The sequence below is a fragment of the Phocoena sinus genome, chromosome 9, assembly GCF_008692025.1.
Source record: "Phocoena sinus isolate mPhoSin1 chromosome 9, mPhoSin1.pri, whole genome shotgun sequence".
NCBI classification, from domain to species: Eukaryota; Metazoa; Chordata; class Mammalia; order Artiodactyla; family Phocoenidae; genus Phocoena; species Phocoena sinus.
The window spans coordinates 14,689,542-14,833,720 of NC_045771.1; the positions used below are offsets into that span (position 1 = coordinate 14,689,542).

At 44.0% G+C, this 144,179-nt stretch overlaps 2 protein-coding genes and 1 non-coding gene across 5 annotated transcripts; all 3 read left to right on the plus strand.

Moving 5' to 3' along the window:
• The first annotated feature begins 1,097 nt into the window (after positions 1-1,097).
• On the plus strand, positions 1,098-67,230 carry ZC3HAV1 (zinc finger CCCH-type containing, antiviral 1). 3 transcript variants are annotated; one of them, XM_032642874.1, is made up of 13 exons: positions 1,102-2,615; positions 23,982-24,117; positions 29,202-29,454; positions 36,150-36,914; positions 37,720-37,818; positions 40,130-40,253; positions 42,074-42,248; positions 47,690-47,810; positions 51,322-51,424; positions 54,099-54,189; positions 55,003-55,133; positions 55,507-55,637; positions 63,118-67,230. In XM_032642874.1, exons 1-13 carry the CDS (start codon positions 2,308-2,310, stop codon positions 63,378-63,380), a joined length of 2,700 nt encoding a protein of 899 aa, XP_032498765.1. In that variant the 5' UTR covers positions 1,102-2,307; the 3' UTR covers positions 63,381-67,230. The 3 variants fall into 3 exon arrangements, with proteins under 3 accessions (XP_032498766.1, XP_032498765.1, XP_032498767.1); XM_032642876.1 differs by lacking the exon at positions 1,102-2,615 and adding an exon at positions 2,631-2,934; XM_032642875.1 differs by lacking the exons at positions 54,099-54,189; positions 55,003-55,133; positions 55,507-55,637; positions 63,118-67,230 and adding an exon at positions 52,575-53,360 and having other exon boundaries at positions 1,098-2,615.
• LOC116759955 lies at positions 59,997-60,103 on the plus strand. Its single transcript, XR_004351614.1, has one exon. It is a non-coding gene; the product is annotated as a U6 spliceosomal RNA (small nuclear RNA).
• Positions 67,231-70,288: 3,058 nt separating the features above from the next.
• Positions 70,289-83,305, plus strand: ZC3HAV1L (zinc finger CCCH-type containing, antiviral 1 like). The gene is made up of 5 exons (XM_032644001.1): positions 70,289-70,695; positions 71,683-71,818; positions 77,064-77,322; positions 78,515-78,640; positions 82,730-83,305. The coding sequence occupies exons 1-5, from the start codon at positions 70,322-70,324 to the stop codon at positions 82,768-82,770; spliced, it is 936 nt and encodes a 311-aa protein (XP_032499892.1). The 5' UTR covers positions 70,289-70,321; the 3' UTR covers positions 82,771-83,305.
• The last annotated feature ends 60,874 nt before the right edge of the window (positions 83,306-144,179 follow it).

Sequence of the window (144,179 nt, forward strand, 5' to 3'; positions counted from 1 at the left end):
TTTAGCTGAGCGCCTCCAGCTGTAGCTCCTTCAGGATTCACCTCAGTGACTAAGCTGAAGTCAGGCACTGCTCCAGCGGCCCCTGCCAATGACCATCCAAAGCAGTGGTACAAGGGCCTAGGCTTTTCTGCCCGAGGCTAGTCTCCTGCTCCCGTTGGGCCGGCGGAGACCTTGTGAGGTCTGCATCGTGGTTTGACAGCCCTCACAGACCAATCCTGCTGCTTCTCCTGACTTTCTCTGGCGTTATACTCCAGGAGATCTGTACTCTCAACTCCATACCAGTGTCTGCTTCCTGGAGAACCCAACCTATGACAACACGAATTTCCTAAATCTCTGCTTTTTTCCTCTCCACAACCCCTTAAATTGTTTCTCAGGGCCTCAAATTGAGGGGAATTTTATATCTCTAATCCCAACCACTCTAGCCAAACTGTACTCTTCTCCAACCTCCTTTATACCCCGTTGCAGCACTTAACCACGGATTCCCTTATGTTTTTTTTTTTTTTCTCCCTTATGTTTTAATGTTTTCTCATGTCTTCCCAAACATAAGCTCCTTAAGTGTAGGGACTATTTCTTAAACTTCTGTATGTTCAGAGTGACTAGCTAAAGTAAGGGCCACACAGAAGATATTGAATTTAATTGATTTGATATTGAAAGCCCAGTCCCTGGGAACCTGTCAGACCACAAATCAGGCCAAGTGGATTAAAGGAAACTATAAAGTAATAGCTAGAGGGAACATAGCATTTGCTGGTTTTCATAGCAAAGTACTGTATTCCTAAGAGACTCTGATCATCAACCATGAATCACCAATCTGAGAATGCCCATTAATCATTTTGAAGAATTTCTAGTTTGACAACTGAATTCTATCATTTAAAAAAAGGTTTATTACTTATCCCATCAATGACCTATATCACCTGGGAGTGTTGGGAGGAAAAACCTTTTGCCTCTTCCAATTCGAGTCCAGTGATTGGGTCCTGCAAATTAACTGACAATAGACAGATTAAAAAGAGAAAAGACAAGATTTATTTAGCATTGGGGGGGGCAGTTTTCAATAATGGAAACCTCCTGGAAGAACCTGAAGTAACTTTATATATCTCAATTTAACAAAAGGGGGGTTTTCAGGACTTCAGTGGGAGAGTATGGAAGGTTCTACTGGGCTTTTTGATGCTAATTGCAATGGACAGTCTGTCTCCAGGGCAACTGAATTAGCAGGAAACTCCCTTGGAAAGGGTTGAAAGGTAGCTGTATTTTCAGGACGCTTTGCTTTAGTCAGATTAAGAGAAACTCAGATAAAATTTCTTTCTGTATCTTCTGTAGTTCAAATGTTCTCACTTTATACCAACTCTGGGGGTCCAAGTGAGTCCCCACTGAGGGAAAAGGTCTTGTCCGAATATCCAAAGAGAGGAACTTATCTGAAGCCTTGGGATATGTCTAAGCACGCCTGCCCGACTGTGACTGATTACTATCAGGGATTAAGCGGTGTCTGGGGCACCTCTGTTAGTGACTATAGACAGGCAAGAATGTGTCAAGAAGTGGTTCTTCAAAGAGCTCATAAGAAGGCAAAAAAGAGGGAGAGCAATAATACTTGTCCTTTGAGAAGGAAGGGTGGTGTGAGAGAAAGTTCACAGTGGTCCTGGCCAGGCGGACCACGATCTGGGGCCCAGATTTGGGGAACCGCAGGTTCCCAGGCTCCAGCTTGTAGGCTGTGTTTACTCAAATTACTTTCTCAAGTAGAATGAGGATGACAATATCTAACTCGTGGAGTTGTAAGATTCACTAATACCGGAGGCAGGGCGCCGGGCTCGGAGCAAGCGCTCACTTGGGTCTGTTCTTTCCGGGAATGGGTGGGCCAGAGAACCTAGCACTCCTCAAGAAAGCTCCCAAGACTCGCGTCATTCGTCACTTTGGCTGGTTTATAAAAACTCCACCAGAGCCCCGAGATCAATTTTTAGTTTCTCTTCTTTCCGGAGAAGCCTCTCGGTGCCCAGCTGGGGAACCTGACCCTCGAGGAGCCGTCCGGTGGTCGCCGTGTCGCCGGCAGATTAGCCCGCGCTTGTTCATCCTCTTTCCACTAGGTTACCGTCGCGATTGACTTTAAATCTGACACAGGACGGTGAGATTTGGCCTCTCGACCCAAGTTTACTGGGAAACCGAAACCGCTGGGCTCGGAGAGCGGCGGCGGAGAGCGCACGCTCCCTCGCCCCGGGCGCGCCCAGCCCGCGCGCCGCCCGCGCCCGCCCCCGGGACTCTTAAGTTTCGATTCTCCCTGGAGCAGAGTCCCGCGTCGCGGCCAGGCCAGTACAGCGCGCCATGGCTGACCCGGGGATATGCTGCTTCATCACCAAAATCCTGTGCGCCCAGGGGGGCCGCATGGCCTTGGAAGCGCTGCTCGACGAGGTGCAGCTCTCCGAGGCGCAGCTCTGCGAGGTGCTGGAAGAGGCCGGGCCCGACCGCTTCGTGGTGTTGGAGACTGGCGGCAAGGAAGGGGTCATCCGGTCCGTGGTGGCCACCACTCGAGCCCGGGTCTGCCGTCGCAAGTTCTGCAACAAACCCTGCGGAAACCTGCACCTCTGCAAGCTCAACCTGCTGGGCCGGTGCCACTATTCGCAGTCGGAGCGGTGAGTGCCCTGGGAGGGAGGGGCGTCTCCCCGGTCCCGGTCTGGGAGGACTGTCGCGGCTGCTGCTCCGTGATGAGGGGCGCGCCCTCGCGGGGACCTCGCACCCGATGACTCTTCCTCCAGCTGCTCACTCCTCTGCTTCCCTTCTTGCTGGGCCCGCGCTTCTGCTCTCGAAGGTTCCCTTCCCTCCAGCGCCTTCAGACCTTCCTTCGAATATGGCTAGCGCGCTACTGCCCCGGTGAAGACTACGATTAACTCCCCACCTCCATAAGGATAAAGTACTTTTGGGCAAGCCAGGGCCTAGACAATTTGGATGCAGGTTTGGGAACGAAAGAAAATGCCTCCATTCTCTGGAATCTTGAGTCTTCCCCTCTCTGCTACCTTACCCCCTAGGTATTGTGTGGTCTTCCCAGCCCCCCAGCCGACTCGATCCCGGGATATGTCTCCATCGCTGCGAGCTGCGGGTCTCTGCTTGGCCTTCCTTTCCAAGCGCCTCCTTTCCCCTCATTATCACTTTTCTCATATCTGACTCTAGCCCGCACCACCAAGACCAGAATGGTTCTATTCAAGGTTACCAATGATGGGCCCTCTTCCAGAACTCCTTTCCCGTGGGCCCCGCGGTGGCCTGCACCGCTGACCGCCTACCTTTAGGACCACTTTGAAACAGTGTGCCATATCTCCCAGGCAGCTGCTTCTGTGTTCCCACTTGTTCTTTTTTTGCTTCCTGCATATAGGTGTGCCCCAAGGTTTCAGTTAAGCCTTTTGATGTACCTGTATTCCAGGTCTCTCCCCGAGAGCCCTCACTTCCTTGGGTTTAGTCGTCACATCTACAAAGATGGCTTCCTTGTGTACATCCGCTGCCCCGGCCTTCCTACTGACTCTAGGTTCTTCATCTCCAGGGGTCTGAGGAGCATCTGCACCTGAATATCCTGCCAGGCTTTGTCGAACTCATCTTCTTTCCCCCAGCGCAGGGTCTTTGACACTCCCCCCCCAACCCCCAAACTCTTATTCCTCCTTCATAATACCTTAAACACCAAGTTCTTTTATTGACCAATCCCGTCCCTTCCCTGTCTGGTTCCTACTTCGCATCTCACTTCTAAATGAATGCCTTGTTGAATTAATGAATGATTTTCTCTGACCATAGTCTTTCTCCCCATCTTTCCTATCCATATGTACTTTTGCTAAATTATTTTTCTTGATGTAGTACTTGTCACACTTCCTCCATCCTTAAAAACTTTAAGTGGTGTCTTAGTGTCCAAAATGGTGGTCATCAAACTTTCCAGCATGCGCTTATAAGCGAAAAACTTTACTCACTCGCAATACTTGTCTGATAAAACATACAAAAGACAGATGTTTTAAGTGGATGTGGTAGGTGAGATAATTTTTAAAAAAAATTTGTTTAGAGCAAAACTAAAATTTTAAAAATATGCCCCATTGTTCTTAAAAATAAATATTTATCATGTCGTGAGGCAACAATTTGAAAGTCTATTTCTGAGTTGCAGGAAGTTATGTGTATGGAAGGAGTCATCTAAGTCGGCAAATAAAATCGGGAAGGAGGAAAAGAGGGTAGAGAATAGAAAAAAGGAAGGAACATTCTAACACTCTTCCGAATAACAATGGAGATGGAAGACTTTGTTATCATTTCTGTTGTGAAAAATTCTTCACCAGTTAGTGTTGGCTGTTAGTTTTAAATACATAGGCTTCTTATCTTTTAATTTTTTACTATGAATATTTTCAACATACACTAAAGTAAAGAAAAGAGAATGATGAACCCCTATGTGCCCATCAGTTCAACAGTTTTCAAAGTACAGTAAGGCCAGTCTTGGTTCATTTATTCTCCCCTCCCCATCCCTGTCCCCAACTCAAACGTGTTATTTTAAACCAAATGCCAGAGATTATTTGCTTTGTAAATCCTTTAGTATCTCCAAAGATTAAAGACTCTATTTTATTAGTATAACCACAGTACAACGATCACTTTTTTTACGATTATATTTTCTTTTTATAAATTTATTTATTCATTTATTTATTTTTGGCTGTGTTGGGTCTTTGTTGCTGTGCATGGGCTTTCTCTAGTTGTGGCAAGCGGGAGCTACTCTTTGTTGCGGTGCGTGGGCTTCTCATTGCAGTGGCGTCTCCGTTGCGGAGCACCGGCTCTAGGTGCGTGGGCTTCAGTAGTTGTGGCGTGAGGGCTCAGTAGTTGTGGCTCACAGGCTCTAGAGCACAGGCTCAGTAGTTGTGGCATACAGGCTTAGTTGCTCTGCGGCATGTGGGATCTTCCCAGACCCATGTTGCCTGCATTGGCAGGCAGATTCTTAACCACTGTGCCACCAGGGAAGTCCCTACGATTATAATTTTAATATCATATAATATCCAGTTAGTGTTCAAATTTCTCTGATTGCCCTATACTTGGACTTTCATTTTCAGGGAAAAAAACCTACACAGTCATAATTCATAATGGTTTCAATATGTTATATATTTAATATATTTAGAAACTTTTAATTTGTTACATGCAGTAGGTTTAGAAACTTTAGTTTTTTGTTTTATTTTTGTTGTTATTATTTTGTTGTTGTTGTTTGCAACTCAAAACCATTTTAAGCTCGTAAGTTGGGTAGTTAACCTGCACTTGTTTATATTTTCAAAGAGGAATAATATATTCTATATGAATAATATGGTCTATGCAAGTTTGGGTGGATTCTCTGGAGAATTCATTAAAATTATTATTACCTTTTTTTTTTTTAGTTGAGTGTTAAATTCTTATTTCTTAAATGTATGGGTCCAGTCTTATTTTTAAAATCTTTTTATATAACTTTTGAGTTTGGGAATTACAAATTTTTAATCCATTAATGTACACTGTGTCCTCATAATAAGGACCCTTGGGAGAATTCTTTTTCTTTTGCCTAAAAGCCTAGAAAATATAATTTTTTCCCAGGTATATTTTAAAATATTTTCCCTTTCTTAGCAACTTATAAATCCTCATCTTCTAATACTTGACACGTGGGAGTCTAAGGGCTTTCTTTGTGGATTATAGGTTGGTGGGCGCTGTTGACCAGTTGATACCCATGTTGAGGTGACCATTCAGTTTGGTAACTGTTCTCTGTTTGCATGAGGATAGTTTGCCTTTTGCTGGACTTCTACATTTTCCTCTGTAGTACTAATATTTATAGATGGGCTTTCTCCTATCAGTTCTGCTGTTCCAGTCTTTTATGTTGCTTTTATTTTTAAAATTTTTTAAATTTTTGGCTGTTTTGGGTCTTTGTTGATGCGCGTGGGCCTTCTCTAGTTGCGGGAGCAGGGGCTACTCTTCATTGCGGTGTGTGGGCTTCTCATTGCGGTGGCTTCTCTTGTTGTGGAGCTCGGGCTCTAGGGGCACGGTCTTCAGTAGTTGTGGCACACGGGCTCAGTAGTTGTGGCTCGCGGGCTCTAGAGCACAGGCTCAGTAGTTGTGGTGCACGGGCTTTGTTGCTCCCCGACATGTGGGATCTTCCCGGACCAGGGCTTGAACCCGTGTCCACTGCATTGGCAGGCGGATTCTTAACCACTGTACCACCAGGCAAGTCTCTCTGATGTTGCTTTTAACTATACATTTTAGTTGACAGCAGGGCTTGCTTCACTATTGGATAATTAGTTTTGGGCCATCATTTTGGGTATTTCTATTTGCTTTGCTGAAATATACGCCCACACCTGGAGTTCTAATCCCAGTTCTGGCACAAATAATAACTACCATTTGTTGAACAAATAACTGTCTACCAAGTACTATGATAAGCACTTTAGAGATGGTATCCAAGTTCACCTCTACTATGATTCCTGAAGTAGGTATTGTAAGTCCCATCTTTTTTTTTTTTTAATATTTATTTATTTAATTTATTTTTTTGGCTGCATCGGGTCTCAATTGCGGCATGTGGGCTCTTCGTTGCAGCTCGTGGGCTTCTCTCTAGTTGTGGCATGTGGGCTCTAAAGCATGCGTGGGCTCAGTAGTTGCTGCTCGCGGGCTTAGTTGCCCTGTGGCATGTGGGATCTTAGTTCCCTGACCAGAGATCTAACCCATGTCCCCGTCTCCTGCATTGGAAGACGGATTCTTTTTTTTTTTTTTTTTTTTTTTTTTTTTGGCGAACCCGGGCCTCTTACTTGCTGTGGCCTCTTCCGTTGCGGAGCACAGGCTCCGGACGCGCAGGCTCACGGGCCCAGCCACTCCGTGGCATGTGGAATCCTCCCGGACCGGGGTATGAACCCGTGTCCCCTGCATCGGCAGGTGGACTCTCAACCACTGCGCTACCAGGGAAGCCTGGAAGGCGGATTCTTAACCACTGGACCACCAGGGAAGTCCCTAAGCCCCATCTTAATGTAAGGTAACTCAGGCCTAGAGCTGTTTAGAATTTTACCGAAGGTCCCATAGCTGATAGCTGGCAAAGATAGTGTTGAACCAAGATCTGCATGACTTCTTTTTTTTTTATTTATTTTTTATTTTTTTATTTTATTTTTTTTTATGACTTCTTAACTTAGCTACTGGTGTCGTCAAGTAGCTCTATGAAGTGTGATCTTTCATTAATTCAAGGTCAAGATATTGTTTTGCAAGCATGATTTCTGTTTAACTGTTTAAAGCAGGCTGTCTGTCTTCAACTAGCTTTGTGGTTTCTGCTAATGTGGGTGTTTCCTCTGGGTTTTTTCCTGTTTGTGTGCCTTTTTCATTTGCATAACTGAAACTTTGGGTGGGGGTGGGTAGATAGGAAGAAAACGAATTGACAATTTCATAAATTGAAAAAAAAAAAAAAAAAAAAAAAACAAACCAACCAAAAATATGCAAATAGTAGGGCTTCCCTGGTGGTGCAGTGGTTGAGAGTCCGCCTGCCGATGCAGGGGACACGGGTTCGTGCCCCGGTCCGGGAGGATCCCACATGCCGCGGAGCGGCTAAGCCGGTGAGCCATGGCTGCTGAGCCTGTGCATCCAGAGCCTGTGCTCTGCAACGGGAGAGGCCACAACAGTGAGAGGCCCGCGTACCGCAAAAAAACAAATAAAAAAAAATGCAAAGAGTAGTACAAAAAGCATCAGAGTATATATATTCTGAGTATATAACGAAAGCTATACTACTTAAAAGAATATATAGTATAATAAGCTTATAATTCACCTCCCAGAATAAATATTTACATTTCTATTTTTGCTTTTTTTATTTTAAAATAAAATAAATACCATAACAGGCCTAAGGTTATTGTTTTTTTCTCTTCCCTAGTCTCACTTCCCTCTTTCCCCAGAAGCAACTTCAATCATGATTTTGGGGTGTGTCCTGCCCTTCTATGATTTAAAAATTTCCTGTCATATATATTTGTATTCATATACAAGATGTAGTATTGTTTTATGTGTTTTAGAATTTTTACCCAAAGTTATATTTTGAAGATCTATTCATGTTGTTATAAGGATCTAGTTAATTTATCTTAACAACCATATAGTATTTCACCATATGATTTACACCACAGTTCGGCACCTATTCCTGCAATAATGGGCATTTAGAATATTTCTAATTTTTTGCTACAAAAAAGCATGCTGCCAAGACTATACATTCTCTTGGTGCTCATGGCAAGCGCTTCTCCAAGGTAGATCATTAGGAAATGGAATTGCTGGGTTCAGTTCTTGCACCACTTCAACTTTTCGGGATTCTGACAAATCAGTGTCGTAAAAGTGGTTGTACCCATTTACATTTTCATGTTTGATGTCTCAGTTTCCCCATTTTATAGCCAACTAGCACTTAGTGTTATCAGATTTTTTTGATTTATGCCGATCTGAAGGGTATACAATGGTATCTTATTTTTTTATTTTAAAAGAATTTTCTCATTAAAGTTTTTATTATGTGATATTTAAGTCTTACGAGAATGTATAAAACATACAGTGAATATCTGTGTACCCACAAATCAGCTTCAGAAATAAAATATTACACAGTTAAAACCCCCTGAAATCTCACCTTTGATCATCTCCCCCATTTTAGAGGTGATAACTAGAGATTAACATACCAGCTTTAGATACAGTTGACTAATAAACATTGTTTATATTTAAGGTGTACAGTGTGATAGTTTGTTATATGTATACATTGTGAAGTGATTCCCTCAATCAACTGATTAACCTATTTATCACCTCCTCTATTTACTCCCATTTTTTGGACGGTGAGAACACTTTTTTTTAAATAAATAAGTACATTTATTTATTTATTTTTGGATGTGTTGGGTCTTTGTTGCGTGCAGGCTTTCTCTAGTTGCAGCAAGCGGGGGCTATTCTTCATTGTGGTGCGCGGGCTTCTCACTGCGGTGACTTCTCTTGTTGCGGAACACGGGCTCTAGGTGCGCGGGCTTCAGTAGTTGTGGCACATGGGCTCAGTAGTTGGGGCTTGTAGGCTCTAGAGTGCAGGCTTAGTAGTTGCGGAGCATGGGCTTAGTTGCTCTGCGGCATGTGGGATCTTCCCGGGCCAGGGATCGAACTCACATCCCCTGCATTGGCAGGTGGATTCTTAACTACTGCACCACCAGGGAAGTTCCTGATGATTAGAACACTTAATATCAACGCTCTTAGCAAACTTCAGGTATACAATATTTATTATCAACTATGGTCACCATGCTGTACCTTAGATCTCCAGAACTTATTCATCTTATAACTGAAAGTTTGTATCCTTTGACCAACATTCCCCCCTCCCCCACCCAGATCCCTGGCAACTACCATTCTATTCTCCTTTTCTACGTGTTTGACTTTCTTAGATTCCATGTATAAGTGAGATCATGCAGGTTTTTGTTTTGTTTTGTTTTATCTTTCTGTGTCTGTCTTATTTCACTTAGCATCATGTCTTTTAGGTTCAAGCATTTCACAAATGGCAGAATTTCCTTCTTTTCATGGTTGAATAATATTTCATCTTATACATATAAACCACATTTTCTTTATCCATTCATCTGTGGATGGACACTTAGGTTGTTTCCATATCTTGGCTATTGTGAATAATGCTACATTGAACTTGGGAGTACAAATATTTCTTTGAGATACTGATTTCATTTCCTTTGGATATATACCCAGAAGTGGGATTGCTGGATCATATGGTGTTCTATTTTTAATGTTTTGAGGAACTCCATATTTTCCATAATAGGCATACCAATTTACAATCCCACAACACTTCTGCATTCGATATTTATTTTTCCCACACATTTATTATGTTTCTACATGTGTTTATTTCTTTTATAATTTTAATTTTATTTTTAAAAACATTTATTTATTTGGCTGTGCTGGGTCTTAGTTGTGGCACATGGGATCTTTGTTGCTGCGTGAGGGATTTTCGTTGTGGCATGTGGGGTCTTTTTTTTGGTCGCAGCATGCAGGATCTTTTAGTTGTGGCATGTGGGCTCTTTAGTTGCAGCATGCAGGCTCTTTTAGTTGTGACATGCAGGATCTAGTTCCCTGACCAGGGATTCAACCCACACCCCCTGCATTGGGAACACGGAGTCTTAACCACTGGACCACCAGGGAAGTCCCTACACATGTGTTTATTTCCTTTATTTTTATTTTATAAATTTTATTTATTTATTTTTGTCTGCATTGGGTCTTTGTTGCTGCGTGCTGGCTTTCTCTAGCTGTGGCGAGTGGGGGCTACTCTTCGTTGCGGTGCATGGGCTTCTCATTGCGGTGGCTTCTCTTGTTGTGGAGCATGGGCTCTAGGCTTAAGTAGTTGTGGCATGCAGGCTCAGTAGTTGCCGTGTGTGGGCTGTAGAGCACAGGCTCAGTAGTTGTGGGGCACGGGCTTAGTTGCTCTGTGGCACGTGGGATCTTCCCGGACCAGGGATCGAACCCACGTCCCCTGCATTGGCAGGTGGATTCTTAACCACTGTGCCACCAGGGAAGTCCCCATGTGTTTATTTCTAAGCAACACTTGGGATTATTTTGCCTGTTTTCAAGCCTATAAATTACATCAATACTAGGTATGCAAATACTTGCTTTATTTTGCTCTTGTTTGCATAGCATAATGTTTCTGAGACTCACCTCTAATATACAAAGCCCTGTTTCTGTACCACCTTGAGGCCTGGGCAAGATGGACTTCTGCCCTGCGTCCTCTGCTTTACAGGTCCTATTCCAGCCCAACTGTATACCTACTCACTTATTGAGGAGTCTGGGGTTAAGGAATCGTGCTCATTTAGAACCAGTGGCCTCTGTCTGTGGCCCCTACCCCTGTTCTAGACTATGCTCTGGGTTCCCAGGACCCTAGAATTCCCAAGCCTACTTCGAGGGCCTGAGTGGGCTTCTTCCCTGGGTCTTCCTACACGTGGAAGGAATTTGGATGCACAGGCTGGCATGTTCACTGCCTCTGTATGATGGTGCTGGCAATGTGGGACAGAGCCTGAGGGGGAGAAGAGAAGAGGTGGGCTGGAGTTGGGAGCGGGGGCTGTCTTTCTTTCCTCACCTTTTTTTTTTTTTTTAACTTTTTGGCTGCACCACACAGCATGCGGGATCTTAGTTCCGGACCAGGTATCGAACCCGCGCCCCCTGCAGTGGAAGCACGGAGTCACAACTGCTGGAACACCAGGGATGTCCTGGGGGCTGTCTTCATTTTACTACATCCTATTCATAGAGCTCAAAGGAGTCTGAGCATTCTAATTCAAACTTGGCCTTCCGGGTCATTATGAAAGTATGTTTGTCAAGATAGGAAGAGAGAATACATATATACGTACATACATACATACATATATATATATATATATTAGAACATATTTTATTGAACCATTTCTTAGCTTGACTAATTACTTTGAAGTGTTTAGATATTTGGTGCATGGGCCTCCATTTTATCATGCCTCAAACCCCACAAATTTAGGAGAGGGACTGCTCTAGTTCTTTCTTTTATAAACAATAGCTTTCTTTTGTACAAACGTACGCAATTTATATATCAATTTTCTTGTTATTAAAATATAGATTGTTTTCAGCTTTTTTGCTATTACAAACTGTAGTATTTTGGTACATCTTTCCTTGTGTAAACATGCAAAAGTTACCTAGGTATCTAGTACCAGAATTCCCAGATTTAAGCTTTAGGAGATTTAAGCTTTAGGAGACAATACCAAATTGTTTTCCAGTTTTGTATACCAAGTTTTACTCCCACCAGAAAATTATGAGCATTCCCGTGTTTCGTATCCTTGCCAATTGATGTCATCAGCCTTTTACAAATTGTGCCAATATAAGGAATGTGAAATTGTGCCTCATTGTGTTTTATTTATTTATTTTGGCCATGCTGTGAGGCACGTGGGATCTTAATTCCCAGACCAGGGATCAAACCCGCGCTCCCTGCAGTGGAAGCGCAGGGTCTTAACCACTGGACCACCAGGGAAGTCCCTCACTGTGGTTTCAATTCTTTATATATTCTCCGTCTCTGGCCCTTTTAAGTCATGACGCTTGTTTAAAGTTTAAAAAACAGTTTTTATATGCAATTTTTAAAGTTATTTTCCATTTATAGTTACTACAAAATATTGGCTGTGTTCCCTGTGTTGTACAATACATCCGTGAGCCTGTCTTACACCCAATAGTTTGTACCTCCCACTCCCCCACCGCTGTATTCTCCCCCCGACCAATGGCAACCATTGGTTTGTTCTCTGTATCTGTGAGTTTGCTTCTTTTTTGTTATATTCACTAGTTTGTTGTATTTTTTAGACTCCACATATAAGTGATATAATATTTGTCTTTTCCGTCTGACCTATTTCACTTAGCATAATGCCCTCCAAGCCCATCTAGGTTGCTGCAAATGGCAAAATTTCATTCGTTTTTATTGCTGAGTGGTATTCTATTGTGTATCTATTCTACATCTTCTTTACCCATTTATCTGTTGATGGACACTTCGGTTGCTTCCATATCTTGGCGATTGTAAATAATGCTGCTGTGAACGTTGGGGTGCATGTATCTTTTCAAATTGGTGTTTTTGTTTTTGTTAGATATATACCCAGTAGTGGAATTGTTGGATCATGTGGTAGTTTTATTTTTAGTTTTTTGAGAGACCTCCATACTGTTTTCCACAGTGGCTGTACCAATGTACATTCTCACTAACACTGTATGAGGGTTCCATTTTCTCCACTTCGACACCAACATTTGTTATTTGTGTTCTTTTTGAAAACCATTCTGACAGGTGTGAGGTGATATCTCATTGTGGGTTTTTTTTTTTGGCGGTACGCGGGCCTCTCACTGTTGTGGCCTCTCCCGTTGCGGAGCACAGGCTCCAGACGCGCAGGCTCAGTGGCCATGGCTCACGGGCCTAGCCGCTCCATGGCATGTGGGATCTTCACGGACCGGGGCATGAACCCGTGTCCCCTGCATCGGCAGGCGGACTCTCAACCACTGCACCACCAGGGAAGCCCTCATTGTGGTTTTGATTTGCATTTCTCTGATGATTAGCGATGTTCAACATCTTTTCATGTGCCTATTGGCCATCTGCATTTCCTCTTTGGAAACATGTCTATTCAGTTCTGCCCATTTTTTTATTGAGTTGTTTGGTTGGTTTTTTTTTTTTTTTGATGTTGAGTTGTATGAGCTGTTTATATATGTTGGATATTAATTCCTTATTGGTCATATCATTTGCAGATATTTTCTCCCATGCAGTAGGTGTCTTTTCGTTTTGTTGATGGTTTCCTTTGCTGTTCAAAAGCTTTTAAGTTTAATTAGGTCCCATTTGTTTATTTCTGCTTTCATTTCCTTTACTTTAGGAGACAGATCCAAAAAACATTGCTGCAGGCATAATGCTTGTTTTATTTATTTATTTATTTTTGGCTGTGCTGGGCAGCTTGTGGAATCTTATTTCCCCAACCAGGGATGGAACCCAGGCCCTTGGCAGTGAAAGTGCAGAGTCCTAACCACTGGACCGCCAGGGAATTCCCAGTGCTTGTTTTTCAAGTTTGTCTCATGTGGTGTCTAATTCTGACTTGTTGCTTCTGTTTGCATTTTTCTTTTTCTGTCCTCTTAGCACTCTATTTTTGTCTATAATTGCCTTGACTATATTTAATTTTTTATCATAAAGTGTACAGTTCGATGGCAATAAGTACATTCATGATGCTGTGCAACCATCACCACGGTCTTGTTCCAGAACATTTTCATCATCCCCGAAAGAGGCCCCACACCCATCCACAGGCACTCCGCATTATTCCTTCTACCCAGCCCCCGGCAACCTCTAGTCTTCTTTCTGTCTGCATGGATTTGCCTATTCTCGATGTTCCCTCTAAATGGAATCATCCAGTATTTGTCCCGTTGTGTTTGGCTTCTTTCACTTAGCAGATGTGTTCAAGGTTTGCCTTTTACTCTTGCATGTTGCTTGTCATTTGAGGGGGTGTATTTACCCAGGAGGAGTCTTCTTGGACGTCTCCTTTGTTCCTGATCGTGCTGTGTCCATGGAGTCTCCTTGTCAGGCTGATGCCCTTAGAGATAGGCTGCTTTCTGTGATGTCACAGCACGAAGGGGTGTGTGCCCCGTAAGAATCATTTGGGAAGTTTTGCTCTCCTTTCAGATTTGCTTCATATTTATTTGAATTTGATCAAATTTGACTTTCAATTTCTGCAGCCTTCTGCAAAAATTAAACTAAGAAACTTAATAAGTGATACTGTGAATCATGATAAACAATCTTAAATAAGTGACAAATAGGCATCTGATAACAAAATATTTTCTACTTTTTACATAATGTGGAGATGGCAGAATTAAAGATTTAAAATAAGTATAGATTCGTTTTCCATCCATAAAAAGTTTCTGATTTGATTACTGCTCCTGATCACATTTATTTCCAAACTGGTGTCTGTGATCTTTACCTACAGGCTACTTTGGAATTGACAAAGGCCCCAAGATGGTGGTGGAAAAGGAGTAAAAGAATCTAGAAGAACCTAGGATTTCAAGTCCATTGAGAAATCAGTTTAACCAAATTGGGGCACGAGAGTTAGACTCAGTTTGAGAGAAGAAAGTGGAGACCTAATTCATGAGCTTTTAATGCTTCCCCACTAAGAAGAGATTTTAAGATATTACAGACCAGCGACTTCCCTGGCGGTCCAGTGGTTAAGACTCCACACTTCCACTGCAGGGAGCATGGGTTCCATCCCGCATGCCTGGTGGCCAGAAAAAAAAAAAAAAAGAATGTTTTAGACCAATTCAGAGCTTCAAGTTAAGAGAGGTCATCTGGGGAAGTAGTTTCCAAACATTTTGATGCCTCACCCCTGTCATTAGAGAACATTTTCAGCATGTACTCCTATTATGTATCTATTTATTTAAAAACCATATGATGTATAACTCTTATTTTGAGTATTAAATATTTATTAATTTGTTACCTTTTAAAAGAACTTTAAAATCAACTTTTGAGGTATGATTTACATACAATAAAATATACCCATTTAAAGCGTACAGTTTGAAGAGTCTTTGAAGACTCGTAACAAATGGATATACCCATGTAACCATCATCATGATCAAGATACAGAAAATTTTCATCAGTCTAAAGGTTCTCTTATGCCCCTTCTAAATTAACCAATGAATCCTCCCTAATCCTTCACCTCTTTCAGCCCAGGCAATAATTTTTTACTCTTAGATACAAAATAAATATAAAGAGTTGTAACATTTTTTTTCCCACATCTTGAGGGTCGATTTTGGGTTGCCCCTGTGGTATAGTAGGTACCCAGCTTTGGAGCAGTACTTCTCAGGCTTTGATGTATATCTGAATCGCTTGGGGAGAGCTTATTAAAATGTGGATTCCTAATCACACAACAGAAATTCTGGTTCAGAAGGGATGAATGGAGGCCTTGGAATTTGTGTTTAACCATCACCCTAAGGATTCTCTTGCAGGGGTTCGGGAGCCACACTTTGAGAAACAGTATCTGCAGATGTGCTTCCTGGAAGATTGCAAATGCAAGTTTTATGTGGCTTTAGAGTTTGAGGGAGTCAGAGAAATGCGTTCTTTGGTGCTGAGTGAGCAAATGATGAAAAAAGTGTTGCATTCCTCCAAGGTTAGGGTGACATGTCTCTTACTCTTATATGACAGAACAACAAGACATCCAGGAAACCTCAGACATTCTACCCCACTACGTCAACAAATATTTATTGTGTCACCAAAGAAGGCTATTCTAAAAGCTTCTGTCCCTTTCTCACTGAAAGAATCCTCAAACACCATTAACCAGTTAATTCATCTTTCTCCCTAGTTAATATTCTTAACTTCCAAAGGGATTTATGTTGGGAGTGTGGCAGAGGGAGAAGAGGCGTTTTCAAGGAGAGGAGCCTTGTGTGACCTACTGTCTCTAATCAAGATTTTGGTGGGAATTCCTGGCGGTCCAGTGGTTAGGACTCCATGCTTCCAATACAGGAGGCAGGGGTTCGATCCCTAGTTGGGGAACTAAGATCCCGCATATCCTGCGGCATCTCCTGCCCTTCCCTCTCTTCACTTCCTGTGCTTTTTCTCAGTCCTGATGTGGACTTAGGGCCATGATCCCCAAACTTTTGCTGCACACTGGAATCACTTGAGGAATCTTTTAAAAATACTGATGCCCAACTCCTACCCCTGGACATTCTGATTTAATTGGTATAGGGTATGACTTGGGCATCAGGGTTTTTAAAAAGTCCCAGGTAGTTCTAATGGGCAGCAGAGTTTGAGAACCACTGATTAAAAGGACCAGAGAAATAAGTCAAACTGGGGAGATTGTCTACAATATTGTGGCACCGGCACTGTTTGCCTTACTCTTGGTACAGTTATAGGTTACAATCAGTTCCTCGGCCCCCCACCTCTCCCATCCTCAGCGGGCCTGGTCCCCTCTTGTTGCTCCCTGCAGCCCAGAGTCTTGGAGCCTACCAGCTGCATTCCCCTCGCCCGGCCGGGGCCCTCGGCCATCTGCACCTGGGGCTAATCACGATCAGCAGTCGGCGTCGTCTTCGCGCGTAATGTGTTCTGGGTAATACATTTGTGGTTGAAGCAGGTCGATTTCTTCGGGCTTCACCCTTTCTCTTCCTAGACATTGTTCCTTACCCTGTTGCTGTGCTCTCTGCTGGTCTCCTCTGGTTCTCCCCCATCTGACTAGGGTTCCAGGTTCAGTGAACCATCCCTGCCTCTAGTAACTGGCAACTTAATCTCCAACGTCAGAAGTACAAACATAGACGATAGGAGTCTCATGAGTAATACTTTTCAGGGTTGGTTTTGATTGGTGACGTTTTATTCTTTAGATGAGTGCTCTCTAGATTTTATCTTTCACACATCCTGGTTTCTTTTTTGCCTGGCTTGAATCACGATGAGCTATTTCCTGTCTTCTGTACAAATTGACTAGCTCTTCGATTTTGTCCACCCTCCCACATGAGGTGTTGGGGAACCGAGCAGGTGAGTAGGAGAAGAGAAGGGGTATTTTGATACAAATGACTGTGAAAAAACAAGACTTTCCTTAAGGTTATCTTTTTCCCTCTGGTCTGATTGTGGAGCCCAGGGTGGGCCCTATGTTTGCTGACTCGTGAAGTGCTAGAGGTCACACGTGTGAGTATCTAGTTCAGGAACCTAGCTTAGAATTTCATCTGACAGGCCCGGCCAGCAATCCCAGCCTGGACTGCACATGGGAATCATCTGGGGTCTCACATCCTGTCAAATTAAATCAGTCTCTGAGGCTGTGGCCCAGGCTTAGGTATTTCTAAGCACTCCCCGGTTGATTATCATGTGTAACCAGGGATGAGAACCACTCTGCAGGCTAGACTTCATCTGTGATTGGGGGAGCGTTTATTGCCAGGGTTAAAGTAACATTTTGTTCTGTGACTGGAAGAGAAGAATGAAAAAGTCATTTGTTTTTAGGCTTTTGGCTTGAGATTCCTGAGAGACATTCCTGCCTCTTCCAAGGCCATCTTCGCTCTTTTTTAAAAAGTTATCACCTCTTATCCCAGCTCATGCTGTTTTAAGTTTATCTGCTCCAAGTGCAAGCAGCATTCTGCAAACACTTGTTTTCCCCTGGGCAGTTCATAATGGTTTGTGGGCAAGCTCTTTTCCGTGCCAGGAGGTGGGGAGTCCCTGTGGCTGTGAATCAACCTTCTGCCGAGCCCATTATTCTCTGTTGGAGAAGGTAGCCTTGAGCATCCTTGCTCCAAGTGTGCTCATTGGGCTAGCAGCATCAGCAGCACGTGGGAGCTTGTTAGAAATGCACATTCTCAGCCCTCACCCCAAGACCTGCTGATCAGAAACTCTGAGGGTGGGCCCCAGCAATCTGTGTTCTAACAAACCCTCTAGATGATTCTGATGTGAGCTAGAAGGTTGAGACTCACCCAGCAGGTCTGGGATGGGGCCTGAGAATTTGTATTTCTGACAGCCTCCTAGGTGATGCTGATCAGGGGACCTCACTTTGAGAACCACTGGCTTTGAGAACTCCCAAGAGGCCTTGGGAGACTTTCACACTATTTCCTGGCTAAATCCTCCTAGCGAATATTAGGGACCTGGAGCTGGGACAGAGTGATCAGAAGAAAGTGAGAAGGAAGCTTCTGCATCTTAAACCTGAACATGATCTCCATCCAGCCCTGACCATGATGAGCGCTGCTGCCTCCGCAAGGCCAATCATAAGAAACCGTTTCTTTTCTTTTTTTGGCCTCGCCGTGCGGCATGCAGGATCTTAGTTCCCCAATCAGGGATCAAACCCGCGCCCTTGCAGTGGAAACATGGAGTCTTTTTCTTTTTTAACATCTTTATTGGGGTATAATTGCTTTACAATGGTGTGTTAGTTTCTGCTTTATAACAAAGTGAATCAGTTATACGTATACATATGTCCCCATATCTCTTCCCTCTTGCGTCTCCCTCCCTCCCACCCTCCCTATCCCACCCCTCCAGGTGGTCACAAAGCACCGAGCTGATCTCCCTGTGCTCTGCGGCTGCTTCCCACTAGCGATCTACCTTACGTTTGGTAGTGTATATATGTCCATGCCAGTCTCTCGCTTTGTCACAGCTCACCCTTCCCCCTCCCCATATCCTCAGGTCCGTTCTCCAGTAGGTCTGTGTCTTTATTCCCGTCTTACCCCTACGTTCTTCATGAAATTTTCTTTTTCTTAAATTCCATATATATGTGTTAGCATACGGTATTTGTCTTTCTCTTTCTGACTTACTTCACTCTGTATGACAGACTCTAGGTCTATCCAGCTCATTACAAATAGCTCAATTTCGTTTCTTTTTATGGCTGAGTAATATTCCATTGTATATATGTGCCACATCTTCTTTATCCATTCTTGCGATGATGGGCACTTAGGTTGTTTCCATCTCCGGGCTATTGTAAATAGAGCTGCAATGAACATTTTGGTACATGACTCTTTTTGAATTTTGGTTTTCTCAGGGTATATGCCCAGTAGTGGGGGAAGCATGGAGTCTTAACCCTTGAACCACCAGGGAAGTCCCTAAGCAACAGTTTCTATAATTTATTGTGTCCCTTCTACACGGCATATGTGATTTATATGCACTGTCTATCCTCATACCTTACTCTCAATTTTCTACTTAGTGCTAGGGAACAGTAGTTTGAATAATCCAGAATGGCATTTTTTTTTTTTTTCTTTCTGGTTTGGAAAAATTTCAGACATGTCTGTTTTTGTTCATTTTTTCCAGATGATGTTTTTATTTGCTTTTTGAGATCTGGGTTCAATTATCAGCTCTTCCTCTTATTTGAGTCACCTTTGATTTCTCATTTTACCCGGCTTCAGTTTCCCAAAGTAAAAAGCAAGCTGTTTCCTTGTAGGTTATAAATAACAGATGCACGTTCCTGTCACTTAGTAACTATGTAATAAATGTTAGTGTCTGTGCTTCTGGTCTCACTCCCCAAATAGGTGAGCACAGACTGCCCCGCCCTGAACACTTTGTTGAAATCAGGGTGGAGATAAAGCCTCTCACAAGTTTGGAAAAGTCTAGGGAATGTGGGAAAACTGAGCAGGGCCTCCGAGGGACAGGGCTGCAGGTCAGAACTCAAGGCTAGATATGACATGCCGAGTTCAAGGTGAGTATCATGGAATCTAGAGGAACGAGCAGTTTGCCTGAGGATGGAGATGAGAAATGAAAAGCGATCTGGGCCCTCAGACGGGCAACGTCAGGGACCCAGCCAGTGCAGCGTGTGCTGGGTGGGCTCTTCCTACAGGCATGAGTGTCTTAGGTGAGGTTGGCAAAGCCTGGACACTCAGGGCTCCAGGCAGAGGGATTCTTATTAGACTTGTCTGGCTGCCTTCAGTTATTTAGAGGAAATGTTGACTTCCAGGACCTTGGAAGTGCCCCACTGCTCCTTGGCTAGGACAGAGCAGGCACAGGACAGATATGACCGACGCTGTATCTTGCTGGGACCTGGAGAGGGACTGGGTCCTCATCTGTGACCCTAATCTGGCCACAGGAGAGGTACCATAGTCTTGGCTCTGTGATCACAATGTCTTGGACTGGAGCTCCAAGGGAAGAAAGGTTCTTAACTCCTCCCAGTTGTCAGATATCTCTGAGCCAGAGGGTAGGACCTGCCTAGCAGGGTGTTTCAACAAGGTCACTTTCTGTTCCGTGTCAAGAGGATCCTTAATGTCAGTACCCGGTGGAGTGAGATGCCTTGTGAGGTAAGGAAGCTCGCAGGTATCTGGTAAAGCTCTAATGGAGGGATTTCCTGCTTTGGGTAGGAGGCTGGTCCCCTTCCTGCTGTAGAGTCTCTTCACAGATCGCCCCTCCCGCGGTGGTTGGAGGAGTGATAAGGTGGAGTCCCAGCCCAGCTGCTGAGGGCTCTGGGTCGTGGTGGCTGCTGGGGAGCAGTTATCTGAAAGCACAGACCCCCAGAGCAAGTGGAGAGCTGAGGTCAGCTTTATCAAGGAGTGCCAGACACACACTAGAAGCCAGAACTCCTGGTAGAGAAAGCCAGGAGAGAGCACACCTGAGAAAACGGCTGAGATACAGGCTGTTGCCAGAGCCTGACCGACTGCCCTTGAATTGTGCATGAACCAGGGTGCGTGGGGAGGGCTGGCTGGGTTTTAAGGGCTTGGGCAGTGGCTGCCATGGTTGTTGATTCTGATTTTTCTCATGAGGTTCCACGGCTAGATAAGAAGGCAATTCTAGAATGCTTCAGAAATGCCTTACACGCAGACAGCGTGAATAGTGTGGGACTACTAAAAGTCACTATTTGAATAGTGGCTTTTAAAGATTAATTCTCAGAGGCTAACTTTTATGTAGATGTTTACATTTAAAAAAATCATTGTCAATTTCAATAAGATAATTTTGCAGTCATTCGCATTTCTGTTTACTAGTCACAAACAACTAAAACATAATAGTGGCAACTGATTCATGTTTAGTATTTGGGAAATGAGAGAACTATTAAAAGAAAGATTTTAATTCTCAGTAAGAAAAATAGAATAAGACTTGAATAAATGGAGAGATATTTTCTGTTCCAGAATCAGAAGATTTAATGTAGTTAAGATGACGTAATATCCAATCTAATGTATGGCGTTAACACAAATTAGATTCTCAGTATTATCTTTTGTGGAAAGTGACAAAGCCAGAATAAAATTTCTATAGAGGAAATAATAGTTAAGCACACTATAGAGATTTTTGAAAAGGAATAAGCCAATAATAGGATAAATTATTCTGTTAATATTTAAAATACAGTGCAAAGGACATTTTAGTTGTATGGTATTGGATTCAGAGTAGAACCGTAGATTGATAAAAACATAATAAGGATCCCAATAGTTCTAAATTTGCTAAAAAGTTAACAAACAATAGTCCTCTGTAACAAAATAGTAAGAAAGTCCAATTTAATAGACGTTATTGAGAAAAGTTGATATAAAGCACTTCTGTCCTTCTGTGATGCTGGTTGTCAAAATAAGCTCCAGATATTTTAAAGAATTAAAGTTGAAAATATCTCTTTTAAAGGTGAAACAAAATGGTATAGTTATCTAGCTGTGGTGGAGGAATTAATTTCTCAAGTATTAAAACAGTGGGCTAAATTACGAATGGCGAATTGGAAGGATATGATTGTATAGAACAGCAGTCAGATTGTTGAACAACAACCTTAATAAGTTCTTGATCAAAAGGGAAAAATCCAAAACTATTTGAAATACACAAGGCTGGTAAAGATTAGTATTAAAAAATATAAAGAACAGTTATAAATCTGTAGGTTAGTACTCATTCTCCACTAGATAAACAGTTAAAAGATATGAACAAATACTATAAGTAAGAGGAAATGCAAACATCAAGCCTACATTTGGGAATATTTCAGTCTTGCTAATAATTAAAGTGCAAATTAAAAGCATAAGTCTATTTCTTTAATTTTCTTTTTTTTTTTGGCTGCACCGTGTGGCATGCGGGATCTAGTTCCCTGACCAGGGATCGAACCTGGGGCCCCTGCATTGGGAGCAGGGAGTCTTAACTGCTTGACCACCAGGGAAGTCCCCCATAAGTCTATTTCCTACTTACTGAAGGAGCAAAAGTGATAAAACTCTATGTTAATGTGCTGGCGGGGAAATAGACACGCTCTCAGATTGCTGGTATGTTTTCTGGAGAGTAGGAGATCAAAATGAAACAGAAGCTGCAGGGAAACTGATTGTGTCCTTTGAGGCAATACTCTCAAAGGAATAAATCTCAAGAAATAATGTAAAAGAAGAAAGGTTGTCTGTACAAAGGTTGTAATGTAGTGAAAATCTGGCCATTACCTAACCTCCTGACAATTTGATAATGGTTGAGCAAACCAGAAACTATTAAGATCCCATCATATTAGCAACTGTTAAAACCATAAATCTGAGGACGTTGGAGATATCATAGGGAGCGTATGTAAGTTAAGAAGTCGAACGAGTTTGTTAGCTGAACATTGATGACTGTCACATTATGTTTGTCTAATGAAAACATCAGTACTGTCTGGGTTTCTCAATGGTCCAAGTCAGTGCTTGTGGGACTTCAGTGTGATTAAATCATTTGGGGATCTTGTTGAAAGATGGCTTTTGATTCAGTAGAACTTGGGTGGGGCCTGACATTCTAAATTTGTGACAAGCTCCCAGATAATGGTGAAGCTGCTGATTCTCCCGCCACATTTTGAATAGCAAAGATTGAAATCTCTGCCATGCAGTATGGTAGCCACTAGTCATGTGTGGCTATTCAAATTTAAATTAATTAGAGTAAAGTAAAATAGAAAATTTAGTTTCTTAAGTCTTATTACCTATATTTCAAGTGTTCATTAGTCATGTATGGCTTATATTTTAGGAAGCTCAGATTATAGAACAATTCCATCATCATAGAAAGTACTATCAGACCTAAAGCATCAGTCTTAAAGTGAAGAGGATTTTTATCTCTTTCTCTGTAGAGTTGTTTGAAATGTACAATTATGAGCTTGTTCCATTCCTTTGTAGTCACAAATCATATAGGTATACATTGGTATGTAAGGCATAGAAGAGAGAAAGCAAGGAACAATTTCATCTAATTTAGTTTGTTCAATGGAATTCTCTTTTCACATTGATTTTTATTGTCAATCCATAGATGTATTATCCTAATTATTCTTTGTCTCTCAATGGGCAGTCATTTCCACTAAATTTGTATCAGTTTCTTTGCCATTTTTTCCTCGTCCTACATTATTAATGTATGCTAGAGGAGACATTATTTGAAGAAGTATTGCAATAATTTAAAGTATACATGTGTGGGGCTTCCCTGGTGGCACAGTGGTTGGGAATACACCTGCCAATGCAGGGGACACAGGTTCAAGCCCCGGCTGGGGAAGATCCCACACGCCGCGGAGCAACTAAGCCCATGTGCCACATTACTGAGCCTGTGCTCTAGAGCCCACGCGCCACAACCACTGAAGCCCACGCACCACAACTATTGAAACCTGTGCACCTAGAGCCTGTGCTCCGTGACAAGAGAAGCCACTGCAATGAGAAGCCTGTGCGCCGCAACAAAGAGTAGCCCCTGCTTGCCGCAACTAGAGAGAGCCTGCGGGTAGCAACGAAGACCCAATGCAGCCAAAAATAAATACATAAATAAATAAAGTATACAAGTGCATAATTTGTAAAAATAATCCTCATATTCCCTTTTCCCATCTAGGTGTTTCATCAATTTATTTATTTATTTATTTATTTGCGGTACGCGGGCCTCTCACTGTTGTGGCCTCTCCAGTTGCGGAGTACGGCTCCGGCCACACAGGCTCACGGGCCCAGCCGCTCTGCGGCATGTGGGATCTTCCCGGACCGGGGCATGAACCCACGTCCCCTGCATCGACAGGCGGATTCTCAACCACTGTGCCACCAGGGAAGCCCATCAATTTATATTTTTAAAGTGTACTCTTGAAGCAGGACCAACCTGTATTAGTTACCAAAGGATATGGGCATTGATTTTCATTGAAAGTTCCCTGGATGATTGCTTTTTCTTTACTTTCTGTGAAGTGGAAACACTGACCATTGTCATTTATTTCCAGGAATTTATGCAAATATTCTCACGAGGTTCTCTCAGAAGATAACTTCAAGGTCCTGAAAAATCATGCACTCTCTGGACTGAACAAAGAGGAATTAGCCGTGCTCCTTCTCCAAAATGACCCTTTTTTTATGCCAGAGGTAAGTTCTAATTCCTTAGTTTGAAAAGCAGGGAGAGTGCTGTTGGCAGCGTGGCATCGTGGGTGTGTTGGAATGGGAGCAGAGAAAACTGAGCACCAGGGCCTGCAGGTGGCCGTCAACAGGTGATTGTTGCTGAGTTATCTGAGAGATTCCAACAATTTCCTTCCTATTAGAAGTTTTACAAGAATTGGAGTCTGGAATGCTTCCCCCGCCAGGCTGCTAGGGAACCCTGTGACCTCCTGGAAGAGGTGGGCTTTGAGGCAGGGTTTTGGAAGATGACAGGGTGTATTGGTTGAGGCTAAGTTATTGGAACAAAGAGACCTCAAAGTGCAGTGATTCAAATAAAATATTACTTTGTTTCTCTATCACTTGACAGTCTGGATTGGGGGTCATTAAACCATGGTCCATGGTACAAATCCCACCTGCCACCTGTTTTTGTAGTTTAATTGGAACACAGCCACCCCCATTCATTTATATATTGTCTATTGCCACTTTCTCATGCAAGAGTGAGTTGAGTATTTGCAACAGAGACTGAATGGCCTGCAAAGCCTAAAATATTTACCATTTGATCGTTTACAGAAATAGTTTACTGACTTTTGGTCTTGCCCAGATGTAGGCAGGTAGGTATCCGATGGTCAGGCAGCTGGATTCCACAGTGTCACGCAGGGACTCAGGCCAGTAGGTCAGCCTTATTATCTTATATATAATATATCCATTCTATTTTTGGACCAGTAGATAATCTCTGTTCTCTTTTAACATGTGGCTTCCTCCTCCAGGTACAAGGAGATTCTTCTCACTGTCATCATTTTCTAACCAACAGGAATGTAGAGAGGGAGTAAGTGAAAGACAAGCAGCTTTCTTTTTTAAAAGATGCAACTTGGACATTGTAAAAAGCGCATCTGCTCCATGTCATTCGCCAGAACTTATCACATGATCACACTTAGGTAGAAGGGAGGCTGGGAAATGTAGTTTCTGGCTGGGTAACTAGGTGTCCAGCTAAAACTTGGAAGCTTCTATTATTAGAAGAAAGGTGAGGACAATGGCAGATAATTAACAGTCTCATCCACACAGGACTATTGACTTGAAAATCAGAGGATGCTGTTTAAAGAATGGTATCTGACCTGAGAAAAACTCTTGTGTAGAGAAGTTAGCTTCACACTGAAAGAGAGGCACAGAAACATAATTGAAGGCTCAAGTGGAATGAGTGGAAGGGACTGAGATTAAGATAAGCAAAGGTGAGGACTTCCCTGGTAGTCCAGTGGTTAAGAATCCACCTTCCAATGCAGGGGACTCAGGTTTGATCCCTGGTTGGGGAACTAAGATCCCACATGCTGTGGGGCAACAGAGCCCGCACACGCCACAACTAGAGAGAAGCCTGCATGCCGCAACTAAGACCTGACACAGCCAAAAATAGATAAGTAAGTAAGGAAATAAATAAATAAATAAATAAATAAATAAATAAATAAATAAATATTAAAGATAAGCAAGGTTGAAATTCAGATGTGCTTTTATTTATGACAAGATAGCTATTAGGGATATCTGGGGGGTTAAACATCTTTTGACTCTAAGCTCAGTGTGTTTCCCTGAGGACTTAGAAACGTTAGGACATGAGGGGTGATTTTGAGTTGATCACTGAGCTCAAGAGAGATGGGAGTGCAAGGCCGTCTATAAAAATGTCTTCAGAGACGGAGAGAGTGGAGGAGGACTATATATGCCATTCTGCAGGCATTCTTTCATTTAGGTACTTGGATTTCTCTCTCTCTCTCTCTCTCTCTCTCTCTGTCTCTCTCTCTCCCCGTTTCCAGGAGCCTAGGTTTAGAGGTCTTGTCTTGGGATCCCTATGGCCCTTGGCCTGTGTGCCAGCTCAGTCCCTCCTGGCTACCAGCATGGGGAGACGCCTTACACACCAACTCGTTAAAGGTCCCGTTGACTAACAGACCCACCCCGTCCTTTTCCTTTCATGTGAAGGGATGACGACAGGTGAAGTCTTGTTATGACCCTTGAGAGGAGTGTCCATGGGGTCCAACCTTAGTCTAGTGTTAAACTTGGAAGTTTGGAAAGGTCACTCATCAGGTTTGCTGTCTGCTTCTGTTCTCCAAAATCACCAAGGACTTTCTATATCACGTCCCTGGAGAATAAGGGGAGTGACAACTCTTCCTTTCTCTAGGGAAGAACCTACTAGAAGGTGGTTTTGCTGATGGATCCCGGAAAAGCCCATTGACAGAAGAGCTGGGAGGGTCCTCGTAGGAAAATGCCGTTGTCATCCTTTATCACACAGAGAGTCTGAAGTGTCATCTGAGGTTCCCTTTCCCTTTTAAGAATTCAGTACCCATGCTTAGTGGGTGGGGTGGGAAGGCTTGTGCTTGAAGTTTATTTTTAGCCAATAACTTAATTGCCATTTACCACTTGTCAGGGGTAGGATCACAGACTAGCAGACTGCACTGTTTCCTGAACCAGAGGTCTGAGGCGCTGGTTCCTGTAGTGGAAAATCGACCAGAGCATCGATAACATAAGTCTCTATTTGACAATTTGGGGCAAGAGTAGTCTCTCAAGGAGTGTTTTAACTTGGGTGAGTAGGGCAGAATATTTTCAAGGTTTTAGCAGGAGGGGCTCAGCCAGAGTTCAGCTAGTTCCAAGAATAGTCGGTCAACGATGGTCCTTCCATGTCTCTCAAAGTCCTGACTCTGCCACTAACCACCTCTGTGGTCCTGGACAAGGCATTTCATCCTTCTGCGTCTCACTTTACTTATTGTTTGGTTTGCATTCATTCAATTAACACTCAGGAGTTCCTACAAGGGCAGGCTTCTGAAGGCAGCAGTGGACAAGACACACTGCCTGCCCTCAAAAACTTAAAATGTTCACACTCTTCCACTTTGCCTTGACCTGCGAGAACATAAAAGCATCAGGCAAATCTGACGTCCTTATATAGAAACTTGTGTAACTGAGATGTGTTTATTAAAAGGAAGAAATGATTTCATTTGTTTTGGCAGGAGCATTCTTACTTAAACATCAGCATAGAACTAGGAATGTTAACCAAAGTATCATTTGTGAAGTCACTAATTATTCTTGTTTCACTCAAGCCTCTAGAACACTGGTTCTCAAGCTTTAAATGTGTGTCAGAATCACCTGGAGGGTTTGTCAAGCCCAGATTGCTGGGCCCTACCTCTGGCCGTTCTGACTCTGTAGATACGGGGAAGGGCCCAAGGACTTGTATTTCTAATAAGTTTCCAGTTGGAGCCGATGTTGCTTGTGCAGGGACTACACTTTGAGAACTGTTGGTCTAGAGTCTTGAATCTGGTTCATAGGCTCTATCGCAATGATATCTATTTGCATCAGGTTTAGAAGTTGTTTATATGGCTTAAGTCATTGTTGTTAGAGTCTGAATCCATGTCTTTGCCACTTGGATACATCACAGTGGCCCGTGTTGACCTGGTTTGCTCAGAGTCTATTGAAACAACTTATAAACGTTTTAATCTTTAAGCTTCTTCATGTAATGATTCAAACATTTGCATCACATTTCATATTTTGCACAACACATTTACATATTTTATTATTTAATCTGCTCAACAACTTGGTTAGGTGAGGAGAGCAAATATTTTCCTTCTTTACAGCAAAGGAAAGAGAGGCTGGGAGCAAGTAAGTAATTCAAGATGTGAGGTCACATGTAGCTGCTTCCAGGGCTGCAGACTTCAACCAGCATCTTCTAGTCCTGCATCACCTGGTCTGGCCTCAGTGACAGTGTTTCTTCTGCTCTCCTTTCAGTAAGAACTACATCTCTGTAGAGCTAGATAGGTAGGTATACCTATTTACATAGGAATATACAAATTATCTGCTTCAGTTGATCTTTTGAGAAACTGACATTCTGCCTAGCTGAGACTAGATTCTAGACTCCCAGGAGTTGTAGGTAAGACCCACATGTCCTCTTTTGAAAAATTAATTAACTAATTAATTAGTTTGGTTGCACTGGGTCTTAGTTGCAGCAGGCGGGCTCCTTAGTCGCAGCATGTGGGCTTCTCAGTTGCGGCTCGCAGCCTTCTTAGTTGCGGCACACTGGCTCCCTAGTTGTGGCATGCTAACTCTGACTTGTGGCATGGTGCGGGATCTAGTTCCCTGACCAGGGATTGAACCTGGGGCCCCTGCATTGGGAGCATGGAGTCTTAACCACTGTGCCACCAGGGAAGTCCCCACATGTCCTTTTTGTTGGCTGCACTGCACGGCATGCGGGATCTTAGTTCCCCAACCAGGGACCGAACCGCGTGGAGTCTTAAACACTGGACCGCCGTGGAAGTCCCTCCACATGTCCTTTTAATAGAACAATGAATTGATATCCAAAGACAGGCCTTCCTCTTTGGGGTTCCTTTATAATGTAGGGCTCCCTTTGGGTCCTGTTTGGTTCTATCTGTAGCTAGCTGTCTTATGTTGATTCTTCCAAAGGAGGTTAATCAAATTCAAGTTTCCTTCAGTTAGTTTGTAGGCCTCTTCTGCTGCAAATAAGTCATCGATTGAAAAGAACTCATCAAAGATTGTGGAATACACATGCATTTTTTTCCTCTGATATATCTCTGTTTGCTTCTGATTTTTTTTTCTTATCAGGAAGTAAGAAAAGCTGCGTTTTTATTATTTATTTATTTATTTTTTATCGGAGTTTAGTTGATTTACACTGTTGTGTTAGTTTCTGCTGTACGGCAAAATGAATCAGTTATACATATACATATATCCACTCTTTTTTATTTTATTTTATTTTATTTTAATTTATCTTTTTGCGGTATGCAGGCCTCTCACTGCTGCGGCCTCTCCCGTCGCAGAGCACAGGCTCCGGACGCACAGGCCCAGCGACCATGGCCCACGGGCCCAGCCGTTCCACGGCATGTGGGATCCTCCCAGACCGGGGCACGAACCCACGTCCCCTGCATCGGCAGGTGGACTCTCAACCACTGTGCCACCAAGGAAGCCCCTATCCGCTCTTTTTTAGTTTCTATTCCCATGTAGGTCATTACAGCCGTAATTTTTATATACACTTTCCTTAACGTGTGGCACATAGAGAAACATGTTTTATCTCTAACTATTTTTTCTTCGTTCTGTAGATATGCAAAAATTATAAGGGAGAGGGTGGAAGACAGATTTGTAACCAGCAGCCACCGTGTGAAAGGCTCCACGTTTGTGAACACTTTACCCGAGGGAACTGTGGTTATGCCAACTGCTTCCGGTCCCATAACCTGATGGACAGAAAGGTGCTGGCCATCATGAGGGAGCACGGGCTCAGCTCACGTGTGGTCCAGAACATCCAGGACATCTGCAACAGCAGGCACCGCCAGAAGAAACCCTCTGGGTGGAAAGGTAAATGCGGTCTACTTTTTTTTTTTTTTTTTGCGGAACGCGGACCTCTCACTGTTGTGGCCTCTCCTGTTGCGGAGCACAGGCTCCGGACATGCAGGCTCAGCAGCCATGGCTCACGGGCCTAGCCGCTCTGCGGCATGTGGGACCTTCCTGGACCGGGGCACGAACCTGTGTTCCCTGCATCGGCAGGTGGACTCTCAACCACTGCGCCACCAGGGAAGCCCTATTTGTAGTTTTTTAAGGAACCTCCATACTGTTCTCCATAGTGGCTGTACCATTCACATTCCCACCAGCAGTGCAAGAGTGTTCCCTTTTCTCCACACCCTCTCCAGCATTTATTGTTTCTAGATTTTTTGATGATGGCCATTCTGACCGGTGTGAGATGATATCTCATTGTAGTTTTGATTTGCATTTCTCTAATGATTAATGATGTTGAGCATGCTTTCATGTGTTTGTTGGCAGTCTGCATATCTTCTTTGGAGAAATGTCTATTTAGGTCTTCTGCCCATTTTTGGATTGGGTTGTTTGTTTTTTTGTTATTGAGCTGCATGAGCTGCTTGTAAATTTTGTAGATTAATCCTTTGTCAGTTGCTTCATTTGCAAATATTTTCTCCCATTCTGAGGGTTGTCTTTTCTTCTTGTTTATGGTTTCCTTTGCTGTGCAAAAGCTTTGAAGTTTCATTAGGTCCCATTTGTTTATTTATTTTTTTATTTCCATTTCTCTAGGAGGTGGGTCAAAAAGGATCTTGCTGTGATTTATGTCATAGAGTGTTCTGCCTATGTTTTCCTCTAAGAGTTTGATAGCGTCTGGCCTTACATTTAGGTCTTTAATCCATTTTGAGCTTATTTTTGTGTATGGTGTTAGAGTGTGTTCTAATCTCATACTTTTACATGTACCTGTCCAGTTTTCCCAGCACCACTTATTGAAGAGGCTATCCTTTCTCCACTGTACATTCCTGCCTCCTTATCAAAGATAAGGTGACCATGTGTGTGTGGGTTTATCTCTGGGCTTTCTATCCTGTTCCATTGATCTATATTTCTGTTTTTGTACCAGTACCATACTGTCTTGATTACTGTAGCTTTGGAGTATAGTCTGAAGTCAGGGAGCCTGATTCCTCCAGCTCCGTTTTTCGTTCTCAAGATTGCTTTGGCTATTCGGGGTCTTTTGTGTTTCCATACAAATTGTGAAATTTTTTGTTCTAGTTCTGTGAAAAATGCCAGTGGTAGTTTGATAGGGATTGCATTGAATCTGTAGACTGCTGTGGGTAGTAGAGTCATTTTCACAATGTTGATTCTTCCTATCCAAGAACATGATATATCTCTCCATCTATTTGTATCATCTTTAATTTCTTTCATCACCGTCTTACAATTTTCTGCATACAGGTCTTTTGTCTCCTTAGGTAGGCTTATTCCTAGGTATTTTATTCTTTTTATTGCAGTGGTAAATGGGAGTGTTTTCTTGATTTCACTTTCAGCTTTTTCATCATTAGTGTATTGGAATGCCAGAGATTTCTGTGCATTAATTTTGTATCCTGCTACTTTACCAAATTCATTGATTAGCTCTAGTAGTTTTCTGGTAGCATCTTTAGCATTCTCTATGTATAGTATATCATGTCATCTGCAAACAGTGACAGTTTTACTTCTTCTTTTCCAATTTGGATTCCTTTTATTTCCTTTTCTTCTCTGATTGCTGTGGCTAAGACTTCCAAAACTACGTTGAATAAGAGTTGTGAGAGTGGGCAACCTTGTCTTGTTCCTGATCTTAGTGGAAATGCTTTCAGTTTTTCACCATTGAGGACAATGTTGGCTTTGGGTTTGTCATATATGGCCTTTATTATGTTGAGGAAAGTTCCCTCTATGCCTACTTTCTGGAGGGTTTTTATCATAAATGGGTGTTGAACTTTGTCGAAAGCTTTCTCTATCTATTGAGATGACCATATAGTTTTTCTCCTTCGATTTGTTAATATGGTGTATCACATTGATTGATTTGTGTATATTGAAGAATCCTTGCATTCCTGGAATAATCCCCACCTGATCATGGTGTATGATCCTCTTAATGTGCTGTTGGATTCTGTTTGCTAGTATTTTGTTGAGGATTTTTGCATCTATGTTCATCAGTGATATTGGCCTGTAGTTTTTCTTTCTTTGTGACATCCTTGTCTGGTTTTGGTATCAGGGTGATGGTGGCCTCGTAGAATGAGTTTGGGAGTGTTCCTCCCTCTGCTATATTTTGGAAAAGTTTGAGAAGGATAGGTGTTAGCTCTTCTCTAAATGTTTGATAGAATTCGCCTGTGAAGCCATCTGGTCCTGGGCTTTTGTTTGTTGGAAGATTTTTAATCACAGTTTCAATTTCAGTGCTTGTGATTGGTCTGTTCATATTTTCTATTTCTTCCTGATTCAGTCTTGGCAGGTTGTGCATTTCTAAGGATTTGTCCATTTCTTCCAGGTTGTCCATTTTATTGGCGCAGAGTTGCTTGTAGTAATCTCTCATGATCTTTTGTATTTCTGCAGTGTCAGTTGTTACTTCTCCTTTTTCATTTTTAATTCTATTGACTTCAGTCTTCTCCCTTCTTTTCTTGATGAGTCTGGCTAATGGTTTATAAATTTTGTTTATCTTCCAAAGAACCAGCTTTTAGTTTTATTGATCTTTGCTATCGTTTCCTTCATTTCTTTTTCATTTATTTCTAATCTGATTTTTATGATTTCTTTCTTTCTGCTAACTTTGGGTTTTTTTTGTTCTTCTTTCTCTGATTGCTTTAGGTGCAAGCTTAGGTTGTTTATTAGAGCTGTTTTCTGTTTCTTAAGATAGGATTGTATTGCTATAAACTTCCCTCTTAGAACTGCTTTTGCTGCATCCCATAGGTTTTGGGTCATCGTGTCTCCATTGTCATTTGTGTCTAGGTATTTTTTAATCTCTTCTTTGATTTCTTCAGTGATCACTTTGTTATTAAGTAATGTATTGTTTAGCCTCCATGTGTTTGTATTTTTTACAGATCTTTTCCTGTAATTGATATCTAGTCTCATTGCATTGTGGTCGGAAAAGATAGTTGATACAATTTCAATTTTCTTAAATTTACCAAGGCTTGATTTGTGACCCAAGATATGATCTATCCTGGAGAATGTTCCATGAGCACTTGAGAAAAATGTGTATTCTGTTGTTTTTGGATGGAATGTCCTATAAATATCGATTAAGTCCATCTTGTTTAATGTATCATTTAAAGCTTGTGTTTTCTTATTTTTCATTTTGGATGATCTGTCCGTTGGTGAAAGTGGGGTGTTAAAGTCCCCTACTATGAATGTATTACTGTCGATTTCCCCTTTTATGGCTGTTAGTATTTGCCTTATGTATTGAGGTGCTCCTATGTTGAGTGCATAAATATTTACTATTGTTATATCTTCTTGTTGGATCGAACCCTTGATCATTATGTAGTGTCCTTCTTTGTCTCTTGTAATAGTCTTTATTTTAAAGTCTATTTTGTCTGATATGAGAATTGCTACTCCAGCTTTCTTTTGGTTTCCATTTGCATGGAATACCTTTTTCCATCCCCTCACTTTCAGTCTGTATGTGTCCCTAGGTCTGAAGTGGGTCTCTTGTAGACAGCATATATATGGGTCTTGTTTTTGTATCCATTCAGCCAGTCTGTGTCTTTTGGTGGGAGCATTTAATCCATTTACATTTAAGGTAATTATCGATATGTATGTTCCTATTCCCATTTTCTTAATTGTTTTGGGTTTGTTTTTGTACGTCTTTTCCTTCTCTTGTGTTTCTTGCCTAGAGAAGTTCCTTTAGCATTTGTTGTAAATCTGGTTTGGTGGTGTTGAACTCTCTCAGCTTTTGCTTGTGTGTAAAGTTTTAATTTCTTCATCAAATCTGAATGAGATCCTTGCTGGGTAGAGTAATCTTGGTTGTAGGTTTTTCTCCTTCATCACTTTAAATACATCCTGCCAGTCCCTTCTGGCTTGCAGAGTTTCTGCTCAAAGATCAGCTGTTAACCTTATGGGGATTCCCTTGTGTGTTATTTGTTGTTTTTCCCTTGCTGCTTTTAATATGTTTTCTTTGTATTTAATTTTTGACAGTTTGATTAATATGTGTCTTGGCGTGTTTCTCCTTGGATTTATCCTGTATGGGACTCTCCGTGCTTCCTGGACTTGATTAAGTATTTCCTTTCCCACATTAGGGACGTTTTCAACTATAATCTCTTCAAATATTTTCTCAGTCCCTTTCTTTTTCTCTTCTTCTTCTGGAACCCCTATAATTCGAATGTTGGTGCATTTAATGTTGTCCCAGAGCTCTCTGGGACTGTCCTGAGTTCTTTTCATTCTTTTTTCTTTATTCTGCTCTGCAGTAGTTATTTCCACTATTTTATCTTCCAGGTCACTTATCCGTTCTTGTGCCTCAGTTATTCTGCTATTGATCCCTTCTAGAGTATTTTTAATTTCATTCATTGTGGTGTTCATCATTGCTTGTTTCATCTTTAGTTCTTCTAGGTCCTTGTTAAGTGTTTCTTGCATTTTCTCTATTCTATTTCCAAGATTTTGGATTATCATTACTCTGAATTCTTTTTCAGGTAGACTGCCTATTTCCTCTTCATTTGTTAGGTCTGGTGTGTTTTTATCTTGCTCCTTCATCTGCTGTGTGTTTTTCTGTCTTCTCATTTTGCTTATCTTACTGTGTTTGGGGTCTCCTTTTTGCAGGCTGCAGGTTCGTAGTTCCCGTTGTTTTTGGTGTCTGTCCCCAGTGGCTAAAGTTGGTTCAGTGGGTTCTGTAGGCTTCCTGGTGGAGGGGACTAGTGCCTGTGTTCTGGTGGATGAGGTTGGATCTTGACTTTCTGGTGGGCAGGTCCACATCTGGTGGTGTGTTTTGGGGTGTTTGTGGACTTATTATGATTTTAGGCAGCCTCTCTGCTAATGGTTGGGGTTGTGTTCCTGTCTTGCTAGTTGTTTGGCATAGGGTGTCCAGCACTGTAGCTTGCTGGTCGTTGAGTGAAGCTGGGTGTTGGTGTTGAGATGGAGATCCCTGGGAGATTTTTGCCGTTTGATATTATGTGGAGCTGGGAGGTCTCTTGTGGACCAGTGTCCTGAAGTTGGCTCTCCCACCTCAGACGCACAGCACTGACTCCTGGCTGCAGCACCAAGAGCCTTTCATCCACACAGCTGCTGGTCTAGGAGAGTCTCCTGGAGAGCTGGGGTGGCTGTGCTCATGGTGGGGCGTGGGCACTGGGGGCAGCCATATTCGGGAGCTCTGGCTGGTGGATTCTTAACCACTGCGCCATCAGGGAAGTCCCTTAAGTGAGTTCTATTGCGAGCAGCCTTAAATCATTTTTAGAAGAGTGAAGGGTAATACTATGAATCAAGAAAAGTAATGTTTTCAGGGCCTCACAGGACTCGGGAGGAGCAGAGCTCACGTGCTCTGATTCCACATCTCGTGTTTTTTCTCCTGCACGACAATGCCCTCTCGACAGGGGAATATCTGGAAGGACGGGGTTTGGTGTAGCTTCTCAATATAAATTTGTTGTATGCGAGAGGGAGTTTTCTTTGTTGTCACTTCTAGTTAATCTACTTAGTTGATGGGAGGAGGATGCTTGCTTGTACTATATTCCTGCTGCCCCCTGGGTTTGGAAGAGAAAGGACCTCTCTTCCTCCTCTTTCCCACACACAATAGCACAACTCACACACCACACACACACACACACACACAGCCTCCAGCCACATGCACACAAAAACAACGACTTGCATACATACATACCCCACACATACACAAACTTCACGCACCCACAACATGTGTAACACATGCACAGGACACACTTCACACATGCCACACAAACACATGCAATCACACCACACATACAGACCTCACTTGTGCATGCCGCCTACACCATACGTGCATATCTCACCAACCGACACGTCACACACCATGCGTGCAACCACACACACTCATACACCCGTCACATGTATACCACACATGCGTATCACACACACACACATGCACACACACCCAGCACAGAACACCCCACATATAAACATCACACGCATGCACACCACACTTTGTATGTACTCACGAACACACATGCTCACCGCCCTCCCTCCTGTCTGCTTCCCGGGGGTGTGACTTACCACGTTTCTAGAGAGAGGCCAATTTTTCTTTTTTAGATATTACTCATTTAAGCTTGGGCATTTGGGGGACTGGACGAACAACTCTGGAAAATTCTCAAGCTTCAGTGAAATCAGACCTCTGTTGTAGTTTCTTTTGTTGTTGTCGTTTTATGTATCATGAATCCGTAACTTAGGTACACCTGTATCACAATATGGGCAAACTCTAAATGATTTCGGGGAACTCCTCCCTGATTTGTACTCGTCTGTCTCTCCATTTACCCTAGCGGTGAGTGACTTGAACTAGAGAATTGTGGACAGCCCCATCTAAGAGTGTGGGCATTTGGGGGCTACATCTAAGTCCCACGAGAGAAGCCAAGCAGAGCCAGTGTCAGTTCGACCTTTATCCTAGGTCATAGGTGGTGTTTTCTGCAGGGCTGGCAGGGTGACAGATTCCTGCATGGTCATAAGCACCTTACCGAGATTTTCACACAAAAGTAATTTGATAGAACTTCGACAGCAAACCTGGAGAAGCTGAGGCGGAACAGGGCAGGGAAGTTAGTCACGTTAACACCAACTTCCGTTGTTTGGTTTTTCTTTCCCAGCTCCTCCTTCACATCGCAGAGACGCGGCATACAGAGGCAGAAGCAAGAGCAGAGACCGGGGCAACGGGGACTCTCTTCCATCTGCTGCAGCTGCTGCCCAGAGGTCCTGCGCCCCCAGTCCAGATCCCACCGGCCGCGGGTCTCCCCCGGACGACGGGCCTGTCAAGGATCTTGCCCACAAGTTCACGCATTTGGGAAGTCAGGAGTGCCCTCCGCCTTCCTCAGGCTCGTCTGCGGCGTCCAATCTTGGAGGAACCGGTCAAGGGGGAGCAAGCCAGAGGTTTGCAGAGAATGGCAGTACAGAGGATCTTTTCTATGGGAATCACAGCAATACTTACGTCACTTTTGATTCGACATCAGCTCCCAAGTGGAAGGGCCCCGCATCCTGGCAGAATGACCAAGACACTGGTAGAGAGAGTTTGTTTTCTTCCAGTCAGGCTGTCTCCTTCTCGCCTCTTGGTTCTCCACAAATACCTGAAACCATCACCACCAGAAAGAGCACGGCCATCCTTTCCTCGGACTGCGTGAACACGGAGGGCAGACGTGGGAATCAAGACAGCCAGCATTTCCCGCTTTTTAATAATAACGTCGATGACATGGCCACAAATGCCACTTCCGTGAGATTGTTAAATTATAAAACCACAGCCAGTAGGCAGAGAGAAAAATCTTTACCTAGGGGTCAGGACACCGGCGTGACTCACAGCCATCTGCAGCGCGCTGGCCAAATGACAGCTGCCGACGATGGGGCCACGGCCTTTGTTAATGGTAAACACACAGAGAAGACATTCTGGGCTAGTCTGTCCACAGTGCCACCAAATGGCTCTAGTAAAGTGATAGATGAAACTACCAATGTAGGTAAAACTGATGCCACGAGTTTTGGCTTTACGTCGGCAGTCAGTGGGGAGAAAGACGTGTTACGCTCTGAAAGTCAGAAGCTGACAAGCCAGGTTCTGCCCACACATGGGGAGACCACTGCCCTGACACAGAGCAGCACTCACTCTGCCCAGGGTCCCTCATTTTACACCTTCCTTAAGCAACAGAGCTGCAGCCTAGGGGACCCATGGTCGGAACTCTGCTCAAATGTCTGTTCCCCCTGCCAGCGAGATTACAACAAGGGCTCAGGCTGGGCTCTGTGTGAGTCACTGAGGGACAGAGAGGGGCCCCATGTCTCATGTCTGCAGCACAGCAGCTAGGGCTAGTGGTTTTTCTTTGCATGTCCCTTAGCAGTATTAAAGGGCAAAGGGGTTTTGGTTAAGGAGCACTTCTGATGAGGAGATTGACATATGAGGATGGAAGGACCAACCCTAGAACTGTATAGAATAAGCGCTACATTTATTCAGAACAGAAATAGTTCAACTGTGGTTTAAGAAATAAACATAACTCTCAGGTGCCCCAGATGTTCGTGTTTGCTTTCGTGTCTAGGCTCTCCTTAGCAGCAGTACACGATTCATAAGAATTTTCTTGAACGTGGCCCCCATTTCAGATATTCTTCCCCCCTGTAGGACCAGATATCTTGATTTTCGGTTTAAATATTAGGATCAGCATACATGCATCCTCTTTTGTTTTGTAGATTCCGTATCTGACGTTGCGAGTACCGAATGTTCTACGAGGGATGAACATGGCTCAAACGAAATTTGTCTTGACCATCTGTATAAGGGTTGCCAACTTAGTGAGTAACTTACTTAAGGACTTTCTAGAAGCAGAAACTTTGTTAATAGTAGTATGGCTCACATTTACTGTGTACTGTGTGTCAGGTGCAATGCTAAGAATCTACTTCACCCCTGCGTGATATTATACGTTCTCCTTTCACAATTCAGTTTTAGGTGATCTGTTACACTTAATCAGGGACCCATCTTTTTGCACACAAAAAGCAAACAAAAGTATCCTAGCAGACACATTTTCAAAGTTTGTGTCCTGTCGTGATTTAGGCATTGCCTCTCTTCTGGGCCGTGGGCTCTAGTCGCCCCTCACGTGTGTACTGAGGGACCCGTGCTCTACACGAACAATGTCTTGTGTGTCTTTGCAGTCAATGAGCCACACCTGTCCACGCTGTTGCCTCCCACCAGGATTTCTGCAGAAATGTTTCCCACGGGGCTGCTTGGGACACAGAGCTGCCCTCTCACTCTTACACCACTCTTTCCCTTTCATGCCTCCACCCCAGGCCTAGGCATCATGTCTGATTCATTTGCTTGATTACTTAGTGGTCTTAGACGCATTCACCTTGTGTCTGAAGAGGAGATTCTGCCCTGCGTTCCCTAAATCAAAAATCTTTAACGTTAAAATATTTTCTTTTTAATTATGGTAAAATCCACATAACAGATTTTACCATCTTAAATATTTTTAAGTGTACAGTTCAGTAGGGTTCATTACATTCGTATTGTTGCACAACCAATCTCCAGAATTCTTTTTATCTTGTAAAACTGAGACTCTGTACCCTTTAAACAACAACTCCTCCTTTCCCACTTCTGGCAGGGAAGCCCCTGGCAGCCGCCATTTTGGTTTCTGTCTATAAGTGTGACTTACCCTCATATGAATGAACTCACACAGTATTTGTCTTTTTCGGACACTGGCCTATTTCACTTAGTACAGTGTCCTCAAGGTTTATCCATGTTGTAGCCGTTGTGAGAATTTCCTTTTTAAGGCTGAATACTATTCCATTGTATTCTATCACATTTTGTTTATCCATTCATCCGTTGATGGGCACTTGAGTTGCTTCTACCTTTGGCTGTTGTGTATAATGCTGCTATGAACACAGGTGTACAAATATCTGTTTGAGATTTGCTTTCAGTTCTTTTGGGTATATACCCACAAGTGGAATTGCTGGATTATATTGTAAATGTATGTTTAAGTTTTCGAGGAACTGCCATACAGTTTTCCATAGCAGCTGTTATCATTTATATTTTCACCAGCAATGCACGAGGGTTCCAATTTCTCCACATCCTTACCAACACTTGTTTATTTGTTTTTGTTTGTTTGTTTGTTTATAGCAGCCGTTCTAATGGGTGTGAGGAAGGTTATACTTTTTGAATCAGCCAAATCCCAGGCAGTGCCACTCTGGAGTTCGTTGTGATGTCTAAGTCTGCCTCTTTTTATTCTAAAGTAGTAACACATCTTTTAGACATTTCAAAACGGTTGAAACATAATGCAAATTTTGAAAAATAGAACTGTTTTCTGTACTCCTGTATTATGGACTTCTAACATTAATTCATTCTTCAGCAAGCATTCATTGAATGGTCATCTTTTTCATGCCCAGCCCTCTGCCAGTGAAGCAAGGGAGAAGTAAGCTAAACAATGATGCAGGCCTTTTTTCAATAAGTCTGTTGTTAAGGTGGGGCATCAAATTTGGGAGCTCCCTGGCGGTCCAGTGGTTAGGACTCCGCACTCTCACTGCCGGGGGCCCGGGTTCCATCCCTGGTTGGGGAACTGAGATCCCAGAAGCTGCGCGGTGCGGCCAAAAACAAACAAACAAAACATGCACAAATTAGAAAACTGCGTAAAAATGAGTAAATACGTAAATAAAGCACAAACTGAGTCCCAAGCACTGGCTGAGGGAATATAAAACACAAGTCAGTTCAGAAGAGCGTGAGATTAGTGAGGGAATTCTTCTGGGAGAGATGAATTTTAGGTCAGGGCTTCAAGGAAACACAAAAGCAGTTGCCTATGCTGGAGAGCAGTTTGTCTCAGTAAATCCACGTGTGGGGTGCAGAAAGGGTAACTGTCAATTTATAAAGATCTCAGATTTCCATGTGGGTAACATGGCTTTTTGGGGAGCAGAGAATTTTGTTTTCTGATGAGTCTCCGTGGGTCATAATGGAACCTGGAGTTTGGGGCAATGCAGGTAGGGGCCAGCATGAGCACAGGTGTAGCTGGGAAATGTGCCTGCAGGACAGGCAGAAGGGGAAAGACGGGCCGTGAAAGGATGGGGGAGAGTCAGCAGTGAACTTGGCCGAATCGCTGAGACTTCTTTTCTGTCTTTTTAGAGAGATGCAACAAAGTTCACTTCCACCTGCCCTACCGGTGGCAGATGTTACTTGGAAACACCTGGATGGACCTCCCACTCATGGAGGATATTGAGAAGGCCTTTTGTGACCCCCAAGTCTGCACGTAAGTTGGTGGCCGGTCTGGCTTGTGAGATGCACAACATCATCGGAAGAAAGCCCAGTGCTATGCTTATGGGAAGAAGAAAAAGCAGTTTTCCTTCAGAATCCCATTCAGGTTAACTCTTGAGATAAAAATGGCAAACGCCTGCTGAGTTAATGAAGAAAAATACGTAAGTGGGGCAGGTGTGAAGTCACTCAGAGCCTCGCTATTACAAGGGACTCTGGGAGTATTTGCTAACTCAGGTGAAACAAACAGGGACACAAATATGTGTTTAGTTAATGTTTGTCAGTGTGTCCTGCAGAGCAGCAAATGCGTAGGTTGGTTTGTACTCCTATCAGCTCATCGTAGGACTATCACAAGTACTAAATGATGAGCTCAGAAGAGCTTTGACTTAATTTCATAGTTTGAGAAAATGATTTGAGTCATTTCCTATAGTTCTAGGGCAGGATTTTGTTGTATACTTTAGCATTTTATACCTTCCTCTGTGTTCGCTATTTTCTCTACCCTGGAGGTTTCTAAGAGGCTACCTTATATTTCTGTTTCTATTAGGGCTGATATGGGTGATACCATCCATGACCGTATTTATAAGCTGCATCCTGTTTTACAAGGAAGTTCTTTGGGGGGGGAAATATGGATGTGTCGTCGTCTGCAAATTTAGTGAATTTTTGGTGGAGATTCTGTGTTGCGACCTTTTGCCACTAGAGGGTGGCGTCAGCTGTTTTGCTTCTAGGTGTATTTCTCCCCCCAGGTAAATCTGAAGCAGTGTTTTTCAACCTTAGCGCTATTGACTTTTGGGACCAGATAATTATTTGTTCTGCGGGGGGGCAGTTTAGCATCATTCCTGGCTTCCACCCACTGCACGCCAGTTGTGATAAACAAAAACGTTTTTCGACATTGTCAAATGTTCCCTGGGTCACAAAATCGCTCCTGGTTGAACATCACTGATCTAGGAGGTGTTTCATAGAGCAGTAACTCTTAAACTTTTTGGTCTCAGGAGCCCTATATAGTCTTAAAATGTATTGAGGATCCCAAAGAACTTCTGTTTATGTGGATTATAGCTATTTATATTTACCATATTAAAAATCACAACTGAGAAAAATTAAATATTTACTGATGCATTAAAAATAACAATAATAAACTCATTCATGTAAACATAACATTTTTTGATAATTATATATCTAACTTATATATAGTTATATGCATATATAACTGTGTATAAGTAAAACTATAAAAATAACTTTTCCAAAACAAAACAAAACCAAATTCACTGAGAAGACTGAAATTGTTATATATTTTTGCAAATCTCTTTATTGTGAAATCAAACATCATGTAGCCTCTGGAAAACTCCATTGTGCACCTGTGAGGGTATGAAGGTGAAAAAGACAGGTGATGTCTTAATATCATTATGAAAATAACTTTGACCTTGCTGGCTCCCGAAAAGGTCTTGGACCACACTTTGATAACTATTTGAATAATAATTGAAAAAAACTGACCTACTGTGAGTTTCTAACTGACTTTCTAACAAACATTGAGCCAATCCGTTGTTTTGTGTAGGCACAGTTGTCTATGGGGCATATTTTTTGAGGGAAGAACACATTCTGTGACACCGTTGAATATGTGGGGCAGGCAGGTTACATTACCTCTCTGTAGTTCAGTTTTTTCTTTTATGTGTAAGACCGAAAGCTGTATAAGGGAAATTCAAAGATCCCTTTCAGCTCTCAAGGTTTAATTCTATCCTCTTATTAGAGAAGACCAGAGTGTAGAAAACAGAAGCATTTTGTTTCAGTGAAGCATTTTGTTAACACTAAACTTTTCCCTCTCAGCATTTCTATTGGAAATTATAAAATCAGTTTCCAGAAGATGACTTGTGATCATAAACCCATCCGACGTCTCTCCACGCCTTCATCTGTCACAATGCCGGCCGGTTCTCTCTTCACCACAAAATGGATTTGGTACTGGAGAAATGGATATGACAAATGGGTTCAATATGGAGAGAAGGTGAGTACCATTCCTCCTTGTGGACGCTCTTGTATAAACTTGCCAACTTCAGAAGAAACTAGTAGTACAATGTCTGACACCCACGTGGTTACCCGTGGAGCATGGACATGGTAGAGGAGGTGGTGCTTTTTTACATGATACCCAGCAAGCATGGACTCCGATTGCATCATAAAAAATTATAATTATTTTTAAGGAACTCCTTGATCCATGAGCCAGCCAATATCCTTCTTTCCTCGCTATCGGGGCCTGGGCTGGAACCTTGAGCTAGCTTTCTATGTACTAGTACATAAATGTACAGAGACTACTGCTTTCAGCCAGAAGAGGAGGCAGGACTGAGAAATCAGAAGACTGATATAGATGGTTACTAGGATGCAGTCAGAGTCTGGATTCAGATGGACTAGAAGATTCTAGACTTACCTGCACAGGGACATAGTAAAGGGAGAGAAGTTTATTTTTTTTAATTTAATTTAATTTAATTTTTAAAAATATCTTTATTGGAGTAGAATTACTTTACAGTGGTGTGTTAGTTTCTGCTTTATAACAGTGAATCAGTTATACATATACATACATCCCCATATCTCCTCCCTCTTACGTCTCCCTCCCACCCTCCCTGTCCCATCCCTCTAGGTGGTCACAAGGCACCGAGCTGATCTCCCTGTGCTATGCAGCTGCTTCCCACTAGCTATCTGTTTTACGTTTGGTAGTGCATATATGTCCATGCCTCTCGGGAGAGAAGTTTAGATAAGCAGAGCTTCTGTCTAGTATCCTTTCTTTCCTTTGATTCATAGGATTAGAGAGAGAGAGAGAGGGAGGGAGTGAGCTTAAGTAGGCAATGAAATCAGAGTGATGAGAAAGAGAAAAGAAAAGCAAGAGATGGAAATGAAGCCAAAGTAGGGACGAGGAAATGCCAGCATCAGATTCTCTAGGGTTAGAAGTGGATGGGCTACACACATGGCTCTGCGCTCCCTAGCTGTCAAAGCAAGCAAAGAAACACTATGTTATATGGTCCCCTGTGCCTCCATGAAAAGACCATTCCAGTTACTCAGGAGAAGCACGGCTTTTTCTCTGTTAGTGAGGCCTGAGAAAAGGGTCTCCTACAGGGCCACACAGAGGGGACCTTGTGTGCTGTGGTGAGTGAGGTCCTCAACCTTGGTCCCACCATCCGTGCAGTACATGGCGGTTTCCCAGTGGTCTTAGCGGCAGATACATGCTATCAAACAATCTTTCACAGAACCTAAATGAGCGAACTAGGGTGAAGCAGAGGTGCCCTGTGCAAAGAGGACGGGGCTCAGGGCTCTTTGCTTTCCCCTCCTGCGGTGACCTGTCAAGCACCTCGGCGTGAAAACCCCTGTGATATTTAGCTTCGTACGGGCTCTTCTTATATTTAAGCCGAGGATGGTGTCAAAGTGCAGTTCCATAAAAGTGATTCTGTGAGGTGCCTGTGGAAATTGAAATTATAAACTCAAATTCTTTAGCCTTGGTTATTAAATAAAACGAAATGAAATTAAAATAGTAAACTATAGGTCTCAATGGTTCTTATGTCAAATACTTGCAATTTTCAGTAAGATAGGGGGGAAGGCTTAGAAAATATTTGTATTCTAGTGACATCATGACCCCAGAGACCAAAAGGAACTTTAAGGGGTAAAAGATCATATTTAAATTTACACGGGTTCTGTCACTCATGTACCCTAGTAAAACATCAAGAAACTTCCTGATAAAACTTCTGTAATATGAAGTTCTCCCTGGGATATTCAGTCTGTGTTAAATGCACAGTTCTAGAATGTAACTTTCTACCTATGAACACAAAAAATGTTATAGTCATTGAATCTGTGGCACTTGTCTGTTGTAAGAAATGGAATGTGTTCTTTGAGGATGTGAATAAACTCTTACTGTCTCATATTAGTTAGACCCATCATTATATAAATTGAGTGGGCACTTCTGTTATAAAAGGAAAAAAAAAAAAAAAGAAAGGAAGGACGGGAAACCAGGCCCTGGGTTTGGTGTTTTCCTTGCTGATCATCCAAGTAAAATAAAAATGGTGGTACCGGGAGGTCTGAAACATAAGTTGCAGCCTGGTTTCTTTCATAGTTCAGTGTATTATGTATTATGGTCCAAGTTTACAGCTGTTTGATGACCTGGTTTGAGCCAGTGTACAGGTTAGAATATTTAGAGAAAAGAGTGGACTGAATAGTTTTCAGACAGAGCCCTACAGGTTTTATTTCTTGCAACTGAATTTTTAATAAGAGTTGTGCATATATGTATAGCTGATTCACTTTGTTATAAAGCAGAAACTAACACACCATTGTAAAGCAATTATACTCCAACGAAGATGTTAAAAAATAAAAAAAAAGAGTTGGGCAACTGAGATTTCCGGGTTAGGAACCTCTCTGGTAGGAACTGGGAGAAATAGAAACTTTTGCCAACAAAGGGTAGATGCATATGTTTGACAGTGAACCCTCTGGAAGGTAGAATTGATATATGGCAGTTCAGGTGCTTAACCAGGACTTGTACCTACATGGATGGTGGACCAGGAGAGGATGGTGGGCAGCAGTGGTGCAGGATGGAGTTACAGCAGGAGTGACTGGAGGGCAGAGCCAGGTAGCAGTCATGGGCTTTGCATCAGTCAGGGGGTACAGATCCAGACCCTCAAGATGTTTACCAGCAGATAGCCAAGCTTAGTAGCTGTGAAAGCTAGCCTTTTGGGGCAGGAGTCCATGACCTGAGGGAATTGCCCAGGACAAGGGCAAGCCATAGCTCTAGAAAGCCGAGATCAAGGCAAACATGTAGGCACAAGACAAAAGCCAAGACCTGGTAACTGAAACTGAGGTATCAATTCAAGTCTTCTGGGAGAATGCATAATTGAAGGCTCTACCATTCATTCATTCATTCACTCACCCATTCAGAACTGGAGTACAGTGAGGGCAGAGCCAGAGGAATGTCCCCGTGAACCATGAGAGGCTGTGCAGATGCTCAGACACTGACTTAATAGCCTCGTTCTGTCCGGTATGACAACCACTAGCCATATGTGGCTATTTAAATTTTTTTTTTTTCCCCCAGAGAAGGAAGGATTTATTACTTGCAGCAAGGAAGAAGAACACTGTGGATCTTTCCCAAAGCAATGTCTCTGGGGCTATTTAATTTTAAACTTAAATTAATTAAACTTAAATAAAATTAAGAATCAGTCGTTGTCACACTAGTCACACTTTAAGTGCTCTACCAGCAGCTGTCCCAGCAGCCACATGTGGCTCGTGGCTACCGTATAGGACAACACAGAGAAATTTCCATTGTCAAAGAAAGTTCTAGTGAATATGGCTGATATGGACCCTAAAGCCTTGCTGGTCAAAGTCAGGTCCGCAGACCAGCAATGTCAGTGTCATCTGGGAGATGTTCAAAATGCAGGCTCCGGGGCTTCCCTGGTGGCACAGTGGTTAGGAACCCACCTGCCAATGCAGTGGGCACGGGTTTGATCCCTGATCCGGGAAGATCCCATGTGCTGCGGAGCAACTAAGCCCGTGCGCCACAACTACTGAGCCTGTGCTCTAGAGCAACTGAGCCTGCGAGCCACAACTACTGAGCCCACACACCTCGAGCCCATGCTCCGCAACAAGAGAAGCCACGGCAATGAGAAGCCTGTGCACCGCAAGGAAGAGTAGCCCCAGCTCGCCACAACTAGAGAAAGCCCGCTTGCAGCAACAAAGACCCAATGCAGCCAAAAATAAAATTAATTAATTAATTAATTAACTTTAAAAAAATGCAGGCTCCAAAACTCTTCCCCCACTTCCCCTGAATCATTATGCAAATTTTAACAAGATCTGGGTGATTTACATTTACATTCAAGTTTGGAAGGCTTTGACCTAGAGTTTGCAGATTCCTTCCAGCCAGGAACAGGGTTCTGCAGAGCTGAGCAGGCAGTTGAGGGGTACAGGACTTTGGGGATGGGAAATTAAGGCAGAGATTCAAGTCATCAAACCAGGGTACCCAGGGCCCAGTGGTCCAGTGGTAGGATGCTGCACTTTCACTGCTGAGGACATGGGTTCGATCCCTGGTCAGGGAACTAAGATGCTGCAAGCTGCGTGGTGTGGCCAAAAAAAAACCACAAACAAAACCCCAAAAAATCCAGGGTGCCGGGAGGTGATGGCTGCCTTCCCCCACCCTTGCTCGCAGGTGTTTGCCCACTTAAGCCATTCTTTGGGGTCTGAGGAAGGCATATGGTTTCCCAGCGAATCATCTAATCATGGAAACTCAGTTTCCTACTGCCCACCCTGGATGGCAGTCATTTTTACAATCATCCCGATACATGTCCCAGCAGCCGTTGCAACAAACATCGTTGTGGTATGACGTAATTGTTCATGACTGTAGTTCAGAAAGTTCTGCTGAAGTTAGCCTTCTTGTTCCTTCCTCCCATTTGTCCTGGTTCTACCTCCAGAAACACATCAAGTTTATTCCTGCTTTGCACTGTGTGCAAATACTTGAACCCAGTTTTCCTGTGCCACCATGTTCCTCTCCAGGCTAAGAGACCTCTCTATCTGGGACGCCTTCCTTGGAAGCTTTCGTTCTGGTTCTCCCCCTTTACATCCTGCAGACATTTCCATTAGGGAAGGGGAATGCGATGGATGTAGCTGAAGCCTGCAGAGTCTGGCCTGTCATTAAAGGGACTGGGAGCCCCTGCCCACCACCGGCTGCCAACAGGATCTTGCTGTCATCCTCCATTCTAGATCACGAGGAACAAGAACTCCTTACCATTAGATATTGGGAACCCCTGCTCTTGGGGGCTTATATCTGGTCTATCATTCCTGACATAGGGTAGGGACAATGGAATGGTGGCCTAGTCTGCCCCCTTGCTAGGATAACACACTTCCCTTTACTTCCCTTTCTGGTGTTCAGACCCATCATATGTGCCTTGAGGCTGGAGATTATATCGTTCCATTTTGGGGGTGCCCCTTTCATTATAGCTGGAGGAGAAGGGCTAGGTCACTCATTTGGACAGCAGTACACCTACTGGAATTTTACATGCCTTCATACCAGCTTTAAACTGTGCTTTCTCATCGTGTGATGGGCTGATAGCTGTGATATTCTACTTCATGGCAGGATGTTGGATTCTGTTAGACATCATGTCTGCACGTTGGGTACCAGTTGCTCTGTACACTTGAGTCATATTTTATGGAAGGTGTAAAAGACTTGCAAAGAGCTTTGTTTTTCAGGCCTCTACCAAGGGTATGGTCAGTTTCTGCAGTGTAGAGTGTGCTCTCAGCCCCGCGGTGGATACTACAGAAGGGTGTGACGTGGTCCCACCCAGGAAACTTGGCAGTCTGATTTGAAAGGCAGGGTGCATTCCAATTCAAATCCCACGGCTAAAATAGTTATATAAAATATCATAGTAGAAATTTCTTAAAAGCCTACCCTGAAGTCTTTACCTTTTTTTTTTTTTTTTTTTTAATTAGAAAGACAATGAGCAAATTTCAAACATCGACTCTTCATACCTGGAGTCTCTGTTTCAATCCTGTCACAGGGGAATTGTGCCATTTCAGGCGGGTTCACAAAACTACGAGCTGAGTTTCCAAGGTAAGTCTTTGCGTTTGGCAGTGGTGCCTGTTGCTGGAATCCGGCCTGTGGCATCCGCGTGGGAGTGGGAATGGAGTAGCCCGGCGTGCTGCGCTCAGGACCCGGGTTCTTTTTAGCAAGGCAGGGAGTTCCGTGGGTGGGAGCCAGTGGCGGTCAGAAGACCTGTCCTCTGGAGCCTCGGCTCTGACGCAGAGTAGCTGGGGACAGCACCGAGCACCCTGTAAAATGGGGGCATTGGATTACGTGGTCTCTGGGGGTACTTCCGGCTCTGCCATTCTTAATTTCTGACTCTAGGTGGGCTGCTTCCCAGACTGAGGCAGAATTTTCAGGTGCTGATGATTGCAGTAGAGACCTTGGGCCTGTGGGTGCCTTCTGAGTTTTATTTTATTTTATTCATTTATTTATTTATTTTTAAATTTATTTATTTTATTGTATTTATTTTTGGCTGTGTTGGGTCTCCGTTGCTGCGTGCGGGCTTTCTCTAGTTGCGGCGAGCGGTGGCTACTCTTTGTTGTGGCGCAAGGGCTTCTCATGGCGGGGACTTCTCTTGTTGCGGAGCACGGGCTCTAGGCGCGCGGGCTTCAGTTTGTGGCCCGCGGACTCACTGTGGGATCTTCGCGGACCAGGGCTCGAACCCGTGTCCCCTGCACTGGCAGGTGGATTCTTAACCACTGCGCCACCAGGGAAGTCTCCCTTCTGAATTTTAGAACCTTGCTGTTCCTTTTAGCCTTCATCATCTAGGTCAGTGGTTTTATCCATCACCTTTTCTAAAGACTTTGCCTTCCGCCACGTTTATTTGAGCCTCCATAGGAAGATTTTCTGGTTACCTTCTACCCATCTGTCTGTTGTGTTTAGTAAAAAACCAGGGCAGAAACTGCTCTCCCTCTGAATGCACTGTCCCATCAGCTGCATCCATGGGACACCCCCTGCGTGTGGTCAGATACTTGCCTTTCTAGGACCCAGCCCTATAGGTGCTTTGAAAGAGGTAAAGGAGATTTTGTCAGGTCTTTGACATTCCCAGGTTGTACCTGAGATTTGGGTCCTGTACCAGTTACGGTGTGTTAAGTCATATAGCTTTGAAGGGCCATTATACCAACTTCTGTGGAAAGCAACCTGGCAATACATATCAAGAGATATTAAAATATGCTTGCTTTTTTATTTTCTCAGGAATCTTTCTAAGGAAATAATTCACAAGAAAAAAATAAGCTCTAGGCATAAAGGTCTCTGTTAAAGCCTTACTTATAGTACTGAAGTAGAGGAATAGCTTGTGTACCAGTAAGGTAGTGACTGAACACATTAAGGTATTAAATTTCAGTGGAGTATTGGGCGGTTGTTAAAAATTATGATTATGAAAACTGTGCAGTAAAAGCAAAATTTGATATTGTTAAATGAAGAAGACAGAACCCCGAGTTTGTATTTCTGTACTTTTTGGTTTTTATATTTAAAACAGAAATGAATTTTAAAAAAATGTAATGTGCATGGTAAGTGCAGGAATGTATGCATGTGGACCAAGACTAGACGGCAATAGAGAAAAATTAAAATCTCCTCTGTTGGATGGTCAAATTAAAAATGTGCTTAAATTAAAAAAAATTTTTTGGTGGTATTCTCTGTGGTGAAATGTGGTGGAGAGATGAGAACCAATATACCTTGTTCCCGAGTCTGAACAATTTTAGCTCCATCATTTTGTTCACTTGGTTCACAGAAACCGGTTCAGAGAAGTTTGCAGTGTTCCAGACTACTTTCTTTCTACTTCTTATTCGCTCTTATTCATTAAACTAGTATTAGAGTGTCAGTTGTGTGTTAGGCCCCGTTCTGGATGCTGGCAAACCAGGCAACTTCAGAAACTAATTACAGCTACGGGGAAAATGAAGCAATGTGATGAGGCAGAAAGAGGATGGAGGAATCGTGGGAGGGAGCCTGCTTTTATCTGAGGAGGAAACTTTGGAAGGGAGGGGGCAGCCCATGCACATGGGAAGGAGGTGTGTAAGAGATGAGAGAAGACGTTGAAACTTAAATATTTTATGAGCTGGAAACCTCGAGAAGGTTTTGAGCAGGGCTGTGGCATGATCTGATTTGCTCTTTCTGTCATTGTTTGTTTTGTTGATGTTGATGTAAAACTGTACTGAGGCGTAATTGCTGCGATAAGATGCACCCATTTTAAGTGTGCAGTTGGATGAGTGCTGACAAGTGAGTGCAAATACTATTCTAATCAAGATCTAGAATGCTCCCATCAATCCAAAAAGTTTCCTTATGCCCCTTTGCAATCGGTCTCTCCTCTGCAACCAGCTTACTTTGTCACTATAGCTTAGTTTTATCTGTTCTAGAATTCCATATACATAGAACCTTGTACTGTGTACTCTGCATATGGCTCACTTCTCTCACTCAGAATACTGTTTTTCACTCATCTATGTTGTTGCATATAGAGTAGTCCTTCCCTTTTCATTGCTGAGTAATATTCCATTGTGAGGATATACCATGGGGCTTTCCTGGTGGCGCAGTGGTTAAGAATCTGCCTGCCAATGCAGGGGACACAGGTTTGAGCCCTGGTCTGGGAAGATCCCACATGCCACGGAGCAACTAAACCCCTGCGCCACAACTACTGAGCCTGTGCTCTAGAGCCCGCGAGCTACAACTACTGAGCCCGCACGCCTAGAGCCCGTGCTGTGCAATAAGAGAAGCCACCGCAATGAGAAGCCCACGCACAGCAACCAAGAGTAGCCCCTGCTCGCCACAACTAGAGAAAGCCCTCGCTCAGCAACAAAGACCCAACACAGCCAAAGATAAATAAATAAAATAAAATTAAAAAAAAATGGATATACCATGGTTTGTTTAGCCATTAACCTGTCGATGGGTATTTGGGTTGTTTTCGCTTTTTGTTTCTTGTAATAATGCTACTAGGAACATTCAAACACAAGTTCTCGTGTGGATGTAGCTTTTCATTTCTCTTGGATAAATACTAAGGAGTGGGATTGTTGGATTGCATGGGCAGTGTATGTTTAACTTTATAAGAAACTACCAAATTGTTTTCTAAAGTGGTTGCACCGTTTTATACTTTCACTAGCAATGTACGATGATTTACTTCTTAAAGAGCTCATGCGGCCTGCAGCTTAGACTTAGGTGTACAACATGTGTGAATTGAAAGTGACATTTCACATTTGAGGTAGGAAAAAACTTCTAAGATATAGCTACCACATTCCAACCCATAATCGTTGAAGCCTGTCATGGGTGACGTAATCTGGCTGCCCTGGCTCTCTTTACCACCTGACTTTGATTTAAAGATTAGATTAATTCAGGAATGCTCATTTACCTCTTTGTTTTCTGGGTCTTATACTAAGGGCAGTGAAGAATACAAGTTTTTATCATGAGTAATTTCCATCCAAAAGGATTTTCTCGATTCTTACATGTACAGTTGAGTCATGAATATTTGCTGTGATACTAGCCTCTGAAAAATAACAATAAATCATTTCCTAGGGCTGATTCTTGATTTGTGTTTTGTTTTTTCTGTCTAAAGGGATGATTCAGACAAACATAGCTTCCAAGACCCAAAAGGATATCGTCAGAAGGCCGACATTTGTGTCTTACTGGGATATGGAGCAGGTGAAACGTGGACGAGTGTGAGTGTCTGGAACGCTGCTTGCTGGCACACGTTTGAGATGTTAACACGTTGGCCTCGTTGAGTTGCTCATGAATCTGGACCCTGTTTTCTGAAATGTTCCTGCTCACGTAACACTGCAATTTCCTTTTGCTTTAACAATGAGTGAGGTACTTGCTAAGCGGTACAGCATGACTGACAGAATTCTAGAGCAGGAAGTCTGTCTTTCCCTCCAATTCCCGGGGGACTCTGGGCAGATCTCTTACTCTGGGCTCAGCTTCTTCAGCTGGGAACGGCTGGTTGTTCCCAGGAAAGAATCAAATGCACAATTACTGGGTTTTTGTTTTGCTGTGGGTTCTTCTGGATATCTTTAGTTTTGTTGAGTGGATTTATAGGGGGTGGGAGGCTGAGAAAAAAATGGAGAGAAAAAAAGGGATGTGGTAGCTGCCTGAGTAAAGGCTTTGGGGAAAGATAAAGTTGATGAAAGGGGATTTGTAAAGGAAATTTTGCTGTGGGGATTCAGTGTGACGCCTCTGTCTGCTCATGAAACTCAGTCAAACCTACATTGCTCATGAACATTTTTGGAGTTGGATTTTTTTTTCCTGGGTGATGAGTGATTATGTAAAACAGACGTCAAGGCAGGTGTGAAGTCGGTGTTCTAATTAGGTCCTTTTGGTTGTAAGAATTAAGGTATTCCATGGAAACGGGAAGTTACTAAAGGGATAAACGTGGTGTAGTAGGGAAAACAACATTTTACAAGAAGCCAAGGCTGGGGAGCTGAGCTCTCTGAGGGCCTTCGGACCGGGAGTTGGGTCCAAGTGCTGCTTGAGGGCCTGAGCAGCCTGGGGTCACAGATCTTTGCCTGTGACCAGGTTAACGGCCGGACTCTGGAGCTACACGTCTAGGCTCAGCTTCTGCCTACTGCTTATGAGCTGTGTGCATTCGGACAAACTAATCACTCTGCATCCGCCCATCTGTAACATGGGCTTGATCCTAGTACATTTGTCAAGTATATCTTAGCCGCTCTTATTCTTATTCTTATTCCCCTGCTAAGAGACTCAGCAACCTTATCTGTATCTATGTGCATATCTGTCTTTATATCTCCTAAGACTTTTCTCTGGCTAATGCTTGACAATTTTAACCTCATTATTCCAATCTTTTTTTTTTTCCAGTACGTGGGCTTCTCACTGTTGTGGCCTCCCCCGCTGTGAATCACAGGCTCCGGCCGTGCACAGGCTCAGCGGCCATGGCTCGCGGGCCCAGCCGCTCCGCGGCATGTGGGATCTTCCCAGACCGGGGCACGAACCTGTGTCCCCTGCATCGGCAGGCGGACTCTATTCCAATCTTTATATCCCTTCAGCTGTACCGCTACTACCCAATTTTCTCTGAATCTCTTAATTCCAACTCCCAAGAATTAGAATCGGATCAGCCTAGCCAGCTAAGCTTCCCTCCAGTTCTTTTAACATTCAAATGAATAAAGTAAAAATATCGCAGTGTTGAGAGGCGTCAAGTACACTCCCACCTGTCTCCCCTAGCATAATCCTCCACCTCTTCCCTCCCCTCCACAAATATCAGCTCCTCAAAGCTCTTGAAATATTCTGTATGATGAATGGTATGTAGTGATACTAGTCAGCTAAGCGAGTGAGTGAAGAAAATGAATTGAGAAAACTGTTGGTGGGCGGCTGTGGAGAGAACCAGCTTGAATCTTGCTGTCATGAGCCCAGAGGGGACACACTGCTTTAGGACAGACTAAGGGCTGTGAGTATTATTCTGAACAGCCCAAAGAGAAATGAACTATAGCGTTGCTGACGAGCACCTTACAACGTATTAATTGAATCTGTTCTGCACTGTACTAGCATAGTATGGAAATCAGAGCTTAAAATATAAATTGGGGCCAATTTCTTTCATTCCAAAAGAATCTTCATTTTACAGAAGGCGGTTTTTTTTTTTTTTTTTTTTTTTTTTGCGGTATGCGGGCCTCTCACTGTTGTGGCCTCTCCCGTTGCTGAGCACAGGCTCTGGACGCGCAGGCTCAGCGGTCATGGCTCACGGGCCCAGCCGCTCTGCGGCATGTGGGATCCTCCCGGACCGGGGCACGAACCCGTGTCCCCTGCATAGGCAGGCGGACTCTCAACTACTGCACCACCAGGGAAGCCCCAGAAGGGGGTCTTTAAAGAGTTTTTTTCCTTAAAGCATTTAAAAAAATTTTAATTTTCTCATTATGGAAAATTTCAAACTTAAAATTGTACAATAAATCCCTATGTATTGTACATGTTAGTAGAGAACACCCACGTGTATGGTTACTCTGAAATACAGTTCATCCAGGAAAGGCAGGATTCTTTCCCCTATACCCCTATTTTAGTGTTTATCACTTGACAAAGAAGCTGTAAGACAAACTTAATGCTAACACATTAGGACCTTTGAAGGTTAAGCAGAAATGTAAAAAAGAGTCAAGGCTTTTACATTTTAAATCAATGGGAAAATAACAATTTACCAAATTATGAATGATTACCACCTTTTTTAAAAGCATGATTACTGATATGTGTGTACCAGGAATATGCAGGGATGTAGTCTAAAGAAGATACAAAGGGGAAGTTTTCTGAGGAACCTCACCTTAGTTGAAGTTAAGCACAGAAGGTGATTTGGGCACATGAAACGGGGAGCCAGGTGAATTTCTTTCTCTGTCTTGTTTGCAGCCATCAGCAGGTGAGGACCCAACCAGAGCATTTCACCTCGGTATTTAGTCCTCAACGGAACACGTGCACCTCATCCTCAAATGGCTATGAGGTACTTGTTTTTTACTTTTTAGTGGGTGAATTGTTTAAAGATGGGACAAAGTACTTTGCTACAAATGTGTGTATTTGAATGAATGAATGAGTGAAGGAGTGAGTCTGCAAAACCCTTGAATCAAGATTCAAATCATCTAAATGGTGATTGTGTCATGTGCCACTTTCCCAGAGAACAAGTCTTCTCCAGGGCACGTCATCATTTCCAGAGTCCAGGCATACATGATCTCCTTGGGATAGATCCTCACAACAAACTTGTAAAATAGATATTCGATTCCCTACCTTACAGATGAGAAAACTGGAACTCACAGTAAAAGCGACTTGTCGTTAGTTGGAGTTAACAAACAAGTTTCTATGGGAGTTGAAGTGTGCCTTACCTCATCACCTCGCCTGGTTGGGGCGAGACTCTTCCTGGATCATTTAGCCTCAGCATCAGACTCCAACTTTGGGTGCAGGCAGCTGCTTGGGCTCCTTGGGTACCTCCAATGCCTCTGCCCCTGCACTGGCCTTAGGCAGGGAACTCACCAGGTCATTGGACTAACTAAGTCACACACCTGGGGATGGGGTGGGGACGCTCCGTTTGCCTTCAGGCATAATGCTCTGTTAGCCTGAAGTCAGCCTGAACAGACGGGCTCCATGCCATCTAGTTCATCACTGGAATGGACTGCCAGATGTGGAAGGCCTAAGCCAGCTTATCCCACCTGCTGTCAGAGGCCTGGCAAGGATACTCCATGGCACAGGCAGCCATACATATGGACATATCATGCCTTAAATGTTTCCTGCTTCACACTCATATATTTTTAAATTTTTTTAGTTGTTTGAGATCAATAATGACTCTCTGGAATATGCCAAAGTGAGTCAGCATTTTAAAGCTTCCATGAAAAATTTCAAGATTGAAAAGATAAGGAAGATCCGGAACGCAAAGCTCTTGAAGGCTTTTGAAAGGTTGGTGGCCGCATTATCAGGTGTCTTGACATAAAGTTTGAAAGGATTAGTGAAGATCCGTCTTTTAAGATTTATATTCACTGGTTCATTTTAGTAGTCAACAGTTTCTTCAATCTCTAGTTGTGTTTTCATTGTGTCCACTCAAGCTTCTCTCTTTCAGCTTCAGCTTTACAATTAAATGCTTTCATGTGTCTATCATTTAAAAGTTTTCATATATTTATTTTTTACAGCTGTTGCCTTAATGTTAGTAGCTCCATTCTGAAAGCTAGCAGAATAAAATTTTAAGATGATTAGACTTTAGTTGGGATTAATGTTATTAACTGGAGTGGAGGAGGAATGTTCCCGATACTAAGTCTCACATTTCTTATATTAGGAAGAAAAAGGAGATGAAGAGAGACGAGCAAATCCTATTTTGTGCAGTGAGACGCACCCATGTAGAGTCTATCTGCGCGAATAATTTTGACTGGGTCATACATGGAATTCATGACACCAAATATGGAAAAGGTTTGTATGGGATAGAGAAGCCGAACTAGTAGAAACCATCGCTCAGGCTCTACACATGCTCCTGTTATGAGATATATGTAATTATTTTGTATTAACCAGCACATCCAGGCTTTTACAGTCCTGGAGAGAAAATAAGCTCATGTTAACCTGAAATGTCCAAAGTAGAGTGGGAAATTGCCGTGGGACTTGATTACTACACCTTAGCCCTGCTTCCCTCCTGTCATTTGCGTTTTGCGGGAAGGGTAGGGCGGGGAAACCAAGGCATCTCATACATCTTGCAAGGTACTCCCCCTTGTTGATGACTTTGTCTACCGTTGCTACTCAGTACCGGCCATGGCTCTTCCTGACCTATGCCCATCCTACTGCCACTGCTAGGTTCTAATCAAAGATGGGAGATGAGGCCTCTCCCATCTCAGGCCGCACCGGTGGTCACACAAAATCTTTTCAGCTCTTCCTTTTTGTTCCTAAATTCCTTCATGCAACTCAAAAACCCAAAAGCCAACCAAACAAAAACCAAAGAATCACTCATCTTTTTTTCTTTCTTAAAAAAAATTTTTTTGAAAAAAAAAAAAAAAAAAAATTTTTTTGGGGGGCTTTCCTGGTGGCGCAGTGGTTGAGAGTCCGCCTGCCGATGCAGGGGACACGGGTTCATGCCCTGGTCCGGGAAGATCCCACATGCCACAGAGCGGCTAGGCCTGTGAGCCATGGCCGCTGAGCTTCCGCGTCTGGAGCCTGTGCTCTGCAACGGGAGAGGCCACAGCAGTGAGAGGCCCGCGTACCGCAAAAAAAAAAAAAAAAAAAAATTGTTTTTGGCTGCGTTGGGTCTTCGTTGCTGTGCACGGGCTCTCTCTAGTTGCAGCGAGCGGGGGCTACTCTTTGTTGTGGTGTGCGGGCTTCTCATTGTGGTGGCTTCTCTTGTTGCAGAGCACAGCCTCTAGGCGCATGGGCTTCAATGGTGGCAGCATGTGGGCTCAGTAGTTGTGGCTCGTAGGCTTAGTTGCTCCTTGGCATGTGGGATCTTCCTGGACCAGGGATTGAACCCATGTTGCCTGCACTGGCAGGCAGATTCTTAACCATTGCACCACCAGGCAAGTCCAAGGATCACTCATCTTAAGGGAACAAGTAATAGTTTATCACATTTTCAAAGGGGGCTCAACTCATATAACTAAGATTAAATTCAACGCCCCCCCCCCCCCACCCCGCAAAAGCAAGAAGCCAATCAGTCAGTGAACAAATATTTTTGAGTGCCTTCTATGTGCTACATGCTGGGGACGCAGTGGCGAACAAGTTGGACATGCTCCCCCCGACACCATTATTTTACATAATTTAATGATTGCAAATGTTCAGCTGCTGTAGATGAAAAGAACAGGCCCTGTGGACACCTGAACAGGTTGGAGAGGTATTCCTAAGAACAGGTGGGGTTCACCAGCCTCAAAGAGTCAGGAATAATTGGTCCAAGACATGGCCACGCAATAGACTTGACCCCAGGGTAGGGGAAGCTAATGAAGGGTTTTAAGCTGGGGAATGACTAGATGAGCATTTCTTAAGTTTCTTAAGTTTAAACACATCACTAATACGTACTGAGAAATGTTTGGAGATAGCGGAGTAACCATCTTGAGTGAAATATAACAGGTGTGACATTTAAACCCATCAGTTTCTCATGAGTCTCTCTTTTTTTTTTTTTTTGTGGTACACGGGGCCTCTCACTCTTGTGGCCTCTCCCGTTGCGGAGCACAGGCTCCGGACGCGCAGGCTCAGCGGCCATGGCTCACGGGCCCAGCCGCTCCGCGGCATATGGGATCTTCCCGGACCGGGGCACGAACCCGTGTCCCCTGCATCGGCAGGCGGACTCTCAACCACTGTGCCACCAGGGAAGCCCTCTCATGAGTCGCTTATGTCAGAAGTCAAACAAATATTTCTCCTAGAGAATGGAAATACGGTATATATATATATACGTGCTCCCGGGTCTTGGCCATAACTGACCCTAATAGTGACATTCTTGGATGCTTAGTCTGTTTCTCCTCTTTTATGAACAGAAGAGTGCTGAAACGCTCTGAAATGTATTTGGATGACTTGACAGTGTTACTCACTGGCTGTCATTCTTCCTTTAATTTGGTGAAAGGGGAGAGTTGTTCATGGCCAAGTATACGCCTTCGTGTAGCATGGATGCAAGAGGCGAGGAGGGTGCCTGCAGTTCTCTGGATGTGCAGGGTGTTCCTCAAGGAACCTTTCCCCATGCCACTCTCCCTTGTGAAGGTCAGGGAGGGGTCCTGCTCCTTGGCCTGTCTCCTGTTACGTGGAATTAGGGGGTGTTTTTGTTCTGTTTGTGTTTTTTGTGTTTCTTTTTTTCAGCATGTGGGCCTCTCACCACTGTGGCCTCTCCCAGTGCGGAGAACAGGCTCTGGATGCGCAGGCTCAGCGGCCGTGGCTCACGGGCCCAGCCGCTCCACGGCATGTGGGATCTTCCCAGACCAGGGCTCGAACCCGTGTCCCCTGCATTGGCAGGCTGACTCTTAACCACTGCGCCACCAGGGAAGCCCCTGTTTGTGTTTATTTTTAATGTTGGCTTTCCAGTCCTGTCTCCCATGATGCTGTTAATATGGTCTAGATACACTGGTATGAACCACTGGGCCCATAATCTTGAAAAGATCAGGCAGTTATCCTAAAAGAGGCCAAGGGGCAGGTCTCAAAGAGATGGCTACTCTCTGAGGGAAAAAAAAAGAACCCCTGTTGCACACGTAAAACCCCTCTGGATAGGCTGTTGTCTGTGTAATTTATACATGACTATGTGTAAGAGGTGGTAAGACATGCCTGGAAGGATAGAAGGGCTCTGGGTTACATCTTGATAAACTGGCATTGGAAACCAGGCATGTAACAGGACATAGAGGAGAAGAGTGGAAGGCAGGTGAGTAAGCAAGTTCCTACAGGCTGGAAGGTGGCCCAGAACTGATCAGACTGGATTGAGGAGAAGAACTGCAGCAGTTAGGTGAAAGCCACCCACCTTAACAGCAGAGGAGATTATAAAAACCCAGATTTGGATAAAAAGCAGAAGCAAAGTGAAATTAGAAAAAGAAGCACTTGTTTGGGCGGCGGCTAAGCAAGGAAGGACCTGTCTTGATACCAACTGGATTCAAGACCCTAGACGGGACATGTATATGGTCAGGGAACATGTTTAGGATCCAGGGTGCAAGATTCTGCCACCCAGGTACCTCAAGATGCCAAATGGTTAGAAAGAAGGAAACAAAAATGTCAAGATAATCTTACTGTCTATGTAGAAAACTCCAAAGAGTCTCCAGGGCATTGGAATGTTGGTGTTCTACCAGGGAGTGCGACACACGCATTCCTCTGCTCCTGGACTCCCCTGTCATCTCTGACTTTTAGCCACTGACCACCCTCTGGGCCCAGACCCTAGGTCCCTGAAAGACTGAGTCAGAGGCAAGTTGGCCCTTTTTGACTCTCAACCAGGAGACGGTTCCTTCTCCTGGTCTTATTCAGAGTTCTTTCTAGTTAACAAAGTCTGCCATTTTTTGCCATGTATTTCTAGATCCTATTTTGGTAATCAAAAGCTGATCATAATTCTTTGTCCTTATATATTCCTTCCAAGATTCTAATTCTCTTTGAGGCAAAGTATGTGTCTGGCTAAATGAAGGATAGTTGTGTATAAAGAATTGGAGGGAAAAAAGCATAATATTTTTGACAGTATTATCCTATTATATCAGTTATACTGAATGAATGAAAAAATGAATCAAAGCAGACCCTAGAAAATCAGCACATTGTGAAGTGTAAGTGTGATCTCTAGGACAAACAAAAGCTAGCTATGCAAAAAAAAAAAAAAAGTTGAGAGAAGAGTGTTTATGAAGACGAGAGATTGACAAAGGCCAGGGAGGCTGTGGACAGCACAGCACAGCACACTTAAGGTGTGGTGAGAGTGACGAAAGATGAGGTTGTAGCCGTAGGTTGGGGTCAGATCCTTAAAGACCTTGCAAGCCATGCTAAAGGGATGATGGATTTTATCCTGAGGACAACTGCAAACCACCAATGGCTTTAGGAAAGAAATGACATGTCTCTGGCTACAGTGTGAAGAGAGGATGGGCAGGACCAGGATTGCACGTGGAGAGAACAATTCGGTTGTTTCAGGAGTCCTGGCCAGAAATGAGGGTGGCCTACAGCCACGCAGTGGCAGAAGGAGGGAAGAGGATGTTGGGTTTCAAAGGATCTGTTCCTTGAAAGGGGTATTTGCAACAAGACAGAGTCCAGGTCTTAGGAGAGTGGGCTAAAAGGTTGGGTCTTTGGTTTGGATCATTTAAGCTTATGTAGACTCCAGATTATATAAGCATGATTTAAAAACAAACTGATGCTGTGCTCGCTTCAGCAGCACATATAGTAAAATTGGAACGATACAGAGACAATGAGCATGGTGCCTGCTCAAGGATGACACGCAAATGCGTGAAGTGTTCCATAAAAAAAGAAAAGAAAAGAAAAAAAAGGAGAAAAAAAGCCAGATGCTTTCTTTTAAAAATCAGTTATTTAGGGTGATGGTTACTCTTTTCTCAATGGAGAATGATAAAAATGTCCTCCAAAGATCTATAATGCCTGTATAAAGAGTCATTCTTCATTCAGTTATCATTGATAAACAAAAATAATCATATTAGCACTCAGACTTTCTTAGTAGAAAAAATTTAATTGAACTGTAAAAAAAACCGCAGTGCCATTAAGACATATGTACAGCTATCCCTGAATGTCGAAAATAGGTTTTATGGTTAATTCCAATTGCTTTAAGTCAAATCTGTTTTTACCAGTAATTCCATACTATTTACACCTTTTACATGCATAACTGGAATTCACTTATCTGTAAATGTTAGCATTCTGGAATGTCACTCAGGGTCTGAAAGAGTGAATAACTGTGTATTAAGTAGCCCATGTTGCCATAAAATTTCTGTGCCAAAGATCATGTACGTTTATCCTCGGGAGCTCCCCAGAATCCATTTAATCTTATGCCAATAGCAGTGTTTTCTTTCTCAGCCCAGCACGTGTGTGGAGTGGGAATAAAGAGATACTAGAGGCAGGCAGCAAGAAGGAAGTTAATAGCTGTTAAGCGGAAAAGGAGGAAAAATGATCTGCAAGGCACAAACACAATTTTTTTTTCTCATGCTGGAGTCATTAGTATAGGAGAAAACAGCTCTATCCACCTTAGTAACTCAACAGGGCATCCCTCTGTTAGAACACCATATGTCAGAATTAGTATCTGTATCTGAGGTATTAGTAAAATAAAGGGTAAAATGAGTTTGTTCTGTTTTTTTTTTAATCAGAGAGGTGTGTATGCTTTAGAAAGATTTCATTCCAAAACAGCTTGAATTGTTTAGAAGTTCTAGAAATTGACATACGAGGAATTGCTCTTTGTAGACACTTAGGAAATGAGGTATGGGGCTTCCCTGGTGGCACAGCGGTTGAGAGTCCGCCTGCCGATGCAGGGGACACGGGTTCGTGCCCCGATCCGGGAAGATCCCACATGCCGCGGAGCGGCTAGGCCCGTGAGCCATGGCCACGGAGCCTGTGCTCCGCAACGCGAGAGGCCACAACAGTGAGAGGCCCGCGTACCGCCAAAAAAAAAAATGAGGGCACAGCCTCTAGTCCTAGTTTGCTTGCGGAGGCTATAACAGAGCAGTACAGAATGCAGGTGAAGGAGCATCTTTGGCACAGAGAGGAGTGGGTGGCACAATAGAAATGTGGTGGGTTGACTTTTGTTTGTATCCCTGGTCATTTTCCAAGTACCTATTGGCTCACTGCCTAAGACTGTAAAAAGATCTTGATGGACCTACTAGTTCTTGAATTTAAGCTTGTTTTGGTCACACATCGGTAAGAAAAAGACAATACAACAGGAAAAAAAAAAAAGATGAAAAAGCAGTTCAGAGAAAAAAAAGATGAAAAAGTAGTTCATATATGAAATATGCCAATACGCATATGAAAAGATGCTCAGTATACTAGTCTTCAGAAAATGCATATTAAAATCAGATCTTTTTGCCCAGTATATTGACAAAAATTAAAAGGATAGATAATATCCAATGTTGGCAAGGATGTGGAGAAAACAGGATTTTATTATTGGTGGTAACATTTTTAGATTACTTTTAGAGGGCGGTTTGTGATATCAAACTTTAATATGCTCATATCCTATGACTCAGCCACTATAGTTTTGCAGTCTGTTCTACAGAAATATTTATATGGGTTCTCAAAGGTATATTTACTAGGATATTTTAGCATTTATGTAGAAGTATGACTGGTAATAGACAAAAAAAAGTGAAACCAACCTACACTTTCATCAGTTAATTTCAGGATTAATTAAATTAAATTATGCATTCTTACAGTGGAATCCTATACAGCCATTAAAAAGAATGAGTTGGGGTTAGATGTACTGACATAGCAAGATTTCTTGGACTAAAGTAGGAAAAAAAGTTGTAGAACAGTTCACATAGCATGATCCCATTTAGGAATAAATAAACATAAAACTTATCAGAGTTTATGTACATATGTGTATGTAAATACATAGAAACAAGTGTGAGAGTATTCCCACCAGGCCATTAACTGTGTTTGGGAAGGAGAGTGGGAGTGTAAATGGTAGGTCAGTATAGCCAGACTTTTAGTTTTTAATTCTAAATATAGCTGAACATCATTTACCCAGAATGGCCTGTATCTGACTTATTCGGGATAAGCAATATTTCTGGAATTCAAACATCTTAAGTATGAAAAAAAAATCAATAATACCAAGCAAAATAAAAGAAAAATGTATTAAACATGTGTCATCATAAATACAGCAGATTCATTTTACTTATTAATTTTTGCATAGAAAATCAGAATTTGCAATATATACTCCTTTAAAGGGCAGAAAAACACTGGGCAATAATAAAAACAGGAAATTTTAATTTGTCAGGAAATGGTTGTTGATCTGAGTTTGGAAACATCAGTGATTATCAGAGGTGGTTTTAGAATTGAGGCGATGGATCAACTGTCTGAAGAGCTCTGCCAGGGTCAGTTGTTTGCTCGTGGTACATCTCGTCCCCATTTTGCCTTTTTCCAGAACTTTCCCATAGTAGTAAATGACTTTTCCTCCTTAGAATGTACACGATATAATACTCTGTTAGAGTATCTTTGGTTTATCAGTTACAATTCAACTTGCCTTGCATGAATTGGGCCACTGTGATATCAGCAGATGCTCATTGTATCCGGTGGCTTAACCCCATACCTGTGAATCCTGCAGAGTAGCAAATGTTTCTGTTATTTCAGTAGGGTTACACACTGTATTCAAGTTTACTTGCATAATGAACGTTTTTTTAAGTACAAAGGAAAGTTATAAGTATCAGTAAGCTATTGCTGACATACATACTTGGTCAATGCCTATCATGTGATTATGTATAAATAATCTTATAAACTATATATCTTCTTTTATAATAATTCTTAACCTTTTTCTTTTTCTGATTATTTCTAGGAAATTACTTCACAAAAGATGCCATTAATTCCCATAAAAATTGCCTGTGTGATCCCAAAAACATCGTTATGTTTGTAGCCCGAGTCCTGGTTGGAGGTTTTATTGAAGGACATAAGGCTTACGTGAGCCCTCCTCTGCAGTATGACAGCTGTGTGGATACAAGGTTGAATCCCTCTGTTTTTATCATCTTTCAGAAAGATCAGATTTACCCAGAATATGTGATTGAATATACGGAAACAGACAAAGCCTGCGTGATTAGTTAGAAATGTTGGTTACAGCGTCATAAAGGATGCCATAACTATTCTGTTCACTTACAGAACCAGACTGCCCCAGATAATAGTTAAACTTACATTTCCTCTCCTATAAATGCCTTTGATCAGTGGTTCCCAAACTTTGCTGCACATCTGAATCATCTGGGAAGTTCTAAAACATTCCACTGTCCAGTTTTCACCCCATTCCAACTAAATCACTTTTTCTGGGGATGAGAGCCAGGAAGAGGATTGAAACGTGTCATAAAGTTTGGGAATCACTGCCTTAGATGTAACTGGTAAAGGCTCACTTCTAAAACTTCTGTAATTGCAGCAAACTTTCTCTCCCAACTACTCTTTTAGTTTATTGCATGACATGGTTTTGTTTTGGTTAAATTGAAAGAAAATTAATTTGGGAAATTTGAGAGAAATCTAAAAATGCCTATTGAAGTAAAGACATAAGACAGTACAAGCAAATCTTGGATGGAAGATTGTGAAAAGTTGGCAGAAAATTCTTAGGGATACACTGGGGGAAAAAATGTAAGGGCAATTTAAATACTAGCACGGACATAACTGCAGTATTATACCTTTTCTTTGTGGTGAAACTGATTTGGGGGCATGCATTTCTTTATCTCTACGTTTATTTAGGACACTCCATCCAGGTTGACTCTTTCTGAAATTCAATAAAAAAAGCTGCTAAGTGGGGCTCAGAGAGAAGCAACCAACTGGAGTTAACTGCCCATTTGGGCTCTATGAAATTACGGCAAAGTAGACGTTTATATTCTAACTAATATGATTATAGAGAAGGCTTTTTTCAGGTCAGACTTCCATGAAGTGTTGGTTGGTATTTTGGGGGGACTGAGTTGCAGTAACCAGATTCACACAAGCACGACTGAGAAATCTGAGAGCTGTTGTAGTCGTTCCCTGTGGCAGTTGAGGCTCGTCAAGAAATTAGGAGCAGGGCCATCTGCTGAAGGATGGGCCCCTAAGGAGGTGAGATGAGTTTCCTAGTGAGACAGAATCAGAACGAAGAGAACAGTGCCCCAAACAAGCCTCGCACCTGCTAGGGGCTTCTTTTTCTAAATATGACGGATTGTGTGGAATTGCAGCACAATTAGTTTTTAGAGCAGCTGAGGTGCCTGGAACAAGAGTTCCTTTCTTATTATGAATCAGGGTTTTCCTTCCGATTTTCGTTTTCAACATTGCACAGGAGTCGCCAACATTTCCTGTTACAGTTCCTTCCAGCAGGTATGTTATAAAAATTAATTAGCATTAGAGTTGATTTTATATCAGATTTTAGAGCAGTGCAGAGATCTCTACAGCTCCTTGGCTTTAAAGGGCTCCAACAGTAACAAATGTATAAGATATGTTTTAGGGTAGGGTTATTTTTTGAGAGGCTTGCCAAAAATATTTTCATTCACTTATTTTTTTCATGGTAGCTTCTGTTTTGGAGTTTTCACTTCCTGATCTTGACCCTCACGTTGTAGAGATGCTATTTATCCAACTCTGTCCGACTGCCCACTGGACATCTCTAGTTGGATCTTTCACAGCCATCTCTAATTCAGCATGTCCACAATTGAGCTCTCCATCTGCCTATCTCAAACAAATCAGTTTTTCCCCTAGAAAAACATCTGCTCAAGCAGAAATGTAGAAGTCATCCTTTCTTTCCCTCCCCCTGCACATCTAAGCAGTTCCCATGTTTTCCTCTTTAAATATCTTTGTCGCCTTTTAAGTTGTTCTTTGCTTAGCAGCAAGAATTTAAAACTTTTTACTTTCAAAACACAAATCTGATCATGCCTTTAGAATAAAGTTCAAAATCATCATCATGGCTCCGGATGCTCTCTCCCTTCCCTATCCTCTCATTTATTTTCTTTCACAGTCACCCTGGCTTTCTTTCAGTTCTTCGGTGCCCCTTTTAACCTAGCTCGGTGGTTCTCACCCAGCATTCCTGCCTTTTTTTTTTTTTTTTTTTTTAATGACAAATACTTTGTAACATCCTCTTCATTATCCTCAAAATGCGATTCAGTGGTAATATACTCTACCTGTAAACAATTTTAGAAGGAAAGTAAAAATTAAATAAAATTAATATCAACATAAAAGGGAATGAAAGGTACATAACTTGGGCACAACTATACTACAAGACCTCATTAAGTAGTCAGACGTTTACATCTACTTATAAAGAATAAATCTGAACTTAAAAGAAGGTAGGAGATCAGAAGCTATTCTGCATAAAGAAGTATGGGAAAATAAAAAAGCAGGGATACGAGTGGACACTGGAATCAAAACTAGTGATACAGTAACTTATCTGCATATGATAATACTTATTTCTATAAGAGAAAGAACGAAACCACCTTAACTGAAATGAAGATACTATGCAAGAAAATCTAGGGACTTCCCTGGTGGTCCAGTGGTTAGGACTCCGTGCTTCCAATGCAGGGCGCGGTAGTTCGATCTCTGGTTGGGGAACTAAGATCCCACGTGCTGTGTGGTGCAGCCAAAAAAATTTAAAAATTAAAAATTAAAAAAAATAATAAAATAAAATAAACTTAAAAAAAGAGAAAATCTACAGGTTGTCGAAATGGAGAAAATGAGGAAATAACTATATTCTTGCAGGCGAGCTCTAGGTCATACACGAATGTCTAGAGAGACATTCAAAATTCGTATAGCATGCAGAATAATTACTTATTGTGAGGAGCTGTCCAACGTATTGCAATGTATTCAGCATACTTGGCTCTCACATACTAAATGCCAGTAGCGCCCTCTCCCCCACTGCCACTGTGGTGGCAACCACAAACCCTATCAGATCTATTCACCCCTTTCAGAGCAAATTTGTAACATCCCCTTTGCTGTCCTGAGATGATTCAGATACTACAATCTACATGAATTTCTTAAGAAATCAATTTACTGCCCTATCTATTATAATGGAGAAACAGAAGGAAAGAAGTTTGTCATGAAGATAAAATGAATATCAATGTGTAAATGCTCCAGCATGACCACGCTATACGACATCATGAAATAGATACCTACTTCTACTTATAGTGAATAGGTTTGGATTTAAGAGTCGATCAGAGGCTATTTCCCGTAAAGAAGTACAGGAGAAGGAAAGAGTATTAGTATGGGTGACACCAGAATGAAAACCAGTATTAGGGTAAGTCCTAACAGACCATATACCATCTCTGTATGTGGTAAGGGAAAGAGCGTAGTTACGTTAATTGAAATAAGGATAATAGGACAAGACAAATTACAGATTGTCTAAGAGGAAAAAAGGAATTATATTTTCTCAGGCGAGCTGTAAGTCCTACATACATGTCCAACAGGACGTTAGAAAGTCGTATAGGGTACCGAATAATTCTTTGTGTGGGACTAACCCATACACTGCAGGGCATCTGTTTTCCCTAGCTACATCCACTCAATGCCAGTAAAAGTCCGCAATTATCGTGAAGCCAACAATCCATCAATTTCTAAAGTACCACAGTGAGAACCACTCACTTAGTTAACACCTAGCATCTTTAGATTAGCTTACTAACCTCCATAAGGAGTCCTTCTATAGATTAAATTGGATGCTTGCCTCCCAGATCTCTGGTTTTTAAAACACTTTGCGCCTTGCTTTGTTCATTTTAAACATCTGTCCAACCTGACGTTGTTTGCTTTCCGCATTAGAGTGTGAGCTCCATGAGAGCTGAGTCAACCTGTCTTGTTCACTGTGCCACCCCAGATACCTAGCTGCCCGCTTGATATGCTGATACATTGGATAAATTTTGTTGAATAAAGTAAGCTCAACTTCTTGTAATTCAGTAGTTGTATTCCTTCCTGTTCTTCTCCAAGCTCCATTTGAGATTATCTAATAAAAGGAAATAAATATTAATTTTGGCTCTGCTGCTTTTATTTGCCCTATTTCCAGGTATCTCCAAAAAGGTAATCAATTGCAGACACCGGTTTATTCAATGGGGGATAGAGGATGTGTGTTGCCCCTTCCAGCTTCATCATTCCAGGACTCAATGACCAAGGAGCCTTTAGCACACTGCCAGGGGAAGGTGGGGTGGCTGTGATGCAGAAGCCTGCAGTTGGTTGGCACATCTTTTGTCTAAGGGCTGAGACAGGGAGACGCTGGAAACTGCTGACGCACCTTAGGGGCGGGAACAGGGCCAGGCTGAGGCACAAAAGTTAAAAAAATGTAAATGATCTTCAGCAGAATTGTCCTATCAGTCACTCCTTCAAAAGCCCTTCTCCACTCTTTTTTTAAAAAATAAATTTATTTATTTATTTATATTTATTTTGGCTGTGTTGCTGCGCGTGGGCTGTCTCTAGTTGGGGCGAGTGGGGGCTACTCTTCGTTGAGGTGCGCGGGCTTCTCATTGCGGTGGCTTCTCTTGTTGCGGAGCACGGGCTCTAGGCGCATGGGCTTCAGTAGTTGTGTCACGCGGGCTTCAGTAGTTGTGGCTCGCGGGCTCTGGAGTGCAGGCTCAGTAGTTGTGGCGCACGGGCTTAGTAGCTCCGCGGCATGTGGGATCCTCCCAGACCAGGGCTCAAACCCGTGTCCCCTGCATTGGCAGGTGGATTCTTAACCACTGTGCCACCAGGGAAGTCCCCACTCATTCGTTTTTCTTTATTATTATTATTTTTTTTTTTCCGGTACGCGGGCCTCTCACTGTTGTGGCCTCTCCCGTTGCAGAGCACAGGCTCCGGACGCGCAGGCCCAGCGGCCATGGCTCACGGGCCCAGCCGCTCCGCGGCATGTGGGATCTTCCCAGACCGGGGCACGAACCCGTGTCCCCTGCATCGGCAGGCGGACTCCCAGCCACTGCGCCACCAGGGAAGCCCCTCATTTGTTTTTAATCATAAAGCTTTGGATGGAGAGAGAAAACCTTTATATGGCAACATAGATATGATTAAAGTGAAGGTAAAATGTGCCATTTGATATGGACTTCAATGTAAATAAAACAATGTATAGCCAACTCATTGCTGTCAAAAACACCTACATTCAAATATACAAAGTGGCATCAAACCAAGCGTGAGCAGATGTTTGAGTTTTTCCACTTAGTTATTTGTTCCATTTGTTTATTTACTTTGCCGTAGCAGGCTCTCAATTTTTCAGAAATGTTTGACGTTGCTGCTCCCCAAGGTTCTATCCTCCCATCTCTGTTCCTCACTTTATTTTTGCTGAGTGACCTTATCAACTCTCACAGCTCCGATTACTAGTACTCTGATGTCACTCAAATAGATAGTCTCTTCAATCTTTCTTAAGCTCTTGACTTGTAAATACAACTGCCCAGTGAGCATCTTCTCTTGGATTGCCCACTGCAAACAACACAATAAAAATTGAGATGATAATCCCTCAACTCCTGTTTCTCTTCTGTTATTCCTTATCCTGTCCTGCTTTTCTAGAAATCCATTCTCATTACTGCCAGGGATCTTTCTAAAACACCTATCCTACATTAGAAGTGTTAAGGAAAGTTACAGTTACTTTTGTTAATTATGAAAATGATGTTAGGATTATGTAGGAAAATTTACCATTTTTAAAAGTCATGCCTACTGAAGTATTGAGGATTGAATTATCTAGAAATTGAAATGGAAACTTACAAGTTCTCAGCCAAAACAATCAGGCAAATAAAATAGGACGAGGTGTTAAGATTTTATAACATGAGGAAATAGATATATATGGGTGCTTATTTCACTGTCCTCTAATTTCCTGCTTGAAAAATTGTCTACTACAAAATGTTTTAAAAAACAAAATAAAAAACACCTATCCTACAATATAGCCAGGCACTGTTTTTAAGTGTTGGGGACACAGCAAGGAATAAGACACACAAAATTCCTGCTTTCACACGTTTGAATTCTACAAATATATAAATAAGTAAGAAGTAAAACATGAGTGATAAGTTCCATGCAGAGACCTGGGTGCTACTTTAGGAAAGGCCTTGCTAAAGAGAAGACATTTAAGATCAGAGTTGAATGACAAAAAGGAGACATCTAGAAGGGGGTGCGGGGGAGCATTCTAGGCAGAGGGATCACCGTCACTCGCCAGCGGAAATTCCTTCAGTAGCTTCCCAAAGTCTTCCGTAAATCCAAATTTCTTAACACGGCAGAGAAGGTCTTCTGGCATCTGGAAGCTAAAGTGGCCTCCCTCTTTGGCTTCTTTATGTGACATTAACTCGTTTAATCCTCACAACCGCCCTGTTAAAGACAGCAACTCGGCTAGTTGAGTTCCTCAATTATGTTTTATTCATCTTTATACTCTTGCTGCATTAGCGGTTGGCTCAAAAAATAGTCATTAAATCAGCGTGGTGTTGGGCAAAAAGATAGCTCCTTAATGTACAGGTCTAAACAGGTGCTGTCCAACAGAAATATAAAGTGAGCCATTTTACATTTTCTCATAGCTACATTAGAAGTAAAAGAAACAGATGAAATTATAATAACGTTTTATTTAAATATTATCAGTTTAACATCATGAATATGAAGTTTACACTCTCTGCATTCTAAAGTTTCCAAATCCGGTGTATGTGTATTTCACACTTGAAGCACGTTCCAACTGGCACTGGTCACATTTCAAATGCTCAACTGTGGCTAGTGGCTAGGTCCTGAGGTCTTCCTCTCCCAGCTACCTAACGCCGTCCAGCTAGGCACCTTCCACCACATTCCCTGTTTCATCTTCTTTGTAGCCCTTACCAGTATCTCAGATTCCCCCCGACTATACGAGCCCCTCCAGGCGAGGACTTAACCTTGAAGGGTGCCTGGCGCAGAGCAGGCGCTCAATCAAGTCTGTCCCCGCCCGATTCGCGCCTAGGGTGGACCCAGGCCCCGGGGCCCGCCTCTCTGCGCCGCGGCCCGCAGGCGGCCGCCCCTCGCCCACCCTCCCCCCGGCCCGCCCCGCCCCGGGAACGGGGTTTGTAGTCGTGGACGTGACTGGGAGGAGTGTGCCCGCCTCGGATTTCCGCACAAGGAGCCGGGCCGCGACCATGGCGGAGCCCACGGTATGCTCGTTCCTCACCAAGGTGCTGTGCGCCCACGGCGGCCGCATGTTCCTGCAGGATCTGCGCGGCCACGTGGAACTCTCGGAGGCCCGGCTGCGGGACGTGCTGCGCCAGGCCGGGCCCGACCGCTTCCTGCTGCAGGAGGTGGAGGTGCGGGAGGACCCGTGGGACGCCGAGGCCGAAGTGGCGGCCGGCGCGGGCGGCGCGGGCGGCGGCGGCGGCCCCTTGGCCTGGCGGGTTGTCGCTGTGTCCTCCGCGCGCCTCTGCGCTCGCTACCAGCGCGGCGAGTGCCAGGCCTGCGACCAGCTGCACCTCTGCCGCCGCCACATGATGGGCAAGTGCCCGAACCGCGACTGCTGGTGAGGCTGCGGACGGGTCGGGGCGGCGGGCGGGACGCGGCGGTCAGGGCGCGCGGGCCGCGGGCCTGGCCTGGCCAGCCGGAAGCGGTACCCAGCTAAGAAGTAAGAAAAGGGGTCGTTGGTCCGGGCCTGACGCCCTCCTCCGGAAGGGCGGAAGGAAAGCCCCGGGAAGGGGCCCCTCAGGGTCCTTCGCTGGGAGGCCTCCCCGCGCTCCCAGCTGCGGAATGAGGCGGAAGATCGTACGGACTTGGACTTCTCAACAGCCTCCCCCTGCCCCAGATTGCAGCTTCTTCCCCCCCCCCCCCCCCCCCGCCCCTCGAGATCTTCCACAGCACGGCCGGGATAAATCAGGTTGGGACTTTTGCGTTCATTTCCACCAGTGGCCCTTTGGGGGCCATTTGAGGACCCCATGAGATTCATGGATCCTTTATCCAGAGATCGGCCCTTCCCACTTGAGCACAGTTTTACAGACGCGAGTCTGTGCTCTCTAGGTTTAGAAAGAGCGATTTAGTTTGCCCCCCCACTCCAGGAAACTGAGGGCTGGATGATTTGGAAGAGGTCGTTAGAGGCGGCCTCCTAACTCCAGTCTTCCTCGGTTTCCTCTAGCCCCCCCAAAGCGGGGTGGGGGGAGGAGGCATGCATTCTGTTTAAGGTTGGTGGATGGTGGGGTGCGCAGCCGCTTGGGGTGGAGAAGGCCCAGTGCGGTCCTCTGCAGAACCCACCCACGGGCACCCTCTGTCAAGGCAGGTGACTGGGGGAGGGGGTCCCTTTGGCCTTAAAACATCCTCATTCAGAATTAAATGGCTCTGGGAGGGGAGTTGCTTCATCCCAGCTTTCTTATTATCAGAGCTTATTAGACTGTAGTATCCATGGGTTCATGGAAAATTGTATAACTTCACCTGCAAGTTGAAAGTGACCCTAGGGAAGGGATTTGACAGTCTGGCCCCTCCTTCATCTGGGCCTCTGATCCAGACCTTTGTGTTCTAGGTCTACCTGCACCCTTTCTCATGATATCCACATACCTGTCAACATCCAAGTCCTGAAAAACCAGGGACTGTTTGGTCTCAATGAGGCCCAGCTTCGGATCCTTCTTTTGCAGAATGACCCCTGCCTTTTACCAGAGGTGAGTCACTAAGGAGTCACCCTCATATTGTCTGCACCTTGAAAAAAGTCAGGGGAGAACCTCAACAATCTGCTTACAGAGGACAGCCTGAGGGGAAGGGGGGGTGGGTATAATACAGTGCTGGCCTTTCTGCAGTCTATGATTTTATTGGGCTTTTATACACAAGAAGTGTGGTATAGAAATAATAATAATGGCTACTGGTTTTTTTGAGTTCTTACTGAATGCTGAGTAATTCGTATACCTTAGCTGATGAATAGCCTATGAGTGAGGTATGCCTGTCCCCATTTTACAGGGGAGGCAACTGAGGCTCGATTAAATAACTTGCCCAAGGTCACATAGAAAATGGCAGATTTGAATTTAGTTTTGTCTGATTACGAAGCCTGTGTTCTGTGAATTACCTGTTTATACTTTTGTTGACTTTTCTATCCAGGCGTTTGTCTTTTCCTGTTAATTCATAAGATGTCTTTAACGATACAGATCCCTTTTTTGGTCACTTTGTTACAAATACCCCCCCATTTACTTTTTGGGGGCTTTAGATATTAATTTGAATTGTTTTGGAACTACATTATGTTGTTCCAAAGGTACCCATTATAACTGCTATAATGGTAGAATTAGCACATTTGTATCTGTTTAGCTATACACAAAGAATTTTTTAAACAGAAGGGTTGGAATCCCCAAAGAAAGTATTACGAGAGATCTTGGCAGGAAGGGAGAGGAGGATGCGGCAGCTATAGGGGGGCGGTGGGGGGGGGTGGTCTGTTTTGTCTCAGAGAGAAGGGGCAGTGCAACTTCTGTTTACCTTTAGTGTTTATGAGTTTTTTTGACTTATAGAAGCTTAACATTTTTCACTTGTTAAACTTAATGCATTTTTTTCTTTATGGCTTCTACCCGAGTACCCTGGGTCCAGCCTCCAGTGTTCTGTGAGCAGTTGATGGGTTAGCTGCATTTAAGATAGGAGCCTGCCTTCGGTCTAATCATCTGGAACTGGAGGTGTGTGGCACGTGGCACAAAACACGGCCACTTAGACAGCAGGGACCGTGGACAAGCACAGTGGATGAGGCAGGAGTGGTACCTCACGTCTCGTGTGTGAAAATGCCTGGTGATTCCTTTCTGCCACACTCCTAAAGATTCAGTATGTAATATAGGTACAGTACACATAAAAAATCAATAAGGGGCAAGTATTGTGATATTGTGGTTTATAATAAGAAATATATATTTGGTCTTTGTCTCTGCCCCTGGCACAGAGTTCCTAAGACCCTTGGAATTTCCTAAATTTTTTTTTAACTTTTTATTTTATATTGGATTATAGTTGATTAACAATGTAGTGATAGTTTCAGGTGTACAGCAGAGTGATTCAATTATACATATACTGTATCTATTTTTTTTTCATATTGTTTTCCCATTTAGGTTGTTACATAATATTGAGCAGAGTTTCCTGTGCTATACAGTAGGTCCTTGTTGGTTATCCATTTTACTTTTTTTTCAAATTAATTAATTTATTTACTTATTAATTTTTGGCTGTGTTGGGTCTTCGTTGCTGCGCATGGGCTTTCTCTAGTTGTGGTGAGCAGGGGCTGCTCTTCGTTGCGGTGTGCGGGCTTCTCACTGCAATGGCTTCTCCTGTTGCAGAGCACAGGCTCTAGGTTCGCGGGCTTCAGTAGTTGCAGCACCTGGGCTCAGTAATTTGTGGTGTGCGGGCTTCAGTAGTTGTGGTACACAGGCTTAGTTGCTCCGTGGCATGTGGGATCTGCCCGGACCAGGGCTCGAACCCATGTGCCCTGCGTTGGCAGGCGGATTCTTAACCTCTGCACTACCAGGGAAGTCCCTGGTTATCCATTTTAAATATAACGGTGTGTACATTTCAAACGTGAGAGCGATAAAAAGTGACTTTTGTTATGTTCATGTGGTGACTTTTGGAAAGCCTCTAGGTAACCTAGGGATGGGAGCTGGTTTCCCTAATAACCAGTCATGTGATTAGAAGGTTGGCACTTTCAGTCCCACTCCCACCTCCTGGGAGGGAAAAGGGCCTAGAGATTGAGTTCAATTACCAGTGGCCCGTGATTTAAACAATCATGCCCATGTAATGAAGCCTCCATAAAAAACCCAAAAGGATGGCTTTAGGAGAGCTTCCAGGTTGGTGAACATGTGGAGGTGCCGGGAGAGTGGCGCCCAGATAAAGCATGGAAGCTCCACACCCTTTCCCACATACCTTGCTTGCCCTATGCATCTCTTCCATCCAACTATTCCTGAGTTATATATCCTTTTATAATAAACTGGGCATAGAGACTTATACCATCATATCTTAAAATATAAACTACTTTCATTAAACAGTGTGATACTGGTTCCAGAATGTACAGGAGATCAAAGAAAACAGATCCTAGACCTAGCCCCCAAGTCAGAATAATCTATTGCTTCAAGATTTACTAGAGCCGAGCAGTTAAGACCATATGTGCTTAATACTGTCTTGTAGAAGCCTTAACTTATACTCGTTTTGTGAATTTTTTTACATTTTTATTTTAATGCTTTTATTTTTCAAAAAACTGTTCTGGCTTCCTGTTTCTTTTTTTCATTAATTGATTCTCACTTCTTTCCTTTTTCAGATGAGCTTCGGAATCATTCAAATTCCTAAAACTATTTTATAGGAATTCTTTGGGGGAGGTGGGAATTGCTCTAAAATTATGCGTTCATTTTAGAAAATTGGCATCACAATCGTATACCGTGTTTTGGCTTTACTGATTGAAGTATAATTGATGTGCAGTATTATGTGGGTTTCATATGTATGACGTTTAAATACCTATGGAATGATCACCATGGTAGGTCTAATAATCATGTCTCCATACAAAGTTATTTCAGTATTATTGACCATATTCTTTATGCTGTATATTATATCACCATGACTTTAAAAAAAATTTTATTGGAGTATAGTTGATTTACAATGTTGTGTTAGATTCTGCTGTACAGCAAAGTGAATCAGTTTTACATACACATATATCCACTCTTCTTTAGATTCTTTTCCCATGTAGGTCATTACGGAGTATTGAGTAGAGTTCCCTGTGCTATGCAGTAGGTCCTTATTGGTTATCTGTTTTATATATAGTAGTCTGTATATGTCAATCCCAATCTCCCAATTTATCCCTCCCCCTTCTTTCCCCTCTGGTCACCATAAGTTGTTTTTTTTTTTACATCTGTGACTCTATTTCTGTTTTGTAAATAAGTTCATTTGTATCATGTTTTTAGATTCCACATATAAGCAGTATCATATGATATCTTTGTGTTACTTACTTCACTCAGTATGACAATCTCTGGGTCCATTCGTGTTGCTGCAGATGGCATTATTTCATTCTTTTTTTTTTTAATGGCTGAGTAATACTGCATTGCATGTATGTACCACATCTTCTTTATCCATTCCTCTGTTGATGGACATTTAGGTTGCTTCCATGTCCTGGCTATTGTAAATAGTGCTGCAGTGAACATTGGGGTGCATGTATCTTTTCGAATTACGGTTTTCTCAGGATATATGCCTAGGAGTGGGATTGCTGGATCATATGGTAGCTCTAGTTTTAGTGTCCATACTGTTCTCCATAATGACTGTACCAATTTACATTCCCACCAACAGTGTAGGAGAGTTCCCTTTTCTCTACACCCTCTCCAGCATTTATTTGTAGATTTTTTGATGATGGCCATTCTGACAGGTATGAGGTGATACTTCATTGTAGTTTTCATTTGCATTTCTCTAATAATTTGTGATGTTGAGCATCTTTTCATGTGTCTCTTGGCCATCTGTATGTCTTCTTTGGAGAAATGTCTATTTAGATCTTCTGCCCATTTTTTGATTTGGTTTTTTTTTTTTTTGAATTGAGCTGCTTGAGCTATTTGTATATTTTGGAGCTTAATCCCTTGTTGGTTGATCCCATGACTTATTTTTTTATTTTCTGAAAATTTTTTTTGAAGTATAATTATTTACAATATTATATTGGCTTCAGGTATATAACAGTGATTCAGTATTTTCATACATTATGAAAAAATCACTACAGTGAATCTCGCATGACTTATTTTATAACTGGAAGCTTGTACCTCTTAATTCCCTTCAGTTATTTCACCCATCCTCCACCCACCTCCCTTCTGGCAACCATTCATTTGTTCTCTGATACCATTTTGTTTTAAACCAGGTCATTTGTGTCCACTAGAATTTCCCCACATTTTAGGCTTGACTAATTGTGTGCCTCTAATATCATTTAACATGTTCCTCTATCCCCTGTATTTACTGTAAATTGATAGATCTGGACCTTTGATTGGATTTAGGCTTGATTTTATAGAAGAACTTTTTGTATATTTGGTATATTGTTAGGGTGACTAACAGTCCCTGGCTGCCTGGGACTGGGGGGTTTCCAGCCATGGCAGACTTTCATGCTAATACCTGGAAAGTTGTATTTCCTATTGCATCATCTCAGGAGGTACACAGTGTCTGGTCCCAATGCAAATATTAATAGTGCTCCCTGAAAAATGCCCTAGTTTGGATAATAAATTATCTGTTCACGCTTCCAGGTTGGTTTCCCTGGAAGCAGAGCCTGACATAGTGTTTTAGGTGCATGTGATCTATTGAAGGAGGGATCCTTGGGGAAAATCTGTAAAGTAAAAAAGAGGGAAGGGAGAGTTACAAGCAAGGTGAAGTCTGGCCTTGGCTTTATTCATGCCCGGGCTCTACAGCAAAAATTACATTGAAGAATGGTTCTAGCCTTGAGGCAAGGGGCCAGCCTTTTGTACCTGCATAGAAGTCACTCACTGGCTACAGGCTCTGGGATAGGAGGGCGGGCCGACTGAGAGTCAAGGTCAGAGAGGGGCAGCTGAACATAGTAACAGCTAGGGGAGATATGGGTGGAGGAACTATCATTTACCCATCTGCCTTTCACCCATGATGATTTTTTGGGGGGGGGGGGTTCACGGGCCTCTCACTGTTGTGGCCTCTCCCGTTGCGGAGCACAGGCTCCGGACGCACAGGCTCAGCGGCCACGGCTCACGAACCCAGCCGCTGCGCGGCATGTGGGATCCTCCCGGACCGGGGCACGAACCCGCGTCCCCTGCATCGGCAGGCGGACTTTCAACCACTGCGCCACCAGGGAAGCCCCCATGATGATTTTAATAGCCACTGATGATCAGAAGGTGCCATTTAGAGAAGCTGTCCTTTATTGGCTTAAGAGATACAGTGAAAATGAATGTCCTAAGTGTTGCTTCACTTCTGTACCAGGTCTGTTTGCTCTACAACAAAGGTGAAGCCCTGTATGGTTACTGCAACCTCAAGGATAAATGCAACAAGTTTCACGTGTGCAAGTCCTTTGTCAGGGGAGAGTGCAGGCTGCCCAAGTGCAAGCGGTCTCATCAGCTAATTCACGCTACATCCCTGCAGCTGCTGCAGGACCAAGGATCGAATATTCCAAGCGTTGTTAATTTTCAGATAATTGCTACCTACAGGCACATGAAGCTGCACAAGACGCTTGAAAATAAAGGTGAGACTCTCAGAGGTAGACAGAACACTGTCAACAGTGTACACTGAGCTGAAAGTGAGTCTGGGGAAAAAGCACTTCCTAGGTTAAGTGCTGCTCTGTCCTTGGGGGAGCTCCGTCAGTCAACATTCTATGATATGGAGCTGTGGTTCTAACCAAAGGAGGGAAGGGATGGAGTTTATTTTCAGCGCTGCCAGCTAATAGCCTCTGCCCAAGTGTCTGAACAGTGTAGCTCCTCGGTAAGTTGGGGGTCAGGAAGTAGGAAGAACAGTCTTAACCGCTTTGGTAGGTGAAAAGAGGAGGGAGGTGGGCTAGTGACTAGAATCTAGGTAAGGATAACGTAGGGATGGCTTTCTTTTATTACATTGAGTTAAAGTTTTTTCTTAAATTTTTAGGAAATTTTAACCACATTACAGAAGAATTTGGAAAATAGAGAGTCAAAATAAAAATCACATATGACTCCACTCACTCTGATCCATAATAACTGGTACTATTTAATTACAGGCCCTTCAGTCCTGTTACTAGAAAATACTAGTCCAGTGGTGGTCAAAGTCTGCATTAGTTTAGTATCTTTCATTTTCACGTTCTACAACATCATAAATATCTTCTCATATTGCCACATAGTCTGTCCTTTTTTAAGGTCTATCAGGTGTGGCTTGGTTTTCTTAAATCACAATGCGGGAGTACTTATTCCATTAGATTTGCTTATAGCTGAAAATCAGTTTCATTGGGTGGTGGGCTTTGGAGAATTGCTGATAGGAAAACCAGATCATCAAAGTCAGAGTCCCTAAGCTTTAATATGGAATTTTCTTGTGTTGGGATGGTAGTGGCCGACTATGAGTGGTGGTTTGAAGGTAGGGAGGGTTCTGCATGTACCAGTGTCAGAGGCTGTGTAGGTGTGTCCCTAAATGGTGGCAGGGACATTCTGCCCTGTACTGTGGGTAGGGCCTGTTATTCTCTCGATCTGGTCTTGTTTAGTGGGTCTCTCCTAGCTATGAAATGTGACTTTCTGCTTGCTGTTGAGATATATAAATATATATGTATATTTTACTCCAGAAGACACGAACTCACCAAATACAAAGTGTTGGGAGTTTTATCGGTGATCTGATTAGCTGGGCTGATGATCCCAATGTAGAATGAAATTTAGAGTAAAGGGGTATGTCAGGAAACCTCATCTTTTTCTTCTTCTTTTTAGATAATTCAGCTTCTTCTGCTGAGCATTCCCAGGGCCTTGAGAAACAAGGAGTACGCGTAGCTAGGGCTGCAGAGGCCGGTCCTCTGGTCTCTGGCCCTACTGAGTCAGCCAAGAAGCCCTGTGCAGGTAAACCTTAGAGGACGTCAGTGAAATAAGAAGAACGTTGTCCAATTGGAAGGTCTGAAAACAAAGCTTCTGTTGAGATTTAATTTGTAACCATTCACTCATTTAATCGTTTATTAATAATAGCCATAATGATACCTACCTCACAGGTTGTGGTGAGAATTAAAGAAGATGGAGAAGGAGAAAATGCCAGATTGGGCGGATAAAATTGGGGGTGCGTGGTTGAGGATGAGGTTAGACATTGAACAGGCAAAGGGAGAGTAAAACCTGAGAGTAGATGAGGTCAGTCCTGGGCAAATCCTGCAGTTCCTGAGAGCTTTCCCCGGGCTGGCCGGCCAGAGCTCATAAAGAGGCAGGCTCCTGCGGACTTGTTCTGAGACCCAGCCAAGTGCTTTTCTGTACGCCCATATACATAGTTTTTGCACTGTGGTATTCAGGGACTACATACACTTTATGCTTTTTTTTTTTTTTTTTTGGTTAATATTCCATAAGCATCTCTCCATATTTGTTCACATTTATCATGCGTAATCATTTTCATGCACAGATAGACTAATGTATCATCATTTGCTTAACTAGTTCCATTATTCTGGGATATTTTGATTCTAACAAATTTTGAATATAACTCTTTTCTTAAAATCCACACAATATTAAGTTTTTACGTTATTCTTTACTTTTGCTTCACGTATAGTTGCTGAATGATACTCTTGATTTTCATTTCTTTAAAAATACATGCGGGAGCAGAAACTAACACACCATTGTAAAGCAATTATACCCCAATAAAGATGTTTAAAAAAAAAAAAAAAAAAAAATACATGCGGGAATTCCCTGGCGGTCCAGTGGTTAGGACTCTGCACTTCCATTGCAGGGGGCATGGGTTAAAAAAAAAAAAAAAAAATATATATATATATATATATATATATATATATATATATATATATATGCAAGTAAATATTCTTCTGTATGTCTTCTTTCCATATGTCTTTATTTTGTGTAGTTTGTACATGCCCTTTAATTGCTGGGGCGCTCCTCTGTGCTGATGTGACTTGGCCTTTAATAGGCTCCTTAATTTTCGTAAAAGCATGTTGACTGTATATGATATGATATCCAACTCTCGTGGATCCATCCTCAGCCGACACTGCAGAGTATATAACTTACGGGTGCTCACCAGAGATTTCTACCTCACTCTGTGTACTCTCCATTTCTTTTACCAAAGTCTCAGATTCCTGTAGTATGAAGGATGCGTAGCTCATACATTCCTCTAAATTGTATCCATTCTTTCTGTGATCAGGATGGACCATCAGAAATCTATATACCTCACCCATTCCATACTGACTTCTCCCTTCCCCCCTTCTCTCTGCCCCTGCCCACCCAGCTGTCTCTTTTTAGTTGTACCTGGTGTTTATTTCCTTGTTTTCATCAAGGGGTACCACAGAGAAGCAGCTTTGTGAAATTCTTTCCTGTGTTTGTTGTATCAATAGCCACAAATGTTGGTGTGTAAAGTTTTTTTTTTTTTTTCTATTTAACTGTCTGGCAATAACATAACATTTGAGAAATAGGGCCAACGTAGTGAGCTTTTCATCAAGCTAAATTTTTTTTTTTTTTTTGGTATGTGGGCCTCTCACTGTTGTGGCCTCTCCCGTGGCGGAGCACAGGCTCCGGACGTGCAGTCTCAGCGGCTATGGGTCACGGGCCCAGCCGCTCTGCGGCATGTGGCATCTTCCCGGACCGGGGCACGAACCCGTGTCCCCTGCATCGGCAGGCGGACTCTCAACCACTGCGCCACCAGGGAAGCCCCTAGAAAATTTTTAATCATGAAAACTTTTCTTTTCCATTGGGGGAGGTGTGCAAAACTGTCCTTTTTAAAGTGAGAAGGTGCTGTGTTTTCTCCTAATGGACAGTAAGAGCCATGCAACTTATGTTAAGCTCTTCATTTTGGTTGCCAACAACAGTATTTCTGAAAGCTCTTATGTTTTGCATATTTGCTTCTTTTTTCTTAGTTACGATTTCTCCGGTGCTAATTAAAAAATTATCTTTATATTTTATTATTATTATTTACGTTTTATTCTTCTACTGTTATATTTCTTTTGTAAGCCATGTTAAATCCTTAATGGAAACAGTATAGTGTATAAATGCATATTCTTTACATTAAAAGACTTAGTAGATTTTTACATTATTGTGTTTTATATATATATATATATATTTTTTTTTTTTTTTTTTTTTTTTTTGGCGGTTCACGGACCTCTCACTACTGTGGCCTCTCCTGTTGCGGAGCACAGGCTCCGGACGCGCAGGCTCAGTGGCCATGGGTTATGGGCCCAGCCGCTCTGCGGCATGTGGGATCTTCCCGGACCACCGGGGCACGAACCCGTGTTCCCTGCATCAGCAAGCGGACTCTCAACCATTGTGCCACCAGGGAAGCCCCTCTTTTTATATATCTTATAATTATGCCTTTATATATGAAGTTATTGACCCTTTGTAATCTTTGTTGCAATATTTTATTCAATTCTATAATATTCCATTTTAATCTTAGTTCCATTGGTATTCATCCTATAAAAACATTTTATGTAATCATACCTGTCTCTTATTTTAATTTGATGGTTCAGCTGTTAGAGAGTTATCAGATTAGAATTTCTTTGACAATTTATCAGGGCTTATGAGATGAAGCTGCACATCTGTAGGCTTCACAAATTCCAAATACCCTAAATTGAATGACTGACTTTCCTCCAGACTTGTTCCTCCTTTTGTTCTTTATTTTGGAGTGTCAGCACCAAATGACTTAAGCCAAAAACCTGCAAATTGTCCTATACTTTTCCTTTCTTCTTATTCCCTGTGTCAGATTGGTTACCCCATGTTGCAGAATTTTCCACTTTAAAAATCTTGCAAATTTTTATCCTCTCTACCCCTTTCTTTCCATCCCCAACACACTGCCTTTTTCTAAACCCTCATCACCTCTTGCATTTAATTTACAGATTCATAACTCAGTGGTTTTCAAGTCTGTCTTGGGAGAGTTTTTTGTAGGAAGTGCGAGATGGACCCCTGTTGCACTTCAAGGATGGTACCCCCATTGTAATTTTTAATATAATAGGCTTTTGTGGATGCCATTGATCTCCTTACCACCCTTCTCTCCCCCTGCTGCCTGGTTGACCTTTTGAAATGCAGACCTAATCGTACTGCTTTTTTCTGCCATAACCTTCATTGGTCCCCATCACGGAGGATAGAAGTCATAAAACTCAAATCCCTACAGGGACTAGAAAGTTAAGATAAATGGATAAAGTGAGGTGGATGTGAGAGGAATGGGGGAAGAGAGGAAGTGCTGTGGCAAACTGTCCCATCTAAAAGGGACAACTGCCTCTTGCTTCCACATGGGAATGCGGGGCCCAATTTGACGTATCATCCAATTTGTCAAAAGCAGCCACAAACCCAGAAATTTTTATGATAAATTTTCTGATTTTAAAATATTGACTTTTAATTGAGTTCTTGAAATGCAGCCCAATATTGCGTGTATTGACCTACTTGCAGTTTTTGGGATGTGCTGTTTTATCTTGTGACTCTCTATTTGTAAATGATGCTCCCTATAAGTGCCACTCCTTCCCTCCTCCTGCCTCAAAACCAGGCAAAATTAGATTATTTAAAATGTCAGGTTAGCCTTTCCTGACCCCAAGACAGGCAGCTCTCCTAGTGTTCTCAAAGCTCTAGCATTTCGTACATTGCATTGCAATGCTTTTATTCCCCGGCTTTGAGCAAAAACATTATTTATTTTTTTGGTAATTATAACACTTGGTAGTTAAATATTTTTTGCCGTATAATGAATTAAACTCTGCGTTTGAATCTGTTGATTCAGTATCCTATTGCTCTCGTTGATTCTCTTTCTCCTCACATATTTTTAGTGTTCAAAGGATCTTTTTTTCCCTAAGGAATGTGTTATATAAGGTAAACATCATTTTGATGCTTCGGTTTGAATTGTCTAGGTCTAAAATTAATTCTTTATGACTTATGTTTATGATACTAATTCTTTCCATCAAGGAATTAAGTCTTCATTATGGACGTATTTCTTGATTTCTTTCATTATAATTTGTTCATGTTTTTGTCTAGGTCATGAATATCCCTTATTGCATAAATTCTTTCTTGGCTAAATATATCTGTATTGCTATGGGAATCTCTATCTTCAGAATGCTATTGATTTTCAAAATATTTGTCTTTAGGTGAGTTGTCTTTGTTCTAACAGTATTAGATGGCTTGTTTGGTTTTTTTTTTTAAATATAAAATTGTAGCTGCAAAAATATTTGTCTTATGTATTTCTATTATATCTTTTTGTTAAATAAAATTGTAATAAGATATTTTTGGATATTTCCTCATTTAATATGAAGTTAATTATTGGTTTTAAACAAATATTCTCTATTATAATAAGGGAAATAACATCCTTTATTCTTGTTTATTAGAAGCTTTTGGTAGGAATTGGTATCTTTTGATATAATCATATAATGTTAATCATTTAAGTTACCTAATATGATTATATTCATGGTTTTCATGATACTAAAACATCCTTAAATTCTTGAGTAAGCTCCACTTGATAATGCCATATATTCTTTTAATGTATTTTTTATCCTATTTGGTAACTTTCAAGTGTATGCATCTAAACATTCATAAATAAATTTCATTTATATGTTATGTGTGTATGTAGTAATTTCCTTTTTATTGCTATATTCTCAAAATATAAATTTTATTCTAGGTACTGTTTTGAGTTTTTGTAAATTGATTTGTAATGTTATTATAATTTTTTTTTTTTGTGTGGTACGCGGGCCTCTCACTGTTGTGGCCTCTCCCGTTGCGGAGCACAGGTTCCGGACGCGCAGGCTCAGCGGCCATGGCTTACGGGCCTAGCCGCTCTGTGGCATGTGGGATCTTCCTGGACCAGGGCACAAACCCGTGTCCCCAGAATCAGCAGGCGGACTCTCAACCACTGCTTCACCAGGGAAGCCGTATTATAATTTCTATTAAATTTTCTTTCCAGCTTTATTGAGATGTAACTGACATATAACATTGTGTAAGTTTAAGGTGTACAAGGTGATGATTTGATACATCTGTATGCACCTATATATTGCAAAGTGTATACCACAATAAGGTTAGTTAGCACATCCATCCCCTCACATTCATTATTAGTTTTAAAATAATGTATTATGTATCCTTGAATTACTCTTATTATTTAGGAATATTTTTCCAAAAGAATTTTTTTGGGGGGGAAATACAATAATATTGTAGAAGTTTTGGAGAATACAGGAATTAAGTATTAAGAAGGAAGTCATATAATCGCCCATAATATGACTGTGTAGAGACAATCACTGTTAATAATGTAGGATATTTCTTTCAGTCTTTTTCCATGCACATATTCTTAAATATTGAGAGTATACTATAAATACAATTTCATATTATGCTCTTCTGGATTGATATTGTTTTGTAAGCATTTACCCACATAATTGAAAGCATTCACAATTATATTTGATAGCTGCATTATAGTTTTTAATGTATCATTTATTAATCATAGTCCTATGGTGGGGCATTTATTATTTGCTACATTTTAGTACACTTGATTTTTTTTTTTTATTTGGTTGCGCTGGATCTTAATTTTGACAGGCGGGCTGCTTAGTTGCGGCTTGCCAGCTTCTTAGTTGCAGCGTGCAGCCTTCATAGTTGTGGCATGCGAACTCTTAGTTGCAGCATACATGTGGGATCTAGTTCCCTGACCAGGGATTGAACCCGGGCCCCCTGCATTGGGAGTGCGGAGTCTTAACCACTGTGCCACCAGGGAAGTCCCACACTTGAGTTTTTTAGAGTAGTTTTAGGTTTATAACAAAATTAAGAGGCAGGTGCAGAGGTTTCTCATATACCCTCTGCTCCCACACATGCATAGCCTCTCCCATTATCAAGATCACTCACCAGAATGGTGTATTTTTTAGCAAGGATGCACCTACTTTGTTTTTTTTAGATGTTTATTTTTTAAAATTAAAAAATTTTATTATTTTTTTTTTTTTTTAAGGCAAATCCATTTATTCATTATTTTTGGGTGCATTGGGTCTTTGTTGCTGCACGGAAGCTTTCTCTAGTTGTGGTGAGTGGGGGTTACTCTTCGTTGTCATGCACAGGCTTCTTATTGTGGTGGCTTCTCTTGTTGTGGAGCACAGGCTCTAGGCACACAGGCTTCAGTAGTTGCAGCACACGGGCTCAGTAGTTGCGGCGCGTGGACTCTAGAGCGCAGGCTCAGTAGGTGTGGCACACGGGCTTAGTTGCTCCGCAGCATGTGGGATCTTCCTGGACCAGGGCTCAAACCCGTGTCCCCTGCATTGGCAGGCAGGTTCTTAACCACTGCACCACCAGGGAAGTCCCAGGATGCACCTACACATCATTATCACCCAAAATCCATAGTTTACCTTAGGGTTCACTCTTAGTGTTGTATATACTATGGGTTTGGATAAAAATATAATGACATATATCCATTATTGTAATATACAGAGTATTTTTACTACCTTAAAAAGTCTCTGTGCTCTGCCTATCATCTCCCCTCCCCCGCCCGGCAAACACTGATCTTTTTATTGTCTCCATACTTTTGCCTTTTCCAGAATGTCATATAGTTGGAATTACACAGTATGTAGTCTTTTTTTTTTTTTTTTTTGCGGTACGCGGGCCTCTCACGGTTGTGGCCTCTCCCGCTGCGGAGCACAGGCTCCGGACGCGCAGGCCCAGCGGCCATGGCTCACGGGCCCAGCCACTGCGCGGCATGCGGGATCCTCCTGGACCGGGGCACAAACCCGTGTGCTCTGCATCGGACTCTCCCCCGCCCCTGCAGGCGGACTCTCAACCACTGCGCCACCAGGGAAGCCCCTGTAGTCTTTTTAGATTGGCTTCTTTCACTTAGTAATATGCATTTAGGTTCCTCCATGTCTTTGGGGGCTCATTTGTTTTTGGTGCTGAATGGTATTTCATTGTCTGGATGTACCACAGTTTATCCATTCACCTACTGAAGGACATCTTGGTTGCTTCCAAGTTTTGGCAGTTATGAATGAAACTGCTATAAATATCCATGTGGAGGTTTTTGTGTGGACATAAATTTTCAAGTTCTTTGGGTAAATACCGAGGAGTATGATTGCTAGATCATATGGTAAGAGAATGTTTAGTTTTATAAGAAACCACAAAACTGTCTTCCAAAGTGGCTGTACCACCCTTTTCTTGTCTTGTTGCATTAGCAAGGACTTCAGCTCCACGTTGAAAAGGGCTGAGAGGGGACAACATCGTTGTCTTAAAGCTTTGAGTTTCTCACCATTAAGTCTGATATTAGTTGTAGTTTTTTTGTAGATAGTCCTTATCAAGCTGAGAAAGTTCCCCTCTACTTCTAGTTTACTGAGAGTTTTTATCACTAATAAGTGTTGGATCTTGTCAAATGCTTCTTCTGCATCTATTGATATAATCATGTGATTTTTCTTTTTCAGTTGGTCAATGTGATGGATTATGCTGATTGATTTTCAGATGTTGACCCAGCCTTGCATATCTGTGATAAATCCTACTTGGTCATGGTGTATAATTCTTTTCAGACTTTTTTGGATTCGATTTGTTCATATTTTGTTGAGGAGTTTTGTACATATGTTCATGAGAGAAATTGGTCTGTAGTTTTCTTATTATGTCTTTATCTGGTTTTGGTATTAGGGTAATGTCAGCCTCATAGAATGAGTTAGGGATTATTCCCTCTGCTACTGTTCTCTGAAAGAGATTGTAGAGAATTGGTATAATTTCTTTCTTAAATGTTTTGTAGGAATCACCCATGAACCCATCTCAGCCTGTTGCTTTCTGTTTTGGAAGGTTATTAATTATGGATTCAATTTCTTTATGATCTATATGATTTAAAAAATTAATTACAAGTATTACTTTGATAAACACAACAACATTTTTTAATAATGTGAAATTTTAAAAAAAACCAACAAATTTCTAACAATGCTGGCAGTCACTGTCTACTGAGCATGATGAACTAGATGTTCACAAATAGGACACGGAGATTTATCCCAGTGATTTTCCTTGCACAGTTCAATAAAGACCAATCTGATATTGACCAATTACTGGTAGAAGTTCTCAGGGAAAGAAACCTGAGTAAGTAGGTGGCACAAGGAGCCAGTTCTCATTTGCTACCTTATTGAGTAAACTAAGACTGTTCTTAAATGGAAAAGAGCTGAAAACATTTTCCATAACATTTGCCTCATTAAAATGAGGCTAACTGCTAAACTTTGCTTCTTGGTTCATATTTCATTAATTAAAATACTTTATAGATAAAGATACTGATATAATTATGTCATTAAGAAGAACAATACATTAATGATTCTATATTTGTTTTTTTAATATCAAAGGTTATTCATGTGAATTGAAGGTTTCTAACATGGTTGATGCCCTAAATGTAAATTCACATTTTTTGAGCTTGTTTCTAAGGTATAAAGGATGACCTATAAAGTGCAAACACACTTTTTTGTAGTAACTACTGGAACTGACAAAATCCTCTAAAATACAAATGAAAGCATCTGAAACAAAAGTTTCAGCATCAAAAATCAGTAGAAAAATACTCACAGAAAGAGGAATGGGAGAAAATAGCCTGAGACCAATTAAAAAAAACGTAATAGTACAAAAAGAACAAAGCCAAAACCAACTGTAGAAATACAAATTTCAAGCAGAATGTTAGATCTGCTTGGGATCTCTAGAGGAGATTAGAGGAAAAATAGGTTAGGATAAAACTACTTTAATGTATTTGTAAGTGCTATAAAAATTAAGATAATACTTAAATGTTTTATGCTTAGTAAAAGTATATAACTATATAGTTAAGTCTATACTATAGCCAATCAGTAATGCCAAAGATTAATTGAAAAATCAAATTCAAGACACGGAAGGACTGAGTAAGAGAGTTATAGTATTACCAGCACAATTATTGACCTAAGCATTAGGACACAGCAATACAATTGTAGATTTTTTTTTTTAACTTTTTTATTGGAGTATAATTGCTTTACAATGGTGTGTTAGTTTCTGCTTTATAACGAAGTGAATCAGTTATACATATACATATATCCCCATATCTCTTCCCTCTTGCGTCTCCCTCCCTCCCACCCTCCCTATCCCACCCTTCTAGCTGGTCACAAAGCACCGAGCTGATCTCCCTGTGCTATGTGACTGCTTCCCACTAGCTATATCTATTTTACATTTGGTAGTGTATATATGTCCATATATACACTACCCCTCTCTCTTTGTCCCAGCTTACCCTTCCCCCTCCCCATGTCCTCAAGTCCATTTTCTAGTAGGTCTGCGTCCTTATTCCTGTCTTGCCCCTAGGTTCTTCATGACCTTTTTTTTTTTTTTTTTGGATTCCATATATGTGTGTTAGCGTACAGTATTTGTTTTTCTCTTTCTGACTTACTTCACTCTGTTTGACAGACTCTAGGTCCATCCATCTCACTACAAATAACTCAATTTCGTTCCTTTTTATGGCTGAGTAATATTCCATTGTATGTTTGTGTCAAGAACTGTAGATTAAAAAGAATTTCTGAGGAAGCACTAGACTAGCAGCTTAATCAGGGTTGTAATGAGGAGCATTTCCTAGAATTGGAAACAAAAATAAGCCGAGCCTGAAGTTCAAAAGTCTTCCCAGTGTCCTGTCAAATATTATCATTTAAAACAAAAAATCTAAATAAATATTTTAAATTGTTGAACTTTAATAATAAAGAATGTTTTGGGCAACCAAGAAGGGATAGATAACATTTAACGAAATACCAAATAGGATTATTTTGGAACTTGGAATCTAAATAAAAGGCCATAGGGCTTCCCTGGTGGCACAGTTGTTAAGAATCCGCCTGCCAATGCAGGGGATCGGGTTCGAGCCCTGGTCGAGGAAGATTCCACATGCTGCAGAGCAACTAAGCCCGTGTGCCACAACTACTGAGCCCTCACTCTAGAGCCCGCGAGCCACAACTACTGAGCCCGAGGCCCACAAAAACTGAAGCCCACGCACTTAGAGCCCGTGCTCTGCAACAAGAGAAGCCACCCAATGAGAAGCCCGCACACCACAACGAAGAGTAACCCCCACTCGCCGCAACTAGAGGAAAGCCTGCGCGCAGCAACAAAGACCCAACGCAGCCAAATATAAAAATAAATTAATTAATTTAAAATAAATAAATAAAAGGCCACAGGGACTTAAATCAGTATCCTTAAGATACATAAAGCTAATATGTCTCATCAATGTTGAGAAATAGTGATAATTATAACAGCTTCCATTCATTGTACCTTACCTGTGTGACGAGTACAGTTCTAAGTCCTTTTACTCATTTAATTATCAAAACATAGATGAGTAAGATCAATACTGCCCTTAGACCTGGGCAAGAGGGCTCTGCCTGGGGCTCTAGAAGCTTCTCTCTGCTCATGATTTACACCATTTAGGCGCCAGGGAAATGCTTCTCCACATCACTTATACTATGTCCTCAACACAAAAGGTGATTGCTTCTGAAAGCTCTGCCAACATTGGAAACGTGGTTTTAGACTTTGCAGAGGATTTCACTGATGTAAACATGCAGGTAAACAAAAACAAATGAACTTATCAAGTCCTGCCTTTCAGATAGCGTGGATACAATAGAATCTTACAAAACGAAATAGCTTTTTCCCAGTAGTTTCCAGTGTCCATTTTCCCTCCTCTCTGTGTTCTAATCAGTAGTTCTGGAGATACTCACAAATTATATAACTTCAACATTGCTGCAAGTGCTCATGGCAGCTGGGGAACATTTTTCGTTATTAAGCAATTCATACTCCTCGACATTTGTATAAGTAGTTTTCCATTTAGCACGTGAGAAGCAGGATATCAATTCTTTCTGTTAGCACATTGAATGTGGGTATTGGATAATTTGATGTTTTGCTTTTATAAAAAGATCCTTAAGATTTCAGTAAAGTTTCAAAAAATTAAATGGGGAGCTGTACTTCACCTCATGATGTAGGAAGTCCCAAGAAAAAGCTAGGTAACCTACAAAATCATAACTTTTCTTGAGCCCAGGAGAACTGTGGTCACAAGTCAACCAACTTCACTGAAGTCCAAAGAGTGGCAAGATTCTGCAAAGAGAGATGTGACCCCAAAACGATTTCATCTTTGACAGAGCATAGGGGTAGCGGCGGCCCTTACGCAAATGGGTAAGATGAAATCAGGTACATTTTAATGAATTCTTAAAGACCAAGTGTGGGCTAGCATGTCAATTTATAATAGGTATAGCAGAGGAAAACACAAAAATTATTCAAGAACAGCCAAAGTAAATAGACTAAAATGATTAATAGGTAATCTCCCCCTAACACACACTTTTGAAGATATGACTCCATATTATAGCAGTGTTTATGAACACAACGAAAGACGAAAAGAAATTATAATACCCAGCTGGACAAGTGGTCTGAAGGCTGACATTCTCAGGCACTGCTGGAGGGAGAGTCTGTTGAAGACAAGTTGGCAAGACCGTAAAAGATCTTAAAAATATACATCTCTTTGATCGAGTAATTCCAGTTTCAGAAATTTATCATGTGATGATAATAAAAATATGTAGAGCGATTTACTTACAAAATTGTTTATATTTGTTAGGGTCCTAGCAAGAAACAGATGGCACACTTAAACTGGATAAGTGGGGAGAATGTAACGAAGGACTATTTCCAAAGACATGAGTCAGATTCAGGGAAGCCTACAAGGGTCGGTGGAGTACTTGGGCAAGCAGTGATGGGGACGCCACCCTACGCTTGAAGGTGCAAAGGGAGGGACTGTTACAGGAGCCCAGGGAGAGTAGCTGTAGGACAGAACCTCCCACCAGATGAATTCAAGTTCTTATGTTCATGGACACCACCAACTAGTAACCCTTCAGGGAGGACCTGGGGAAATAAATACGCTTGTGTCCCTCTTCTGCCGCTGTCTGATTTCTTGTTGGTGCCTCCCATTGATCAAACCCACAGGAGAGGGAGGAAGGTCAACGATGCAGTCTTGCAAAGGTCAGCTTCCTGAAGCAAATAGCATGGTGGAGACGGGTAGAGGATGAACATGGGCTAATAAAATATCTAGCACAATGTCTGATGCAGCACTGCTTATGGTGGTAAAATATTGGAAGCCACCTATGTGTCCAGCATTAGGGAATTTGCTGAACAACTTAGGATAGGTTCATATATGGGAATACAGCGCCACCATTAAAAATGATGTCCTGGAAGTATTTACTAAGGTGAAAAAATATGCTCATAATATATTGTTGAATGAAACAAAATTTGATGTACAGTCTGGTCCCAATTTTATATCAGTATTCTGTGTGTGTGTGTGTGTGTGTGTGTGTGTGTGTGTGTGTGTGTGAGCGCATTTATGCATTTGAAGTGTCTGGAAGAGCATGTGGTCTAATGTTAACAGTGCTTCTTTTGGAGTGGTGAGATCACAGGTAATTTTAATATTCATAACTTTGCTTCTTGGTATATTCTGCTTTTTTTTTTTTTTTTTGCGGTACGCGGGCCTCTCACTGTTGTGGCCTCTCCCGTTGTGGAGCACGGGCTCTGGACGCGGAGGCTCAGCGGCCATGGCTCACGGGCCCAGCCGCTCCGTGGCATGTGGGATCTTCCCGGACTGGGTCACGAACCCGTGTCGCCTGCATTGGCAGGAGGACTCTCAACCACTGCGCCACCAGGGAAACCCCTATTCTGCTTTTTCTACAATGTGTAATAAAAAAAAATTAAAGCTCCTTTTTAGAAAAATGAGAAATACGGCATAATCCCAAATTAATTCTGTGAGTCAAATACGTGTTGTCCTTAACACTGACAAGGAAAAATCCTTAAAAATTCTATTAGAAGCCAATTTCATTTTTGAACATGGTTACAAAATTCTTAAATGAAATTCCAACAAAGAATTGAGCAATAATAATTATTGTATATAATTAGATGCCAATTATAATACTGAGTGACTTACCTGCTTATCTAACTTTTTCATACAACACTATGAAGTAGGTATTAACATTTCCATTTTTAGGCGGGAAAACCAAGGCTCAGAAAAGTCATGACCAAAGTTACATGGCTATTAAATGATAAAACAGTATTCAAAGTCTTAAACCCTGTCTTTACCTAAACCCTGTGTTGTCAGCCACACTGTGACTAAGCCGAACTTATCTCCAAGCTTACAAGATGAACAGATCACAAAGAAAACTCTGAATATATTACTTCATGTCAACAACAGAATGAATGGTGAACATCAGAAGATTATAGACACTGCACAGGCATTGTATAATATTTAACAGACTCTCAGAAGCTAGAAGCAGGTAGATACTTTATTAACTTGGCATCTATATCTTTAAAAACAAGTTAACGTGTACATCAACTATACTTCAATTTAAAAAAAGGTCAACATCACACTAACTATAAATTAACTGGTCACTGTCATAATTATTTAGAATACTTTTAGGGATTACTGTCATTGCTTTAAGATGGCAAAAGTGGTTAGAAAAAAAAAAGATCAGAACATTTGTCCAGTAGCCTGATGGAAATTCAGTCATTAATTCAGTAAATATTTATTGGGAACATACTGTGTGTCAGGCACTGTACCAGGCATTGACCAATTAATGGCAAAGGATAATAATGGCTAACATTAAAGTAGAGCTTCCTATATGCTAGCTTTTTTCCTAAGCACTTTAGATATACCAACTTGTTTAATCCTCATACAACCCCATGAGGCAGTTACTATTACAACTGTTCCATTTCATAGACGAGGACACTAAGGCACAGAGAGGCTGATGCATCATAGCTAATAAGTGATGGGGCTGTGACACAAAATACAGATAGTCCTAGCCTAAGAGTCTAAGCAATTAACCATTGTGTAAATACCCCTCTCTAAACAAGAAGTAATGATCTCTGTCCTCATGGAGATTTATGATTTAATGGCAAACAAAGACATGAAACCAAACACAAAATTAAATACACAGTTTCAAATAGTAAATGCTAAGGAAGAAGAGACTAACAGGAATCGCTTACTTAGGTGGGGGCAGGGCAGTCAGGGAAGACTGGGCTGAGGAGGAACCCATCAGATGAAGGGTGGGTGAAGGGCCAGGGCCAGTGGGAGAGCCCATTAAGAGGCCCTGGGACGATGCCTGGAAGGATGGTCCCAGCGGCTGGATGTCCCTGCAGGAGTCTGTGAACATTTGCAGGTCATGCTGAGCAGCTGGATTTATTTGAAGAGTGATGGGGAGCTTTTGAAGTTTTGTTTTTTTCGTTTTTGTTTTTGTTTGTTTGTTTGTTTTTTGCGGTACGCGGGCCTCTCACTGTTGTGGCCTCTCCCGTTGCGGAGCACAGGCTCCGGATGCGCAGGCTCAATGGCCATGGCTCACGGGCCCAGCTGCTCCGCGGCACGTGGGATCTTCCCGGACCGGGGCACGAACCCGTGTCCCCTGCATCGGCAGGCGGACTCTCAACCACTGCGCCACCAGGGAAGCCCTGAAGTTTTGTTTTTATATTAATGAAGTGTTTGTTTTCACTACAGATGTTTCATCTGCAGATGTCTTTTATTTTTTATTCACCTGATGGCTAATCCGTCCTGCACAGGGGACTCACTCCAACATCTTCTGTGGTCACGGGTGATGGCGCCTGAGTTCCGCTCTGGCCTGAGTCTCAGGCAGACCGCCCCTCACACCCAAACCTGGATTTCAAGTTGATTCTCAGAAGTTTAGAGGGACATAGTACTGAGGGTGGTATGACGTAGTTACTATTATAATTATTCCCATTTTGCAGATGAGGAAACTCAGGTACAGAAAGTGGTGTTTGCCATAGATATCAAATGGCCATCATAGACCAAGTCCAGGATTTATTATTGAATCGGAATAGCGAGTTCTACACTGGCAGTTTCTGTATACTTAGTTTACCACACGGCAGTCATTGTACTTTTATTTCATGGTCAAGCTGTGCGGTCCAATATGGTGGCCGCTAGCCACATGTGGATATTCAACCTTAAATTCATTAAACTTAAACAACATTAAAAATTCAGCTCCTCAGTCACACTGGCCACACTTCGAGTCCTCATAGCTATTTGTGTCCAGCAGCTACTTCACTGGACGGCACAGATTAACAGAACAGTTCCATCATTGCATAAAGTTCTTCTGGACAGCGCTGATCCAGAAATGTCTTAATTTGCTCTTTTAAATGGTGAATGAGCTCCACACAGAGCTGTTTGTGGGCAGGTAATTTTATCATCCGGCTTCTCACAATTTTCATCCAGAGCCTATAAAATTCAAATTTTGTAAGCATATTTTATTCTTTGGAGATTGTTATTTCCTAAAGAGCAGAGATTGGTTCTTTCTCTTTTTCCGTGAAGAGCTTTTAAGTTTATTCACTAAATTTAATAAACTTTTGCTGATGCCAATTACTATAGCTTAACAAACTCTGCACGAGGCTGAGCTAATGTCATGTCTGAAGTGATGACCTTTTATGTTTTTTCTAAAATAAATTTATTTTTGGCTGCGTTGGGTCTTCATTGAGGTGCGCGGGCTTCTCTTGTTGCGGAGCATGGGCTCTAGGCGCGCGGGCTCAGTAGTTGTGGCTCACGGGCTCTAGAGCTCAGTCTCAGTAGTTGTGGCGCACGGGCTTAGTTGCTCCGCGGCATGTGGGATCTTCCCAGACTGGGGCTCGAACCCATGTCCCCTGCATTGGCAGGCGGATTCTTAACCACTGCGCCACCAGGGAAGCCCCCTTTTACATCTTTTGAACAATCTCTTTTATTTATTTATTTTTGGCTGTGTCAGGTTTTAGTTGCAGCACGCGGGATCTTTCACTGTGGGTCTTGGGCTCTTCGTTGCAGCACGCAGGCTTCTCTCTAGTGTGGCGTGCGGTCTTCAGAGTGCGCGGGCTCAGTAGGTGCGTTGCAGGCTTAGTTGCCCCACGGCATGTAGGATCCTAGTTCCCTGACTAGCATTGGAAGGTGGATTCTTAACCACTGGACCACAAGGGAAGTCCCTTTAAGCAATCTCTTGTTGCTAGTTCATACTGTATAGCACAGGAATCAGCATTTCTTGACATACTTTGAAGTCTGAGAAGTTACTCTGTCAGTGTAAGGATGGATAAGTAGATGCCATGGTACATTCTTCTGGCTCTGGTACCAAAGGACTATGGACAAACTCATGCTCCCCTAATTAATTAATTAGCTTAATTGTTGATGGGGGCAGGGATGGGTGAGGTGAGGAAAGAGACTGGCTTTGAACTTGGTTCTTGTACCTCCAAGTATTCATTGAGCCCCACAACCTGCCAAGCATTGCACTAGACACCCAGGAATGAAGGGGTGAAAACAAGAAAGTCTCTGCCGTTGAAGAACTTACAAACATATGAAGATTTACTCCACATGGACAGTGCAGTGACCAAGGTATCCCAGGGGCTGTGCACAGAGGAAGGGCAACACACCCAGGTTGGGGAGATCAGGGACGGATGAGTGGAGAAGTGATGGACACAACTACAGGGGCTCAAGAGCAGAGATCTCTCCTAGGAAGGGTATCCCTCTAGGGATTTGAGTGAGGAAAGAGTTTTCCAGAAAAGCAGGGAAATTAAGACATATCCATAGAGTGGGTTTGGCTTTCCTTATGCATGTAATTGATCCGCACTCATGACCAGAGGGAAGAACGAGGAACTGAGCTAGGGTATCATCATTATTCTCCTTCTGAACTTGAGCCAGAGTCCATGAGTTTTAGAACCCAGTCAGATGTGAGTTGCAGTTAGTAAAATGCCAGAGAAGGAGGGTGATTCTTTCACCCACTGCTGCCACGATTCTCCTGTGGATTCTTGGCACGTCTTAGGGGAGCTGCCTGTGGGTTTGGGGCTATGTTAGGAAATGGCCATGGAGGGTGTGGGCAGAGGATTGAGCCAGTTGATCTGTGACAGTTTGTGTGTGTGGCGGGGAGGGGATTGGGGGAAGGAGGTAAGGGAAAATGCAACAGAGAGGTGAGGCCTGGAAACCTGCTTCAGGAACATTCTTACTTGCCATTAAGGCCACCAGACTGTGCAAGAGGGACAGACGTCTCCAGTCCAATCCATCCAAGACAAGGATCTTAGTTTTAAACCTTGTATCTTCAGTCATGGGCACTTTGTGGATCTCTCTTTTTCCATTGGATTCCCTTTTTTTTTTTTTTTTTTTTTTTTTGTGGTACGCGGGCCTCTCACGGTTGTGGCCTCTCCCGCTGTGGAGCACAGGCTCCGGACGCGCAGGCCCAGCGGCCATGGCTTACGGGCCCAGCCACTCCGCGGCATGTGGGATCTTCCCGGACCGGGGCACGAACCCGTGTCCCCTCCATCGGCAGGCGGACTCTCAACCACTGCGCCACCAGGGAAGTCCGAGGAAGACTTTTTTATTGAAAGCACAAATATAACAACATCAAAGGACAGAATGCTCATAATCTCATCATCTTAATACAGCAATTTTAAGTTTTATACAATTCCTTTCAAGTCATACTCATCGCTTTGTCAATTCATAAACCATTTTATATTTAGTTTTTCTCCGTTTAACATTATAACCCAAACACATCCTATGTTTCCTCACAGTTATTGTAACAGAAGCATAACGTTGCCTCTTGTTACTGTAATGTAATTAATTGCATCAAGCCACTCTCCTGATACTGGGCCGCGGGTTGCTGGCTCTGCATTTCCAAAAGAATTACATGTTTCTCTTAATTCCATCTCCTCTGACCTCTGAGAATTTACTCTGTCAATTATCTTTCCCTTGCATTTTTTAAAATAGATTTTATTTATTTATTTACTTATTTATTTTTGGCTGTGTTGGGTCTTCGTTGCTGCGCGCAGGCTTTCTCTAGGTGCGGCGAGCCGGGGCTACTCTTCGTTGTGGTGCGCAGGCTTCTCACTGCGGTGGCTTCTCTTGTTGCGGAGCACGGGCTCTAGGCGTACGGGCTTCAGTAGTTGTAGCTCACGGGCTCTAGAGCGCAGGCTCAGGAGTTGTGGTGCGCGTGCTTAGTTGCTCCGCGGCATGTGGGATCTTCCCTGACCGGGGCTCGAACCCGTGTCCCCTGCATTGGCAGGCGGATTTTTAACCACGGCGCCACCAGGGAAGCCCCTCCCTTGCATTTTATTCTCTCGCTGTCTTCAGACACCTTCTGTTGTACCTACGGGGATGTTCAGGCTTATCTATCCTAAAACATCTCAACCCTGCCAGATACCTTTCTCTGTAGCCTCCATTATCTCCCAACCAGCTCATTCTTTTTTTTGCAGTTCGCGCGCCTCTCACTGTTGTGGCCTCTCCTGTTGCGGAGCACAGGCTCCGGATGCACAGGCTCAGCGGCCATGGCTCACGGGCCCAGCCGCTCTGCGGCACATGGGATCTTCCCGGACCGGGGCACGAACCCGTGTTCCCTGCATCGGCAGGCGGACTCTCAACCACTGCGCCACCAGGGAAGCCCCAGCTCATTCTTTTACTCTTGTTATTACCCTTCTCCATCCCCATTTCAACAGAAAATTTCTTTTTAATGACCATGTCATAGAGTCCAAAGAGATCTTCTCAGTCCTATTGTCCCTGACATTGACCATGGCCTTCTGAAACGGCCCTCTAGGCCCTTGGTGACATCACATTTCAGTCGTTCTCCTCAGCTTTCTCTCAGAGTCTTTCCCTGTCTTTTTCATTGCCTCCTCTTCCGTTTTTTCAGCATGAAGGTCTTTCTCAAGGGCCTGTCTTCAGCCCTCTTCTCTGCTTTCCTCTCTTCCCAGGCATAGTCATTCACAGTCACATCTTTAGCTAATAATTCTGTGCAAATGATTTCCATATCTGTACTTTTAGCCCTACCTGCCTTATCTCCCAAGCCCGAGGCTCACCTGCACCACCCACCACTCGTGCTAACATCACTCCCTGGGTGCTGGCCCAGCTCCCCGCAGCGCATTCAACACCCAACCTTTTTCGTCCTCCACCCCAGCCTCTCCACTGGCTTCCTTTGATCTACCCTTGCACATATGGCCTCAAAACCTCTGAATCGTCTTTTATTCTTTTCTCTCCTCATATTTCATGAGCTGATTTAACATCCAGAATGTGTCTCATCCATTTTCTGATTTCCCCTCAAACTCACAAAGTTCTTAGTTAAAAAAAGTTTAAATACAAAAGCAGTATGCTTGTGTTAAAAATGCAAATGATGTAATATTATTATAGTCAGATGCATTCAGATCTAGAGTAACAAATGAATGTTCCTCTCCATGAAAGTGAACATTTCTCTTCAAATATTTACTCCTCAACCCCTCTCCGAATTCTATTTCTTTTCCCAGTGGGAAAGTGGATTTTTTCATGAATGGAATTACACTATACTGTAATCTTGCTTTCTCCCCTCCCTCATGTGATAGATAGATCTTACAGGGAACAGAATAGAAAGTCCAAAAATAGACCCACATGTACATTGTAATAAATTTTGAAAAAGTATAAAATTGATTCAATGGAGAAATGATAGTCTTTTCAACAAATAGTGCTATAATAACTGGACACCTTATGCAAAAAGTTAACTTCAAACTTTATCTAGCAAAATATATAAAAGTTGACTCAGATGAGTTGTAGAGCTAAAACATTACATTTCTAGAAGGAAACATAGGAGAAAATATTTGTGACCTCGGGTTAGATAAAAATTTACTTAGATAGGACATAAAAAGCATAAGCCAAAAAAAAATTACAAATTGGACTCCATCAAAGTTAAAAACTTATGCTTTTCAAAAGATACTGTTAAGAGAATAAACAGACAGGCTTCCCTGGTGGCGCAGTGGTTGAGAATCTGCCTGCCAATGCAGGGGATATGGGTTGGAGCCCTGGTCCGGGAGGATCCCACATGCCGCGAAGCAAGTAAGCCCGTGCACCACAACTACTGAGCCTGCATGCTGCAACTACTGAAGCCCATGCGCCTAGAACCCGTGCTCTGCAACAAGAGAAGCCATCGTAGGGGCTTCCCTGGTGGCGCAGTGGTTGAGAGTCCGCCTGCCGATGCAGGGGACACGGGTTCATGCCCCGGTCTGGGAAGATCCTACATGCCGCGGAGTGGCTGGGCCTGTGAGCCATGGCCGCTGAGCCTGCACTTCCGGAGCCTGTGCTCCGCAACGGGAGAGGCCACAGCAGTGAGATGCCCGCGTACCGCAAAAAAAAAAAAAAAGAGAGACGCCATCGCAGTGAGAAGCCCACGCTTCACAACGAAAAGTACCCCCACTCGCCACAACTAGAGAAAGCCCACACGCAGCAGCGAAGACCCAACACAGCCAAAAATAAATAAATAAAATAATAATTTAAAAAAATCTTAAAAAAAAAGAGAATAAAAAGACAAGCTATGGGGACTTCCCTGGCAGTCCAGTGGTTAAGACTGTGTGCTTCCACTGCAGGGGACACAGGTTCGATCCCTGGTTGGGGAAATAAGATACTGCCTGCTGCACGGTGTGGCCAAAAAAAAAAAAAAAAAAAGACAAGCTATGGACTAGGAGAAAATATTTGCAAAAATACTTATCTGAAAAAGAGTTTATATCCAGGATGTGTAAAGATACTTACAACTTGATAATAAGAAAACAATGCAATTATAAAATTAGTAAAAGATTCAAACAGGCACTTCAAGAAAGAAATATTAATGGAAAGTAAGCACATAAAATGTTGCTCAACATCATTAGTTATCAGGAAAATGCAAATTATAGACCACAACAAGATATCACTGCATGGCTACTAGAATGATTCAAATTAAAATGACTGATAAAACCAAGAGCTAACAAAGACGTGGAACAACCAGAACTCTCATACGTTGCTGGTGAGAATGTAAAATATTATATCCACTTCGGAAGACAGTTTGGCAGTTTTATATAAAGTTAAACATACATTTGCCACATGACGTAGCAATTCGAATCCTAGGTTTTTACTTAAGAGAAATGAAAATGTGCTCACACAAAGACCTGGAAGCAAATGTTTATAGCAGCTGTATTCATAACAGCCAAAACAAAACAGAATTGAAGACAACCCAAATGTCCATCAGTTGGTGAGTGGATAAACAAATGGTGGTATAGCCACTCAGTGGGATACTAGTTAGCAATAGAAAGGGACACATTACTGATGTATGCAACAACTTGGATGAATCACAAGACATTATGCTAAGTAAAGGAAACTAGACACAAAAGGCTACGTACTGTGTCATCCCATTTATATGAAATTCTGGGAAAGGCAAAGCTATAGAAACAGAAATCAGATTGGTGGTTGCCAGGGATTGGGGTAGGGGCAGGGGATAGACTGTAGGCTGGCACAAGGGAACTTTTTAGGGCAATAGGAAAGTTCCATATCTTGAATGTGGTGACAGTTACTCATGCCAAAACCCATTAAGCTGTATGTACACTTTAAAAAAAGGTAAATTTTATCTGATTGAATTATTTGGCTGAATTTACCTGTCTGAATTAAGCCTGGCTAAAAAGAAAAGAAAAGAAAGAAGGAAGGAAGGAAAGGAAAGAAAAGCAAAAGCAAAAGCAAAAAAAAAAAAAAATATATATATATATATATATTGAAGTGGAATTTTCTGCACCAGATGGTGAGCTGATTTTAAATTCTGATAGATAAGCCTAAATCATCCTCCCAAATGGCTATACCAATTTACACCTCCACCACTAGAATCTGAGAGTGCCTATTTCCCCATACTCTGGCACAAGTGGATATAATCAATTCTTTAAAATGTCTATTTGATGGTGAAATACCTTATGATTCTTGATACTTCAGTCATGCACTGCTAAGATCTTATCCTAATTGGGTCTCTCCACTTGTAGTTGTTTCTCTCTCCAAATCATCTTATATATTGTTAATAGAGTAATCCTTCCTGTGCTTAGTTCTAATATCTCCAAAAATCATTAATGATACCCCATTGCCTACAAAGTTAAATCTAGACCCTTTAGCCAGATGTTTGAGTCCTTATTCTATGCCAGCTTCCCTTTTCTCTCTTCTCTACTTCACCTAAGTGTGTCTTATTTTTCTAGATCAGGATCTTATTTCCCTGACCAGGGATTGTACCTGTGACCCCTGCATTGGAAGGCAGAGTCTTTACCACTGGACTACTGGGGAAGTCCCCTGAGCTCCATGTTTTTAGATTTCATAAATAAGTGAGATCATATGGTATTTGTCTTTCTCTGACATATTTCACTTAACATAATGCCCCTAAGGTCCATCCACGTTGTTGCAAATGACAGGATTCCCTTCTTTTTCATAGCTGAATAATATTCCTCTCTCTGTGTGTGTGTGTGTGTGTGTGTGTGTGTGTGTGTGTGTGTGTGTGTACTACATTTATCCATTCACCTGTTGATGAGTGCTTAGGTAGTTTCCCAGTCTTGGCTATTGTGAGGAATGCTACACTGAGCGTGGGAGTACAGATATCTCTTCACAATAGTGATTTTCTTTGGATATTCACCAAAGAGTTGTGGTGCACGGACTTAGTTGCTCCACGCCATATGGGATCTTCCCGGACCAGGGCTCAAACACGTGTCCCCTGCATTGGCAGGCGGATTCTTAACCACTGAGTCAACCAGGGAAGCCCCTCAGCCATATTCTGAGGGAGGGCTATTTCTGATTCTCCAACAATCTTACCACCAGGCAAGAAGCCTAGTTGGGCTGACGCTGCAAGGCTGGGCCCAGCAGGGCAAGCGGACTGGAGAGCAACGTGCATCCTTTTGTTAATGTGGATGATTCACATTTTCCACTGTCCACTATAGCTTCCTGGCGATACCATAGTGTCCCCAATTCACACCTTTCATAACCTGATTGGTGCAAGCATTCCAAGGGGATGGCAATATCCAAAACTGCCAATTCCATGTTCCAAGGCCTTTAACGCCCCCCACCCCCACCCCGGGCGTCCTCGGAGCTCGATGCCCGGCGCATAGCAGGTACTCAACAAATGTTAACTCCCTCCGTTGCTTTCCTGATCCCAGCCACCCACCCTGAACTCTACCCCGCCAAATGCTGATCCTTTGACACTCTCTTCACCTCCCAAGAGCGTTGCTTTCCCTAAAAGGGCCTGAACGTGTGTGGTTCTCTCCAGCTCTGCTTCAATTCGATTCTGCAGGCGCCTTCTGCAGGCCTACTACGTGCGCGGTTTGCGGGTTTCCCAAACTCAGAGCATCCTGCATGTTCCTTTCCCAATGACCTGGACAGGCGGCAAGACCTCTAGACGGGAGGCAGGATGGGTAGAGCTGTGTGCGCCTTTTCTCGCCTCCTCTACTGCACGTCGAGCTCCTGGGAAGGGAGCCCAACCTTTCTCTCGCTTTGTCCCCGAAGGCTGTCCTACCAACGCAGGCGCCCCACTCACACCTGCTGACCCGCACAGACTCGAGCCAGAGGAGGAGCGAGAAGCCCGTCACGTTCGCGCCGGCCAGGTTTTCCGGCTCTGACCCCTCCTCGTGGGCCTCCCTCCCGGCGGGCGCCCCCGGGGGCGGGACGCGCCGGGCCATCAGGGCGGCGGACCGGGTGTTCCGTGCGGGTCGGGGCGGCGCCGGCCGCCGGCCGGGCCCAGGCCTCCAGCGTCCCGCGCGTCCCCACCCAGGAGGCGGATCCCGGGGGCGGGCCGGGCTCCGACCCCGCGCCGCGCAGCCCCCGTGCGCCCGCGACCCGCGCCTGCCGCCTGCAGCCTGCAGCCCCGCAGGCAGGAGTCCGGCCGGCCGGGAGGTGGTGCTCGCCTGCCCGCGCCCGGGCCCGCGCGTTGCCGGGCAGCGGCTTGGAGGCTCCGAAGGGGGCGGAGCGGGGAGGCCGGCGTGCGGCTGGCGGCCCCCGTCCGTCCGCGGTTCCGGCCCCCGGCCAGCCCCCGCCTCGCCGGCCTCCCTCCGCGCCGGTGCGCGGCACCCCGTCCCAGCAGTCGCCGCCGCAGCGGCCGCCCCTCCCGGGCCTGAGAGCGCTAAGCCGCGAGGCCGGGCCGGGGCGCCGACCGGGACAGCCAGAGGCGCGGCGCCGACGCCGAGGCGCGGCCATGGAGGGGAAGACCCGCGCCGGGGTCGCGCTGGTCCCGGGGCCGAGCGGCCGCGGGCCTTCCGCCCGCCGCGCCCGCCGCCGCCGCCGCCGCCGCTCGGGGCTGCTGCTCCCCGGCCTCTGGCTGCTGCTGCTGGCCCGGCCGGCCTTGTGCGCCCCAGGTAAGCACCGCGGAGACCCTCCGGCGCGACCCTGCCTTCCTTCCTTGCTGCTATTTTCAAAATCCGGCTTTCCCCGCCCATCCTCTTTTATTCTCCACAGCTCCCTCGCCCTCCTTTCTTGAGATGCTTTTCCATTCTTGTTGGGCCCAGCAAATAAAGACACGCAGAAAATAATACGAAAAAGCAAGCGGGTTCTGGCCAATCTTGCTGAAGGTCTGCAAAGCTATTCTGTCATCCAGGGAGCCTGTGGCGGGTCTGATGGCTTCATCTCAGAATGTGCCTTTATTTTCCCTGCAAAACGCAGGCACTGGAATTGTATTTGTGCATGGCTATATGAATATGGTTACATCAAATTTTTGGAAATACTTTATTGTCGGGGCGAAGGGGTACATTCGGCGTGTTTGCTTGAAAACAGTATTGCATTACTCTGGGTGGCTCTGCTTCCCCCCGATGCAGGCAGCTGGCGGTGTCCCCCAGTGCACCAGGACACAAAGAACATTCAAAGAGTATCTCTTGGAAAGCGCCCTGGCCATGGATCTTTCCAGGGAAATAGCTATTGCTGTTACTTCTGCAAAGGCATTAATACAACAGAATGTGAAAATATTGTGATTCTTAAGTGTCAGGGCATGAAAGGAGTAAGGGTTGTTTTTATAATAGATGCAGTTTACTGACTGTTAGCGTGGAATTAGGAGGCATGATTTATGAAGAAGCATGTGGGCGGGTTTTGTTGTTGAGGAAATGATTTAATTCATATTGCTTCTCTGAAATGTTTATTTGTCCACCCCGAGCCTACACAGAGGATGGTCTGGAAACCATCTCTGAGATGACATGCTGCAAGCCAGTGATTGCCCCAGCACACACACACTTGACCACTTTGGGGGCAGGAAAGGTCGAGTGAGCAGTGCGCAGAGCTGCTGCACACTGAACAAAACCAGAAAGCCATGGAAGCCACTCCAAATCCTCCTTTCTCATGGGAGCAGTGCCAGAGGACTGGCAAGTGGCTTTGGAAGGAAATGGAACACATTTGAAGGTGTCCCTGGACCTCACTGTCAGAATTATAACCAGTGCCAGATAGAGGATGGGACAAAAAAGCATAGGAAGGGACTTAAGGAATCATAGAATGGAACTGCTCCTCTGACTGAAGAGGAAACTGACAGAGAAGTGACTTGCTCAAGGTCACAGGCTAGTTGGTGCAGACTCATCTCTTTTCCATTCTCCTTACGGCTCTTAACCCGTGGACTTACGCACACCTGAGACCTCCTCATAGATTTCCCATAACTGGGTAGAGCCCTGCTCAGGGAGTCACACCAGAGCTGGGGGGACAAAATGGGTCTCTTTCATGCAGTACACAGAGAGTGTAAACAGCTTTGTCTGACCTAGCTCCTCAGCTCCCAGTCCTGCCTCTGAGCGTTCTAGCCTGTGTGTCCAGAGGAGCGGAGACCCAGGGCTTTCCACGAGAAGAGGTAATCGTGAAGAGGGCTCTTGGCGTTAGTCAACAAAGCAAGCCCATCGGATACTTGTGGATTCATCTGCTGGGGGACATGGCAAGCTAATTGTTCCCGTTTACTGAGTGCTTGCTGTGTGCCAGGTGCCGCATTTTACTTACATGATCCGATCACACTCATTTTACAGATGAGAAAACTAAGGCTTCAGGAGTTTAGGTTAGTTTGACTCCAGACTGTACGCATGTAACCTCCCTTCAGCTTCCCCACGTGCACACGGCCATCTGGATTTGCTGCAGATGTTGTGGATAATATAAGTAATTCTCTTGATAAATTTAGAATAAATGGAGCTGTTTGTACTGTTCCTCCATAACTTTCTCGTCGGTGCAAGTCTGTTCCTGTTCCCCCTTAAACCCCAAATACAAATATTCAACCTGGTGACTTGAAATTATATTTCCGCTCTAGAGCTGACAGCACGGAAGCAGAGACTTCTTCGTGGGTTGGTGTATTGGGCTCCCCTGGTTGAGGCACGCAGAAAATAATAATCATAAAGCTGTTTCTAGGCTGGGTCATAGGATAGGAACTGAGAAGGGGAGGGACACAGCGCCAGTCCTCAAGGATCCAGGTGGAGACCCAGAGCAGCGCATAAGCAGGTGCCACCCCTGCGCGGACTGTCCCCGGATAGGAGAGGCAGTGAGTGAAAGGGCTCCTTAAGGAAGACCTCTTTAAGGTGGCCCCGATCCACTTGAAGGCTGAGAGGAGTGATATTGGTGGAGGGTGGCTTCCTGATGTAGGATAGCTGGGCATGGTGAGTGGCAGGTGATCCTGAAGAGATGCTGCATTTCAGTCCACGTCTTGTCTCTGTGCCACCAGGACCCTCTGGCTCCTCTTCCTGAGTGTTGTATTTTCACCATTGGAGTGGGGCTGGGGAGGCTTTGCCGAACATGCCGTGGTAGTTCTCTTTCTGAAGAGTAAGTGGTATTAGTCAGAAAGTGGCATGTCTTACTCCTGCCTTGGGTCTCCTAGATGAGGCTGTAGTCCCTTCTGTGGCTGCCTGCAAACTCACGTCTCCTTCCGCAGGTTTGTCTTTCCTTGTTAACTTTTGTTAAATGGAGTCCACCCTCCAGTTGCTCCCCTTATTTCAGTCTTTGTTTAAATTTCTGTGTCTTATTGATTTCTTGTCTATTTCTATTTCATTCAGCATTTTGATTGTGCCCTTTTTTGTTTGTTTGTTTAAACATTTATAAGTTTGGTCTTTTGGAAACAAATTGTAATATTTTGGACTTATTTTTGAATGGAGTCCTTTTAGGAGATCCTACATCCACAATATTAAAAGAAAGGGTTGTGCCCATTTCTTCATCTTATTCAGGGATAAGTCTTTCTTAAAATAATAGTTATGAAATTGATAACTTCGGAAATTATTGGAAGGTACAGAAAACAGGTATCCATATCCCATAACCTATAGCTAACACTGTAAATAATTTTTTCTTTCCTTTGTTAACGTTAATAAAAAGAAAACTGAATTATATGTATTTACTTTTTTCACTTAATATTTAACTTAAGCATTTCCCTATTCATTAAATATTGTTCAAAAACAGTTTCCATCCTAATAATTTACTTAATTATTCTTTTATTATTTCCAGCTTTTTCTGCTGTTATAAATAATGCTATGATGAATAGCTATGTAGGTAAGGCTTTGTCTATATTTCTTTGTGTGTGGGCTCTGCTGGGTGCCTAATACGTGTCTCAGTAGGTGGTTGTTGAATGAATCAACTTTTTATGTAAAGCTGTAATGCTGAAATTAGCCCAAGCAGTTTATGCAGTTCACTGTTTCACTTCATCATAACCAGCATGGAATATTATTTTTAAAACTCTTGTTGCTTTAATTTTTTATTACTTTTGAGTTGAATTTTTTAATATAAATTTATTTATTTATTTATTATTTTTGGCTGTGTTGGGTCTTTGTTGCTGCACGCGGGCTTTCTCTAGTTGTGGCGAGCAGGGGCTTCCCTTTGTTGCCATGAGCGGGCTTTTCATTGTGGTGGCTTCTCTTGTGGAGCACGGGCTTTCTGGGCTTTTGGTGCATGGGCTTCAGTAGCTGTGGCACGGGGGCTCACTAGTTGTGGCACGCGGACTCTAGAGTGCAGGCTCAGTAGTTGTGGTGCAGGGGCTTAGCTGCTCTGCGGCATGTGGGATCTTCCTGGATCAGGGCTCGAAACCGTGTCCCCTGCATCGCCAGACAGATTTTTAACCACTGCTCCACGAGGGAAGTCCCTTGAGTTGAATATTTTCTGTTTATTTTGTATTTGTATTCTGCGAATTTTCTGTTTTTGCTTATTTACCTGTGATATATATATACACACACACACACATATATATTTAATATTTTTCTTTATATATTAAAGATAGCAACCTTTTTTTTCTCCTTTTTGTTGTGTTCTCCCCCTCCAAATGAATTTTCTTTTAAATTTTATATAATCTTGAAATTTGATTAGCAAAGTCTGCCATTTTGTTTTTCTTCATTGCATTTGTGCTTCATGACATGTTAAATTTTTATCTTAATGCACTATTTTATTATTAGCTTTTTGAGGTGAATATTGTTACACTTTTTGAGTGGTTTAGTACCTATAAACAAAGACTTAGATAAATGTTTCGAAGGTGTGATTCCTCGAGCCTCTTGGGGACGTGTGGGTGCTTGTTAAGAATTTAGATTTCTGTGGCTCACCCTTGGCCTACATCAGAATATTCGGTGGTAGTAACTGGGAATCTTCCTTTTTAACAAGTTCACAGCTGATTTTTAGGCACCTTCACCTTGGAACCAATGATCCAGATACCATAAACCCCTAATTGAAAGTTAATGGCATTTTGGGGATATACCACTTAATATCTTGCCATTGTCTTTTAACTGTTAGAACAGTTGATTTAAAATCATGACATTGAAACTGTTTTTGGTTATATCTTGTTTGCTTGGTTGTCTTTGGGTTGAGAATCAAAGGGCATAGAGGATGTCATTTTAAATCCTCACCTCCTGGCCCCTAGGGAACAGCTGCTGTGGTCTTTGTCAGGAAATGCCTCATTTAATCCTGAAAACAAAACCCAGCAGGGTTGTGAAAAGTCACGGGGGACCTGGGAGCCACAGGTTTTTTCTCAGTGCCTTGGGTGCTAGAGGCAGCTAATTACTGTAATTATAATTACACTAGGTTGATTTTCCCAGATAGGAAGATGCTGTTCTCACTGATCTAATTTGTTTCCAAGTTGTGACCACCCACCTTTCATCTGCAGCTCACTGTGACATGATTTCTCTCTCATGTGCTTAGGCAGCATGATTTGTTGGAAAGCACATTGAATTGTGAGTTAACATACCTGAACGTGCTCTTCTCAGCCAGTGACTTGCTGTGTGACTGTGGATAGGTCACCGTGTCCTGGGTTATTTCATCAGTGTAATAAGGGGTCGCTGAGATGATCTCTAAGTTCCCTTTAGCTCTTATATTTCAGGTCCACAGGTTGGATACCTTGGAATGCACTTGTTATAGCAACTGTCCTACTTCTACTGAATGTTTGTGAGTGTCACTGTCTCACTGTCCTGTAGATGTTCTAGCCCAGTGACTTACTGAAGGCCATTGTATTCAATACTTCTTTTTTAAAAAAAATCCTCCTCCACTCTTCCTTCCTGCATCCCCACCCCCAGGACACCCACCGTGTCCATTTTCTCCTGATCCCTTGCATCCTAGATCCCCACTCCCACCCCACCTCATAAACCTAGTCCCAAGAGCACAGGCTGTGGAGTCAGACTCGGAGGTCACGAGAACCACGGGAGACCCTGCAGGTGGTTAGGCAAGAAGGAAGTGACATGACCAGATTTGCCACCTGTCACTTCACGGTGGCGTGGGGTTGATGGAAATTTTGAAAACATGTATAGACTTGGTCATGTTTATAGGCTTCAAGGAAGAATCAGTAAAGATACAGTGGTTGAAAATTTAAGAAAGAGTAGAAGTAACTGAAGGGTAATTTCCGCAGTGAAGAAGCTCCCGGGCAGGCTGGCGCACTATAGCGAGTGGGGGAGAAATAATAATGGGGGAAGGAATCGGAGGGGACTGCTGGAAGGTTGGGAGTGAAGCCTAAGGTGATGGGAGAAATCTGTAGTGTCGCCAGTGCATATGTGATGCCGTTTGTCCTGTAGCATCTGACTGGCCGTGTGGCCAGGAAACCTGGGCGGTTGGCTTGAGTCAGGGTTGGGAATCTTGGGCAGACGCGGTGAACTGCCGAGGGCAGTGGAGGGATCTGTGGTGGGGATGCCGTGTGGAGTCTGGGCTGGATGAGGAAGGAGGGGGAAGCAGTGGATGGAGCAGTGGGAGAAGAGCGGGGATGTAGGACACGCGGGCGGGAGCGGGGACTAGGACGTGTCGGGTGCAGAGTATTCAAAACGTTGGTGCTGAAAAGGGCCAACAAGAGGGGGAAGTGAAAGGATTTGAAGCCTGAGACTTGCCCTCCTCAGATCGAGGCTCAGCCGCAGAGAGGCTGCTTTTCAACTCCAGTTTGTGCTTCGTGGTAACCGGCCGGCAACTGCCGGAGGGCCGAGTCCTGCTTTGGGGGGTGCTGTGTCTGTTCACGGGGGTGAAATAAGGCAGGACGTTAAGGGAGGGTGAAGGGGGAGCGGCAAGTAGGAGTCCCTGGGGCCGGTGAGGAAGGGGAGGAATCGGCCAGTACGGGGTGGGCTGGAGGAGGAGACAGATGTGGCTGGAAGGGGCGGCAGTGAGCGCCGGAGCGAAGGCTCCCGGGGGTTTGGAGGGTATGAGACCCAGGGAAGAGTGGAGGAATTTACTTTATTTATTTATTTTTAAAATAAATTCATTTATTTTATTTATTTTTGGCTGCATTGGGTCTTCGTTGCTGCGCACGGGCTTTCTCTAGTTGTGGCGAGAGGGGGCTACTCTTCGTTGTGGTGCGCGGGCTTCTCATTGCGGTGGCTTCTCGTTGCGGAGCACGGGCTCAGTCGTTGTGGCTCACGGGCTCTAGAACGCATGCTCAGTAGCTGTGGCGCACGGGCTTAGTTGCTCCGCGGCATGGGGGATCTTCCCGGACCAGGGCTCAAACCCGTGTCCGCTGCATTGGCAGGTGGATTCTTAACCACTGCGCCACCAGGGAAGCCCTGGAGGGCTTCACTTTAGGCTGGAGGAGAGCAGGAGGAGGCTAGACCTGGGGGCAGAGATGGGCTGAGGGGCTGGTGACTGACTCCCCCGTTCGTGGGGATGGTGGACAAGGCCCTCTTCTGAGAAGAAGGCAGGTGTGAGAGGGGCTCGGGAGCGTGAGGAAGGAGACCACCACTGGTCTCCGGAGGAGATGGAGAGGAGGTGAGTGGATGAATCGCCGGGGGCTGCAATTGGGAGGCCCGTCTTGGCAGCAGGCCCGGCAGGCGCGCTCTGCTTGCCTTTCCTGCGGCCCTGGTGGCCCAGAGCCTGGGCAGAACGTGAGGGGGTGACAGCCGTCCTGGGCGGTGGGTGGCACATCTCGGCGGGAGGTCGGGGCTTGGGGGCCTCCTCGTGTTGACGGGCAGGTGTCGCGGCCCTGTGGAGCCAATGGGAAACTAACTCTCCCCTCTCCTTTCTTTGTTCTCGTGTTGGGGCCTGTGGAAGGAACCCTTCATTACCGTGGTTTTGGGTGCTGGGATTAACTTTGGAGCCAGACAGCCTGAAGGGCTGCTGTAAACGCTGGGGAAATCCTGCTGGGGAGCCTTCAAAGGGGGAACACACACACATACAGACACACAGACACACACAGTCTTCCACAGCCATCTTGTAGGAGAACTTGCACTGAGCCCAGGAGATAGGTGTGGATGGGGTGGGGGAGGGGAGGGGAGGTGGCTAGGCCTTTGCGCGTGCTGCGTGCTGTGTGCTGCGTGGAGCAGCCTCAGGAGCGCATTAGGAAGGCACGCACCCAGGTCCCGCCCGGATCTGCTGAATCTACATTTTAAGGGCCTGCCTTGGTGAGTTGTCTGCACACTAAGGTTTGAAAAGCTCTGGCCCAGGCGGTGTTTCCTTGAGGTTGGGTGCATTTCCAAGACTTTTGGTTGTTGCCTGTTGGTGGGGAGTCTTTAGCTCGTAAACATTCAGGTTTCAAGTTGGTTGGGAAAACCGAGGGAAGGGGCAGCCGCGGGTTCTGAACTGGGCTGGCGTCTGGTGGGACACGTCGCTTAGAGAACTGCTCCTGCTGCTGTTTGCCCTCGGCCTGGGCGCGTTGGGAGGCCTTTCAGCCAGCCCTGCATTGCCCTGCAGCGATCTTGGTGGTGACAGCTGAGGATTACAAAAGCACCTGGAGGCAGCTGAAGCAAACAGGTGTCAAAAGTGAGGTGAACGTGGAAGCAATTCAAGTGCCCAACAGACATGAACACAATGTGGTCCGTCCATACAAGGGAGTTATTATTCCTTCTTACAAAAGAAGGAAGTTCTCATATAGGCTGCAACATGGATGAGCCTTGACATTAATGCTAGGTGAAGTAAGAAAGTCACAAAAAGACAAAAACTGTATGACTCCAGTTATGTGGTATCTAGAGTTGTCAGAATCACAGAGACGGAAAGTAGAGTGGTGCCTGCCAGGGGCTGAGGGGAGGAGGGAAGGGGAGTTAGTGTTCAATGGGAGCGGAGTTTCAGTTTTGCAAGATGAAGAAAGTTCTGGAGATTGGTGGCACGACAATGTAAATGGACTTAACGCCACTGAACACTTAAAAATGGTTAAGACAGTAAATTTTATGGGGGGTTTTATTTTATTTTTTAAAAACATTTATTTATTTATATTTTGGCTGCGTTGGGTCTTCGTTGCTGTGCGCGGGCTTTCTCTAGTTGTGGCCAGCGGGGGCTACTCTTCGTTGCGGTGTGCGGTCTCCTCATTGCGGTGGCTTCTCTTGTTGTGGAGCATGGGCTCTAGGTGCGCGGGCTTCAGTAGTTGTGGCTCAAGGGCCCTAGAGTGCAGGCTCAGGAGTTGTGGCGCACGGGCTTTGTTACTCTGCGGCATGTGGGATCTTCCCGGACCAGGGTTCGAACCCGTGTCCTCTGCATAGGCAGGCGGACTCCCAACCACTGTGCCACCAGGGATGTCCCTTATGTGGGTTTTTTAAAACTACAGTCATTAAAAAACCAACGTGAGGCAGAGTAGGAACTAGCTGGTTGGGTAGCAGGAATGAACGTTCATTAGAGCTGGGAGCCGCCGTGGCCTGGGGGCAGGGCAGGAACACAGGACAGGTGCTCGCTGTGGGAACATGCCGGCTGAGGCAGCTGAGAGGCTGGGATGGAAAGGCCTCTGCAGGCCATCAGAGGCCAGATCTGATGGGGGCAAGTCGGCAGCTGGTGGCTAGGACAGCAGTCACATTTCCTGCACTTGGCTCTGTGGCACCATCAGGGATCTCCAGGCCTCTCAGCCTCAGGACCACTTCACCTCACGTCACCTCATCCCTCATCCCTCACTTCTAACCTCACCTTTCACCTTACACTTTATCTCTCACCTCACCTTTCACCTTATGCTTTATCTCTCACCTCACCTTACCTATCCCTCATACATCACTTCTTACCTCACCTCTCACCTCACCTCACCTGTATTGTTGAGAGAGCCATTTGATGGAGGATGAGATGGGGATGGGGCTAGGGAAGGGGACTCTAGGAAGGGGCTGGAGTTTTCATCCTGGGCCTGAATAGAGTCTTAAGAATTTATAAAACCAGATTCTTCTTCCTTGCCCTTGGAATTGGGCTTTTACATATTTGGATGCATTTTCAGACTTACAATAGTTTTATTTTTTTTTCTGATTGTAAAAATGGTATGTGTTCCTTCCACTAATGTGTACTTCCTGTTCCCTCTGCTTAGAACATTCTTATCTCAGATACGATCTCCATGGTTTACTGCACCCCTTCTTTCAGGTCTCTGCTCAAGTCTCACGTCATCAGAGAGGCCTTCTCTAACTCTGTTTTCAAGAAACAGCAGCCCCTCCATAATTCCTTGCACCTGACCCTGATTTGTCTCCACGGCGCTTATCACCATCTTATACGGGTCTGTTTATTCTCTGTCTCCCTCCACTAGACAGTCAGCTCCTCCAGGCCAGACTTGATCTGTTTGGTTCTGAGTTGTTTGTTTACCTGTGCAGCAAATCTTTCTGGAGCAGCCTACTCTGGGCTGAGACTGTGCTGGGCCCTGGGGATGCATCTGTGAACAAAGATAATTACATGATGATGTAATCACCTTTAGGTGATAAATGCCGTGAAGAAGTGGAGGGGTAAAGGGCTTGGGAGTGAGGGGCTGAAGTGTGAATCTGGGTGGTGAGGGAGGCCACGCGAAGAGGGTGACTGTATTAGCTGCTGGGGCCTCCATAATGAAGGGCCACAAACCCGCGACTTAAACACCAGAAGTTATTGCGGCAGCGTTCTGGTTGCTAGACGTCCCAGGTCAAGGTCTGCAGAGTCGAGCTCCCTCTGAAGGGCAGTGGTGGGGAGGGTCTGTCCAGACCTCTCTCCTGGATTCTGGCAGGCCTTGGCTTGTGGCAGCGAAACTCCAGTCCTCACGTGGGGTTCTCCCTGTGTGCGTGTCGGTGTTCAAATTTCCCCTTTTTATAAGGACAGTCATTGGATTAGAGGCCCACTCTACACCGGTGTGACCTCATCTTAGCTACCTACATCTGCAGTGACCTTATTTCCAAATAAGGTCACATTCTGGGGTATTCGGGGTTAGGACGTCAACCTATGAATTTGGTATGTGTGTGGGGGGACGTGGTTCAAGCCATAACGGTAACACTTACTCTTAAGATTTGAAGGAGGCCAGAGGGTGAGCCAGGCAGGTCTTTGGGGGGCGGTGTTCCCTGCAGATGAAGCAGCCAGCGCAAAGGTGGGAGTGTGCTCGTGTGGGGGGATGGGAAGGAGGCCAGTGCGCCCAAAGCAGAGACGGTCGGGGAGGGGAGTGGGAGGAAGTGGGTGCTGGGTGGGAGTATCATAGGTGTCACGGGACTGGTCGTCACCCCAGGTAAGGTGGGAATTAGAATGAGAGGAGTGACGTGACGAGGCTTAACACGTCGGATTTGTTGCACATTTAGTGAATACCGATGGCACAAAAAGATGTGTTAGAAAGTGAAAATCACCCCAGATCCCTCCACTCAGATATAACCACTATGACATTTTGGTGTTTCTCCTTTCAGACTTTTTTTTCACACGTATAAGCACACACACATACACGTGGAGGAACAGTGCCGTCTTCTACGTGTTGTTGCTGACTCGCTTTTTGTCACTTTCACACTTTATCATAGAGCCTTTCCCTTGTCAGCAAATATAGATCCACATCATGACTTTACTCAGTGCTGTGGATGTTCTGTACTTTATTTACCCGGTTCTCTGTTGATGGATAATTATATTGCTTTCAACTTGTGCTGTGATAAAAAAACACGGCTGGGCTTCCCAGGTGGCGTGGTGGTTAAGAATCCGCCTGCCAATGCAGGGGACACAGGTTCAAGCCCTGGTCCGGGAAGATCCCACGTGCTGCGGAGCAACTAAGCCCGTGCGCCACAACTACTGAGCCTGCGCTGTAGAGCCCGCGAGCCACCACTACTGAAGCCCGCGCACCTAGAGCCCGTGCTCCGCAATAAGAGAAGCCACCGCAATGAGAAGTCCGCGTGCAACAACGAAGACCCAGCGCAGCCAAAAATAGATAAATAAATAAATTAATTAAATTAAAAAACAAACCAAAATAACCCCACTGCTATGGGCATCTTTGTACATCTATCTTTTTTTTTTTTTTTTTTTTTTTTTTGCTGTACGTGGGCCTCTCACTGTTGTGGCCTCTCCCGTTGCGGAGCGCAGGCTCAGCTGCCATGGCTCATGGGCCCAGCCGCTCCGCGGCATGTGGGATCTTCCCGGACCAGGCACGAACCCGCGTCCCCTGCATCGGCAAGTCGACTCTCAACCACTGCGCCTCCAGGGAAGCCTGTACATCTATCTTGGCACGCTTTTCCCATTATTTCCTTAACATAAATTCCTGCAATAGAACTGTTGGACGAAGCAGCGTTCATGTATTAAATTTTGGTATATATTGCCAAGTTGCTCTCTAGAAAGATTGAAGCAATCAACATTCTCTCTAGCAATGAATCTGAGTGCCAGTTTTGCTTCTACCTTTCCATAATATAGGCTGTTACCAATCTGTATTATCTTTGCCAAACTCACAGGTAAAAAATATCTACTTTAAAAAATCTCTTTTGGGGCTTCCCTGGTGGCGCAGTGGTTGAGAGTCCACCTGCCGATGCAGGGGATACGGGTTCGTGCCCCGGTCCGGGAAGATCCCGCATGCGGTGGAGCGGCTGGGCCCGTGAGCCATGGCTGCTGAGCCTGCATGTCCGGAGCTGTGCTCCGCAACGGGAGAGGCCACAACAGTGAGAGGCCCGCGTACCGAAAAACAAAGAACCAAAAAAAACCCCAAAAATCTCTTTTGCATTTCCTTGCTCGTTAGTAGGCACTCAGGCCTTTGATTGAGGTCCCCTTTGCGTTCCTTTCTCTGGTTTCCCTGCAGAAATCTCAGGGCTGACCCTGGGAATAATAATACCCAACAATTACAGAGCGCTAGCCGTGTGCCAAACATTGTGCTAGGCGCAATGTATCATGTTTAATCCATACAGCAACTCCATGAGGTAGGCACTATTGTTATCCCCATTTTACAGATGAGGAAAAATAGAGGTTAGAGAGCTTCACAGACTTGCTTAAGGTCACACAATTAGCGGGAGGAGTCCTCACCCTGGGAGTTTCCTTCGCTCTGGGTCCCATGTTAGAGAATGACTCCATGAAACTCTGCCATTGAAATGCCCACTCACAGGCTTTGCTCGCTTGGTAGAGTGAGCTCTGTGGATCCAGAGCTTCAGTCAGAGCCACCTGTGGCCCCTCGCCAGCCCCTTGCGTGTGTCAGAAGTCTTGGCTGTGAAGGCACACCCAAGGCCGGGCATGTAGAAGAAGGTGCTCACCAAATATTGGTTAAGAGAATGAAGGAAGCAGGCTTTTGAAAGTTAGGGTATTATGTGAAGGTGCCATTTTGTTTTACTTCAGATTAAAAATTAAAAATTTCAAAAATAGAAAATTTCAGAAAGTTAAAATTCATATTATGAGCCCTATTCATATCCTGCAGCACAGAGGGTAATCGTTTTCCTAATACCAAGTGACATTATCTTACTGCATTTCCTCTCTTATCACGTCCTGGATCATGTCCTTGTGGTTTTGATAATATTTCTACTTTGTTTCAACTGTACTATTTTTCTGTAGCTTGTTTGTGACAGCAGAGTGTGTGGTTGTGATACATCCTCTTTATTAATAAACTGGTGTATACACCGGTTTAAAAATCCATTTCTCATTAACTTGGAAATTTTGGTGGGAGGAGGTCGATACCTTAAAATAAATACATTGTTTGAATCCCAACCAGTGCACCAAGCTGTCCTACTTCCATTGTTTTTATATGCCCTTGAGCCTTTTTAGTTCTTCATAAAACACAGTGTCTTAACACGTTTGAATTCTTGCCTGGATCTGGTGTGAAAGTGTAACCTACATAATTTCCAGAAATCTTAGGCCTGAAACTGTTCTTTTTTTTTCTTTCTTTCATCACAGTGTAGATAGACTTTGACCATTGGGCATCCTTCACGTTCCTCTTCTCCCCTCTTCCAATTCAGGGTTCAGCTCCTCATGAGAACAAAACAACATGTAATTGTAGAATATGTATTCGATCACTTACGATAAACTAGTGCTGCAGAAACAACCCTCAAATCTCAGTGACTTTCAGTTTGTGGCTTCTGGCTTCACCATGCTGATCTTTCCTTTTATCTCTTTCCTGCACCTTTTGAATCCGGTTCTTGAAATTTTGCTTTCTTGGATCCTATGGTTTCTCCATATTGTCTTGGGTTTCCAGTGCCAGAATGCATGTCTGCAGGTAGACCAGATGTATGGAGGTCCCGTTCATTCACATATGCATGCATGCTAACACTTTTTGAGCACTCACCACCACTTGCTGAGTGCGATGCTGGGTGTGGGGATACTAAGATAAACATGGCAGTCAGTCATGGACCCTGAAGGAACTCAGTCCAGTAGGAGGGATAGTCCTATACCTAAATAACTGTCCAGCAGTTTGCTAAGTGTTATAATAGAGGACTGCAGTGGTGATATAAAGTAGTAAGTGTAGGATGGAAGAACTGTGTGGGATATTTGTTTAAGATGGGATGTACGATGGAGCATTCTTTTAGTGCTGAAGGGGAAACATTGTTTCAGTTACCTGTTACTGCATAACAAATTGCATCAAGATTGAATGGCTTAGGTGGGAGGGAGGGAGACCACAAGGGGGAAGAGATATGGGAACATATGTATATGTATAGCTGATGCACTTTGTTATAAAGCAGAAACTAACACACCATTGTAGAGCAATTATACCCCAATAAGATGTTAAATAAAAAAAGATTGAATGGCTTAAAACAATAATGATAGTTTATTTTCTAGTGGTTCTGTGGGTCAGGGATTTTTGGACAGGCTCAGATGGGTGATTCTTCTGCTCCATATAGCTGGCCTGAGGTCCCTGACTTCCTGAGTGTGATTGGTACTGGGACTGGGCTGGAAGGTCACGAGGGTTTCCCTCACATGTCTAGTGTCTTCGTGCTCTTCACATACCCTCCCTCTCTCTCCCCATGTGACTGTCTTGGGCTTCTCAAAGAGAAGTGGTCTCAGGTTAGTAGGTTGTCATATTTGGCTTCCAAGTAGGGACGAAGCAGAAGCTGCCAGTTCATTTAAGATCTGGGGCTTGAAAGTTCCCCTGCTGCATTCTCCTGGTCAGAGCAAGTCACCGGCCAGCCCGGATTCAAGAGACGGGAGGGACTAGGATCTACCCATTGGTGGATGGAATGGCACGCGCTTGTGAATTGATGGTTGGTCATCTTTGGAGATTATCGACCACAAGCACAAATTGGTTGAAGATAATGGGGAAAAAGGTACAATTACCAGGGCAAGTTCTCAGAAGGGACAGAAATAATGATAAAAGCAATAGGAATTACAATAGCTAAGCAACATATAATGTGCACTTAACCACATGCCAGGCATTCTTCTAGCCACTCGACATGTATTAATTGTATTAACTTATTTCATTCTGGCAACAACCCTATCAGCTACAGTTATTAATTCCATTTTACAGATGAGGAAACATATACAAGGAGGTGAAGTAGCTCGCCTTAGGTCACACAGCTAGTCACTGGGACAGGAGGGATTCAAGCTCCGGAGCATTCTTGGACAGGAAGAATGGTGCCTCTTCCACTGAGGACAGATGGGACAGAGGGAGTGATGGGTGCAGGTGTGGGTGGGTGCAGGTGAGGGGTGGGGGATGATGCCATTGAGGAACCTAATCTCTGGTTGCCTCATTCTTTTGGACAGTAGGGTGGTCATCACCTTCAGTGCGATAGGGCAGGAGCAGGTTGAGCTTTGTGCAAGGAGTGGTTTATAACTGTAGGGTCAGTGGACCATAGCAGAAGGAGTAGAGCAGGAAGCTGTAAAGTGATGGTGTGAATGGTCGAGGGCCCACGGAGGCGAGGGTCATTTGTGTACAGCAGCATCCTCCCTGAGTCCTGTGGGGATTTCTGCAGCAGGGTTGTCAGGTAGAGAAGCTACATCTTGGGACTGGTTCCATAGTGGCTCTTCAGCCCATAAGAGTATAATCTGTTTTTTTAAATTTTAATTTTACCTTGATGTATAGTTGATTTAATAGATCTGTTTTCTATCCAGCTGCTGCTATGATTGCTCCAGTCTTACAAGATTTCCCTGGGTGGCTCTCAAAAAGCAGCATTTCCATCAGTGATTTGAAAAAAATCCCCCTGCATTGACCCTATAGATGTTTCTTGCCCTTTAACTGGGTGCCTATTTAAAGTACCCTTCAAGTGCCAAACTTCAAGTCTTGAGACAGCTCTTAGGACAACTTAGAATTGGATTTCAGCCACCTGCTGTGCCCCCAGAAGAGACTCTGCTGTTTTTGGTGGGCTGGGGGGTGTGGCATTGGCTGTCACCGAGGTCACAGGGAGGGGGAGATGGCTTCCGCTCTTTCAGGTTGTGCTGATGGGCCTGCATGGGGCCCGTCTGGTTATGAAGGCACTGAGGGGGAGAGGCTGCATTTTGTGTCCATCCATTCCCTTTAATTGCCCTTGTTGTGTGGGGTCTGTAGTGCTCTTGCAGTTTCCCAGCACTCCGACCAACTTATGTTCCTGGAGACTTTGACTGATTCATAGGAGTATATCTTCCTAATAGTTTGATCGCTTTGGAAGGTCCGGAAGGCACCTCCACCTGTCTTCTTAGTTCTACGTGCCTTAGAAAGCATTTCTTGAGAAAAGCACATTCCATACGGGAGAAACAGCTCTACCTCCAGGAGGGCTCTAGGTAAACTCCCGTGAGGTGCCTGCCACTGCTGCCTGGGCTCCAGCCTGGGTGTCTGGGAGGTTCAGCCTTCTGGGATTGGAAACATTTTAGTGTGTATTTTTTGACACATCATCTGTCCTATCTCCCATGCCACAGAGTTCCAGGGGTTAATCCTGTTCTCCTGGACCCAGGTAGCCCCCTCAATTGGCCAGCCTTTGAGCAGTTGAAGCCTGGGACATAACTCTAATTCCTGCTTTGATTCACCCTATCTTGGATTAACTTTTGAAGCTTCTGACCAGACCAGATTTTATCCATGTCAGGAAACTGGCAGTCTTTTCTATCTTTGTCCTCTAGTCCTGAGCACTGACCTGATACAACAAAGCCATGACATTTGGAGCTGAAAATTATTAGTCCTTGAGTGTTTGAAGACAGATCATGTCTAAGCTCAGAGACACAGTTCCCTACACAGTTGCTCTGTGATCATCACTTTGACCCTGCAGTTTAGCTCTTTGGAATTTACTAACTTATACTCTGACAGTAACATTTACATAATTTTATAAAGAGATTTGTTTAATGGATCATCTAATCAAGAAAAAAACTGTTTCTAATTTAACATAAATTTAAATAAACCTTATTTTGTAACCAAACATTCAAGACATATTTCATGCTGAAATATTGATAACCAGTGTCAACGTTAAAAATGATCATAACAATGATTACATTTTCTGCATTTATAAAATCTGGGTTATAATTGCAGGTTTTTGTGGGAAATAAATACGAAGACTCTTTGCCCTGTGCAGCTTGGGCCTCTCGGCCACACACCTTCATTCCCTTTTCCTATGGTGGGGTCCCTGTTAGAGTCACCTGTATTCCACAGTGCCCAGCACTAGTGAATGAGCGAGTGAATGGATGGATCATGGTACTTTTTCTAGTTGTTTATGGTCATGATTTCTGGTAGTCTTTTAGGTTTTGATTGGTGGCTAATTGCCAAGAGGGAATACATTAATACACACCAGGTTTTTATAATACTACTACGGTTGGTTTTGTTAAAAAATTATGGGTTAGAACTTTTGGCCACAGTGCAAAAACAAATGTGTACTTCTCTATAGTGTAACTTATGTGCCTACCTGAACAGGAAACAGTTTCTGAGCTCTGCCACATTGTTTGGGTCATATTGGATTGTTGCCGAGTGATCCAGAAGTGTCTGCCGTCCACATTAGTTAAGGGTGACTAGGCAGAAGCCGGTCCTCTCTGGAGCTGGGAGACGAAGAATAGCTGGTGGGAGAGTAAGGCAGCAAGAAACTGAACGGGGGAGGGAGAAACACAGTTTTAAAAATAATCCCAGGCAAAGCCGTTGTCATGAGAAGTGTGTGACAGGTTGTAAAATAGTTCCTGAATCACAGAACTTTACAGCTGGGAAGTTATGTAAATGTTCATATGTGTGTCAATTTCTACTTCTGTGGCCCTGAAAAGATGCCCCAGGACCCACACCTTCAGGATCCAGGCTGTAGAAGTCGGAGACTGTTCCTTTAGGGCACAGCCCACAGGATGAATTTCAGCCTTTATTATTATTCTGTTCAAGATTCCAATTTTGGGGGGAGAGCCTGGGGCTTGGGTTAGGCGCCCATCCCTTGACCGTGAGGGAATGGGCATCTTGGGTGACAATGGTACCTCGATCATGGTGGAGGGAGTGTTCCCCAAAGCAAGACTGGGGGAGTGGGTGCCATGCAGGCTGAAGCTGCCGATGCCCACTCCTGTGGCCTGCGTGTGCACCATGCCCACTCATGCTCGGCACACCTTTTCACCTGTATACATACACATACTCACAGGGAAACATGCGTGTACGTACACCCAGAGGAAGACATTCAGGCAAAGATGAGGAAAGACAGAAATATGTATTAGCAGACATTTTCACAAATACAGCATACACAAAGACACGCGAGTACATAAAGAAGCCTCACGTGTACAAGTACACAGGTTAATAGCAGTACATACACCGATACACCTATAGATAGATACATGGAAATAAATGTTTAATTGTACAGACAAACTCAGGAGTCCATGCCTTTAGCAGAGTGCCCGGGTGCTTGGAGATAAAATGCGCTGGGGAAGGAAGGCTGAATGGTAGAGGGTGGAAGAGGGAGAGAAAATAGAGGGACAGCAGAGATAAGGTCAGGGCAGTGAGTGATATGGGATGTGAATGGGGTCCAGAGTTACACGCGTTAACAATGTAGTTGGCTGAGATTTATCAGTTGACTCTGGGTTTCTGCTTGTGTTTTCGTTCATGGGCCTCTTGGCTCTGTTCCTAGTCAGCATGTTCACTAAGTTCATTTGATCAGAAGGGCAGTGTGATGCCACAGATGGCAGTGTCCTTGGTTTGTTCAATCTTCATTTTTCTTGATCTGCCTATAATAGTGGAGCAGCCTTTCCCCCCTTTCCTGCCTCTCCACCACACTGCTCTGGCCATATGGTCATTCCCCTAAGCGGAACTACACTGAGTTCTTTATGTCTCAGTGCCTTTGCACATGCTGTTCCTATGCTCTTCCTTCTGCTAGAATGCTTTTTCTCTTCCTCATTTGCCTGATTTTTCTCCCTCCTCAAAAATCTCAGCCCAGATATCACCTCCTTCAGGAAGCCTTCCAGAAATCCCAGAATGGTTTAGATGCCGTCGGTCCACATGCACCCCTATGATGGCACTGACCACTCTGAGCAGTATTTGTTTCTAATTAGATTGGAAGCTTCTTGAGGGTAGAAAAATGGTGCAGTTTTTGTCTTTGTGTCCTCACTGCCTAGCACCATGCCTGGCCCTCAGTGAAAGTTTGTTGACTACTTAAATGGGTGATTGAAGAAAAGAATGATCCTGTCAATGAATGATTGCATGGATACGTGATTGTATGAGCGATTGAGTGAACCAGAATAATGACTCAGTGAATGCAGTACCCTGGATTCATCAGCCGCTTCTTAAAGCTAGACTTTCTTTTATCATTCACTGCTGCTGCTCCCTCCTCCTGAATCCTAAATCAAAACTCTTTTCACACCCTCTTTTCTTTCTTAAAGATTTTAATCAGTATTTTGGCCCTAGGAGTCACCTCTATACATTTGAGCCTCAAAACTGCATCTTTGTCCCAGACCTAGTCCTTGAACTTGAAACCCCTGTGGATGTTAAATGTCATTTTTAAATTATTATTAATTTTTAAATTTTTTTGCGGTACGCGGGCCTCTCACTGTTGTGGCCTCTCCCGTTGTGGAGCATAGGCTCCGGACGTGTAGGCTCAGCGGCCATGGCTCACGGGCCCAGCCACTGCACGGCATGTGGGATCTTCCCGGACCAGGACACGAACCCGTGTCCCCTGCATCGGCAGGCGGACTCTCAACCCCTGTGCCACCAGGGAAGCCCAAATGTCATTTTAAATTTAATACTGTCAATGTCCAAGTTTCCTACATATCGTTGACTCCTTCTGTCTTGGGGTAAGAAAAGTTTATTTATCTCTGATTATAAATAATACCCATTTATATATTCTTTGGAAAACATGGAAATATATTTAGAAGAAAATAAACACCTTTATTTCTATCATCTAACAATAACTGTAGTATTTCATGAACAGTTTGATATGCGTCTTTCTCATCTTTTAAAAAATGTACATACAGGTATATATAATAGACTTCTTCATAAAATGGGATCATACTATCTGTGTAATTTTCCATATTGCAATTTTCATTTTCTTATAAACATTTTCTATGCTATTACATATCCCTTAAAATATTTCTTGATGGATGCATAGTAGTCCTTTGCAGAGCAGAATTTTTCAAGCCATTCTTGGTTTGGTGTCTACATTGGTAACTCATCCTTTGCCATTTTATACAATGCTCTGATGGACCTGTTTGTACATAGATCTTTGAGCTTCTGGTTATTTCCTTTAGGATGGGTTTATAGAAGGAGAATAACTGGGTCAAAAAGGAAAAGCCGTGTGTGTGTGTGTGTGTGTGTGTGTGTGTGTGTGTGTGTGTGTGTGTGTAAACAGGAATGCTTTCCAGAATAACTATTCCAAAATATGCCCTCTGTTTGGGGATTTTAGAAACAGATTTATAGTTTGTGTAGTTCAGCAATTTTCCAGAAGGAGAATACCTGGCCAGGACTATTGTTTCTTCCCAGCTGTGTTGTCTGGTTATCTTCTATTTCATCTCATCATGAACAGGTGTTCACCCATGAAGGGGTCACTACCCTGTGCATACCTTTCAAGATCCAGAGCCCAGGAGTCAGAGGGTGTTTGGCAGTGGAATCTTGGCCACACCGGGGATGGGATCCTGGGGGACTGAGGGTATGATCTGGGTGTGGGAGGATGGGCGTTGGAGGAACACAGGCTCTTTCTGGAACGTCCCCTCTGCTCAGCCTTCAGGGTCCAGTCCCAGCTGTCTTTCCTTTGTTAAGCACCTCTTTCCTGACCCTTCTTTGTGCCACTGCTGTGTTCATTGTCTCGGTTTGCTGTTCCCACCGTGTATTACAGTGATTGATTGGTTATCGTCGGTAAGAAATACATAAGATTTACTCTTTAACCGTGGTTAAGGGCACAGTTTTTCAGGGTATTAAGTGCTCCCATTGTTGTGGTAGGCCATCGCCACTGTCTAGCTCCAGAACTTTTCATCCTCTCACACTGAAACTCTTACAGCGACTTATTTTTAATTTTGTTTTTACTCTCAGACTGGGAGCAATTTGGGACAGGGACAGTGTCTCCAGATCCCAGGAGTCCCGTGCTGTCTCTGGCACATGGTGGGGGCCTGTCAGTGTCTGTATGAAGGGATTGGAGGAGCCACCTGAGGGCGCTTCAGAGGAGCGTGGCGTGGGTGGTGACTTAATGAGTCCTGGCTGATCTATTTGGGGGTCTTTCCTGTGGCGTCATCAGCCTCTTGGGCATCACAGCTCGAATGCTCCAAGGCTTTGTTGTCTCCCTGTTCTCCGTTGCTGGATCTGCCTTCCTTCTGCGGCTTCTCCTTTTCCCCACCTTAGTCCCCCGTCTCCTGATCCTAGCACTGCTCACTTTCTTCTGCGCTACACAAATCTTCCTGTGGTTCTTGCTTTCTTTTCCACCAAAGTTCCTCTGCTGGAACTTGAAAGTTTGTTTATGATTTATCTATTTATTATTGTTTATTTAGTTTGGTTGTGCCAGGTCTTAGTTGTGGCGCGCGGGGATCTAGTTCTCTGACCGGGATCGAACCCAGGCCCCTGCATTGGGAGTGCCGAGTCTTACCCACTGGACTACCAGGGAAGTCCCTGGTTCTTGCTTAAGGCCATCTTTTCCCCAAAATTGAGGCAGCTCTGCATGGTCCAAATCCCTTCCTGGAGAGGCAGAAGCTTCAGTGAGCCAGGAAGGGTGGTACAAAACCACATCTGGAGGGGAAGCGGAAGTGAAGACCCACTCTGGCATCCTTTGGGAATAGAGGGGCCCAGAGGCAGAGAAATTCCCTGAAAGACGTAGGGAGGAAGCAGACCATTTTTTGGCCAGAGGCAGGCGCCCGGGGAAGTTCTTTCGGCTGTTGCATGCGTCTTGGCAGGGAGTGGTGTTAGGGATGCCAGGCCAGCTTGTTCGATCAGTTCCAAACTGCTTAGTCTAGCAGTTCAGATCCTCAAGAGTCTCACCCCCTCTTCACCCTGTCTCCCATTACACGAACGCCTGAACTGCCCACCTGGACCCAGGTTAATTATGCCCAGATGGGCCCTCTGTGTTCTGCGTTTAACATCTTACTCATGCTGTTTCCCCCAGAGGCAACACCTGCCCAGGCTTCCCCAGTTTGCTAAATTCTATCTTCAGAGCAAAGTTCAGTGCTTACTTTTTACTGACAGAGTTCAGTTGCACACGTCTTCTGCTTTCATATTCTTTTAGCAGTTTCTGTTTATTACATACAGCCCCTTGTTAAGAGCTAATTTTAATTATTATTAGTATTATTATTTTTTTTTTTTTTGCGGTACGCGGGCCTCTCACTGCTGTGGCCTCTTCCGTTGCGGAGCACAGGCTCCGGACCGCGCAGGCTCAGCGGCCATGGCTCACGGGTCCAGCAGCTCCGCGGCATGTGGGATCTTCCCGGACCGGGGCACGAACCCGTGTCCCCTGCATCGGCAGGCGGACTCTCAACCACTGCGCCACCAGGGAGGCCCTAATTATTATTAATCTAACTTCCTCTGCATACATCCTATCTCTGTGATTAGATTATTGGCCCCTTGCCTTGCACATAGTAATACTATTTCTGATTACTAGTTAATATTTCAATTGAGGCTAGGATGCCATCACGAGTGCGATGGGCCAGTTATTTTCTGTACCTCTGAGGAAGAGAAATCATGAAGAAAAAACATTGCCACTTAAATGATGGCACACGCTTGGTTGCAAACGCATCCTAATTTCAGATATCTTAGAATGTGGAAAAAAACGCTCCTTTGAATGGATGAGTCATAATAGATGTGAAATAAGTGTTTGTTTAGTTTATTTTGTTTCATGTGTGTGTATTTGTGTTGTGTGGAAGATAGATGAAATTATAGGAAAAGGTCTTGAGATTTTATTTCTTGAAAATTTTAAATTAAAGTCCCATGGATTCTCTTTTTGGGAATGTGAATCACATAACCTCCCCCCCCCCCTTTTTTTTTTTTTTTGCGGTACACGGCCTCTCACTGTTGTGGCCTCTCCCGCTGCGGAGCACAGGCTCTGGACGCGTAGGCTCAGCGGCCATGGCTCACGGGCCCAGCCACTCCGCGGCATGTGGGATCTTCCCGGACTGGGGCACGAACCCGTGTCCCCTGCATCGGCAGGCAGACTCTCAACCACTGCACCACCAGGGAAGCCCGTAACCTCCCCCTTTTGAATGTAGCACTACATTCTTTCCTGAGGTGGCTTTCCTCATTTTATTTCACTCACGTTTTCTTTCATTTTTTTTGTTTTTCACTATGGATTTTCAGCTTGTTTGTTGTGAGGGTTTTTTTTCGGGGGTGGGGGCGTGCAGTGCTTCATGTAGGAAGGGTGACTTTTTTTTTTTAAGCCTCATAGGACCTTTTAAGAACTCTTCTTCAAGGAACCAAAGAATCTTCTCAGATTATCACAAAGTGACAGAAGTGATAAGAGTTAGTGTCTCTCAAAGTGAGAGAGTGGTAGTGTATATATGGACATATATACACTACCAAATGTAAAATAGATTAGCTAGTGGGAAGCAGCCGCATAGCACAGGGAGATCAGCTCCGTGCTTTGTGACCAGCTGGAAGGGTGGAGTAGGGAGGGAGATGCAAGAGGGAGGGGATATGGGGATATATGTATATGTATAACTGATTCACTGGGTTATAAATCAGAAACTAACACACCACTGTAAAGCAATTATACTCCAATGAAAATGTTAAGAAAATAAAAAATAAATAAATTACCACACACACACAAAAAAAGTGTCTCTAATGCCAAGTGCAAATTTCAGTGGGTGAACATACATTTCTAGACTAGCGTATAAATATTTTGCTAAAGTGGCCCATTAGGTGATTATTATATTAGTGGCTGGTTAGAGCTTCAGGCCCTGGAGTTCACACCAGCAACTCACGGTTCTTACTCCTTTACCCTGAGTGAGCTTCATGAACATCACTTGATAGATAGTCCTTTCTTATTCCTAAGGATGATAATTTTCTGATTTTACTAGCTGAGAAGAGCAGAACAAACCTATCTTCCCTTTCAGGTTCCTGATGATGAAAAATGCTCACTTGCCTTAGCCTGATTCTTTTATGTGCTTCATCTTTTTTAAAAAAATTAATTTTGGGCTGCATTGGCTCTTTGTTGCTGCACGGGGGCTTTCTCTAGTTGCGGTGAGTGGGGGCTACTCTTCATCGCAGTGCGCGGGCTTCTCATTGTGGTGGCTTCTCTTGTTGCGGAGCACGGGCTCTAGGCACGTAGGCTTCAGTAGTTGTGGCTCGTAGGCTTCTAGAGCGCAGGCTTGGTAGTTGTGGTTCACAGGGTTAGTTGCTCCGTGGCATGTGGGATATTTCCAGACCAGAGATCGAAGCCGTGTCACCTGCATTGGCAGGTGGATTTGTAACCACTGCGCCACCAGGGAAGTCCCTGTGTGCCTTATCTTGTTTAGACCTAGAACCCCGAATTCTTCTTTTCCCAAGCCATATTATGAATGATCATACTGCTACCTGGCATTTTGGCGGGATGGCTCGCCACGTGTTTGTACATTGGTTCTGGACCTTGTGCACATTGGAATCATCTGCAAAGTTCAAAATTCCAGTGTGTACCCAGAAAGTTCAGTCAGAACCTCTGGGATTGGGACACAGGCATCAGTATTCTGTTCAGAGCCGCAGACGATTCTGATATGCAGCTAAGGGTCCCTTGCGTTGTCTTAGTCTATCTAATGACACTCTGGAGCGTGTGTTCTTTTCCGCATTTTATGGGTGGAAACACTGAGGACAGGATTGATCAACCCAGCATTAGTGGAGATTCAAACCCAATTTGTCTGATTCCAGAAACTGTTCTTTCAGTACATATTAGTTATGCTTTGGAGCCAGACTGTTGGTTTAAAACAAAGCAGTGGGGCTTCCCTGGTGGCACAGTGGTTAAGAATCCGCTTGCCAGTGCAGGGGAAACGGGTTTGAGCCCTTGTCCGGGAAGATCCCACATGCTGTGGAGCAGCTAAGCCCGTGCGCCACAAATACTGAGCCTGTGCTCTAGAGCCCGCGAGCCACAACTACTGAGCCCGTGTGCCACAACTACTGAAGCCCGTGTGCCTATAACCCATGCTCCCCAACAAGAGAAGCCACCGCAATGAGAAGGCTGCGCACCTTAACGAAGAGTAGCCCCTGCTCGAGGCAACAAGAGAAAGCCCGCGCACAGCAACAAAGGCCCAACACAGCCAAAAATAAATAAATAAAATAAATGAAAATTTAAAAATAAATAAAAGCAATGGCACCCTGCAATATTTACAGAGGTAACTCTGTAACATCAGTTCATCAGTACCTTTAAATTCCTGGCTATTGTTCAGGCATCTATATTGTGTTCCTTTTTCCTGTAGTTTGCTCATCAGGACGTATAGAATTTCTGTCATTTCAGGAGTGTTTTCCGATTAGCATTTGATTAACTCAGTCCCTGAATGATCCCAGAGGGATGATTTGTTCAGTTTTTGGTACTTTGTTAAAAGGTGTACTTATTTGGAGTCAGTTGTTCTGTGGAGAGAGCAGGTGTTATCATCTAACGAGTGGGTTTATAGCTTAAGCCCGTGCAGTTGCTCACTTGGGAGCTGCTTGAGAAACTGCGGAGATGGACGTAAACTGTCCCCTGGCCAGCCTCGTGAGTGCAGAGCTAACAAAGAGGAAGTGCGGGGAGAGGAGGTCAACTGTGCATTCTAGGAAATGCCCAGGGAAGGGAAGGGCAAAAGAGAAATAGTGCCCGGAGCAGCAACAGGGTTAAGGAGACAACGTTCCAGGGAGAGAAGGCCTGTGATGTTAGAAGGCGAGACGGGAGATCTGAGGAAAAGGGAGAGATGAAGAAGCCGGGAAGCCGGTGGAGGGAATGTCCTTCGGAGCCTGCATTCTGTGATGTCATGTTTGGGGTTCAGGTTATTCGGAGGAGAAGATGTGTAGGTGGGGGAGGGGAGAGGCACACCTGACCTTGGGGATGAAGGAGTGATAGGGAGGTAACTGTGGCGACGGAGTGGGCTGAGGTGAGGTTGAAGGTGGCAGGGACCTCTTGTGATATGTTGCTGATAGTTTCAGCAGAGTAGGAGAGGTTATCTGATGGGGGTGTGGGGTTTCAGCCCCAGGGGAGGGCAGGAGCACAGCAGCTGCGTTGGGGGCCGGATCGCCCAGCAGTGACATCAGCACAGTATTGGGCCTGAGCTGGGGGGCCGAGGCCTTCTCAGTGCAACCAGGGATGGGGGATGCTGCACAGGAAGATAAACTGGAAGCGATTATTCTTCCATCGTCTTGAAATGATGAGTCCCCGACGGCGTTCAAATGTAATTCCGATCCCAGAGGTAGTTTTCATACAGCTTTTTGAGAATTCATCTCATGACCCAAATTTAAGCTCACAAAGTGTATTCTCTTTTCTTGAAGACTAGTAAAGCTAGACAGAGGGAAGACTGTAGGCAGCCTTTCCTTTTTCTAACAGCTTAGTTGAGTGGCTTTAAGTGAGTGGCTTAAGTGTGAGTGTTTGGATCTGTTAGAAGTGTTTTAAGGATTTTACAAATTTGATAGAAATTTAGCTTTTGAAATTGTTTGTATTTCTATCTCTACTTATCTATCTACACCTTTACTTGTAACTAAAAGTATAATGTATACACAGAAAAGTGCTCTTAAGTGTAGAACCCGACGAATTTGCACAAACAATACAGGCATATGACAACACTGAGCTCAAGCCCCAGAGCGCCACCTGCCCTTCAGAAGCTCCCCATGTGTCCCCTTTCCCCAGGGTAATCCCTATCCTGGTCTAAGAGCTGAAACAGTAAATTAGCATGTGCACTCACGTCACACACAAATTTGGTTACAGCTTGTTTCGCCAGGGTAACTAGTTTTGTGCAGATCTGGAAATAAGACGGCCTCAGCTGTCTTCCTGCAAATGTGGCGTCAGTCAGGAGGCTTACGGCTAGGCACAGGCCGTTGACTTCAAATCTGTTCCTTGCACTTGTGAACTTGTACAGGTTGTCCCCACGCCCCGCTGGGGGCTGGCTTAGCTGTGTTAGCTTGATGTGTGCGACGTTACCGATGGGTCTCTAGGAACCTGGTGTGTTGCAGGCGGTTCTGGGATCTGTCCCATATCCTGGGCGCCCCTGGGCCTCTGCATTCATCGCAGGGAACACAGGCGATTCTCAGGTAACTTTAGGAACTCTTAACTTGATGCAAACATCTCCTGGTACTCTGCCTTCGAGCTGGAGCCTGGCAGAGTGGTTTCATTGGCTTGAAGATTTATTTATTTTTTCTACATGTTGAAAGAATTGTCAACATTTAAAAATCGGGAGATTTCACATCAAAATGTAGATTTGTCTTCTCTTGGAATGACTGAATACCTGGCTTCACCAAGCCTGCTTTCCTGAGTTGCGGCACTGGGCCCAGGATGAATCTCTGTGGCCCCCTTTCCTTGACCCTGTGCCCTTTATTTTGTGAGGTTCACTCCTGGACCTCTTCTGTCCCTTGCTTCTCTAGGCATTTGTGTTTAAGAGTCTCCTAAGATTGCAAATGGAGAACTTTCAGAATCTCTGCAACTTTTAAAAAATAAATTTATTTATTTTTGGCTGTGTTGGGTGTTTGTTGCTGCGCGCGGGCTTTTTCTAGTTGCAGCGAGCGGGGGCTGCTTTTCGTTGCGGTGCGCGGGCATCTCATTGTGGTGGCTTCTCTTGTTGCAGAGCATGGGCTCTGGGGGCGCGGGCTTCAGTAGCTGTGGCACACGGGCTCAATAATTGTGGCTCACGGGCTCTAGAGCACAGGCTCAGTAGTTGTGGCGCACGAGCTTCGTTGCTCCGCGGCATGTGGGATCTTTCTGGCCCTGGGCTCGAACCCATGTCCCCTGCATTGGCAGGCGGATTCTTAACCACTGCACCACCAGGAAAGTTTTTGTATCTTTGACTGTGGGTTTTCTTAGTACCAGTGACCTAACTATTTTCCAGTAGGTATATTATGTAAAGCATGGACCCCAGGCTTCCAGCCAGAAACAGCAGGCATGCTACTGTGTTTTGTTTAAAAATTAAAAAAATTAATCTAGCTTTTATTATGTCATACTTTCACATGGTACTTTCAACATTTACTAATGGAGTGTGTCACCCCATCAGTTTGGAGACCACCGCCTGGACTGTCTGACCAGAGGGATCAGAGGCACAGGACTGGAGACCCGCATGCAAATCCCAGTTCCACGGCTTATGGAACAGCTGGCCTTTGCAGGTTCCCTGACCTCTCTAGCTTCAGTGTCCTCGTTTATAAAACGTGGTGTTGGGGAGATTAAGTGATATGATACCTGCAAGGCACAGAGCTTGGCACATAGCAGGCAGTCAACAGATATTAGCTCTCATTGATTCTCCAAGTGAATGCAGTGCTGTGGTTTTCTTACACTGGTTGGCAATGGGGGTACCGCTGTGGGTGACTTGGGGGTTTACCACCCTCCCCAGGCCTCCCCAGTGAAGATGCAGCACATGGCAGTAGTTCTTAGCTGGGCCAGGATCACTGCAGGGACATTTGTTGTCATTGTCAGAGTGGGGTGAAGATTACCGACAATGGGTGGGGTCAGGGATTCCAAAGAACTGGGGACCTTCAGGTGCCTCTTACAGGACTGCTGTAAAGCCTTTATTTTCACTTTTTTAAAGTTAAAATTCTGTCTTAGGGTATCTTTGGTCTATGAGAGACTTTTTGTCCCTATAGCCAAGCAAAAGAAGGAGTGATTGTATCAAGACAGTAGAGTGGTTTAAAATTCTCACTGAGGATGCCCTGTGTTCCTTATTTAAATAGCATCAGTAATCAAGAGCCTTTTTCTTTTTAGAGGCCACTGATTCCTCTAGAGAAGTCATCCAAGGCTTACATACAAGCAAAATAAAGTTGTTTTTTTTTTTAAAGAAAAAATTGTAACCAGTGTTTAAAAGCAGAGAATAGAAACCTCCCTCTGTAAATGTAACAATGAACATACTTTATGATTTGGTTTCAAATTCTTATGTGAAACCAGTTGAGGAAAGGGAGAAGATGAGAGGCAGATAAGAACACAGGACTGGGGAGAGCCTGGCAAAGGATGGAGAGAGACTGGGGGAGGGGCAGAGTGTGGTGGGTTAGTGAGCTCAGAGATGGGGGAACCAGCTTAAATGTGTTCTTTGCCACGTTTGCTGTTGAACTAGACTGTGGATATATTTTAAAACTGCCACTTACCTATATTAAAAGAAACCCTTTATAATTTTATGTTAAGATTGGTGTGTTTTGAAGGATTTTAATATGCCTAGAGGAAAACATGTTAGCAATCTGGTTTTAAAGTGGGGATAGTCAGAAATCAAACACAGTCTTTGGGTAAGATGGCATGTGTGAGTTCACGCATAACATTGGTAGATGAAGTACAAACACAGAAAACCCAAAAGTCTCATCAGCCTCAAAAACAGGATAGCCACCTCTGTGGACCAGAAGTGGAACAGAAAAAGGACTTCAAAAAGTGGGGGCCAAGGTCAGCTTCTGCCGGGGGACAGGGGGGTCTTGACTTGGAAAGTGCAGCTGAGCGCTAAACACAGCAGATGCTAATGGCTCAGAGGTGGTACCCAGACGGCAGCTGCCAGCAGGTGGGAAGGGGGTGATTAACACTTTCCTTTTGAGAAGCTTCAGCAACTGGCTTACTGGCTGGAGGGACAGGGATGGGAGTCTTAGAGGTGGTGCTAAGGCACTGGGGCACGTGTTAAACTGTGCATTTCTGAGTCCCGCCCCCTTGGAGAGGCCTGGAAATCCATATTTTTAAAGGATCTTCAGATGATTCTGAGAGCAGGACCACTCTGAGAAACACTGCGCTGGTAGAAAGGAAAGACAGCTTGAGGATAATGAGAACTTACCAAAGGTAAGTTGGGATAAGGATGTTTACTTTGCACCAAATACAAATGTTTTTGTATTTGAGCCCTGGAATTGGTTGCCTTTTTAAAAAATTGTAGTAAAATGCACATTACCTAAAATTACCATTTTAACCATTTTAAAGTCTGCAGTTCAGTGTCATTAAGTACGTTTGCAGTATTGTGTGCGACTACCATCACTGTCTAGTTCTGTTGCTCTCTCTCCAGCCCCGGCAACTGCTGATCTGCTTTTGTGTCTGTCGGTTTGCCGATTCTGGATATTTCATGTAAATGGAATCATAATAATATGTTTTTGTGGCTGTGTCTGGCTGCCTTTCACTTAGTATAACGTTTTCAAGGCTCATCTGCGTTGAAGCGTGTATGAGTACTTCATTCTTTTTTTATGGCTGAATAATATTGCATCATATGGATATACCACACTTTACCTGTTGATGGATATTTGGGTCGTTTCCACCTGTTGGCTATTGTCGTGCTGCTGTGAACATGCCTGTACAAGTTCGTGTTTGAACACCTGTTTCCAGTGCTTTTAAGTATATACCTCGGAGTGGAATTGCTGGATCCTATGGTAATTCTGTGTGTAAGTGTGAAACTCTTTACCACAGTGGATGCACCGGCAGTGCCTGAGGAGTCCAGTTATTCCACATCCTCCCCAGCACTTGTTTTGACTTTTCCTTCTTTCTTGCTTTTTTAAATCCTGGCCATCCTAGTGGGTATGAATTGGTGTCTCACTGTGCTTTTGATTTGCATTTTCCTAATGACTAATGACATTGAGCATCTTTTCTTGTGCTTTTGGCAGCTCTGTTGCTTTTAAGTTAAAATGTGTTCAGATGGGTGTTGTTTTCTTAATTCAGGGTCACAGTTTTGTGTGTCGCTGGTGCTGGAGGGCCCTAGTCCTGACTCTTGCCAGGCTTTGGGCCAGCTAGAGCTCTCCATGCCTGCCTTTGGTGAAACGGCAATGCTGACAGTACCTTCCCCGCCTAGGGCTTTGTGACCATCAGGAAGGACCCATTAAAGCATCCGAACAGTGAGCACTCTGGAGCTATTGTCCTCATCGTTGTCACAAGTGGGAAGATCTGTCATTATATCCCTGCTTCTTTCTTGTGGGTCTAGCAAGCTGCCTTAGCTTCCTCAACATTGAGGATAGGCAACCCGGAGGGACACACTGTAGTTGCCCATCTGCTGTGTGAGGCCCCAGGGAGCCATGTCTAGATTGCTGGGGGTAGCGGTCCTCTGTATTCATTGCTTGAGTTTTCCTGCTTTCAGCCCAACCTCCAACTTACCCTGACAGGTAGGGGCGTGAATGTGTTACCAGCCCAAAGCCGAAAGCCTGTCAGCGGGAAAGCTGCCGTGGACCTGAGCAACCGTAATCAGTTACAGGTCCTTCCGTGGCAGCACCTTCATGCAGTCCTGAGGCAGAGCTGACCCAGGAGCTAGCTTCATGCCCCTGTGGATTTTGTGTCGAGATGTTATTTCTCCTGTGTGGTTCTTTTAAATATGGTTGAACGCCCTCCAAGTTGATAGGGCTGTATTGGGGTGCAGTGAGTGTAGTTTTCTTTTCACATTGGGAAGCCATTTTTAATATATAGAATATATTTAATATATAGTTTGCTGTGTAATTGTGAAGATTTTTGTGTAGAGCTGTTCAAGAATGATGATTAGAAATGCCCCCTGAAAACTCTTGGGTGCAGCTCAACAGACCTCCCCAGAGAGGCAGTGTGGTGTTGTGAGGCAGCAAGGGGCATAGGCGGCTTTCGGATCCAGGTTCAGATCCGAACCACGTACTAATTGTGGGCCTTGAACAAGTTAGTGCATCTTCTGGAGCCTCGGTTTCTTCACCAATAAAGTGAGAAGGATAAGATCCTAGCGGCTGTAACACAGTGGTGGTTATTGTTGACAAGAGCCTGTAAACCTCTCAGTTGACCATTGCAACATTTTGTTTTATTGTGGTAAAGTATACGTAGCATAACAGTTACCATTTTAATAGCTTTAAAGTATACAGCTCAGTGGCAGTCACTGCCATGTTTTTTTTTACCGTTGCGTTATTTCTTCTCTCTGCGGAGATAAGGCTCTCTCATCATCCTCCCTGGAGGTCACACCTGGGGACAGGGTGCCGTGTCCTCACCCCTCCCGATCGCCCCAGGCTGGTGAAGTTCAGTGAACTGCACGTTCCATAGCGGAGGGAAATGCAGGCACCCTGGGAGGCTTGGCTGTTAATAGAGGCTTTCTCAGGGGCATTAAATGATTCTTCAGATGGTATTAACTCTCATTGCCAGTTTTAGAGGTGGGGAAGATTCCTGCTTCTGTCCCACACAGGTATTACACTGTTTATTAACACCTCTATGCGTATGGAATAGGGAAGAAAAAGATTCAGATTCTTTTTGCCTGTTTTCTAGAAACTCTAGTTAAGAGCTTTGGGAAGAAGTAGAAATTGAAACTGTTTAACCATCATGTCTTTTTTTTAAAAAAATTAATTTATTTTTGGCTGTGTTGGGTCTTCGTTGCTGCACGCGGGCTTTCTGTAGTTGTGGCGAGTGGGGGCTACTCTTCACTGCGTTGCGCAGGCTTCTCATTGCAGCGGCTTCTCTTGTTGCAGAGCACGGGCTCTAGGTGCGCGGGCTTCAGTAGCTGTGGCATGTGGGCTCACTAGTTGTGACACGCGGGCTCTAGAGCGCAGGCTCCGTAGTTGTGGCACACAGGCTTAGTTGCTCCGCGGCATGTGGGATCTTCCCGGCCCAGGGCTCGAACCCGTGTCCCCTGCATTGGCAGGCGAATTCTTAACCACTGTGCCACTGGGGGAGCCCAACCATCATGTCTTAAGGTTATTTTAGTACTTCATTAATCTCTCCTTTGGAAAGGGACTGAAATAAATGTACTGCTTTGGGAAATATTCTGCCATTTCTATTTCCTCCTCCCCTGCTCCTTCATAATTGGCGTAATTGCCAAGCTTTCCTTTATTCCTTATTCACTATCTTTTTGGAACTTTGAACTCTAGAGAGACAGACAGGCAGACATAGAGCTTTAGTCTGTGCAAAGTCAGTGATTTATAAGTAATCCTTCTAAAGAACAGTCTAGAAGTCAGCATCTTTGTATTGAATTCCTAATTAGGTGACTTAAGAAATGTTCTCAAACACACACAAATATGTTATTGTTTCAGATACCAAATAATAATTATTCTTTCTGTAATCATATGTCTGAGCATTAGGAATATCTTCAGTTAAGGCAGGGTTAAAAATCCCAACCTCCCTAATGAAATAACGGATTTAAGCAGTGATCATCTTGACTGCTTCATCGTTAGGTGAGAAGATGATGGGAGCTTTATAATGACTAGAGCAGGCTGTCACCACCTAAAGCCCCAAATAAACGTTAGTATCACTCAGAGTGGGACAGCCAGGTATTAGGCACCTCCTGTGGTGATGCAGTGACAAGTACAGAGGACCACCTGGAAAGTATTCTTGATAAAATCATTGATCCCGAATCTAATGAAGCCTCTTGATGTAACACCCAGTTTATAGAAAATCCGAGGTTTGGAAGAACATGTTAAATGACACCATGAGAATACAGTCAGCCAAATATAGAATGTGGGCTATCTACAGGGACAAACGGCCTTTTTCTCTCGCAAGTAAACAGTGAGAGCTTAAAAAGAGAAAAAAAGGAGGGGAAAACTGTTACCGAGTAAAAGAGACTTGGGAGAGACATCTATCAAAGAAATGTGTGTGCCTGTTTTGGATCCTGATTTGCAAAAAGCAGTTGTACAAAAATATTATGAGGCCATCAAGGACAACTAAATGTGGAATGGATAATTAGATGATCTTAGGAATTACTTTTAATTTTGTTGGCTGTGATAATGATTGTAGTTATGTTTTGTTTTTTTTTTTTTTTTGCAATACGCGGGCTTCCCACTGCGGTGGCCTCTTCCGCCGCGGAGCACAGGCTCCGGATGTGCAGGCCCAGCGGCCGTGGCTCACGGGCCTACCTGCTCCGGGGCACGTGGGATCCTCCTGGACCGGGGCTCGAACTTGCTTGCCCTGCATCGGCAGGCGGACTCCCAACCACCGCGCCACCAGGGAAGCCTGCACTGTAGTTATGATTTTTAAAAGTCCTATAAGTGATACTGAAGTATTTACTAGTGAAATAAATGGTGTCTGGGATTTGCTTTACTTTCATTAAAAAAAAAAAGCTGGGAGCGTGGTGTAGATGAAGTGAACATAGCAGAAAACTGTTGTTCACTCATGCTGGGTAATGGGTTCCAGTCTTTCAGCTTTTGTGTATGTCTGATAATTTCATCATAAAAAGTTAAAAATGCCAAAATTGGTTTATTGGTGGCATTTAAACACTTCACTTTATATAGCAAAAACAAATATAGAACTCTCCAGGCTGGTAGAAACCTCAGTTTTGGAAAATTGCCTTTTCGCTTATCTGCATATTTGGTTTGGTTAGTTCTTGGCAAATTAGTATTAACTTCATGTTATTCCTCATCCTGAAGTCCAAGGAGCCCTCAAATAAACCAAGACAGGTCATAATTACAGAAACTTAGAGAGTTAACACTGTGGATAATTGCTAATCAGTAGGTTCTTCATACCAATAAACAGGCAGAAAAGGGGGGTTTGGGCAGACTGTCGGTGAATGGAAGTAAATTAAGTAAAGATGAGAATAATTTGTGTGCTCGACTGAGTTTAGCTTGTAGAAGTGTATGTAAACAGCGCTCCTATTTGGTATGATTGCTAAAGGTGGCCCCTTCAGACTGCTGTAGAATACGGGGTTCTCCTGCCACCCCTTAGATGAACGGTAGCACTGTAGAGTGTGGCGGTCAAACTTGTTCTCTCTCTGCCTTGATGGAGTCATTTGGATTTCACCTTACCATCTTCTGCAGGTAATCACCAAATCTGTATCCTTGGCCCCCATTACTCCACTGGGCACCAGAATCACATTTCCACCCAACCTGGACTTGGTTCCCTGCCTTCCACGCCAGCCTCGCCTGAGCCAGGCCCCCTTGCTGGCTGTGCACCGTTTACAGCAGCTCTTCTCACATCTCTCCAGATCTTTCCCGCGCCAGGCCTTTGTACATGCCATCCCCTCTGCCTGGAGCAGTCTCCCACTCTCTTCTCCTGCCTGCTCGTTCTTTAGGTCTTGGCTCAGACATGACCTCCTCAAAGTCATCTTTCTTAACCTTCTTTGCCTGTCATCCTCAGCCATAGCACCTTGCTTGTTTGCTTAGCCGTCTTCTCAGTTTATAATTATTGTCTCCTTTCTCCACTTGAGGTCCCTGAGCAGGACACCTTTTTGTCTTGGTTGACACTTCACACCCAGCACTTAGCTTACATGACCAGGTAGACATTTGTTGGATTTATGAATGAATGATTGGTGGACACGTCATGGCCTCGGGCTAGACCTGGGAGGCAGACTGGTGAAAAGATACAGTGTTTTTCCTCCAAGCGCTTGTAATCTACTAGGGGAGGGGAGATGAACAAGCCAAGTGTTTGCCATTTAAGTTTTTATGAGAAAAGCACACACAGGGTTCTGGGGATGATGGAAGAGAGAAGTTCATGGGAGCGTGATAGGAGTTAGGGAAAGGAGGGATGGGTGTTTCCAGGAGAGGGAACAACTTTTCCAAAAGCGTGGTGGTCAGAGAAAATCGCTGAATGGTTGTGGAGTGTGGGCTGATTTGGGGCAGGTGACACCAGCAGGACAGGCAGTGACCGGAAGATGAGGGCTCTTGTGTCACAGCTGAGGGACTTTGGATTTCTGAAGGCTCTTAGGAACCCGTGCGAGGATCTTAAGACTGGAATGTCATGGAAGGATTATTTCTTTTCTTCCTTTAGATAAACCTCAGATATACAGAAATGGGTTTGATCGTTTCTGCATGCCAGAAAAACTCTGGATGGGTTGGAGGCGCCAGAAGAGCTTAGGGATTTAGGGTAGGTTATAGCTGGTAGGGAGAGACCACAGCCTCGACTGATTTCCGTGGCCAGGAGCACCACTTCTGATCAGGGAGAATGTCCTACAATTACAGCATTTCCTAGCACAATTTCCCTTGGCCCTAGAGCCCTAGGGGTTGGGGTGCATGGGAGGGGGTAGTCACACAGCTCTAGGGACGCTGTGCGCTAATAGAAAATGGTCATGTTGGAGGTGCCCAGCCCTTACTGGGCCACCACCCTTTGCACTGGGGGTGTACCACACCACTCAAGAAGCACTTATCAAAGCAGTCTCTTCCGTGTCATTGGGAGGACTGTTTATGGATGCTCTGGGTTTTCCTGGTTCTTGAGCCAGACTCAGGGTGAGCAGGGAAGCAGGGTTGGTGTCCAGGGTGTCAGAACGTCTCTACGTCCTGTGCTCTGCAGTACCTTGGAAAGCCCATCTCCTCACAGAGGCTACGAGCAAGCAGTGGTAGCGGCCCGGACTTTAGTAGTGGTGGGGATGAAAGGATTCGAGAGTTAACTACAAGAAGCTGACTGTGAGAAGGACCTATTAACTGGCCCAGAGAGGGAGGATCAGGGTTTTTTAGGGGCCTGTTAGATACTCAAATGGAATTGTCTGTAGTGGGCAGTTGAATCTGTGACTCAGAATCTCCTTGGACTTTTTCTTCTTTTCTTGCCCCATCCATCTCATCAGTAGCTAATTTTATCACCGGCCGGCTGTGCAGTCTCTCTTGTAACATCTTTCCCATGCCCATCCGGTCATACCCTCCTCATTCCTTGCCCCGTCGCCCGTGTACCTGTGTGCGGTAGATCGATGTTTTGTGCTTTGCTCTGCCAGGTTGATTTCTCCGCAGCGTGACTTTGATAAGAAGGCCACTGTGCCCCAAATCTCCCGTGGCTCCCCATTGTCCACCAACATTCTCACGCTCCTCAGCCAACTTTTCTAATATTCTCTCCAACCAAGTGGAGCCACTACTGTTTGTTATGCAAACACACTCCACATTGTCCAGACGTGGAGCCTTTGTCCACGCTGCTGCTTCCAGCCAGCATGGCCCCCTCTCTCCTTTAAGCCTCCTGCTCCCTTTGATATAAAATAAAAGCTTAATTTAGAGCTGAATTAAGGAATTGAGCCTGTAGCATAAGCTCCTGACTGTTGGGAGGAGAACCACCCAGGAGGCATTGATGGCTCCTGGTCGCTTGGTTTTGGGCTTGTGTGTTTGTGTGGAAACTGCTGGCCTCGGGCTCCTGTGTCTTGGGGCGAAGTGCCTTCTCTTGCTTAGTCACGGGACGTCGTGTGCCATTCCAGCTCCGAGTGTAATGGGAGACGGAAGATTATCTTGAAGCTGGTGGTATCCTTTTCCCTGTTGTTATGGGACTGTGTTTTGAATTAAATTATTTTGGAAGCAGATGGCTGACTGAGAGTTTCTTCGCCTTTGTTCTTAGTGAATTGAGTATTTAGTTTAGTTTGTTTTGGTTACTTAAAGGGCTGACAGCCTTGCTTTCCAGGTTGGTAAAAGAGGATTGCATTTTATTTAGAAGAGAATAAAACAAAGCAAAGCGCCACAGAACATCTTCCAATAAATACTCTGGAACACGCTTTGAATTAAACCAACATGTTAATATCCTTACCTCCTCAAATGAGAAAATTATGCAGAGATAGTGTACCAAATCCCAGCGGGAAGCTATCCTGGTGTTTTTAACTATAATAGTATGAGTTGTTAAAAAGCTTCATGGTACCATTATTTCAGTATTGTTTGGTTACAGTTGTTGTCTTCTGAAGTTGCTCATTAGTTCTCTTCATGGTTCAGTGAAGTCACTAATCGTTATCTGTATCGCCATCTCTAGAGGAGGAAATGGAAGGTGTGACTAACTGCAAGAGATTTCTTCAGGGGAACCGAGCAAGTTTGATATAGAACAGGATGCAGTTCTGTTATCTGTAGAAGGTTCTGGAGCTGTTGTGTCTCTCTCTCTGACTGGGATTGTATTATACCAGTGCTATGCTTTTTATTAGCTTGGATTTTTCCAGCTAAAACTGAAGCCCCCCCCCCGCCCCCCAGCTACTGATGTAGTATCTGTTTATCATTTTGGGGATCACTCTTTCCCTTTCTGGGGAATCCCTATCATGTGAGGGCTGCAAGGTTGACAGGCAGTGTGGCATGTGACCTAGGCGTGGCTAGTGGGACACTCCCAGCTGGACTTTGAACTTTGTGGGAGTGATGCTGTGAAGCAGAGGCCTGGAAGGTCTGTTGGCAGCTGTGCCCGTGGCAGTCCCAGCTCAGTGTGATCGGCAGATGCTCCCTGCAGAGACCCTGGTGAACCCCTCTGCTGCCCAGCCTCACTTGGTTCTTGACTGTTCTGAACCTGAACTACCTTGTCCGTTCTGTGGCCCCTCTGGTGTCCTCCCATTGAATCCCCTCCTGCTTATGTAGCCAGAATTGTTTATACTGCAGCGGAGAATCCTGACTGAGAAACCCTTACAGAATAAGTAAGCGTAGGGTCGCGTGTCAGGCATGTGCATGGAAGGTCCACACTTTAACACCCATTTTTCAGGTAGTAATTTTCAGTAACCCGGTATCTTATGAGCAGAAGAGGGACCTGAGACCCAGGAATGGGCAGTGAGTTACTCAGGGTTGGCAGTTAATGAACTTGTGGGAGAGCAGGGCTGGACCCGAGGCCCGCAGGCTCTTGTTTCCTGTAATCTCTAAGCCGTCACAGAGCTTCTTGCTTGAACCAGGAATGAAAGATGTTGTCTTGGTCACTCGAGCTGCCGTAGCAAAACGCCAGACTGTGTGACTCAAGCAGAAATTAATTTTCTTCGTTCTGGAGGCTGGAGGTCTACGATCAAGGTGCCAGCAGGGTTGGTTTCTGGTGAGGCTCCCCTCCTGTGCTTAGGGATGGTGTCTTCTCGCTGTGTTCTTACGTGGCCTTTTCTCCGTGCAAGTGCACCCAGGGCCAGCGAGCTCTGGTGTCCCTCTTCTTATGAGGGGGCAGGTCCTGTCGGGTCAGGGCCCCACCCTCACGACCACATTTAATTCATTATCTCCGTAAAGGCCCCATCTCCAAACTCAGTCACAGTGCGGGTTAGAGCTTCAACATAGAATTCTGGGAGACACAATTCAGTTCATGACAGATGTGAACTGTGGCGATCAGACAGTTTAATGTTGTCTGTGACTTGATAAAAGTTGAGAAACAAAGGATGTCAAAGGAAGATTTCTGTTTTTTTTTTTTTTTGGCTGCGTGGCATGCGGGATCTTAGTTCCCTGACCAGGGATTGAACCTGTGCCCTCTGCAGTTGAAGTGTGGAGTTTTAACCACTGAACTGCCAGGGAAGTCCCCAAAGGAAGATTTCTATAAGAAGTTTTTACATAGTCCTGCGGTCTTAAAATACTGGGGATAGGCCGTCAGTTACTCTTCTTTCGCCGTGGGGTTGATTCTTTTCTGTGCAGAGAGCTCTTTAGCGATTGTTCTTTGGCTGAGTCCCTGTATCCAACTGCAGCTTAACACACTGATTTGGGAACAACAGTTTTCCTCACATGGGACCTGGGAAGCCTGCTCTCTGGTTTCAGACTGTAGCTCCCACTGTAGAGCCTGGCCATCTCATTTCATGTCTGGAGGCAGCCCCTCCCCTGTTTGTGTCACACATTCTCCACTGTCCTGGTCACTCTGCCGTCCCCACCCTGGACCAGAATTCCCTTAAGTTCTCCTCAGCAACTCTGTGCGGTGTGTCCTCTCTGCCCCCACCTTCTCCTCCAGGTGAGGATCAAAGGCCACTTCCCCTCTGGATCCCATTTCCATCTTCCTTCCCTGCCGCCTGGGCTGGTCACTCATCCTTTGTCTCTTCCACTTCTTCCTCTCTTCTGGATTGTTCCATCAGCATTGCTCCTAATCCGACCCTTTACAAAGAAAGGTCCTTGTACTCGGGTTAGAATTACCCGTGGCGTGGTTTAAAACACAGATTCCATGACAGGAACAGCAGCAAACACAAATACCCACACCGAGTCCTGAGCCCAGCTTCCCCTGATATTAACATCTTATAAAATCATGCTAGAGTTATTAAAACTAAGAAATTAACATTGGTACAATATTGTTAACTAGATTACAGACTTCACAGGATTTCACCCCTTTTTTCTCCACTTTTTCTGTGCTGGAATCCAGTCCAGAGCCCCATTGCATTTGGGTGTCCCATCTCATTAGTCTTCTCTAGACTGTGACAGTTTCTCAGTCTTTCCTTTTCTTTTATGAGCTTGAGATCTTTTTGAAGAGTCACATCTTTTTTTTTTTTTTTAAATTAATTTATTTTTGGGTGCGTTGGATCTTCATTGCTGTGTGTGGGCTTTCTCTAGTTGCGGCCAGCGGGGACTACTCTTCCTTGCCGTGGCTTCTCTTGTTGTGGACCATGGGCTCTAGGTGTGCGGTCTTCAGTAGTTGTGGTGTGCGGGTTCAGTACTTGTGGCTCACGGGCTCTAGAGCACAGGCTCAGTAGTTGTGGTGCATGGGCTCAGTTGTTCCACGGCATGTGGGATCTTCCCGGACCACGGCTCGAACCTGTGTCCCCTACGTTGGCAGGCAGATTCTTAACCAGGGGAGTCCAAGAGTCAGGTCTTTTATACAACGTCTCTGGGTTTGTCTGATGTTTTCACTTGTTGAGGTTGACGTTCTGCATTTTTAGAAGCACCTTTCATGAGCTCTTTGGTGATTCTTATCTATTGTCCGAGAACCAAACAACCTTCCCTGGACTCTCCACTTGCCATCTCTTCCCTCCCCTGTCCTACACAGCTAAACCACTCAAAAAGTTGTTTGCACATAATCCCGTTTCCTCACCTGTCATTCACTCTTCAACCTGTAGCAACCTGGCTTCTGCCACCACAAGGCCCAAGAACCCTGCTGTCATATGTAGGGGGTGCTTCCTTTTCTTGACCTCTCAGGGCCATTCCACACAGGTGACCCTGCCTGGCTCCTGAACACCTTTGCTCTTTTCTCGTCCTCGCACGTTCCTGGTTCCCCCCACCTTTCGGACTTCCCTTTCTTACTTTTTTGCAAGTTTATCTCTAGCTGCAGATATTCGCTTGCAAACTTGATATTTCCACATGGATTTCTCTAAAATAAACCTCAGGCTAGTGCCTCCCACTGTAATGGGCACACAAATCACCTGGAGCTCTTGTTAAAAGCATTTTTGACTCAGTGGGGTCTCGATGGGCCTAAGATGCTGCACGTCTCAACACTGCAGGTGATGCTGATGGTCTTCAGACCACAGTCTGAGTAATAAAACTCTAAAAAAAACCCCACCATAACCTAAGGCACCATCATCTCAAGCTTCAACTGCTGTGATCGCATAACTGATCTCTCCGCTTCTCCTTTTGGCCCTGGTTAACCTGTTCTTCTCGCAGCAGCAGGAGGGACTTTTAGACCATTATTCTGATCGTGTCATTCTCATGCTTTTATTTATTTATTTATTTATTTTGAACGTCTTCATTGGAGTATAATTGCTTTACAGTGGTGTGTTAGTTTCTGCTTTATAACAAAGTGAATCAGCTATACGTATACATATATCCCCATATCTTCTTCCTCTTGCCTCTCCCTCCCACCCTCCCTATCCCACCCCTCTAGGTGGTTACAAAGCATCGAGCTCATCTCCCTGTGCTATGCGGCTGCTCCCCACTAGCTATCTATTTTACATTTGGTAGTATATATAAGTCCATGCCACTCTCTCACTTCGTCCCAGCTTACCCTTCCCCCTCCCCATGTCCTCAAGTGCATTCTCTACGTCTGCATCTTTATTCCTGTCCTGCCCCTAGGTTCTTCAGAACCTTTTTTTTTTTTTAGATTCCATATATATGTGTTAGCATATGGTATTTGTTTTTCTCTTTCTGACTTACTTCACAATGTATGACAAACTCTAGGTCCATCCACCTCACTACAAATAACTCAATTTCATTTCTTTTTATGACTGAGTAATATTCCACTGTATATATGTGCCACATCTTCTTTATCCATTCATCTGTCAGTGAACACTTAGGTTGCTTCCATGTCTTGGCTACTGTAAATAGAGCTGCAGTGAACATTGTGGTACATGACTTTTTGAATTATGGTTTTCTCAGGGTATATGCCCAGGAGTGGGATTGATGGGTCGTAT

What these genes read in the sequence shown, in the direction of transcription:
- ZC3HAV1 (XM_032642874.1), top strand. Translation starts at nt 2,308, where the DNA reads ATGGCTGACCCGGGGATATGCTGCTTCATCACCAAAATCCTGTGCGCC. An exon ending in GGCCACGGCCTTTGTTAATG is followed by an intron (nt 36,915 to 37,719) that starts GTAAACACACAG and finishes TTTGTTTTGTAG; the next exon opens with ATTCCGTATCTGACGTTGCG. An exon ending in CTACGAGCTGAGTTTCCAAG is followed by an intron (nt 47,811 to 51,321) that starts GTAAGTCTTTGC and finishes TTCTGTCTAAAG; the next exon opens with GGATGATTCAGACAAACATA.
- ZC3HAV1L (XM_032644001.1), top strand. Translation starts at nt 70,322, where the DNA reads ATGGCGGAGCCCACGGTATGCTCGTTCCTCACCAAGGTGCTGTGCGCC. An exon ending in TGCCCGAACCGCGACTGCTG is followed by an intron (nt 70,696 to 71,682) that starts GTGAGGCTGCGG and finishes TTTGTGTTCTAG; the next exon opens with GTCTACCTGCACCCTTTCTC. An exon ending in ACCCCTGCCTTTTACCAGAG is followed by an intron (nt 71,819 to 77,063) that starts GTGAGTCACTAA and finishes CTTCTGTACCAG; the next exon opens with GTCTGTTTGCTCTACAACAA.